The sequence below is a fragment of the Rana temporaria genome, chromosome 12, assembly GCF_905171775.1.
Source record: "Rana temporaria chromosome 12, aRanTem1.1, whole genome shotgun sequence".
Taxonomy (NCBI): domain Eukaryota; kingdom Metazoa; phylum Chordata; class Amphibia; order Anura; family Ranidae; genus Rana; species Rana temporaria.
This window is the reverse complement of record NC_053500.1, coordinates 67,552,658-67,696,836: the sequence shown is the minus strand read 5'-3', so window position 1 is coordinate 67,696,836 and position 144,179 is coordinate 67,552,658. Positions and strand designations below refer to the sequence as shown.

General features: G+C 44.8%; 1 protein-coding gene across 2 annotated transcripts; it reads right to left on the bottom strand.

Annotated features, from left to right (window-relative positions):
• Positions 1–31,555: 31,555 nt before the first annotated feature.
• Positions 31,556–125,890, bottom strand: LOC120919348 (ETS translocation variant 4-like). Of its 2 annotated transcripts, none has more exons than XM_040331462.1 (13): positions 94,384–94,561; positions 93,995–94,084; positions 93,791–93,881; positions 92,179–92,226; positions 62,893–62,946; positions 52,974–53,097; positions 51,541–51,699; positions 46,932–47,188; positions 40,202–40,258; positions 37,502–37,570; positions 36,384–36,556; positions 33,833–33,934; positions 31,556–32,265 (listed from the first exon to the last, which is right to left on the bottom strand). In XM_040331462.1, exons 2-13 carry the CDS (start codon positions 94,049–94,051, stop codon positions 32,044–32,046), a joined length of 1,413 nt encoding a protein of 470 aa, XP_040187396.1. In that variant the 5' UTR covers positions 94,052–94,084; positions 94,384–94,561; the 3' UTR covers positions 31,556–32,043. The 2 variants fall into 2 exon arrangements, with proteins under 2 accessions (XP_040187396.1, XP_040187397.1); XM_040331463.1 differs by lacking the exon at positions 94,384–94,561 and adding an exon at positions 125,817–125,890 and having other exon boundaries at positions 31,891–32,265.
• Positions 125,891–144,179: the final 18,289 nt, after the last annotated feature.

Here is a 144,179-nt window from a genome sequence, read left to right as displayed (position 1 = left end):
TCCACCAAAAACAGAAATGGCCTCTCACCTTCCAAGCAGGACCCTCTGTTAGACAGGGTCAATTGCGCGTTCCCATAGGGATATATCCAGGCAATACTGCAACAACGATAAATCCAAGACCAGGAGCTGATATGTACAGGAAAACGCCATAGGGAAGTGGATCCATTCATAAAAAAAGAGGACATACCATAGTGCTCTCCATATATAAACAGTTTTAATGAAATAAAATGTTTAAAAACTCACAATCATAGGCACTAATCCAGTGCTAGGATGTACAGCGAGGAACTAGTGTGATAGTGGATGGCTGCGGGTGATGTCACGTCGTATCCCTACCGAACGTTACGTCCCTAGGGCGGGACTTCTTCAGCGGAGTATCATATCCCAGGGTTTAGGAGTGTGCTATGTACAGAATGCAGGGTTCAGTAGTGTGCTGCATATAGAGAACAGGGTTCAGGAGTGCATTACATACAGAATGACAAAAAATACATACAATTGTACATATATTCACCGCGCTGTCAATTATCAAATGGCAGCCAACACCACAAAATCAGATCAATTTTGCAAACAAATTAAACAAAGAAAAAAGTGCAGCGCTAAAAATAAATATGAGTGAAAATGAGGAAGACTTGAAGGATGAGTCTTATGAGGTGGTAAAAACACCAAAAGTGCCCAAATTAGTCCACAATTGTGTCAAAAAATAAATATCAAAAAATGTCTATGAGGAAAACAGAACATTCCAACTAGAAGTGACTTTGTGCTGAAGATATGATAGTAGATCCACCACCAGTTGATATGATGCAAGGCTTACCAGAGGGATCGGACCTAAGTAAGTATATACTTATCAGGTCATACAGGCTTAACCAGGAAACGATATCCCAACTCCAAGGCGACTTGGATGATAAACAGGATGATGGAGTCACCATATATTCAGATACAATTTAATACAGGACCATGCGATGGTAAACCAGACAGATGATGTCAATAGGCAGTTCCACCGGTAAGTATTCCAAGTATCTCAGGGTATACAGAGTAAAAAGAGAAAAACAAACAAAAGTTTACACTCACATTTCAGAAGAACATGACAAGCGTATAAAAACAATCAAGCAGTAGGGTCAGTGTCACTGACCCTACTGCTTGATTGTTTTTATACGCTTGTCATATTCTTCTGAAATGTGAGTGTAAACTTTTAAAGTTTTTACTTCAAAGTACATTTTTATATGGATTCACGCTATGTGCACCCTTGTTTTTCTTTTTTACTCTGTATACCCTGAGATACTTGGAATACTTACCGGTGGAACTGCCTATTGACATCATCTGTCTGGTTTACCATCGTATGGTCCTGTATTGAATTGTATCTGAATATATGGTGACTCCATCATGCAAGGTCAGGAGTGCACTACGTACAGAATGCAGGGTTCAGGAGTGTGCTATGTACAGAATGCAATGTTCAGGAGTGCGTTACGTACAGAATGCAGGGTTCAGGAGTGCACTGAATACAGCATGCAGGGGTCAGGAGTATGCTGCTTACAGAGAGCAGGGTTCAGGAGTGTGCTATGTACAGAGTACAGGGTTCTGGAGTGAGATACCTACAGAGCTCGTCTCCCACCTCAAAATCACCCCTCCCTACCTATGGAGTACTGTACCTTCTTTTCCAGCTGGAAAAATAGGCTTGAATTATAATAAGAACTTCTGTGTTTATAAGTACCAGTAGTAGCGAGTAGTAAGCACAGGGCCAGTGTCGGAGGTCTTCCAGCAGAACAAAAAGCCTTGGACTTGCGAATTATAAATTGATATTTGTTTTACAAGAGAAATGAAACATTTTTTATTACGTACTCCCTCATACCCACATAAGTATTCTGTAATTGAAGAAGTCATTACAGCTGTGCTTACACAGAAACATAGAAAAATGAAAACATTAGTTGGTTAAACAGAAAAAAAAAATATTACTTTGATTTACTGATTTAATATTTCTGATCCTATGAAGTGAAATTAACAAAAATCTTTTGAATCCTGTGAATAAAATATTCCTAGTAGTTAGTTTACAAAGTCTCCATCACCTCACATAAGGTTCAGTATGATTTTTAATGTGTGTACTGTACCTAGAGAAGTTTAAATAATTCACCTAACCAAAAGATATACGCAAATAATCTGTTATACATACTTTCATAATGATGATTGTTTTTTCCATTTCAATCAATGTGGTGATGCATATAATCCCAGTGGACAAATGCTACTAGTGTATTATAAAATTATTCTACATTTATCAATTAAGCTGTGTTAAACTAATTCTATTTTCCTTAAAAAGAAATAGCATACAAAAAGTTTAAAGAACCTGTTTTGTATATAATTCACACTCCAGAGCGGTTTTTCTTTTCTGCCAAACTGTTTTGTACAATATATTATTAGTTTATTATTATTTACAATGTTATTAACCACTTGCTTACTGGGCACATAAACCCCCTTCGTTCACAGGCGAAATCTCAGCGTCCGGCACTGCGTCGCTTTAACTGACAATTGCGCGGTCGTGCGACGTGGCTCCCAAACAAAATTGGCGTCCTTTTTTCCCCCACAAATAGAGCTTTCTTTTGGTGGTATTTGATCACCTCTGCGGTTTTTATTTTTTGCGCTATAAACAAAAAAAGAGCAACAATTTAAAAAAAATATATATTTTTTTTACTTGTTGCTATAATAAATATCCCAATTTTTTTTTAAAAAACTATTTTTTTTCTCAGTTAAGGCCGATACGTATTTTTCGACGTATTTTTGTAAAAAAAAGAAAAAAAAATCGCAATAAGCGACTGGTTTGCGCAAAAGTTATAGCGCCTACAAAATAGGGGAACAGAATTATGATTTTTTTTATTATTTTTTTTTTTTACTAGTAATGGCGGCGATCTGCGATTTTTATTGGGACTGGGATATTGCGGCGGACGTATCGGACACTTTTGACACAAATTTGGCGCCATTCACATTTATACAGCGATCAGTGCTATAAAAATGCATGAATTACTGTATAAATGTGACTGGCAGTGAAGGGGTTAACACTAGGGGTGAGGAAGGGGTTAACTGTGTAGCCTGGGTGTGTTATAACTGTGTGGGGGGAGGGGGGTGACTGGGGGAGGTGACCGATGCTGTGTCCCTATGTACAAGAGACACAGATCGGTCTCCTCTCCTCTGACAGCACGTGGAGCTCTGTGTTTACACACAGAGCTCCACGTCCCTGCTGTCACCTGCCGTGTCACCGACGATCGCGTGTACCCGGCGGACATCGCGGCCGCCAGGTACACGCATCGGGTCTTCGGCGATGCGTCGGGACAGTTTTTACCCGCCGCGCGCCACCCAGTGGCGCGCGCGGGTAATGCACATAAAAGGCCGTTTTTAAACGGCCACTTGGCACTTGAGAGCCGCGCTGCGGACGTATTTTGTCTATAGCGCGGATCTCAAGTGGTTAACTAAAGAAGAATACTATAATCCCCATGGGCCATTGGACTTTTTGTTTTTTGGGGGAGGGGAATTAGGAAGCTTTATCACTGCTAGTGGAACGCATATAAAGCATTCTGAGCCAAGTCACTTTGGCTTCAATATGAGGAAGAAATTAGAAACTATGAAGCCTATGCTAAATGCACTGGGGTAGATTCAGGTAGATTTGCCCATTAATTACACCTGTGCAGCTCAGCTCAATTGCTCTGCGCCGGCGCAATTGGGCAAGATTGCCACCTGATTCAGGATGCCTTTTGTGTGGTAATTTGCGCCTGTGTAAGTCAAAATTGAGGGCGCAAGCCAGCGCAAGTGAAAGTGGGTGTGCTCCTATGCAAATGATGGTCTGTCTGCTTAGCAGTGGCTTGCGCCACAGATCGAACGCTCCCATGTGCGCATGCGTGCAACTGCACCTGTCCTACTTTCTGGGCAACTCCGGCCCACCTACTTGCACTGAGCAAATAAATAGGGGCAGATCTGCGCATGTCCTGTGCAAAATTACATCCTGCTTTTTCCCCCCCCCCCCCCCCTGAGCAAGGTAATTTTGCCCTTTCTTTAAGTTTGGCACCTCCTCGTAGGTAAAAAAAAAAAGAAAAAACAATTTTAATCTCTCTGAGATGGAGATAATGCTGGCGGCACTCACTCGCCATACTGCTGTGCTGTATGGTGCCCAGCGGAAGAATACCACCACAGCCCAAAGGAGGGCAATCTTTGGTGCCATCACTTTAGACGTGAATGCGCTGGGCAATGAGGAGAGGACCTGGGACGAAATACAGAAGAAGTTAAACGACATGCGGCGTCGGGTCCGGGACAAAATGGTCTTATTACGGAAGCATACCAGGGGCACGGGAGGAGGACCAGCCTGCCCATTACGTTTAAATGCGGAGGAGGAGGTGATTGCTCAAAGTTTCGCCCTGGAGCAGGTGGAGGGAGTCCCAGGTTATGATTCCACTGTTGGGGACTTGGGGACTGGTAAGTGTGTTTTTTCTCATATTTGCTGTGTATCATGTGAGTGGGTAGAAGGGAACATGTGAGTGGGTATAAGGGAACATGTAACAAGTGTGTTTTTTTTCATATTTACTGTGTATCATGGGAGGGGGTAGAAGGGAACATGTGAGTGGGTAGAAGGGAACATGTAACAAGTGTGTTTTTTCTCATATTTGCTGTGTATCATGTGAGTGGGTATAAGGGAACATGTGAGTGGGTATAAGGGAACATGTAACAAGTGTGTTTTTTCTCATATTTGCTGTGTATCATGGGAGGGGGTAGAAGGGAACATGTGACAAGTGTGTGGCTCCAGCAACATGTGTTTTTTTGTGTCATCCACAGATGTTGAGGATGAAGCTGGGCCGCCGTCGGCTGTAGGGCGACCCACGCCATCCCCACATCATCATGGGGTCCAGTCAACCCCCATGCAAGTCCTTGGTATGTTGGTGGAGGAGGAGAGCGGCCATAGTCCATCTATGGAGGAGGAAGTGGTGGAGGAGTCTATTGACCTCCACCAGGAGGACTCTGTCTACCTCCAAGAGGATCCCACCATCCCTGACCTCCCCACCACCCCCCCGACCATAACGTCATCCCCCTCCAGGGCAAGCCCCTCCAGTGTCCCTCCCACCATTGTCCCTCCCACCATTGTCCCTCCCACCATTGTCGCCCCCTCCAGTGTCTCTACAACCAGTGTGACCCCCTCCCTTTCTTCTCCCTCAGTCCGTGCCCCAGCCTCTCCTCCCACTAAGGCTCTCTCCAAAATGAGGAGCCATGGTCACCTGCATGGTAGAGCAGCAGGGCGCCACCGATTTGCTCACAGCGGAGGTGAGCAGGTTGGCAGGGGCGGTGGAGGCCAACACTGATGCTGTGCGGGAGGAGGGGAGACAAAACCTGCGGCAACAAAGGAACACTACCACCCGGCAGCTGCGGATGTTGGCACAAACCAACATTGTGCTCACCCACCTGGCCAACGCCATGGAGGGCAGGCAGGCACCACCTGCCAGGAGTGAGGAAGTAGGGGATGCTGCTCCTCCCCCCCTCCATCCCCACCCCATGCTACATCCCCACCCCATGCTCCATCCCCACCCCAGGCTCCACCACGCCGACTGAGGAGCCAGAGTCGGGGCACCCTTGGCACAAGGATGTCGAGAGAAAAAAAATTATTTTCCTGTCCCTTTTATAATTTTTTTTACATATCCCTTGGTGCTCAGATAAGGAGCTTTTTCTATTTAGTTTGATTATGCTCATATGATTTCTTTTTTTGATATTTTTTTTTGCTCAGATTATGAGCTTTTCTCTATTTATTTAATGCTCAGATTATGAGCTTTTCTATATTTATTTTATGCTCAGATTATGAGCTTTTCTATATTTATTTTATGCTCAAAGTTTGAGTTTTTATTTTATTTTGTAGTCCCTACACACGGTGAGGAGTGTATACTACAGTGTGATTGGTGTGTGAATGGGGGGGGGGGGGGGGGGTCACTCCTGCTGGAAAAGGGGTGTCACCCTCTGCCATGTGAAAGGTGTATGAATGGACAGCAACATAATTGGAGCCTTATGTAAAACAGGGAGTGTAATGGCGCTTGCTAATGGGAAGTTGCAATAATAAATAATAAAGTGCAAAAGACAACGCACAGCAACGTATGAATACTAATCAATAATATTCAATAATATAAACGTGTTCCACTCTTGAAGGCCCTTAATAACATCCACATCTGGGATGTAAAGGGTGGAAAAAGTGGGGATAATGGTTAAAATGAAAGCTACAATGAAATAATCATAATCATTGAACAGGTAGGTGTTAGGTCCAATCCTAATAAATTCCAGTGCTGTCACTAACACAGAGGAGTCTCATTTTGTGTCATTTGGACCATTTCAAGGTCATCACTATTCACTTTTTTCACCAATTTTTGTTTGTTTTGGTGACAGCACTGGAATTTATTAGGATTGGACCTAACACCTACCTGTTCAATGATTATGATTATTTCATTGTAGCTTTCATTTTACCCATTATCCCCACTTTTTCCACCCTTTACATCCCAGATGTGGATGTTATTAAGGGCCTTCAAGAGTGGAACACGTTTATATTATTGAATATTATTGATTAGTATTCATACGTTGCTGTGCGTTGTCTTTTGCACTTTATTATTTATTATTGCAACTTCCCATTAGCAAGCGCCATTACACTCCCTGTTTTACATATGTCTTTGGGTGCGTGAGCACCGTTTTAGTAGTGGCTGCTGCTTTACACACATTTTATTTATTTTAATTTAGTATATTTGCCCATGGTCAGTTTGGTTAGTTTGGTTGTGCGCATTAGTTCCCCCCTGTATACATAATTGGAGCCTTGACGCGGCGTTGCTGCTCCCTAATACCATGGGGTATCCTTGGGTCTAATCCAATTTTGGGTGCATGTGGGGTGTGTGTGCTAGGGAACACAGTGGTGTGCACGTGTGCATTCTACTTGTGACATGATTAATTTGTGTGTTTAATGTGAAAAGAGACGTTCCACGAGACCACTCCTGACTGCTCTTCAATCAGTAGACCGGGTAGAGTTTCTTGGGGGAGGATTGTGTGGTTGGGGTGTCAGGTCATCACGTATGTCAATCTGCAGGCCCTTTCTCTCTGCAAAGTTGTGCAGAATGCAACATGCACCGATGATCTGGCACACAAAGTTTGGGGAATACAACAGGGTACCCCCAGACTTATCCAGGCATCTGAAACATGACTTCAGGATGCCAAATGTGCGTTCCACCACTGCACGGGTACGTGTGTGTGCTTCGTTATATCTTTCCTCTCCTGGGGTTTGGGGGTTCCCGAATGGGGTCATTAGATGAGGTCCCAGTGCATATGCCGCATCACCTGGAAGGGAAAAGACAGGAGGATGTTAGTCATGCATGTGCCCCTCGTGATGTCTGCATCATGGGGGGGGACAGTCATACCTGACACCCATGTCACTCACCAACCAGCCAGCTGTCCCCATACATGTTCTGTTCAAATTCTGTTGGGATGCTGCTCTGACGGAATATGAAGCTGTCATGGCAGGACCCGGGGTGTTTGGCACGTACGTGCCATATGAGGCCATGGGCATCCACTATGACCTGGACATTGATGGAATGCCAATGCTTCCGATTACAGTATATGTGCTCGGTCTCACGGGGGGGCTGTAGTGCCACATGGGTACAATCAATGGCCCCCACGGTGCATGGGAATCTTGCAATCTGATAGAAATCTGTCACTGCCCTCTGCCGCAGGTCCTCCTGGGTGGGTTTGATGAATTGATTGGACATGCGTCTCAGGATTGCAGGAATAACCTGGTGAACACATCTGCTCATGGAGGATTGTGACATCCCAGCCACCATTCCACCTGTGTGCTGAAAAGAGCCAGTGGTCAGGAAATGCAGGGTTGCCACTACCTTGACCAGTGGCTCCACTGCATGTCCACGATGTGTCTGGCTGGTGATATCATCATGCAGGATTGAGGCTAATTCCAGGATGACTTCAGGGCTGAATCTAAACATGCGATACACCTCCGAATCCCCCATGGCAAAGATGTTCTTGCGCACTCGGTATATCCTCTCCTGCAGGCCCATCGGAACAAGAGAGGCAAAGGAGGCAATTGCTTGGGGCCTCGAGCTGGCCAGGGGCCCCAGCATCCAGCGGCACAGGCAGCAGGATTTTTGTATCTTTAATGGGGATAATAACACTGACCGAGCCGCCGAGCCGCCGAGCCGATACCAAAAACCGATACATTCGGCGCTGTACTTTCAGCTCTCAGCAGGAATTCCCTGCTAACAGCTAAAAAGTAAAGAAAAAAATGCTGGCGATCATTGGTTGTCAAGGAACGGGGCCGCCGCTTCCTTGACAACCAATCAGATGTCCTTTCCTCCCCACCTCCTCCTCCCCTCTCGTCAGCTATCACCATGCGGTCAAGGGCGGCAAGTTGCTCTGTGGGAAAATTGTGTGGGGAGCAGCGTAACGTGGGCAGCCGATGGACCCGTGCTGTCCCTCCCTGGGTCCGATGCCTCAGCAAGCTGCGGGAGTCGGGACACTACTGACAGCGCCGACTCTTGCACAGAACAGTGAGGGGGATCGCTGACATGTGCATATCAAGTGCAGAGAACCGGAGGACCTGCGGGCGGAGGTAGCGGGACTCGGAAGCCCTGAAAGAAGTACACGCACGGTGAGTAGATGGCTGTGTGATAGAGGCGGAGGCTGGGCGGGACTATAGGAGGACTACAATCTCCAGCATGTCTATGTGCGGCTGGAGGTGTGGGGCTGGAGGTGTGCGGCTGGAGGTGAAACTATGGTGAGACCACATGTGAGTGTCTGGATGGCAGGGGGAGGAGCTCAGAACACCCTGCTATTTTTTGAGGGGGCAAACTGCTGGCAATTGATAGGCACAGTGGTGACAATTAATGGCATGGCACATAGGCGAAAATTAATGGCACAGTGGCTGTGTTTTATGACATGGCACAGTGGCGACAATTGATGGCATGGCACAGTGGCGACAATTGATGGCATGGCACAGTGGCGACAATTGATGGCATGGCACAGTGGCGACAATTGATGGCATGGCACAGTGGCGACAATTGATGGCATGGTAAAGAAAATGGAAAGAAATCTATGGTAATTGTTTTGTATATATTACCTGATTCAAAAAAGAAGCAATTAGACCCCTTTCACACTGGAGCGTATTGCAGGCGCTATAAGATTAAGGGCGGTTTGCAGGCGCTATTTTTAATCTTATAGCGCCTGCAATACGCTCCAGTGTGAAAGGGGTCTAATTGCTTCTTTTTTGAATCGGGTAATATATACAAAACAATTACCATAGATTTCTTTCCATTTTCTTTACCATCCCATTTCCATCTAAGAGTCCTTTCACACTGAGCCGCTCATAGCGTCGGCGGTAAAACTCTGCTATTTTTACTGCCAACGCTATGGGCGAAATTGCTAGCGCCCGAGGAAGGGTTAAAACCGCCCGCAATGCGCTGCTGCAGCAGCGCATTGCCAGCGGTATAGCTGCGCTGTCCCATTGATTTCAATGGGCAGCAGCGGTAAAGGAGCAGTAAATACACCGCTCCTTCTCCGCTCCAAAGATGTGGCTAGCAGGACTTTTTTTTTACACTTTTTTTTACCGTCCTGCTGGCGCAATTCTCCAGTGTGAAAGCCCGAGGGCTTTCACACTGGAGACAATTGAGCAGCTTCTTAAAAATAGCGCCTGCAAACCGGCCCTTAAGAAGCTGCTCAATTGTCTCCAGTGTGAAAGCCCTCGGGCTTTCACACTGGAGCATTGCGCCAGCAGGACGGTAAAAAAAGTCCTGCTAGCCGCATTTTTGGAGCGGAGAAGGGGCGGTGTATTTACCGCTCCTTCACCGCTGCTGCCCATTGAAATCAATGGGACAGCGCAGCTATACCGCTGGCAATGCGCTGCTGCAGCAGCGCATTGCGGGTGGTTTTAACCCTTCCTCGGGCACTAGCAAATCCGCCCAAAACTGAAAAATGTTAGTGTGTGTTTTAAGTATGTTGGATTTCGTTATTGTGCACTTTAAAGCGGGGGTTCACCCTATCGACAGGAAAAAAAATTTTTTTTTATCTTTTACCTTTAAATCAGGCACTGTAGCGCGAGCTACAGTATGCCTGTCCCGAATTTTTTCCCCCCATACTCACCTTGTAGTCGTCCATCGAAGATACCGGGGAATGGGCGTGCCTCTGGAGACGGAGGATGATTGACGGCCGGCTCTGGCGCGTCACGCTTCTCCGGAAATAGCCGAAATAGGCTTGGTCTTCACGACGCGTGCGCATAGCCTGTGCGCACGCGCCGTGAAGAGCCGAGACCTACTCCGGCTGTCTTCGGGGAGAGTGACGTGCCAGGGCCGGCCGTCAATCATCCTCCCTCTCCATAGGCACGCCCATTCCCCGCGGGAGCCGGAATCTACGATGGACGACTACGAGGTGAGTACGGGGTTAAAAAAATCGGGACAGGCATACTGTAGCTCGCGCTACAATGCCTGTCTCGATGGTAACATCATGGGATTGTGGGTGAACTACCGCTTTAATGTATACTTGATTTTATGGTACAGTGGTGTTTTTTGCAAATGATAACATTTTATGCACATTATATACAACAGCAGTATTTGCACTGTAAACCTTCATTTTTTATATAAACTGTGGGTGAACTTACACTGTATCGCTATGCTGTGGTTCTTGTAGGCTTTGTGTGCGTGCATGGGGGGGGGGGGGGCCTCCATGTCCATTTTGCTTGGGGCCCCCAAATTCCTTCAAACGGCCCTGCTCTCCTGTGCCCTCCTACGAGTCGGTTCACTCAGTAGTATTGCTAGAACCATAGCTGCCCCTGGCATGTTGGCACACAGATGTGAGATCCTGCAAGTGTGGGTGCTCTGCTTGCTCAGCTCGTCCGTAACGGTGCTGCTGTAGTGGCTCTCCAGCTGACCTGTGGACGTCTGTTGCCAAGTTGCCCCTGCTTTTATGAGGAGCAATTTTGCCCTGGCCAAACAGCTTGCGCGCTTGGTGTGCAAACTGCGCCTCACACGCGCAGGTTTTTGAATCAGCGTTAGTTCCTCATTTGCATATTTGCTGAGGGAAAACAATGAGAGCGCAAGTTGCACCCTGCGCAAAAATGCACATTACATGCGCTGGGGCAGAGAAACTGCGTCCGTGGAAAAATGCCTAATTTCAGGCTTAGCTTGTTTTCTGGGTCATCCGCATATTTGCCTGGGCGCAAATCAGTACTTGCGCGGCGCATATCGCGATTGCGCCCGCGCAAGTCGTACCTGAATCCGGGCCACTGTTGACATTTCATTTGGAGATTTTTTATTTCACTACTTTGAAATGGCAAAACTGCCAGCACTATGAGGTACCAAGCTTACAGGGATCTGTGGAAAAGAATAAATTGCGCTAATTACAGTCCAATAAAAAGACAGTCCACAAAGATCTGCCCCAGCACAGCGTATCTGAGATACGCTTTGCCGCCGTAACTTACTTATATTTGGTTCGAATCCTGAAAGAATTTGCGCTGTAAGTTACGGCGGCGTAGTCTATCTCTCGTGGCGTAACGGCGCGTAATTCAAATCGGCGAGTAGGCGGCGTGTTTCATTTAAATGAAGCGCGTCCCCGCGCCAAACGAACTGCGCATGCGCCGTCCCTAAAATTTCCCACCGTGCATTGCGCTAAATGACGTCGCAAGGACGTTATTGGTTTTGACGTGAACGTAAATTACATCCAGCCCGATTCACGGACGACTTACGCAAACAAAATAAAAAATGTTAAATGATACGCGGGAACGACGGCCATACTTAACATTGCGTACGCCACCAAATAGCAGCTTTAACTATACGCCGAAAAAAGCCGACTAGAGACGACGTAAAAAAATGCGACGGCCGCTCGTACGTTCGTGGATCGTCGGAAATACCTAATTTGCATACTCGACGCGGAAAACGACGGGAACGCCACCCAGCAGACGCCGAAGAATTGCATCTAAGATCCGAAGGCGTACGAAAACGTACGCCTGTCGGATCTAACCCAGATGCCGTCGTATCTTGTTTTGAGGATTCAAAACAAAGATACGACGCAGGAAATTTGAAAGTAACTCTCTTTGTGGATCTGCCCCCCAGTGACTAAATCACAGGAAAGTGCACCGTCACCTTGTAGAAAACATGCTTACCAGATAGTAAGCCAGCCCCGCCCCCCTGCAGCTCACGGTTCCCAGCTCTCCTTGCAAAAAGGACCGTGACGTCACATGCGCTCTTCGCCCCCCTGCTACTCACGGTTCCCGGGTCCTGGCTCTCCTTATCTTGCAGCTTTTGCCCCTTCAGTTGTGCCTCATTCAAGGTATGTGGGCCACATGTTAGCTAGTGATCACTAATGGGCATATTTATATTGTGCACACTGCTAGGCATATTTTTTTTTATGTTAGGGGGCACTCTGATGGACAAATTTTATTTTAAGGGCCACGCTGATGGGTATATTTTTTAAATAACAGATGCCCATCAGCGTGACCCTTATTTTATGTTAAGGGGCACGCTGATAGGCACATTTTATGTTAAGGGGAACTCTGATGGGCATATATTATTTTAATAGCAACACTGATGGGCACATTTTGAATTAAGGGGCACTCTGGTGGGCAGATTTTATGTTAAGGGGCACATTTTGTTGTGCCCATCAGAGTGCCCCTTAATATAAAATGTGCCCATCAGGGTGTCCTGTAACATAACATTTGCCCATTAGAGTGTCCCTTAACCACTTAAGGACCCCCTACCGACGATATACGTTGGCAGAATGGCACGGCTGGTCACATCCACGTACATGTACGTGGCTCTTTAAGCCCAGCCGCGGGGTCGCGGGCGCGTGCACGCAACCCGGTACGAAGCTCCATGACCATGGCAGTGGGACTCGCGGACCCGATCGCCGCTGGAGTCCCGCGATCGGTCCCCAGAGCTAAAGAACGGGGAGAGCTGTGTGTTGAAGTCCCTCACAAATCCATTGAAGAGAATGTAGGCATGGAAGGCTACTTCCTCTAAGGCAGTGGTTCTCAAACTTCTCGTGTTGTGACCCCTTGATAACATTTCTCAAGTTGTGGGGACCCCAACAGTAAAATTATTTAATTAAATTAAATCCCCTTATGGTATATTTTAGGATGTACCACGCTTTCTCTTTGTTCTCCTTTCTTTCCCTTTTATCTCTATCCTAATTTCTTTTTTTCCCCATCCCTCTCTCTAGCTGTCTTTCTTGTTCTTTCTCTTATTCTTTCTCTCCCTTTTTTTCTTTGTTCCTCCCCCTCCTTTCCTCTCCTTTTTATGTATTCTCTATTTTTATTCCTTCTCTTACTCCTTGGTGGTGGTGGTTGGGATGAGTGGCAGTGCTGGTGGGGAGTTGGGATCAGGGGCAATGCTGGGGGGAGTTCTGATCAGCCAACTTAGGTGCTCTTGATCAAGGTCATCTGCTGATCTGAGAACTGTAGTGGGGACTTTCAGCCCTGGTTCACACTGGGTACGATTTGGAACGATTTGAGATGCGATTTGACATGTCAAATCGCATCTCAAATCGGCGGCAATTGTCGGCAATGGCACTGTCCTAATCAGTGCGACGCCGCATCTGCGATTTCAAAAAGTAGTTCCTGTACTACTTTTTGCGATTTCGCGGTAAAATCATTTTACCGCGATTTTGAATTCGCAGCAGTGTGAACCTAGGCTCAATGGCAACTATATTCACAGTTAATGTTACTCATTGTGTCTCCGACTTTGTGGTGTCCCGTAGCAGGTACACCTATGCCGAAATCAGGAGATAGGGTCTCCTCCAGCCCCTCCCACTTCACATTCCTCACCAGTCTGCTGGCCTCTAGTCTCTAGCCATGCCATTACCTGAGTGGGTGGCTGTGAAGAGGCTGAGTGGGCAGCCACAAAAAAGGCTGGTAGAGCGGTGTGGGCTTCAGGAACAGCCCAGGATTTGGTGATCCCTGGCAAATCGTCATTTGACCCCCAAGGGGGTCCCGACCTTCAGGTTGAGAACCACTGCTCTAATGTATTTGTTCTCAAATAAATGAGTTCATATTCATACTACATTAGGTATACCTTGTAATGATAGTCTTTTTGCTTATGTTCCAAATGTTGAGAATCCTACAGAACTGCAGCCAGAACATACTACATCCGATGATTTTTGTGTAAAAGCAATGCAGTAACTGATTCACCGAGCGTAAATGTGACAGATCCATTTTTAATAAAAGTACATGAAAGGCCTATTGTTTCCGTAGAATCCTACGGGAGTGAACTATGCAACCCATTATTTGATTTACATCATTTTTACTTTAAGGGAATAGAGACAACAGAAAAAAGTATTATTTGGTTTTGCTTGAACTTATCCAAGGGTTGTTAGGATTGTTTTCATCCCATTGAGTGTGTTCTGGAAATTCTGATTAATAAACATCCTACGTATGCTAAAAGTACACACCCAATAAACTATTTGTCGAAGGGAAAGATTGTGCTAAAGTTAATTTGTAATTCTGTTTATCAAGCTGAGTTGTGTGAGAAAACAGGTGCAATACTTACTGCCAAATACACACAAACCTCAGTATGGAAAGTAGAGACTGACGCTAACACCAAACAGGGCCGCTGATAGGGCAGTACAGCCAGCCCTGTTGTACCAGGCCCGGCCCCCACCAGCTCCACAGGGGGGCCCGGGCAACTTCACAGTTAATTTATGCATGTTAAAATTTCGAAACTACAACCGCTACTATTTGCTTAGAGAAGAGAGGGGGGTGTTGTAATTACATTTTCCCAGGCCCCATCTACAGAGGGGCCCAGGAGATGAGCGCAGCGTTCGGACTATTTTTCCTTTTTCGGGCGCATGTACAAAAAGCCGACCCGCACATTGCTCTGCTAGTTAATTTGCCATGGCTGCCGCTGCCGCTGAGCCCATTGCCTTCCCTGGCGGAGTGATACTACAAGGCTCTGCTTAGCCCCGCCTCCCGTGATCAGGTGCCGACTGCCGAGACTCAGGCGAGGAGACAAGAATCTCAGTGGATGAGAGGGAGCAAGAACCTGGAGGACAGCGACACATGGCTGCACTGCACACAGTGAGTTGAGAACAGAAGATAGAATCCTTCACTGTGTCTGACTTAGGCTAACATACAGCATGGCATGTTATGATTATCATCATTATGATACTCACGCAGGCAGCACAGTCAGCATGTGTTCTGTCATGGATCTGTTACAGTGTGTCCTATTGCTGTTTGGTGCTTACTTTGTAACACACAATACAGCCATAAGTTAACAAAGTCAGCACTCAAAAGCCATGTGACACTGTGAGATCCATGACAGAGCACATGCTGACTGCGCTACCTGTGCAATTTTCATATTGCTGATAATCATAAGATGCAGTGAGATGCTACTCTACACTTGAGTTTGGGAGGGGGGGCAGTAAACATGTACCCCCCCAACCACCCCTTTGACCGCCTCCTGTCCAGCAACATACTGGTACATTTCTGGATTGGAAGGGTGATATCTTGGTCATCGCTGCAGCAATGATCAAGATCACATTTTCTAGCCTCAACGAGTTTGCACAAAGTAAAAGTAATCCTAGTGCTTAAGAAGCCCCTGGATTACTTTTACAGGCAGTAATAGGGGGTTCCACCACCGTCCCTTCATCACCTTTACTGGGCTCTCCTGTGCAATCAGGGGTCCCATTAAAGATGTGAGCAGCAATATCTAGTTCCTGGGACACAGTATGCGTGCATATGTAAACAGTGACAAATCTGCAGAGGCTTTTTATTTGGTAGTACCTCTGAGTTTTTAATTTGTTTGCGCTATAAGCAAAAATAGAGCGACAATTTTGAAAAAAGCTATATTTTTTACTTGTTGCTATAATAAATATCCCCAAAAAAATATAAAAAAAAATGTTTTCCTCAGTTTAGGCCGATACGTATTCTTCTACATATTTTTGGTAAAAAAAATCGCAAGAAGTGTTTATTGATTGGTTTTGCGCAAAAGTTATGGTGTCTACCAAATAAGGGATAGTTTTATGGCATTTTTATTAATATATATTTTTTTACTAGTAAAACAGCGTTTTTTATCGTGACTGCGACATTATGGCAGACACATCGGACACCTTTGATGCCATTTTGGGACCATTGTCATTTATATAGTGCTATAAAAATGCACTAATTACTGTAAAAATTACACTGACAGTGAAGGGGTTAACCACTAGGTGGCGCTGTAGGGGTTAAGTGTGTCCTAGGGAGTGTTTCTAACTGTAGGGGGGATGGGCTGTGTCTGACACGACACTGATCACCGCTCCCAATTACAGGGAGCTGTGATCAGTGTCCTGTCACTAGGAAGAATGGGGAAGTAAAAAACAGATAATTGAGCGCACTCCCAATGAATACCTATATATGATAATAATAATAATAAATCTTGGTAAAGGTGGGGGGAGGAAAAAATGAAGGATGATATGACCAAAGTTCACATAAGCATTAAAATATATATATGCTATAGTCCATATCAATAGTCCATAAATACTAGTAGTAGTACAACTTCACTTGATGGCAGCCAGCTGACAGAAGAAGCAATCTGTAGTACACAAGAAGAAACCCAAAGCAGCGCCCTCTAAGCGTAGCAGTTGAGTTGTTTAATTAAAAAATAAGAATATATAAAAAACCTACTCACAAAGCAGGTATAGAAACAGGCATGGGTACAAGTATGTTGTCATCCGCGGGGATCCGGGTAGAGGCGATCGTCACTCGCACTGGATCACAGTATCATCCATGCCACAGGCTGCAGCGTCGGCGGGGGCCTGAACGCTCTCGGAACTCAAGAGAAGGGTGCTGTTTCCAGGTGTGCTGCGTTGTTGAACGTCACTTCCGGGCGCGGGAGGATGCGCGCGTTCGGAACAGTGCTATAAAAATGCACTAATTACTGTAAAAATTACACTGGCAGTGAAGGGGTTAACCACTAGGTGGCGCTGTAGGGGTTAAGTGTGTAGGGGTTAAGTGACGTTCAGCAACGCAGCACACCTGGAAACAGCACCTTTCTCTTGAGTTCCGAGAGCGTTCAAGCTGCCGCCTGTGGCATGGATGATACTGTGATCCAGTGCGAGTGACGATCGCCTCTACCCGGATCCCCGCGGATGACAACATACTTGTACCCATGCCTTTTTCTATACCTGCTTTGTGAGTAGGTTTTTTATATATTCTTATTTTTTTATTAAACAACTCAACTGCTACGCTTAGAGGGCGCTGCTTTGTGTTTCAAGAATGGGGAAATGCTTGTTTACATCAGCATTTCCCCGTTCTTCCTCTTAGTGAGACGATCACGGGCATCCCAGCGGACATCGAGTCTGCAGGACCCGCGGTCAGACTCACGGAGTTAGTGGCGCGCGCGCCCACAATGCCGCATCTTAAAGGGGATGTATATATATACATCGATCTGCCCACAGGAGGCGATGTGTCGATGTATATATGCGTTACCTGGTCGTTAAGTGGCTAATTGGGAGGGTTAGAGGGGTTGTAAACCCTACTTTTTTCCTAAAAACATTCCCACAAGGGTTTTGCACAGAGCAGCCCCGATCCTTGTGGGCTTTCTCCATTGACACAGACAGTGGGACTCGGCTCTGCTCCTGTGTCACTGGATTTGATTGCCAATGGCTCTGGCTGCTATCAATCTGTCCTATGAGTAGAGCTACAGAGGCTGGAGCCGCTGCACTCGTGCACCTTGCTGGATTGGATCGGGCTCAGGTAAGAAAAATGGGGGGTCTGGGGGGAGCTGCAGCACAGAAGGTTTTTCACCTTAATGCATAGAATGCATTAAGATGAAAAACCTTGAGGCTTTACAACCACTTTAATGTCCCTTCATTGTACATGACAACGCCAAAGCTCCACCCATAGATCAGAGCTTCAGGCAAAGGAGAAGAGCATTAGAGCCAGTTGAAAAAGGATGTAAGGTAAGTGATAGAGCCTGGTCTGCAATCCCCTTGACATAACAATAATTAAAGCAGTATTCCTAACGAGTTCCAATACACATCTTTTAGTAGACATTCTGGCTCCAGCTCTGACATAGTTTACATGAGCTAATTAACTACAGCTGATGTCTCAGACACATGACCTTTAGACTGTCTGTTAACTTGCAATACACATTTATCACAGGACTCCTTCACACAATACAGTGTCAATTAGCACAAGCCACAATGACAGACCCTCAGAAGCCATCCTAGATTCATTTACATCACAACAGACAATAGAATGCAATCACAGCAAGCTTTATAGTACACTACAGCCAACACACAATATATATATAGTATATACAATTAAATCTGACTAGCCCAGACCATAGTGGGGTTCTCATTCACCATGTGCCCCTATTAGAGAAACAGGGTAATCTACACATAAGAGACATCAGGGAGCTTCCGGGTCCCACGGGCCCTTCCGTTACAGGCTGCATACTTGATTCTGAGCATGCATGTTTTTTTTCCCCTCGAAAAAGCATACACATGACCGTTTTTCACGACGAGAAAAAGACTGATGACGAGAAAAAAAGAGAGCTGGTTTAAACATTTTTGAGGGCAGTTTTTTCATCCAGATAACTGCTAGGGAGCATACACATGACCGGTTTTCTCGTTATGAAAACCGGTCATGTGTACAAGGCATTATACATAAAATATCACATTACAGGAAGTCTTTTGCCCACCTAAGCGAGCTTAAGAACTGACACAGAGGAACACCATAGAGGAGATCCTACCCACCAAAGAGACCCGTAAGTCGGAAAGGACAACCAGAAGGCCCCTAGTGGAAAGAGGGGATAGGAGGACCACCATATCGGGAACACATATTCAAAAAGCGCAGCACCATTCATTGTATACTAAAAGGTTTGTCTTGTCTCTGTAAATCGGAATGTATGTAGATGCGTTGAGAGCAATCATCTTCTCCAGGGAAGGACAATGATCAGGTACCTCATTTGCCCATATCCTGTAAAGGAATAGCCTTACAGAATTGTAAGCACCAGCGCTTGCGGTGATTGTCCTTGTGTGAAGTGACATGTATTTTTATGCAGCTTAAAGAGCCAGTAACCTTTCCCCTAGATGTCTGGATGTTCCAACCTATTCTACGAATACTAGATTTTTGAGCTCACCTCGACATTAGCCATGAGAAAAATGTGTGTTTTTGTTCATGCTAATAGTTGCCGAGAACTGTGATGAACGTTTTCCTGTCTGGTTATGCTGTCTTTATATGTAATATTGTTAGACCTTTCTGGACGTATCTTTGGTAATTACTAACTTTATAAGCTTGCACACATAATGAGATATTCAGAACAAGTAAAGCTTTCATTAAAAATGACAAGGAATTCTTAGTTGTGTGTGTGCGGTGGGGGTGGGGGAGGGGCAGGGGGTTGTATGTTGTACATTATATTTTAATTTGTGTATACATTTTTCTTTTACACTATCACAAAGGGTTTAATATGTCTTCTCTGTAACAGTGCTAAGTCAGTTACAGACCCTTTTTATGGTGATGTTAGAGGTCAATTAGACCCATGATGTCTCCTCTGCTTCCACTACTGAATACAAACAAATAGCATTCCTTATCAGCAGCTTACCTGGCAACCATCTATAATTTTGACAGCTGTGACTCAGAAATGTTTAAATGGGTTGTAAAGGTTTGTTTTTTATTTTCTAAATAGGTTCCTTTAAGCTAGTGCATTGTTGGTTCACTTACCTTTTCCTTCGATTTCCCTTCTAAATGTTTTTTTTCTTTGTCTGAATTTCTCACTTCCTTTTCCTCCTCGGTAAGCTGTTCTGGCTAACTAACCCCCAGCCAGATGATGGGGATAAGCTTACTGAGGAGGAACAGGAAGTGAGAAATTCAGACAAAGAAAAAAACATTTAGAAGGGAAATCGAAGGAAAAGGTAAGTGAACCAACAATGCACTAGCTTAAAGGAACCTATTTAGAAAATAAAAAACAAATCTTTACAACTCCTTTAAAGCTGAGGGCTTTGAGGTCACTTTACACTGGGGAGATGGAAACAGGAGTTTATAATCTCCTCCTGCCCTGCCATTCTGAAGCATCCTGAATTGGTCCCTGGCTCCCAGCGACAAGAAAATCAAGATGAGTTCACGGACTGGGAACCTTAGTAGATGGCACATTGCAAGAAGGGGTGATAACATGGATATGGCAGCACACAGGGTGTAAAAAGTGTTTTGGCTGGATAGATCAGTTTTGCGAGCGTTGCCTCACAAAATGAGCAGGATTCAAGCCACAGCAGTGTGCAGTACCGTGTTTTGCCTGAGGTGGCGGGGCACCGGAGCCGAGTGGAGACGAATTGCGCCGATCGGCGTCATTTGGAAATGCTCGGAAAGACACAGACATACTCCGTTTCATTTCCATTGACTTCAATGGGGAAACTCGCTTTGATATGCGAGTACTTTGGATTACGAGCATTCTCCTGGAACGGATTATGCTCGTAATCCGAGTTTCCATTGTACATTAGTTTGCTGCCAAACATCTTGCTTTAAACTTAGCTAGTGATCAGTTATGTCTTCAAGGCTCTCCACAGAGGGCCCTCTGATGAAGCCATGTAATTGGTGTAACACGTAAGGGGAGCAGGTGACATCATGTATCTCAGGAAGGAAATTAAAATGTTGTGTATTGGGAGCATCCCTGACAATTTCCATGATTGTCATTAATAAATATTTGGGTGTTTGAATCAGCAATTTTATTTTGATCTATCAAATAACTGAAGGACACAGCAATATTTCAGTAGTGAAATTTGGTTTATTGGTTAAACAGAAAATGCGCAATATGCATCAAAACGAAATTAGACAGGTGCATAAATTTGGGCACCCTAACAGAAAAATCACATCAAAATTTAGTAGAGCCTCCATTAGCAGAAATAACAGCCTTTAGACGCTTCCTATGGCCTGTAATGAGTGTCTGGAGTCTGGATGAATGTATTTTGGACCATTCCTCCTTACAAAATATCTCCAGGTCAGTTAGGTTTGATGGTTGCCGAGCATGGACAGCCCGCTTTAAATCACCCCACAGATGTTCAATGATGTTCAGGTCTGGGGACTGGGATGGCCATTCCAGAACATTGTACTTGCTCCTCTGCATAAATGCCCGAGTAGATTTTGAGCGGTGTTTTGGGTCGTTGTCTTGTTGATATATACAGCCCCGGCGTAACTTCAACTTTGTGACCGATTCCTCAACATTATTCCCAAGAATCTGCTGATATTGAGTGGAATTCATGCGACACTCAACTTTAACCAGATTCCCAGTACCGGCACTGGCCACACCGCATGATGGAATCTCCACCAAATTTGACTGTGGGTAGCAAGTGTTTTACTTGGAATACTGTGTTCTTTTGCTGCCATGCACAACGCCCCTTGTTATGTCCAAATAACCCAATCTTTATTTCATCAGTCCACAGCACCTTATTCCAAAATGAAGCTGGCTTGTCCAAATGTGCGTTCGCATACCTCAAGTGACACCGTTTGTGGCGGGTGTGCAGAAAAGGCTTCTTTCGCATCACTCTCACATACAGCTTCTCCCTGAGCAAAGTGTGCGGAATTGTTGAAGGATGCACAGTGATACCATCTGCAGCAAGTTGATGTTGTAGATCTTTGGAGGTGGTCCATGTGCTGTTTTTGACCGTTCTCGCCATCCTTCGCCTTTGTCTGTCCAATATTTTATGTGGTCTGCCACTTCTGGCCTTAACAAGAACTGTGCCTGTGGTCTTCCATTTCCTCACTATGTTCCTCACAGTGACCCCTTATATCTCTGCGATAACTTTTTGGAGCCTTCCCCTAAACCAGGGATATGCAATTAGCGGACCTCCAGATGTTGCAAAACTACAAGTCCCCATCATGCCTCTGCCTCTGGGTGTCATGCTTGTGGCTATCAGTGTCTTGCTATGCCTCATGGAACTTGTAGTTCTGCAAAGGCTGGAGGTCCGCTAATTGCATATCCCTGCCCTAAACCATAATGTAGAACAATCTTTGTTTTCAGGTCATTTGAGAGTTGTTTTAAGGCCCCCATGTTGCCACTCTTCAGAGGACAGTCAAAGAGAACAACAACTTGCAATTGGCCACCTTAAATACCTTTTCTCATGATTGGATGCACCTGTCTATGAAGTTCAAGGCTTAATGAGCTCACCAAACCAATTGTGTGTTCCAATTAATCAGTGCTAAGTAGTTACAGGTATTCAAATCAACAAAATGACAAGGGTGCCCAAATTTATGCACCTGTCTAATTTCCTTTTGATCTTGCCCGTTTTTTCTGTTAATCCAATAAACCTCATTTCACTACTGAAATATTACTGTGTCCTTCAGTTATTTGATAGATCAAAATGAAATTGCTGATCCAAACACCCAAATATTTATAAATTATAATCTTGGAAATTGTCAGGGGTTCCTAAACTTTTGCATACGACTGTATGTGAGTGCATTTTGAGTTTTAATAATAAAGAGTGTGATTAGAATTTGATTTCGATTTATTTTATTTTTATGTCCCCAATCACTGCTATTCATTTTTTACATACAATGTATTTTACTTTTTTTTATACTTTTTATAGGGCATAACCCCCCTTTTTAATAGTTCATATTTTCTTTATTGCTTGTATGTCACGGAGTCACCCTGCCGTAGATCTTCTGGTACTAAGCAATATAGGTTGCTTTCTATCTTCAGGCCCGTTTTGCTATCCATCTTGAGGGGCACATCTTTGCCGGTCTGTATGTTATTTTCTGCCCATCCGGTATCCATTGTCCAGCCTTCCCCTCTTTTTGCTTTGTTCACCTACCCTGCCATGCATATGTATAAGCTTGGGTCCTAGGCAAAATGGTGGATGGTTCACCCTAATAGCGAGCTTCAACAAAATGGCTGACGAGCGTCCAATCATGAATACTATTTAAACCTATGTACCTTACCTAGTGTCATTCCCTGATGAAGTCACATGATATTACGACACTCGTCGGGATTGGAGCACTAGGTACACACACATCTTGATGGCAGGAGACGAGCTCGGCGCTCGTGGATTTTTTTTTATCGCAGATCCTCTGCAAATGTGAGTTTATTCTCCTCCTTTGTTAAAAAAAATGCTTTCCTATAACGGGATTATGCTATGAGTGTTCTGTCTCTCATTTACACCATCACCCATTGAGTCCCTATTTGCCAACACCCGGAAGCAGGAGTGGACCAGGGCTAACACACCTAGGGGTTACGAACTTGGCGTTCGTGGATTGACGCCCACGCTCCTTTTTTTAAAAGTGAGTGCAACATTGTGTGATTTGCCTTTGAACACTGTGGTTTCCTCATAAAGTTAATCTATGAACGCTTTCCCTGTTTTTATGTTTCTATGTATGGTATACATCTGCCACTGAGACTATTTCAGCAATATAAAGGAGACTACTACACCGTTACAACTATCACCTCCATCCACATCCGTGGTTTATCCATGCTGTTTGACTAACAGCAGCAAGGTGAGCTGCTTGCAGACACAGAGGTGTTATTATACACAAGATTTTTATATGCAATTCAGCTTTGTTTTATTTACTCATTGGACTCACAGTATTATCACATAATTTTCATTCTTTGATGTTTATTACAGTTTTTGATCACTTGAAACACTTGCTTTATACATTGGGATTTATAGTTTCTCCAGTCAGTGTATGAGAATGTCTACATATTTGTTTCACTTTTTTGTGTCATTGGCTTTATGCCCCTGACCTCTGCCCCCCATCACACAGCACAGTCACCATTACATTTTTGCACGTATTATTTGTTTCTTTGGATTAGATTCACAGGTGTTTGCAGCAGTGCCCCCCTAGATTAGGCTTTAGACAGCGTGAGCGTTTTCTTTATATATATTTTAGTTTATGGCTGCCTCTTTCATTTCTTGAGGTGCTAAAATGGCAGAACAGTACAAACCGCCCCCAAATGACCACATTTTGGAAAGTAGACACCCCAAGAAAATTGCTGAGAGGCATGGTGAGCCCATTGAATATTATTATTTTTTTGTCCCAAGTGATTGAATGACAAAATATATATATATAGCTAGCTCAAACATGCCATGGGCATATGTGAAATTATACCCCAAAATACATTCTGTTGCTTCTCCTGAGTACAGGGATACCACATATGTGAGACTTTTTGGGAGCCTAGCCGCGTACAGGACCCCAAGCACCACCTTCAGGATTTCTAAGGGTGTAAATTTTTTATTTCACGCCTCACTACCTATTACAGTTTTGAAGGCCATAAAATGTCAAGATGGAACAAAACCCCCACACCCCCAAATGACTCCATTTTGGAAAGTAGACACCCCAAGCTATTTGCTAAGAGGCACGGTGAGTATTTTTTTTTCAAAACTGAGACAAAAAGCGAGATCTGCAAAATACTCACCATATCTCTCAGCAAATAGCTTGGGGTGTCCACTTTCCAAAATGGGGTCATTTGGGGGGGGGGGGGGGGGGTTGTGCCATCTGGCCATTCCATTGCCTCCAAAACTGTGATAGGTAGTGAGGAGTGAAATCAAAAATTTACACCCTTAGAGATCCTGAAGTCGGTGCTTTTGGGGTGTAATTCCACATATGCCCATGGCATTTAGTGAAAACTTTTTTTTTGTTACAGAAAGTTGTCACTAAATGCCATGGGCATATGTGGAATTACACCCCAAAAGCACCGACTTCAGGATCTCTAAGGGTGTAAATTTTTGATTTCAGTCTCACATGTGGTATTCTCATACTTAGAAGCAGCAGAACCTATTTTGGTGTGTAATTCCACATATACACATGGCATGTTTGAGCAATATATCATTTAGTGACAACGTTGTGCAAAAAAAAAAAAAAAAAACATTTCCCGCAACTTGTGTCAAAATATATTCCATGGACTCAACATGCCTCTCAGCAAATTGCTTGGGGGGTGTCTACTTTCCAAAATGGGGTCATTTGGGGGGGGGGGGGGGGGGGTTGAACTGTCCTGGCATTTTATGCACAACATTTAGAAGCTTATGTCACACATCACCCACTCTCCTAACAACAAAGACAAAGCCCTTTCTGACACGGTTTACATGAAAAAATTAAAAATAAATTTGGGCAAGAAAATTACTTTGAACCCCAAACATTATATATATTTTTAAAGCAAAAGCCCTACAGAATAAAATGGTGGGCATATTTTTTTCACACAGTATTTGCGCAGCGATTTTTCAAATGCATTTTATTTAGAAAGCACACCCTTTAAATTTTAATGCACTAAAACACCTAAATGTTTGATGAAATAAAAAAAGATGATCTTAAGGCCCATACACACGATCTTACTTTTTGGGCAACAAACTTCAAAATGACCAGGTTTTTAGAAAATCTGACTGTGTGTACGCTCCATCGGACAAACTTATTTAGGTTTTCATCGGACAAATGTTTGCTCTGCAAACAGACAAACTTTCCAGCAACAAAAGTCTGTTGGAGCCAAGTCCTATGGTGTGTACAGAAGTCCATTGGACTCAAGTCCAAACACGCATGCTCAGAACCAATGCAAAAGATCAACCTGCAATAGCAGAAGTTGCCCAAAAGGGTGGCATTGAAGAGCAGAAAAACCACATAGTACATCAATTATGTCACTACGTTCATGTTTGTTGGCTGAAAAAGTCCTACCGTGTGTATGCATACAAAGTTCATAGCCAACGCCCTTCAAACAAAAAATCCAAGGAAAATGTTTAAAATTGCGCACAAACGTGCAGCAGCGACACACTACATACATTTTTAAAAGCCTTTACAGGTTAACACTTTAGATTTACAGGAGGATCTGACCTTCGCAGTGATACCTCATGATGCAATTGCCGTTTACATATGACACCAGACCGACGCTTGCGTTTGCCTTTGCGCAAGAGCAGGGAGGGACAGGGGTGCTTTTTTTTAAATTTATTTTACTTTTTTTTTTTTTAACGGTTTCTTTTATTTATTTTTTATCATTTTTATTGTTATCTCAGGGAATGTAAATATCCCCTTTGATGGCAATAGGTAGTGACAGGTACTCTTTTTGAAAAAAAAAAAAAATAGGGGTCTATTAGACCCCAGATCTCTCTTCTGCCCTCAAAGCATCTGACCACACCAAGATCAGTGTGATAAAATGCTTTCCCAATGATGCCGTTTATATCCGGCAAAATCTAAGCCCAGGTTCACACTGGGCTGCGGGAGTGAAGCCGCACGAGTTCAGCTAAACTCGCACGATTTCACTCTGGCTGGCAGTCCCGATTTCGGCCGCGATTTAAGAGACATCTGTGCAGGCCCGAAATCGCAGAAAGTAGTTCAGGGACTACTTTTTGAAATCGATGCGGCGTCGCACCGATTAGGACGGTGCCATTGCCGACAATCGCCGCCGATTTGAGATGCGATTTGACATGTGAAATCGCTTCTCAAAATCGTACCCAGTGTGAACCTGTGCTTAGTCATGAAATGCTCGTAGCTTCTGGTTTCTTAGACCATAGAGATGATTGGAGCTGTTCTGGTCTCTGATCAGCTCTATGGTCAGCTGGCGGAACCACCGTCTGCATTCTCAGGTTCCCCTGTTGGGCCAAAATAGCCAGAGAAAACCATGGAACGTCCCTCCCACTGCTTGTAAAAGCAGTCTAAAGGCTAATTAGTTGCTAGGATGGCTTTTACATGAAAGCCGACCGCTGGCTGAAAAGAATGATACCTAAACCTGCCTACACATCAGGCTTCTTGTTCAGCCTGGCGTGTACTCATATATTTACCATTTTTATTTTTTAGACATGCTTCCTAGTCTTATACATATACGTGTATTTACATTACAGGGTCTTCACCGCAACCTTAGGAGGGGAGCGCTCCCCCGCACCCCAACTTACCCATCCCGGTGTACACGGTGGTGTCGGGCCCCCCTGTGACCCAGCCAGGCGCGTGTGCTCGTCCCCACCTGCTTGGCCTTGATCCGCCATCCCCGTTGCCCCCCCCCCCCTCCCTGTGCTCCTTCCCCGCCTCGGTTTGCCCTCCTCCCCCCCCCTTTTTGCCTGCCGCCCCCGCCCCCCCCCCCCCTCCGGCCCGCCTCGGGGCGCGGCTTTGGCACGCTATCTGGTGACCTCTCGTAGGCCCGGGCGGTACCTCTCTTGGTGGTGCACCTGAATTCGGAGTCCTTTTCTACACTGACCCAGGGGAGCTCCTCTCCCCTTTTTCCACCCCTCTGGTACCCCCCGGGGGAGTTTGATGGTGCGGCAGTGGTTCATCTGGTCCGGGTCTACGCCTTCCATTGGACGTCTTGGGTGAGTGGCAGTGGGATTTTCTACACTAGTCCACTTTTGTAGGAGGTTTACCCGCATCCTGCCATCTACCTATATGGCTGTGGGTGGCGGGCCCTCTTTGTGTTCTTCTGTTTATTATGTCCCACTTATCTATATGTATCTCTCTTTGTGTGTATTTTCTTTCTTACAGAACCTATGGCAGCGTCTAACTAATACTCCCTGAAGAAGACCGCTACTTATAAAAGGTCGAAACGCGTAGGGGTGTTTTTCGCCCATAGTATTTGTATACTTACAGTACTGTTATGCTATGTCTGTACTTGTTCTACCTTGTGTTTTTATTTGCCATGTATGACTTATGTTTTTTACCAAGCTCATATCTTGAGTCCCTACTGTTTGGGGCTTTTTTCGTACAACATATTTAAATAAATTTATACTTTTATATATTTTTTGGTACGTTTCTATTCCTTGCTGCAGCACAAAGCCCCTAGGGGTAATTTTCTCTTTCCTCGATACCTAAACCTGCAGGCATCATTCTGGTATAACTGCTCAAAGTCCAGCAACATACCAGTACGTTGCTGGTCCTTGTTGGACATATATTGTAATTTGTTTTCCCCATGCAGCCCGTGGGCTGAACGAAAAAAAAAAAAAAGAAGGATTGATTGGTGGGTATGGCCACCATTAGAATACCACCTCCTTTCATCCCTAATGATGGGCATACATGTACTATTTTGTTTTTAACAGTGGTGGTGAAATTACCGCCTACAGCGCTGGAGCTGCTAATTTACGTATTGTGGGAGCAAACGCAGTTGCGGTCAAGATAAATACATCAGTGCTGCAGCTGAATGGCATACCTGCTAAGCAAATAACTGCAAGACAAAAAAAATCATAGTAAAAAGTTAGGAGCATAGGCCAAAAGTTAGGAGCAAACCGCTCCTCCACCCCTGCCTGCATACATGCTTTTTTTTTTTTAAATTTTAACTGTGGTGGTGAAATCGCCTCCTACAGCGTTGGAGTCACGGCTTTATGTATCATGGGAGCAAACACTGTTGCGGTCAAGATAAATAAATCCGTGCTGATCTCTTCCTTGAATTTAATGAAGGATCCAGTTCATCCTGAAGCTCTGTATAGCACATGAGCGTTCAGCAAAGCCAATTGAAATAAGTGTACAGACACTTTTTGGTACCAGCATTTGGCCTTATGGGCAACTAGGTATGGCACCAACAACTGGTCGTTGAAGTCCACTCCTCCCATATTTTGGTTACACAGAGGGGTTTCTCCACAACACCAGTCGCTGTAGAAATTTGGACCGTCGTGTCTGCGTGGAGGGAGGACAGAACGAAAACACATTCTCATTATCCCTCCACTTCACAGCGAGCAAATTACTACACTTGGAGCAGGCCCTCTCCCTCAGACGGGAATTTACAAGCCTCTGGGGTAAGCCCTGGTGATTAGATTGCATGGTTCCACATACGCCAATCTACTGATCAAACAAGGGACTAAAAAGTGGCACGCTCATGTAATAATTGCCCACATACAAGTGGTACCTGTTTTCAAATAAGAGCCCATTCACACAGGGGCAACACGACTTCTAGCATGACTTCGGGAGGCAACTTGGACACGACTTGAGTATGAATCATCAGGCAACTCACAAGGAAACTTCAAGTTGCCTCCAGGACAGTACAAGGCAACTTCAAGAGAAATGTATGTTATCTTCCTGTATTGTTGCTTCAGTTAAGACAGTGATCCGACTTCTGAGGCTACTTCCATTGAAATCAATGGGTACAAGTTGCCTAGAAGTCGGATTGAAGTAGTACAGGAACCTTTTCTGAAGTCGGAGCGACTTCAGTAGAGTACATTAAGACGGCTCCCATTCACTTTCTCGACCACGCGACTTGAAGTCGGATCCCAGGTCGCCCAAGTTTGAACCGGCTCTAAGGGTGACACCAAGTCCCACACAATCTTGCCACCGCTCCCTATGTAATCTGGGCAGTTCTCCAGGTCTACGTAACCATCTCTTCCCTCGTAAACCATAAAACTACATGTATAGCCTGTGGCCCTGTCACAGAACTTATATATCTTGACCCCATATCTGGCACGCTTGCTGGGAAGATACCATTTGAAAGACAAGCGGTCAGAAAATTTAATCAGGGACTTGGCAACGCAGAAAACTTGTTTTTGTAGAGCCGATCGTATCCAGGGTCTCCCCGAGGACGACAGAGTTAATTGTCGTTGAAGTGCATGAACCGCTCGTACCGTGCCCTGGCCATGGAGGCAGAGAACAAGGGCATATGGTAAATTGGGTCAGTGGACCAATATGACTAGGCCCAGAAAGGTCTTAAATTCGGAAACCGCAATTGGTTTCCAATCTCTGGCAAGGGAAGACAACTGGGGATTAGCGGCGATGTATTGACCAGCATATAAATTACTTTGGTCCACAATAGATCTATAGAGATCTTCCGTGAAAAACAGCGAATAAAAATCAAGTGAAGTAAAATCAGCTGTTTGCACCTGAATTCCGGGTTGGAGAAGTGGTGGGCTCCCAATTGGGATTGGCAAATACAGCAGGAAGGACACTATGGGCACAAAGGGCCTGTCTTTGTCTTCTTGGTGGCAAGCAGGACACTACTCGTGCTAGCCACCTCACCAGCTTGAACTGCACTTATGGGACTCGCCACGTCACCAAGAGTTACTGCAGTGCTGGTTTGACTACGACCAGGGTGTACTAGGCCGCTGGTGCTTGCCAGTTCACCAGAAGGATGAGCGGCACTAGTACTGCTCTGCTCCATACAAGAGCCCTGCGGTTCTTGCACCTCAACAACAGCAGAACGAGGTCGGGTACGCCTGACATTGGCAGGGACCACAACTCCGTTGAGGCACACATTGCTTAGTGTAGTGTGCAGTGCTTTGTATGCACCGTTTTGAATTTCGTAGGTGAAAGGAGCAGTGCAGCGGCAAGTGGTGTTAATGTATTTAACTACTTCAGATCCTAATTTGGGTGTTCTCCTGTTCTCTATAAGACTCGGCTGATCACAGATCAGAGTAAGGGGTCGATCCTGACCGCTTACCACGTGATCAGCTGTCAACCAATGACAGTTGATCATGTGATGTAAACAGAGCTGGTAATCAGCTAGTTTTTCTCCTCACGCTGATGGCACGAGAAAAAAAAAAAAAAAAAAAGCTGATCACCGGCAGCTGTTAGAGGGACATTGGTCCCAATCAAGGAGAGCAGCCGCCTGCTCACCTACCAGTGCCCACAGTGCCACCCATCAGTGCCCAGTGCCACCCAATGCCCACAGTGACACCCACCAGTGTCGCCTAATCTGTCCCCATAAGTGCCCATCAGTGCCGCCTCATAAGCGCATATCAATGAAGAAGAAAAATTACCCGTTTCATAGTTTGTTATAAAATTTTGCAAACAATTTTTTTTTCAAAAAATGTCCATGTTTTTTGTTTAGCAAAAAATGAAAACCCCAGGAGTTTACAGGGCATTTTCACCCCCTTCCTGCCCAGACCAATTTTCAGCTTTCAGTGTTGTTACACTTTGAATGACAATTGCGTGGTCATGCAACACTGTACCCATATGAAATGGATACATTTTTTCCCCACGAATAGAGCTTTTTTGGTGGTATTTGATCACCTCTTTATTTATATATTTTTTGCGCTATAAAAAAAAAAAAAACAAAAAAAAAAAGTGTAAATTTTGAAAAAAAGCAATATTTATTTTTTCTATAAAATATCCCCCCAAAAAATATACATTTTTTTCCCACAGTTCAATTCTTCTACATTTTTTTTTAACCAAAAATATTGCAATAAGCGTATATCGATTGGTTAGCGCAAAAGTTATAGTGTCTACAAAATAGGGGATGCATTTATGGCATTTTTTTTTATACCAGTAATGGCAGTGATCTGCGATTTTTATCTTGACTGCGATATTACGGTGGACACTTGACACCATATACAGCAATCAGTGCTATAAAAATGCATTGATTTCCAGCGTTCCCTATGGAGCTTCACTGCCGGAAAAACGACACCCTCTGTCCTCCAGCGGCATGGACTCCTGCTGACCCTCCAGTTCCTTCATCCCCCCCCCCCCCCCCCCCCCCCAAGTGCCCAGACTGGGTGGAAGGTAAGGGAGGAGGTATGTACCCACAAGAGCTCCGGGATACACCACTGTGCCCGGGAGGCTCTTTTCTTGTGGAGTACCGCCAGCCATTGGTGGTCCCCCCTGAGAAGGTGAACTTGGCCTTTAATGTTTTCAATTAAATTGCTAGAAAGTGTGCCCCTGCCAACAGACATGAGGTAGCAAATATTCATGAAGTCATTAAAAAAAAAAAAAAAAACACACAGGAAACAAGGAAAATCAAACGTCCTTCAAACGGTTTTAATTTCAAAAAGGCAGGAAATAGCATTGTTAGATTCCAAGATTATTGCACTGAACTTTGTGTTGAAATTAACTCAACAAAATCCTTTCCTACAAAAAATGCCACTGAAAAAGGTTTATTTAAAAATGAAAATAAAATGAAGTCTGAAGGAAAGAATAAAGTCTTCAATGCTTGATGCTGAGAACATGCATTCCCTGAAACAATCAACCATTTATAAGCTTAGCTGCGTCGAGAAACCTAAAACCTTATGCTCAAGTGCACCACAGCCAAGGAGTGTTTATAAATGCCCAAATACAACCTGGGTCTTAAAACACTGGGCCTTCTGCACTACCAACTAGAGTCCAATTTGTTAAACAGGTTCTTGCAAGAAAAAAACAAAAACAATAAACAAGCATCTACACTCATATGAATGCTAACGAAATGTACCCATATATACATGATTACATAGTGACGGAGTCTAGTAATTGTAGCCACTTTTGTAATTTTGGGAAGGGACAGTCCCTACATCCTGAAGATACATGGCTCCTTCATCCAGGTGCGACAAGGGGACTGTGTCTTCTTCACTGACCTGTCGGTCAAACTCCGACTTTAAGGCAGGACGTTGATTGTCAGGAAAAGCCAGAGAAAACAGAGCCTCAGGTTCACACACAAACTTGTAGACGTAACGCTCGCCAGCAACCTGTAGAGGGAAGATTTGTATAGTTATCGGAAAGAGCCAGTAGGGAGTTTTCTTAAATAAATATGAAACACTAAAAACTTGTAGCTCGTCAGGCGTTTAAGTGACAAATTGTCACTGGCTAGAGTCATGGAAGCCTATAGTGACACCTGAAACCTAGTTTGTACCCTTTTTAAAGTGAAATCTGATTGGTTGTCATTAATTACTGAACTTGCATATTACAACTCATCTGGGCTCTACCTTACTGAGCAGGCTTTAAAAAAAGATAAGAAGTACGTAGGCTGCCATTGCTGACCCCTTATTCTAAAAAGCTAGGCTGTCATACCAATTTATTTGTTCAGTATTTTTAGTCACTTATCAGTCGAGACGTCACTTGCTGTATACTTGCATCAGACCAAAGACTCAAAAGGTGTTGACAAAAGTGTATAATCTCGCAATTTTAAAAAGGAGGTCAGTAAAGCTGGCCTACATTTGTATACCTATTTTAGAGCTTACTTTTGGTGGTATTGGATCACCATTGGTTTATTTTTTTCACTATATAAATGGAAAAAACAAACAAAAAAACACCACAAATAAAGAGACCCAACAACCACACAATATTTACTCCCCGCCAACAATTTTTTTTTTATCTATTCATAAATTTGGGCAACGTCTGATAAAAATCAATAAGTGTATATTGATTGGTTTGTGCAAAAGTTATAGCACCTACAAACTATGGCATATCACACTGGAATTTTTATTTTATTTTTTATACTACTACAGACGGTGATCAGCAACTTCTAATGAGACTCCAATAGTGCGGCGGGCAATCCGACACCACCAGTGACATTAATACAGTGATCAGTAATATTATACACGGTCACTGCACTAAAGACACTGGCTGGGAAGGGGTTAACTAGGACAATCAGGAGGTTAAATGTGTGCCTAAGTGTAATGTGTGCTGCTTTTACTAATGAATCCAAGTTTCTCACCCCTGCTTCACGCCCTAAACCCAGGAGCAGGCAGAGAGCTACGGGTGCCTGTGCGAGCCGTCCATCCGAGGTACATTGTGGGTGGTCTGCAAGTGGTTAAATACAATTTTCTGTTTTACTGCCACCAACATGGCTGCAAACCGTTTGCTGCCATGGATTGGCGCCAGGAAATGAAAATTACAGCAAGTATTTGATAAAATAGTCCTATCAAAAATAACTTTTGCTTTAGAGATTGCATTTCTAACTTTAATAGGACTGGTTGTGAAATAGTACCACAATAGTAAACCATATGAAGGAATGACTGTACATTTCTGTTAACCATCAGCTTACATTCATTGTGCAATTGTATTGGTGTAGATTGAATTTAATAGAGTTATATAAACAGTTTCCCAATTTATGTTCTATATGTTTTGAAGTAATGTACTGTATATTCAGATGTATGTTCCTGCCTGATGAAAGGAGTTTATAACTTTGCCAGAAACGGTTGCTTATATGAAACATTTGTGTCTTTAATTTTTATTTCCCATTTGTCAATAAAGCCACGTGCAGCAATCCTGGATTTTGAGATTGTATATAGGTTAGATTTTTAATTTACTTACTTTCTGCATGATTCCTTTTTCATAGTAGTACCTCAGAGACCGGCTCAACTTGTCGTAATTCATTGCTGGCCGGTTTTTCTGCATGCCCCAGAGTCTGGCGACCTACAAAAACAAAACATCAGCGTCAAAACACACTGTCAAAAGCAAGGAGGAGTTAACAGGTCAACTTTACAGGAACTGTTTTGTCCTTTTGATTTAAGTTTGAAAGGGCCAACATGCCTTTAGGCAAAAAAAAAAAAAAAAAAAAAAGTTGCCCTTCTTGACGGTATACAAGCTCACCCAGCTGTGACATGGAAAACAAAAAAAGTAAGTCCAATATGAGTGAAGCGAGTTGGACAAGGTGGAGTCGCACAGGACACTAAATATATTGTGAAGACGAGTGCAAGATGCGAGTCAGCTATCCGTACTGCAAATATAGTTCTATATGCACACCAAGCAGCAGAAACCTGAACCCATAAGGTAGATGAAAGGTTGAGATAAAACAAAAAACAAAACACACACTTGTCCAGTTTATCACCAATGTAGTATGTATATCCAAAAAACAAAGGCCCGGATTCAGATACATTTACAGATCTATCGGCGGGCGTAACGTATCACAGATACATTACGCCGCAACTTAGGGAGCAAGTTCCGTATTCAGAAAGAACTTGCGCCCTAAGTTACGGCGGCGTAGTGTAAATATGTCGGCGTAAGCCCGTCTAATTCAAATGTGGATGATGTGGGGGTGTTTTATTTAAATTACTTGTGACCCCACGTATTTGACGTTTTTTTTACGAACGGCGCATGCGCCGTCCGTGAACGTTTCCAAGTGCGCATGCTCCAAATTACGCCGCAAAGTGTCAATGCTTTCGACGTGAACGTAACTTAGGTACAGCCCTATTCGTGAACGACTTGCGCAAACGACGTAAAATACGATGCTGTTCGGTCGTTTCCGACATACATACTTAACATGACTTACCCCTGCTTTAGGAGGGGCAACTTTACGCCGGAAAAAGCCTTACGTAAACTACGTAAAAAAATGCGCCGGGCGGACGTACGTTTCTGAATCGGCATATCTACCTAATTTGCATATTCCTTGCGTAAATCTACGGAAGCGCCACCTAGCGGCCAGCGTAAATATGCAGCCTAAGATACGACGGTGTAAGAGACTTACGCCGGTCGGATCTTAGGGAAATCTATGCGCAACTGATTCTACGAATCAGTCGCATAGATACGACCCCGCACACTCAGTTATGCTGGCGTATCCGGAGATACACTGTCGTAACTCCTATCTGAATCCGGGCCAAACAATCTATATTAGGTTAGATTAAAAATGCCTAATTTGTAAATACTCTCAAGCTTTTATTTTTAGACAATAAAAGAAAATGCACAGCGATTTTGCAACTGCAGTTTTTCTTGGAAAAAAAAAATATATATATATATATAAAACCACATTTTTTGTTAAAACTATAAAAAGATGTTATGCCAATAGGTACCCAACATGCCACTGTTTAAAATTGTGCACGCTCGTGAAATAGCGCTAAACTATGGTACCTAAAAAAGTCTCCATAGGCGACGCTTTCAACATTTTTAAAGTTTTTTTTTTTTTTACAGGTTACCCATTAGTATTAGAGGAGGTCTAGTGCTAGAATTATTGCTCTAGCTATAAGATTTATGGTGATACATCACATGTGGTGGAAACACTGTTTCCATATATGGGTATGACCTATGTAGGTGCTCGCTTCTGCGTGCGAGCGCTTAAATAATTTTTTTATTTCCATCACAAGAACTATAAACATCCCTTGTTATAAAAATAAGGCATGACAGGTCCTCTTTATGGAGAAATTTGGGGTCTATTTCTTGAAAAGGCAGTGTTTACATCTGCCAGAAGTAATGTTGCTTCCGGCCTCCCGGGATCATCTGGTCCACAGCCAGCTCTATGGAAACCCAGCAGAACAGTCGAATCGCATACTGGGCTCCCCAATCACCGGGTTAAAAAAAAAAAAAAAAAAAATCAAGGAAAAGGCCTACAAAACACTAACAAAAAAACAAAAACAAAACAAATGCATCTAAGCTGCAATAGATTACATTTTATTCTTGGGTACATTTTAGAGCCGGTTCACACAGGGGCGACTCGTCAGGCGACTCAACCGCCTGACAAGTCGCTCTCCGCTCTGTTCAATGGAACAGTTCTAATAGGAGCGACTCAAGTCACTCAGACTTAGAAAAAGGTTCCTGTACAACTTTGGGGGTGATTTGCATTGACTTAAATACAGAAGTCATTTTGCAAGTCGCCTCTGAAGTCGTCTTGAGATCACCTTGCCGAGTCTCCCCCAAAGTCGTGCCACCCCTGTGTGAACCGGCTCTTAATGTGTGAAAGCTTGCCTGTTCAGGGAGTATTGTTTTTATGCGTAGAATTCTCATGGGATGGAAGAGTTTAACCATTCAGTCTATGAAATAAAGAAAATCTACTGAAGACTTGGGGCTAACAAGAGTACTATGGAAGATCCTGTAATTGAAATGTTTTGGCCCAAGGTATATATTCCGAGTGAAAGTCATTTCTAAAACACACCTCTTCTGGCTCTATCAGTTTAAATTCCATGCCCCTGCCAGTCCAGGCAATGAAGTTGGAATTGGAAGGATCATCCAGAAGAGCCACCAGGAACTGCCACAATTGTAATGATCCTCTTCTTTGGTAGGGTGGTCCATCTCTGTAGGCTCCAACTTCCTGTTTGATATCACCTGCTGCAAATCCAACATGGGGACAAATTAGATAGACATTGTGGCCAATACTTACACAGCACCTTTTCTAAAATGACCACAAAACAGAAGAGAAAAATTGAAAGCCTATGACAAAAAAATGGTCTCTTGATAATCCAGTACATGTCTGAACCAACTGTCCCAGTCTTTATCTACATGATAAGTATACAAATTACCTGTGCAACAAATATATAAAGTTCAGAAGGCGCCACTGCCGCTTCCTGAATGCGGGATTGCGCCGCAAATGCGAGTCAAGCATTCAGCTCACAATTTGCGGTACAGTCCCACTGAACTCAATGTTTGACAGACAGTGCCATCCGTCAAAGTCTGCACCCAGAGTAAACCCTTACATACTGTACACCCAGTGAAGTGACTGGCCCCAAGTGATACACAAATGAAAAAAATACGCCTACATACATTATACCCATTTATCTACAGTCTCTTCTTCATCCGTTTAAAGTACAGAATTTGTAAAGCTTGTCCAAGTTCAGAAAAAAATGGGGTGGAGAGCTGAAGTTACACTCTGCAGAGCTCAGTGAGGAGAGGTCTGGGTGCTGATTGGAGGGAAGGGATACCCCCCGCCCCCTCACACAAAACAGGAACAGAACTGAGGCGGTCATCTTTTTGACACTTATTGCTCTTAATCGAGACAAGTACACACTACAGAGAAGTATGCTTTCTTCATATTTCATGTCCGAGGCTTACAATCACTTTAAAAATGCTGCAGCTGCAAAGCGTCACAGCTGCAGCATGTGTAGAGCCCTGTCTGGCCTGTATCATTACAATTTTGGTGGGTGGTCAGGGAATGGCAACACCATGGCTCAGCTACATGGTTTTTACCTCCCCCAGCTACCATTTAAAAAAATATATATATTTTTAAGGAATCCAAATTCAGAACCTTGTAACTTGAGCAGGCAGTTAAATATTTACCTTCAAACTTTTCTGGCACAACGCAGGCATCATCGGTGAAGGGTCTCATTGGCTTCTCATAGCCATAACCTGCAAGAGAGGAAAAACCTTATTCAAACCAGAGGTAAAATACGATCAGGCCGATTTACTGAGGGAGCTGAACATCTTTGCATAATAAATTGTATTGTTTATTGTGTGAAGATTCTCAACTATTTTAGTAAATCAACCTCATTGTGTTATAAAACATGGGTGGGAACATAAAAAACAAACAAACACATTACAAATCCTTCACTATTACTGTGGTAAGGAATGGCATTCTAACTTGGCATTATACTGGAGTTATTAAAGTGGTAGTAAACTCAGTTACGTCACTTATACCTACCGGTAAGCCTACAAGGCTTACCTGTAGGTACTGTGAAAATCTCCTAAACTTGCAGTTTAGGACATATGCAGAGTGTATGCAGCCGGTGAGTCACCGGCGCATGCGCTCTGAAGGTCCGATATACAGTGCTGGACCTTCAGAGCCATGCTGTAAACCGTGTCTCACACACGTATGTGCGGGAGAGACGTAATCGCGCCCCTGGCCACTCATGTAGCCGGAGGCCGCAAACCCAGAAAGAAGACCACAGGGAAGAGGTCAGCCCTCTTAGCAGTGACAGCGCGGGAAGGCTTTGTTCTAAGGCAAGCTTCTCATAATGCACTAGTATGCAATGCATACTAGCACATGCTGGCATTACTTTGCAGGGACATTTTTTTCTTAAACCAACTGCGGTTTAATTCTGCTTTAAACAGATTCCTAGTCCCTTTGCCGCCATCCAATATGGTAGAGCCCACTGGATTCTTGGCAACTCTTGTAAATTAAAGCTTCTTTAATATTTTCATGCTTTTTTTGCAAAAAAGTTGCAATTCCAATTATCTTTTAAACAGAACTACAGTTAAGTAAAATGCAATACGTTCTGGTCTTTGCCCTCGTTATTGGGCACAAGCAGCAGACCGACAAGCTCATCCCTAAGGGGGTCGATTTACTAAAATCAAGATCTGGTGCAGCTCTGCATACAAACCAGCATACAAATCAGCTGCAAGGTTTCTTTCGTAATTGAACAAGCTAATGTTAGAAGCCGATTGGCTACAATGCACAGCTGCACCACATTTTGCACATTTTAGTAAATCAACCCCAGACAAAGAAGCTGAAGTAACAAATAACCTCAATGATTAAAGCTAAACTCCGGGAATCAGACAAAATCTACCCTTGCAGTGCACTTTAGTTCCACGCAAGGGTTAAAGTCCTCACCTAGACTATGGGTGCAGTAAAAAGGCAATACTTGCCTTACTCTAGCTGGCTTCCTTCAATCAATGCCACCTCTAAGTTGCATTTGCATTCTTGCCTCCTTCATGTTACATGCAGGCTGCCCTGTACAAATTGAAGCCTAGTACACACTAGTAGTAGTTTTTTTTTTCATTCAACCTCGCAGGGCTGATCAAAAAAAAATCTGACAGCTCATGGAGGGGCCAATGTACTAACTTTCCGATCTCCCCTGCTGTTCTATTGTGTTCTGACAGAGGGCGGGGCCTGCTGTGAGCGCTGACCGGGAGTTGGTCGGCAGACCTTTTCCAGTCATGCCCCTTCGACAGAAGCCAGCTGGAAGTCCGGCTTGAGTCAGACCAGCTCCCATAAACACAGGCCGAATGTCGCTAGATATTTTGGCCCGTGTGTACTAGGCTTGATGCCGAGGACCACCTGGAGCTTGTCGGACTGAGGGATAGGGTATGCAATACACCTTTATCCTGCACCGCAAGACTTAAGCATTTAAAACCATTACAATGTGAGGGACCCCACTGCAAGGGTTGATTTTGTCTAATTCCTGAAGTTCAGCTTTAAGTATAATAAAAAAACAAAAAACAAACACTCGTACCAGGAAATGAACCAAGGTCCTTTGCCTGGTGTAGGAAACAGTCAGGAGTGGCAACATTAGCTAAGATTGACCTGTTTCAGGCCTGTCTGCGACACCCACGCCATTTTCCATTTCAGATTTCTATAGACACTAGCACAGGTCTGCCCCCAATTATCAGAGGGAATGTAGCAGGTTTCCATATAAAGAAAACTGGCACAGATTCCTGCTAAGTGCAACCTTGTTACACGGGATACGAGTTGCCACAAGACCACTTAAATGCCAGTCTCTGCCCATGCAGTGATCACGCTACATGAGCAGATCACCCCCACTCACTCTTATCTGACCGGAGGATGCAGGGACTGCAGTGAGATTAGAGCATGTAGCTCCAGCTCTGTGCTGCCTTGCATAGAACTAAATCGCTCATAATTTACAAAGGAAGCCTTGTGCCCCTTTTCTTAATTAGGGGCAGTATTTGCTCCCATTTTAGAAGAGTGGTTCAAGCACCTGCACCACTCTTAATTCCAGCCCAAAAAGTGAAAAAGAATAGAAGATTTCTAAAACAAGGAATTTGAACAGGTCTTATATTACTTTCTTCAAATGTTATTTGCATTCTTCCAGACATCCTGGAAACACAAGCTTGTGTGCCAAGGGGTAAGACTATATGACAACTGTACAGTACAGCGTTCAATTAGAAGGGTACAGTGCAGCAGGACATATTTAAGAAAAATAGGCCCATGGAACATGCAGAAGTCTGATTAAAGTGATTACACAGCATGCCATCAGCTATTCCTTCACCTGTCTCCCTTAATCACATTACATTCTGACTTACCATCCATGTTTGAGTAGCCTTCCATGTTTCTGTACATTGACTGACACCCAGGAACATCTGCAGAAAAAAAGGGGGGGGGGGGAACAAAATTTGTAACTTCCATTAAACAATGTAGAGTCCAACAACAGATTCAAAGTCCAACAAACCACAAACTAAACACTGCTAAAGTCGACTTGGAAAAAAGTTTAGGAAGCGATCTTAAAAACGGTGCGCGGTGACCAAGCAATTGAGCAGATGTGCCGTCTGTTTATATTAGACCAAATCAATGTAACAATGTATTATAAACACATCTGACAAAGCTTGTGATATTTCCGTTCGTTACCTTCAGAGTTTATCCTGCTGACCCAGGCGCCAAAATTAGTTTAAGTACAAAAACAAAATAAATATTGAAGCCATCAGTCTGACATAACTCGGAAAAGGATTAGGATAGGTCCTTATACAAGCGCTGCATTTTGGGTTCATCTAGATCAGGGGTCTCCAAACTTTACACTTTGAGGGCCACATCATATTTTACAGATATTTGCTAAATGTAAATTTAGAAAGGATTTCTCCGCCATGGCATTGAATAGAACTTTAAAGGCTGCCATCAGCAAGGTTGGATGGTGCGCCTGTATCCTCTGCCCGCACCTAAATACTGGAGCTTCATGCACCAGGGCCAAACATTTAGTGCTCATTACTCCTTACACCTGTGTTCCTGTCAAAGTTGCCCCGCACATTTCCTCATCAGAGCCCCCACTGTACACTTGTGTCCCCCATTAGAGGCTACATCCCTCATTTGAGTCCCCACCTGTACATTTGTGTCCTCCATCTCGGCCCCCACACTTTTGGCCCCATCAAAGCCCCCTCAGCACATTTTTGCCCATCAGTCCCCCTGCACCGCTTCCAATTTCCCTTGCGTCTTACCGATGTAGTGCTCCTCTGAAGGGTTAGCTTTAGTGCAGACCTACTGCACTTGCCGTCTCCCGTCCCACTGTTACAGACACACTATATGAAATTACAGAGGTAAAAGGCCACCGAATGTAACTGCAGGGTGGGAGCGAGGAGGTGCAGCAGGTTTGCACTGAAATACCTTGGGCTTTGCTGGTTTCTAGCGTTTTGGGACTTGCATTGTACACCCCATCACTGCCCCACAACCCTTGCAGAGACCGTCCCTGCAGCGAGTCTGGTGACTAGCCATAGGCCGTAAAAAACGCCATGGCGGGCCAGATGTGGCTCGTAGGTCGTACTTTGGAGACCCCGACCTAGATATAATGGCCATTAACCAATGCAACCTAGCTTAAACTCCTATTGACATTCCAAAACAAATACGTATGTACACAATTTACATCAAATCTGTGCATTATATACAGGTCTGGAAGTTTACAGGTATAATGACCTATCTGATCCGTGCACTCATAGTCCTTAAGAGTGCTACAAGCCTTCTGCAAGTGAACTGCAGACTCACACAGCTGTGCAGATTTTAAAGGACAGTGACTGCAGTGTAGCAGAACCCCCCCCCCCCCACACCAACTACCGACATGGGGCGATACTGGGGGGGGGGGGTGTTTGAAGGGGGTGGAAACCTGGATGTAAAAATGTTCCTTTATAAAAGATGTCCAACAAAAGCATTTTCTTTAGTTTGAATCACCACTAAATTTAAAGTGATTCTAAAGACAAAGTTTTTTTTTTACCATAATGTCCTATTCCCTCACACAGTTAGAGTCGTCTCAATACAGAGCACTGTCCTATCAACTTTCCACCTTCCTCTATATAGGGGAGGTTGATGGCTCCTGCGGTCAATAAAATCCTGTTAGGAGGCAATGGGGCCAAGCCACGCTGTGTCTATTCACACACACAGTCCGGCTTGGGAGCGTGCCCACAAGAACGGTATTACAGCAAGCGATTTGCTATGGGGTCACTCTGAGCAGGAGCAGCAGACAGTGCCAATGAAGAACCTCAGAAGAGGAGTATTGGTGCTGCTCTGTGCAATACCATTACACAGAGCAGGCAAGTATACCATCTTTTTTAGTTTTAGGGGGGGAAAAATTAAAACGTTACAACTGCTTTAACTGTTCTATGTGAATTTCTCCGCCCTTATAGTCCCATGGGCAATAGTTTCACCAGACAATATGTCCATACACATTTGTAGCAGGAATACAGAAAGGAAAAAAAAAAATAAAAAAAAATTTCCCCTCCCCATCTGGAGATTTTCCCCTGAATTCCTTTCTGGATAAAACGGATGGAATTGTGAGATCTCTGGGAAATGGATCGTAGTAAAAATCTGACTGTAGGTCCTATTTTTCCCTTCCCATAAAACCTTTATATAGACATTGGTGAGCAGAGCTGAAGAACATACACTTGTCTAGGAGTATTCAGCAAACTTGCAGAAAAACAAAACCTACAACACGTTATTGATAGCAAGCAGCATGTTCCAGTCTCAAACCAACTTTAGAAAAACTGACAGCTGGAATCCGATTACTTGCGAAAGGCAATACCTTTAATTTCCCTTTCCATTGACAAGACACCACACACTTCACTTATAATCTTACTAAGAGTCAACTTCTATTGGGTACAGCATTCAGCTGGTAAAAAAAAAAAACAAAAAAAAAAAAAACACAAAAGTGTCACTTGGGGTCAATTTACTTAAACCAGAGTGTGCAAAATCTGGCGCAGCTCTGCATAGAAACCAATCTGCCACACTTTTGGCTTAGATGCACTAACATTTAAAAGGTCTGTTAACTACCACTCAGAATATTAAAAGGTCACAAGCTATATTGCTCTACCCAAAAACATTTGCTCATTTCCAGTGGGTAAGAGAGCAAAACTAAACTCCACCAATGTCCACCCATTCATAATCTTCTGTTCCCCAGGCTAATTGCAGTGTATTATCACCCAGCATTAAGGTAAGAGGATGAAAACTGCTGGATACATTGCACACAGGGCTTTTTTTGTTGCCGTTACACATGTTGATAATATGGTTTAAATAAAGCTGATCATTCACATGTCTATCTATAAAAAAAAAAAGGCTCAATGTGAAGATTGGAAGTTCGGTACTATCCATCCTGTATAGTAACACCATTAGCACAGAGGTTTTTTCCCTCCCAATGCCTTAATAGCCTTGGGCAGAAATACAGTAACAGATAGTGTTACCACAAGACAGCCCATATTTCTGCTATGATGTCAGCTGCCTATGAAAAGGCAGCCCAGCTGTGTAAGACGGCACCAGAGTAGCCCTATGGGGACTTCTTGTCTTTCGCTCGTCCTCCATTTTGTGAGTGAAATTCCTTTGACTCCATTCAGAGTGTATGTGTGTCTCTGACTGGCAGGCAGGTGGGAGGGAGTTACGATTGCTTTGTGACCTTGATTTCTATCAGAGAGAAAAAAAATTGTAGCTGGAAATTGCAAGGTCACAGTACACCAAGAATGCAGCCTCATCCCAGCATGGCGTGTCACAAGAAGCAATGATTTATACAAGACACAAATGTTCATTTATCTATATGCTAAAAAGGAACCCAGGGGAGGTTCAAATTTCATCATTAATACAAATTAGGCCTCTGACAGGTCCAGCCGTGTAATTCCACTGCCAACCATTCCTGAAAGGTATTTTAGTGGAATCATCTTTAGTCCATGCGTACTGGTACCTCAAACCAGATCATTTCCATTTCATTTTATGTGGTGGAACCGAGTTGCTTGGAAGCAATGCAGACAGGCAGCAGATCGCAAACCAGACAGACATGGACTTAAAGCACCAAAAACTGATTCTCCCTCTAGCTATAAAGCAAAATGGTAGCGACCAGTGTCAGATATAAAAGGTCCCAGCTATAAATAAAACCTTACAGGGCTCACTGTAGGATACCAAGTCTACCATAATGTATAAAACGCGACAAAGGAAGCCAAGGATCCCAAAATATTGGACCTTTAATAACTTTAAAGTTAGCCAATAAATGGTCAATTCACAACTGCCTATGCAGGTAAAAGGGCATAAATAAAAAAATTAAATAAAATGTGCATATAAAAAAAAACGTAAAGGATCCTGGGAATCCCACTGATCAACAAATGTGTCAATATTTCCCACCAAGTGGGTAGGTGCCACCAAAAAACATACAGAAAAAAGGCATAGACACCACACCAGCTACCCTGGCTTTTTTTATCCACAGAAAAAACACCCTATGCAGATTTGACTAAAGTTAGATAATACCCTAGGTGTAGACCATTAACATATCTCCTGTAGCATGGCTGAAAAAATCCCAGGGATAACATCCACCAACAATCCTGCCTTATTGCTAGGATGCTACCAAGGCACTCACAGCTGTTACTGCTCATGCTCACAACCACAGGAGTGAGCTCTCAAATTCTTGCCCATGTGTGTTATACCATCTTCTCTGTCACAAGATCGCCAAGCTCAAACTACAACAGGGGGGTAGAGAAGAAAGAGATTTGAATGGGAGAAAAAGCTCATTCCTGTAATGGTGGGTTGCGCAACATTTGGGAGGGTCTTCACAAGGCCCTAGCAACTAGGGCGGATGTGGGGACGCCATTTCTAGGAGTTTTTTGGCCAGGCTTTAGTATGTGTAATTGACTGATACCTATTGCAAGGACGGACTCCCCCCTCTGGTGCCACAATTCACAACTGTCTGACAGGTATCCTTTCCCACTTCCGGGAGTCCGACCGCAGGCGTAAGGCAGCAGTGACGTCACAGCAGGGCTCCCTTCTCCTCCTCGCCTGGCCCCCGGGCTAATAGGAGCAAGGAACGGGGCATCGCACATGCGCAGTATGTTTCCTGGCATGAAGCCGAAAGGCTACACTGCCAGGTTCCCTTACACGCAATGGCGGCGGCAGCACCCGACAGCTGATGTAAACATCAGCTGCGGTGCCGACATCGAGGCACTGCAGGACAGGTAAGTGTCCGATTATTAAAAGCCAGCAGCTGAAGTATGTGTAGCTGCTGGCTTTTAATTTTTATTTTTTTCCTGGACCTCCGCTTGAATCATTCACAGCTTGCAAGCACTGGCTCCCAGCTAGAAAGGTCTTTTGGTAACCTACAATCTTAAAACATCATATAGAAAAAGCTGGTGCTCCAGGGCAACAGTTTAATCAAATGCTCTTCAATAAAGTTCATATAGTAGTCATGTTAAAAAAATCCAATGAGTTTCGGCTGTCAGGCCTTAAAGTGGATGTAAACCCACTCTCATCCTTTCTAAACTACTGCCATAGTGCTGATCTATAAGGATATAGATGCCTCCTGCATGTATCCTTACCTGTCAAATGTCTCCCCTCTGTCTGTTATGAGATCTGAAAAACTGCAGATTCTGTGGGTGGGTCTGTTGTCTGGAGCCGTGATGTCAGTAGACTCCCTGCCCACTTCTACACTCCTTGTCAGCATGCATTTTGTCCTGTGCGTTTCTTACACTAAATTCTGCTATAATCACCAACATCCAGTCAAAATCCAGAAAAGTAACCACATGACTTCAGAAAAGGAGTGGGAATTAAAAAATAATGCCCGTCTTCAGGCAAGTGCATGAGATATGTAAATAACATGTCATTCACAGCAAGGGGGAAGAACGGACAAAAGATTTCTCCCGTTTGTCTGTTTATCTCACTGAAAAAGAAAAGAGGAATGCTCAGAGCTGGATTAACTCTTTGTGGCAAGACTGGGCACAGATGATAGGAAATCGTATACTCTACATTGTGACAAAAAAAATCCACTTTAATCATGGCCCATGACGTCCGAAACACTTTGGATTTTTACACAACTATACTACACAAACTTTAATAAAGAGTATTTGATTATAACCATTGCACTAGAGTGCCAGCTTTCTCTATATACGATTATTCAGCTTTGGTCACAGCTGCACAGTTAGTTTACATCTCCAGACAGTTTTTGGTAGAGGCAAACTAACCCTTTAAACTTTCTGCAAATCCACCATAAATATACTTCTTAAAAAAACGGTGCATTGGTTAAATTTCACAGAATTTTTGCAACAAGCTATAAATCCTCTGAGCAGTAATGAGCCCTACACATGATTCTGCTACAGTGACCATAGGCTATGATGGTCCATTTGCTATCACAACCAAAGTTAACCCTAAATACTCTGAATCGGACCTGTGCATCATATTGGGCATCTGACCGACACATATACAGTATGGCCAATCTTAAAACAGCAATTCGATTTTTGAGCTAATGAAACTAAAATCTATTTTTGATAAAAAAAAAAAAATCCCAGCTGTTCTCTTTTCTAGGGCAAGGCTAGCCATAAAACTAGGCTTCTAGTCTTTCCAAGTATAATAGGTGAGGAGCCATCTGCTGGTGATCTAGAGAGGCAGGACCTAGTACAGCTTCTCATGAGACTAGCCTGGTAAACAGCAGGCACACATATGATTAACACATTCCTCTCAGGTTTTCTTTGAAAAAGAAGGGAGAAGTTGGCCAGCAGAATTTCCTACAAGTGCGTCTGATAAGAACAACGCCCCATTTTGTAGCCTTGGGGCATTGAACCAGGGACAAAAAAGTATGTTTTCTTGGCCATCCCAAGTTGGTCATGAGTATGGTTCTGGCAGTCAGATGTACATGTGCAACCATACTGATTTTATTTTATGAAAGTCATTCATCGGGATGGGGTCAAGATTGCTATAAAATGTTGGTAGACATTTAAGACCTTCAACAATCTACCAACCATTACAACCATTGCCCTGTACTGAAAAAGCTTTCATTGGGAGATGCTATGGGATCAAAGCAGCGAGGTCTCTTACCCGAATCATACGAATAGTCTGTCTGTTCCTGTTTGATTACAACACTGGAAGGATATCGATGAGCTCTGCTTGGACCAGCATGGTTTGCCTGGTCATACATGGGGTCATGATACTCTTGCTTGAAGCCCTGCTGTGGGTATGGGAGACATGGCTCTGACATTTGCCTCTGGTAGTTGGCAGGAGACTCCCTGCTCATGTTCTGTGCTGATGGAAAGGAGTGGCACATCTCTGGCATCTGCTGCTGTGGGTACCTGGAGCTAGGAATACAAAAAGTGCGATATTACATTTACATACATCTTCAAGTATGGCAAAACAAAGCCGCATCACCGTCTACAATCTGATTAACATTAAGACACTGACATGTTTTTTGAGAATGGCAATGTACATGTGAACTCCCACCATGTAAAATGAAAACAACCCATTCAGTTTAAAATCTAAATGAAAGGCAAAATAGAGATATATATGTAGCGCCTGTGTACTTTCAGTACAGGTGCTATTTTAAATTTAAAGGTGGGATGAGAGAGTGGAGGGAAAAGGGGAAAGGACTGTTTCAAGGCCCCCCCTTTTCCTTATGGGATTCCTGGCAGGGGAAGTTTCAAGGCCTTTTGACTAGTTTGAGCGGGAACAGCAGGGGATTGGTAGTTGGCAGCTGTTGCTAGGGGTAAAAGCTAAAGCCAGGATAGGTCAGTAGGGCCCTTAGGCGGGAAAGGCAGGGATTGGTCTAGTCAGCCAGGTTACTGGGGAGAATTTAGGATTTTAAGTGTACCTGATAGGTCAGATAGGGTCATCTGACAGGTAGGAACATTCAAGAATGTGGGGAAAGTCCTATTTAAGGAGCTGGCTGAGGGGGTCCGGGGGCCAGCCGTTCCTGAGGAGGACCGTTCAGCGGAGCATCCTACCCACCCACCCCTGTCGCGGCAAAAAGCTATGTGGATAAATCTCTTTGCAGAAACAAAGGAGATAGTTGAATTGTTTTAAGTCATTTTATTGCAGCGCGAGTCGTAGTGGCTGAGTTGTGTTTTTTAGTTTGAACAAAATGGTTGAGTAAGATGTATATGTGATTAAGTTAATGGTTATAATAATTAAATTTAATAGTTATGCCGCGGCCATTATTTATCCTAAAAAAATTAAAATTTATATATATATATATATATATATATATATATATATATATATATATATATATATATATATATATATATATATATATATATATATTAACCACTTCCATACAGGGCACGTATACGTTTTTATTTTTTTCTGTAAAATTTTTTGTAAATAAGTAAGTTTTCTCTTTCAATTACGGGCACTGATATGGCGGCACTGATGGGCACCGATGAGATGGCACTGATGAACATCGATGAGGTAGTACTGACGGGCACAGATGAGGTGGCACTGATTGGCGGCGCTTGTATGCGGCACTGATGGGCACACATAGGCGGCACTGATGGGCACACATAGGCAGCACTTATGGGTGGCACTGATGGCTACTTATGGGTGGCACAGATGGGCACTGATAGGTGGGCACTGGGCATGGATGGGCACTGTGGGGTGGCACTGATTAACCTATGTTGCCAGTCAGTGCCCATTTGTGGGCACTGAGTGGCATCTTTATTTTTTTAATGGTTTTTTTTTTTTACAGCCTTTTTTTTTTTCTTTTAGCCTTTTTTTTTTTGATCTGCCCCTTTTTTTTTTTTGAGCTTTTTTTTTTGGATCTGCCCTTCCCTGGTGGTCCAGTGTGGCGATCCGAGGGGGGGCTGCGCTGATAAACAATCAGCGCGAACCCCCCGTCAGGAGAGCAGCCGTTCGGCTCTCCTCTACTCGCGTCTGTCAGACGCGAGTGAGGAAGAGCCGTCAACGGCTCTCCCTGTTTACATCGTGATCAGCCGTGATTCGACACGGCTGATCACGTGGTAAAGAGTCTCCGTGAGAGACTCTTTACCGAGATCGGTGTTGCGGGGTGTCAGACTGACACCCCGCAACAACGATCGCCGCGATGCGCGCCCCCGGGGGCGCGCAGCGGCTCAGAATCCTGAGGACGTCATATGACGTCCGGTCAGGATTCTACAACCACTTTGCCGCCATCAATCTGTCATTGGCGGGCGGCAAGTGGTTAAAACATTTTTTTTTTGTCGGCACGTACCTCTTAACCCTTTCACGCCGACGGGACGCATATATGCGTCCTCGGCGTTCGGGGGTTATACCGGGATGATGTCTGCAGCCGCAGGCATCATCCCGGTACCGTTGTTTAGAGCGGGCGATCGGCTATCCAAACATAACAACCGATGCGGCTAAAAGCCGCTCGGTTGTTATGCCAGAGGAGCGGGAGGGGACATCCCCCCCCCCCTCCCGCCGCCTTTCGCCGCTCTGACCGGGCCTCCATCCGCCGCGTTCTGTGTTCAGGCGGAGACTGACACTAAGCCGTAAACGGCTTTGATTCAGTCTCCGCATTGAAACCACGGAAGCGGCGTCATGACGTCACTTCCGGGTTTCTCGGCTGCCAATGGCGCCGGATTTAAAAAAGTACACAGTATTCAGAATCGCCGTTTTCGGCGATCTGAATACTTTGAAGTGCAAAGGAGGGCTCGGAGGTCTTTTAGACCCCGATCCCTCCATAAAGACTACCTGTCACCACCTATTGCTGTCACAAGGGATGTTTACATTCCTTGTGACAGCAATAAAAGTGATCAAAATGTAAAAAAAATTAAAAAACACAATTTAATATTATAAAAAAATAAATAAATAAGAAAACAAAAAAAAAAAAATGTTTTAAAGGGTGAACCTCCTTAATCGCGCGATTAATCGTGAGTCAACTATGACATTAATGCGATTAGAAATTTTAATCGCTTGACAGTATATATATATATATATATATATATATATATATATATATATATATATATATATATAAATAAAAACAGCTGTACAAAGATCTTTTGCTGTGCAGGGGGTCAACACAACCGATTGGCTTCCCTTTAATAGGCTATCCCCTCTTCAGTTCATCATGAATGCTGCCGCCAGACTCATCCACTTTACAAACTGCTCAGCGTCTGCTACCCCTCTCTGCCAATCCCTCCATTGGCGGCCACTCACACAACAAATTCAATTCTAGAGAACACTAACAAGTTACAAAGCCAGCCACAACTCTGCCCCCAGCTACATCACTAGCCTGGTCCTAAAGATACAAACCTAATTGTCCTTTTCGTTCTTCCCAAGACCTTCTCTCTAGCTCCCTCATCCCATACTCGCCTCCAGGACTTCTCCTGAGCCTCTCCCATCCTCTGGAATTCCCTATCCCAATCTGTCAGACCATCTCCAAATCTATGCGATCCATGAAAACTTCTCTTCAGAGAAGCCTATCCTGCCTCCACCTAACATCTGTACTTTAATTTTCTTCATCAGCTCCTCCCCCACAGTTTCTACCCTTTGTATCACGTGACCCTCCCTCCTAGATTGTAAGCTCTAATGAGCAGGGCCATCTGATCCTCCTGTATTGAATTGTATTGTAACTGTACTGTCTGCCCTAACATTGTAAAAGCACTGCAAAAACTGTTGGCTCTATATAAATCCTGAAGAATAATAATTAGGACTACAGGCAGGCTGTTCACCCAGCACAGACAGAAAACTGACCATGCTAAGGTGGCCAGATTGAAATAGGAAAACAGGGGAACTGGCAAGATCAACAGTGATTTTACATAAAGAAAGAAATACAAAGAACATGATACTTTTATTAAAGTACAAGGTAAAAAACAGACGACATCTCAAGCATATGAAATATTGGGGGTAACATTCTTTCATTAAGGTTTCTGGTGAGAATTAGGAATGCACACCTGAGCATCTATGCTAGTTCTTAGGACACCTCATTCAAGCGGCAGCTTGGGTTTCCCCTAGGATCGGGCATCAATTCAGCATGGCTTCTGACCATGTGATTTCCATGAGAGCGTGGTATGGCAATTTGGTTCTTTACAAACTGCCAAGCCCAGGCTGTCACAGTAACCTATACTTTCTGGGTCAGAAATCCATGTGTGTTTTTTTACTTCTATTACTTTACTTTTATTACTTTATATTGAACAAAGTACAGGATCACCGTAAGTATATTGGAGTACAAGGCAACAATTGCATACCCAATAAATAATGTAAATTTGGGGTACAAAACATCCCCATAGTAGACCACTAGGCAATAGGTACATAGTAAAAGAAAGAATGAACAATGTGTAAGAGTGTAGGGTACACATGCGCTGACACCATGATAAACTTAGGTTAGACATTGAAATGTCATTGGTGAGAAACCGGAACAACTAGAACTTCCATTATCGCTATACACATGTTTTGGCTGCTTGCAACCAGCGGTCCCAGATTTTATTGTATCTGGATGGTGATCCTCTGTTGATGTATAGGTATTTGTTATATGGTAGTGTGTTTATTTAAGGCAACCAGTCATTAAGTCGAGGTGGTGTCAGTCTCATTGATTGCTATTATTTTCAGGTGTATGTTTTTACATTGTAGATATAGGTTATGGTCTTGAGTTTTTAATTTATAATACGAATACAACTCCCACAAGTGGATAGGAGACCACGCATGACAAGGTATTTTCAACAATGACCCTTACCCATGTTCCACAAGGTATCCTCCAGACTGAACGGGCTGTGACGAGCTCTGTGGAGGGACAAATCCTCGGTCCTGTCTATTAAAGTGATGGATGGGGGACACTTGAGCGCCTTGATTCTGAGACTTGATACCAGCTTGCCTGGATGTTTGGTCATAAACACTTAACAAAAAGAGAAAATTGTACATTAAATAACCCAAAAGCCACTACCCAACCATAGGACAAAAAAATCTAATTCTAGTCAAGTTCCTTCCAACAGGAGATCCAGTGAAGTTATTAAAGTGGAATTTTACTCTCCCATCAACATTAATTTTTATTCCACATGATGCTAGCATTAGCAAATAAGTATTATATATACACTGGTTTTAAACTATTTTTATATTACTTCAGTTGCTACCGGGTTTCTTGCCTAGGCAAATTGGGTCATACAACCCATGAATCTTCAGAAGAGGAGGAGCGGTTTTCTCAGCTAAGCACTCTCCTGCATGCATGAGCTAAGGGCAGATGGATTCTAGGAAGTAAATGCTACATGCCCTTACTCAAGATGGCCACAGCCAGAAATGCTGGGGGGGGGGGGGGGGTGTTTCAAAAGGGATTTCTCAAAATAAAGCATGGAGACATTAATGGATGGGCGAATTGTGCTTTTAATACTAAAATTGTGTTTTTGGTTTGTGGTGCTCAGATGACTAGAAAGAACATTTGTTTCAATACTGTAAATGACAGCAATGACTTCTTAAAACAGAATGCAGTGACCTCACGTGTGTCAAACCAGCAAGGGGTGTATCATTTCTGCCTGGATATGGGCTTTAAATGAGAAATAAATCCTTTCCCTTAACCACCCGGCGGACGACTATTTACGGCCGCAAGGTGGCTCCAATCTGCCGGGAGGCCGACTATATATGGCCTCCAGCCGCATCACACAGGTGCCGATGCGCGTGCCTGGCCGCCGCGATGTCTGCCAAGCTCCTGCGGTCGGCAGTCACAGAGCCAGGGACGTGGATCTCTGTGTGGAAACACAGATCCACGTCCTGTTAGGGAGAGAATGGTTGTCCCTATGTACAAGGGACACACCATCGGTCACCTCCCCCAGTCAGTCCCCTCCCCCCACAGCAAGAATCACTGCCAGGGTACACATTTAACCCCTTCCTCGCCCCCTAGTGCTAACCCCTTCCCTGCCAGTCACATTTATACAGTAATCAGTGCATATTTATAGCACTGTTCGCTATGTGAATGGTCCCAAAAATGTGTCAAAAGTGTCCGCCGTAATATCGCAGTCGTGACAAAAATCGCAGATCGCCGCCATTACTAGTAAAAAAAATTAAAAAAAAAAATTCTATCCCCTATTTTGTAGGCGTTATAACGTTTGCGCAAACCAAAAATATGCATGCAAAGCAAAACCTAAACAATAAAAATATAAATGCATATAATGTACTCACCTGGCATAAAGGCACTGCTCCCCATTACGGTATTCAAACTGTTGTTTCTGGCTACAGGAACCACTGGGCTCTGAACAACTGGCCTGTTCCTTCTTTATTTTCACTGGTGGACTGTGAAAGGCAACTGAAAACAGACAGAAAGAAACTAAACACCACATGTATGAAACACATCAGACACTAAAGTGTCTACAGAAAGCCTTTGGAAGCGTATAGTGAAACGTCTCACCCGAACCATAAAAGCCACAATGGCTAACCTGCAGTTTGCTTATACCTGTATCTAAAAATTACAGGTACCAGTGGGGGTTGATTTACTAAGACTGGAGAGTGCAAAATCTGGTGCACCTATGCGGGACAGCCAATCAGCTTCTAACTCCAGCTTGATCAATTAAGCTTTGCCAAAAAAAAAAAAAATGGGGGGGGGGGGGGGGGGAGGCGACACACACACACACACACACACACACAGGAAGATATGCAGAGCTGCACCAGATTGTACACTCTCCAGTTTTAGTGAATCAACCCCAAAATGTACCCAGTCAGGTAAAAAAAAGGTACAGGCAGTCAACAACATGGCAGTATCTTCCACATGCACCATAATGTCCTTATACTGTAACCCAGTGGGAAAGTAGTAAACTACACTAAAGAAAAAGAAAGAAAAAAAAAAAAAAAAAAAGAAAAGAAGAGGGGGTACTCTTGCCCATAGCAACCAGATTTTAGATTCTCTAGCACTAGGCCAAGAAAAATGAATGAAAGTAGAATTTGCTGCTTTAAAGCCACGCATTTAATGTACAACCAGAGTTGAAGGGTTTAATGCAGGCGTTTGTAAACTGCTCTTCAGACTACAGCAATTAGAAATAAAAATAAACACCTCTAAGCATGCTGGCCTGCCTTTTAATGGCCCCACCCAATTCTGAAAGTATAGGCCTGGAGCAAATATCAAGGTGCTTCCAGGTAATGCAACGGAAATATATTTACCAGCGCTATGAAAGAGTCAGGAGATTGTCTCTAAGCCGCAAGGATCAGAGCAGGGGCAGTTACAGCAGCATTTAATCTGAAATCCAACATTTTTTATATTGCAGATTACCAATTCTTAGATGTGGTGGCTGCATGTTTTTATTTTAGGATTTTTTCAATTTTCATCTGGTGATCTAGCTAGGAAGTCTGCTCTTGCAGTTACAGGGATGAGACAGACCATATAACACTTACTGGCAGGGGCTCTTCAAAATGGTCAGCTTTTATTCATGCAAAACCTTTATCCCCAACAGAAAACAGTTTGCTGTAATCAACTAAAGTGTTGGCTGGGGTTCAGCTTTCGTTTGTTAGTGCATTTAAATCTGCTACTCCCACCCCCCAGATTGACAATGATGCCGCCCAAATCTGCCCCTGTGCCCTTTCATCCAGAGTGGTGTCCGTTTCCCCTGGTGATCTGGCCAGTAACACACCACCTGTATTAAAGAGTGGGAAAAAAAGCCTTTAAAATTGCAGCCACCACATCCAATGAATGGCAAGCTGCAATATATTGTATTTCTGTTTTTGGGTTAAATACTATTTTAGGAAGTGGTCTAGCATACAGGTCAACAGAGACTATGGTTCACAAAAGGGATCTCTCGCCTTATTGCCTTTTGTATGACTGGAATAGGTGGTTTTAAAGACCTCTTCTGCTGCACCAAGTACAGCTTGCAAGGCCAGTGGAATAAATCGACCCCCCCCCCCTACACACACACACACACACACACACACACACACACACTTCTAGCAGATATGCTTAAAGCTGAACTGCTGGATGCCACACAATTTTTACCTTTAGCTTCCTTTACTTAAAATGCCTATAAATGGCTTAGTTCATGCAACGTCTTCAGGCCCTTTATTTACTTTGCGCTGGAAGAGGATCTTGATACGTGGTGCACATCATGTCCAATGGGTTGGATATGTGGCAAGCCCACCATGCCTGGGAACTTGCAGGCATGGTGGGCAGACTTGACGGTGGTGCTCAGGACTATTCCTGGCAATCAATGGCTCTCGATAGGTCACGACAGTGCTACAAAGATCGTACCCATAAGGAATGAAGTTGTGACATCAGCACTTCACAACTACCTTCATTAATCTGCATGAGGAGATTGTGTGACCAAGAGTCATAATCACCAGAGAGAGAAATATGGGACCTGGTTGCATAAACTGGAGCAACCATGAAATAGAAGAAATATGGGTCAAAAAATAAATAAATATGATAGACTGAAGAAGTGCATTTAAAGACAAGTAAAGAAAACCTTTATGATAATCTAGGCCCCCATTCACACTAGCAGACTGTCAGTTCAGGCGACGCAATCAGACCCTCCAGTCTCCTCTATGGAGAAGCCGGTGTACAAATGGACATATGGCCATTTATTCTCCCCTACAACCAATCAAAACAGAGAGATGAGGATCCGTTCCCCCTTCCATCTAGCAGATCAAAAATGGCAGTTGGGTGTAAACAGACAGGTGACCTGTTTACATCCAACCAGCCATAGAGGACAGAAGGCTGTCTCTGCTCTGCATAAGTGGAGTGGACACAGCCCAGCCATCCGCCTGCTCAGGGAATAGCAGACAGATCCCGCTGAGCTGGCAGAGTCCACCCCATGTGCAGGGACCTAATCCTCATCTGTTCGGCTTTAAGGGCTTATTTACACTAGTGCTAGCCCTCTGAAGAGCAATCCACAATGGAATGAGAGCATTTCACGGTCGGCGAGGAGGCCTTATGTAACCCAATCATTGTCTGTTTTAACCCCTAGGAGCCTGCAACACCACTATGCAACTGTGTGAATTGCACATTGCTACATAGCACTTGCCACGCAGCTCTTTTCACTTAAACGTGTTGTGTGGGGTGGGGTGGGAGGTACGGGCCACTAAACATGACAGCGGTATATTCCCCCCTCACAGCTGCAAGCAATGCAGGTCATCCGTTACAAGCGCTCATGGTAAAAATATTCCAATCTGTTTATGTGGAGGATCAGTGATGATGCAGACATTTTATTATTCTAAGGCAGGGGTCCCCAAACTGTGGCCCTTTGCAAGCCTTCATCTGGCCCTTGGGGCAGTATTGCTCCCAACGATATGAGGCACTACTCCTCCCAATGACACCAACAATGGGGCACTATTTATTCCACTAATAGCAATGGAGCACTATTCCTCCTCCTACTGGGGCCATGTTTATTCTCACTGATGCTCGGCCCTGGGGAATTTTCTACGCCCCACTGGTCAGAATCAGGCCCCCCTCAAGTCTGAAAGACAGTAAACTGGCCCTTTGCTTGAAAAGTATGGAGACCCCTGTTCTAAGGGATTGTTCACAGCAGTGTGTTGTGATAACCGCAACACTCTACCACAACGCATCAAGGACCATATAAGAAGTTGCGGTGCTACCCCAACAAACCTGAACACCACACCTGGGCATCCTACAGACTTGAACTTTCATGCACGTGAACACACATATACAGACATACATACACACAGTTTTAGTGTGCTGGAGTTTTACCAGCACATTTAAAAATAATGTGTTTCCTACCACAATGTGTATTTAACATGTAATGTTGCATAACACACTAGTGGAACAGTCCAATGCATATGGCACATAATACTAGCCACATCATCTTGTTGAATTTTTTATTTTTTTTTAATAAAAAGGCTAAAAAAAAAAAAATGATAAAAATGTTCAGAATGAAACAAATTATATCTGGCTCCCAGCTTCTACTGATCAGCAAGTCCATCTAAGCTTTATATAGGACTACAGCAGTGAAGATGATGATTATCATCTGAAAGGCATAAAATCTATTAGATGGATGTAAATCTACAAGGCAAATGTAATTGCCAAGGTAATAGGAAGGGGTTTGCATCACATTATCCCATGAGACTAGTGGGACACTGGCAGGACCCAAAGAAGCTCTGTAACAACAATTAGAGAAGAGCCAATGACGTATTTAATCTGTTCTCCTGTCACTGTTCTGCCATCCTCTACACCCTGCTTGTTTGTGATGTCCCAGTACAACCACATGACAAATGTCAGGGGATGGTGTAACACCGATGCAAGCGGCTCACTTGGGACATCATTTCCTTCTCTGCAGATTGTGTACAGATCAGAGCTGCCCTAAACACCAAAGCTTTGCCATGCTAGTAAACATTTCAGTTCTGACTGCCGACACATTCCAACCGCTTCCCATGCACGTGTCAGAATGATTCATACTGTTGGCATTGTGCTGTCATATAGGGGGGGTGCCCATATCAAGAGGGGGCGCCCATTTTAAGAGGGGGCATGTAAAACCCCTATTGTGGTATTATTCAGAGATATCGTCTTAGATACAGCTTTCTGTGTAAATCTTACACACAAAGGGAACACTAAACCCAAGAACAAATAAAATGCAATATATTTACAGCTCTTGGGGCCCATTCAAACTATTTGCAAAGGGATGCGCTGGGCAGCATTGCCTGGCACAATCCCAATGCAGAGACCATGAATCTCTCGTTTTCTATGGTGTCCGTTAATACCACTGTGCTGTAAAAAAAAAAAAAAAAAAAAAAAAAACACCCTTTCACACTGAGGCGATTTGAAGGCACTATAACACTAAAAATAGGGCCTGCAAAGCGCCCTGAAAGAGCCGAGGGCTTTCACACTGGAGCGGTGCGTTGGCAGGATGGTAAAAAAAAAAGATGCTAGCCGCATCTTTGAGGCGCTGTAGGAGTGGTGTAGACACTGCTCCTAAAGTGCCCCTGCCTATTTAAATCAATAGGTAGCGCCGCCGAACCGCCAGGCGGTATTAACCCATTTTGGCTGCTAGCGGGGGTTAAAGGCTCCCCGCTAGCAGCCAAATAGCACCGCAAAGACAGTAATGCGCTGATAAAAATAGCGGTGCTTTACCGCCGATGCCCCCACCGCCCCAGTGTGAAAGGGCTAAAGAGTAAAGCAATTTGTGGCCTGCCTGTGGGATCCCTATGGAAGGTGGAAAGCACTATAGCAAGCACCACCAATACAGTGAGGTCACCAACTTGGCATGGGCCTTGCAATTCTCAACAAATGCAAAAAAAGGGTTCTCTGATCGGAAAGGGTGGAGATTGTGACATCACTGCTTCGCCTCACCCAATCAGAGAATGCTGTAGTCCAGAGGTAAAGTAACGGGAGGGCATTTGGTGTCCTGCCCTTTTATACCTCCCCCACTACTTTACCCCAAGATTATGGTGTTAGCGGTGCCTACTACAGGGATCTCATAGGTATGGCGCATGTACACTTACATTGGTCCAAGCTGGACTAATGTAATGAAAATTTTCCTTGAAGGGATTGTAAAGGTTCGTTTTTTATTTTCTAAATAGGTTCCTTTAAGCTAGTGCATTGTTGGTTCACTTACCTTTTCCTTCGATTTCCCTTCTAAATGTTTTGTCTTAACTTCTCACTTCCTGTTCCTCCTCAGTAAGCTGTTCTGGCTGACTAACCCCCATGGATGATGGGGGCAAGCTTACAGAGGAGAAAGAGGAAGTGAGAAATTCAGACAAAGAAAAAAATACATTTAGAAGGGAAATGGAAGGAAAAAAACCAACAATGCACTAGCTTAAATGAACCTATTTAAAAAATAACAAACCTTTACAACCCCTTTAACTGGAATTCAGCTTTAAAGACACAGCCTTCAGCCTCTCTCCAGCTTGAAAAACTGGATAAAGGTAGCCCAGATAAAAAAAAAAAGCACATACTAGAACATAAAATGCAGCATATGTCTTGTCTGGGTGCATATTTAATAAAAATGATTATATATATATATATATATATATATATATATATATTACACACACACACACACACACATACATACATACACATACACACACACACATATATACACACAGTATTAGATATTATATTATAGCAGTTCTTCAATTGGATGCAGCATGACGGCACAATGACCCACAGAAAGCACACCAATCCGTATTCTCAAAGCCGAGTGGTAATTGAGGGTTCCAGCCCTCTTCCTCTTTACACACTTCTTTACTATTCTGGAGACTTTTGAGGTTTATTGGGCTCCAAGCGTGAAATGTGGCACACTTGGTACAGGATTTCAGTAAAAGGGAGACGACCGGGTACTGCACTGGCACACACTGATCCCTCCCTTCCCTATGCCAGCACCTGAATCTTTTTGCTGAGGGAGCAGGCAGGAAATATGCGGGACAGGAGCCCGGGCCTACAGGGGTTAAAGTAAGGACACACAAAGCCCTGTACTGTACATTGTTCAGGGACAAGTCTGAACGTGACACACCCACAGGCCAGACCAGACACTTCCGAAACAGCTCGGCACAATCTGTTGTGGATGCAATCTTTTCAAAGGCTTGGCATGTTGCTGCCATAACAGAGGGAAAGGCAGACAGACACAACTGCTTACTCCTTTATCATTCCTCTGCCCTGCATCTTAATGGCTGACTACATAAAAGGTGCCAAACGTCCCCCCCCCCCCGAGCTGCTGCAATAGAGGATGTTGTATAGGTAATCTGTGTGCAGACACTTCCCTTTATGAAATGCATGCACTTAGCCTCTTGATTGCGGAGGAATAAAAGTGGGTCTGGTGTCCAGTATCCAGTCAATGCAGAGTCTAGCACGTGACGAGCGGGAACTGGAAGACTACAAGAGAGTGGAGCACTAATGACCTCTAATGGAATATTGCATTACACCACAGACTGGAAGAGCTTGCTGCACGGGTGGAGGTGGTGCTGCAGACCTTTATCTACTGTACATCCAAGATAATGACTGGAAGAAAATGCAATGTCTTCCCTTCACACTGATAGCCACGTGGAATCTTTATCTGGGCCGGTTTATGACCATTTACAAAAGCATACACTGACACCAGGCACTGCTAAAGATGAATCTCAGGGATCAGTAGGTCATACAGAGCTACACTAGTCTAAGCCAGTGTAACCATGTATATACTACACTGGAAACCACCAAGTACACACCAATACTCCCTGATCCCCACTTTCTTCCAGGTCCCAGGCTGAGTCATTGTGAACACAGGTCAGCATACCTCCCAACTTTCAAACTTGGGAAGGAGAAGCCGGTAGTGTGCTCGGCACCCTGCCGCAAAAATGCTTGTGGCCAAACTTTGCAGTATGAAGGGCCTAAGGGGCATGGCTAAACAAAACCCAGGCGTTGGATATATACTGGGGGGGGCACTTTGGGAGGGGAGAGGAGTTGTGGTAGAGTTGGGGACAGATATATGTTGGGTGAGGGGTGCTCTGGGAGGGGAGAGGACTTATGCTAGGATATGGGGTAGAGTTGGGGACAGATATATATTGGGTGAGGGGAGGGGGACTTGTGCTAGGATATGGGGTAGAGTTGGGGACAGATATATATTGGGTGAGGGGAGGGGGACTTGTGCTAGGATATGGGGTAGAGTTGGGGACAGATATATATTGGGTGAGGGGAGGGGACTTGTGCTAGGATATGGGGTAGAGTTGGGGACAGATATATATTGGGTGAGGGGAGGGGACTTGTGCTAGGATATGGGGTAGAGTTGGGGACAGATATATATTGGGTGAGGGGAGGGGGACTTGTGCTAGGATATGGGGTAGAGTTGGGGACAGATATATATTGGGTGAGGGGAGGGGGACTTGTGCTAGGATATGGGGTAGAGTTGGGGACAGATATATATTGGGTGAGGGGAGGGGGACTTGTGCTAGGATATGGGGTAGAGTTGGGGACAGATATATATTGGGTGAGGGGAGGGGACTTGTGCTAGGATATGGGGTAGAGTTGGGGACAGATATATATTGGGTGAGGGGAGGGGACTTGTGCTAGGATATGGGGTAGAGTTGGGGACAGATATATATTGGGTGAGGGGAGAGGACTTATGCTAGGATATGGGGTAGAGTTGGGGACAGATATATATTGGGTGAGGGGAGAGGACTTATGCTAGGATATGGGGTAGAGTTGGGGACAGATATATATTGGGTGAGGGGAGGGGGACTTGTGCTAGGATATGGGGTAGAGTTGGGGACAGATATATGTTGGGTGAGGGGTGCTCTGGGAGGGGAGAGGACTTGTGCTAGAATGTGGGGTAGAGTTGGGGGGACAGATATATATTGGGTAAGGGGTGCTCTGGGAGGAGTGAGGACCTGTGCTAGGATGTGGGGGGTAGAGTTGGGGACAGATATATATTGGGTAAGGGGTGCTCTGGGAGGGGAGAGGACCTGTGCTAGTGCCAGCAATACTCTCCCCCAGTTTAACCTTTCAGCAAAAATATGCATCTGCTCACTCATCCTCACAAATCCCCCATCTCCCTGCTGATTGACAGCAGCGTGAGCCAATAAGTCTACCATAAATTTGCCAATATGCTGTACATACTAGTACAATATGGCATAAGCCTCCTGGCACTTTTTTTATTTCCATTTAATTTTTCATTGCACCAAAAGGGGACCTGCAGAATTGTTTTCAACGCAGCACAAGGCAATGCACAGCATGTGTCATGTTACTACAGCATAAAACAGTAAGGTCTAAACGAGCCCCAAGTGTTAAAAAAGGGGAATTAAAAAACAAAAACCAGTCTACCTGAAATGCCCGTTCACCCTATTGCGATGCAGGAACCAGCGCGTAGAACTCGCAGGCAGTTCACACTGCCGTAGGCGAACCGCTGTGGGCGTCAATATCACAGTGCGAAATGTGAATTCAGACATGAACGTGAAAACCTATGTGATCCGATTCTTGTGCGGACGGAAAAAAGAAAGCGGCTTACACGATTTTGGTCCGAATGCGATGCAAATTCAGCCAATTTGTATGGCTGAATTTGCATCGCACAGACATCACACAAGTGTGAACTGCCACTAAAGAGTAACACACACACTTCCGCTCTCCCATCTAGGGGATTATTTAGTGTCACTTTAACAATGTACATGGCAAGGATTTTAACTTTTTTGTAGATTCCGATCTTTTGTTATTTGAAAGGAATAGCCGTTTGTGTCCATGAGCAAAGTGAATCTGTATGGGAGTGGTTTTATAATCCTCAGTCAGCTGCTGTGCCTGCAGGGCTCTAATAAAAGGGAAGTGGCTGGGTCTGCATCCCTTTAGAAGTAAAATTTCCCTTTGGGAAAGGGGATAGCCAAAATCGAATTTTATAACTGGTTCAGACTTCTTGGAAAAAAAATCAGTGAGCCAATCTCACAAGCTGGAAATGACATTTCTTGGGGACTTGATATATACCATTTATATACAGAACACCTCCAGGTAGCCATATTGCATTTTACAGAAAATTACAGAGCTTCAGATTAAAAAGGAAAGGTCATTTGTAATAAAATTCATTTACAATAGGACGACTTGTGTCGCAATTGATAAATAAAATTCAAAATCTACATTTATATTCGCCATTTTTCCTCCATGAAAGTGGAGTAAACCTTTAATAAGGGTATGCAGAGAAAACTAACTGGAGCCGTTGAATGGGTGAATTGGATGTGTTCTGCCTTTGACAAGTTCAGGTGAAAGATGCAGGCAGATGGGTTGCACTTGTACAATGAAGTCATGTAAAATACATGAATCAGACACCTGCTCCATTCTGCTTAATAAGGGTGATGTCTGCAGTGTAAACGCAGCATGCTACACAAAGCCCAACATGAAAACCTGGAACAAAGAATGTCGCTAGCAAACATCACATTCCACCGAGATCAGCGCACATTCCCTGCTGCAACACGCTCATTCTTCTGGCCTAAAGATTGGCATTCCTAAGAACGTCCCATGGCTCCACCGTCCAAACCACACCCACGGCTCCACCGTCCAAACCACACCCACGGCTCCACCGTCCAAACCACACCCACGGCTCCACCGTCCAAACCACACCCACGGCTCCACCGTCCAAACCACACCCACGGCTCCACCGTCCAAACCACACCCCAATAGCAATGTATACATGAAACATGGAGAACTACTTACGGTTCTCTGACTGGAGGTCCTGCAGAAACTGCTCGTCACTGTCCGGAACTTGAGCTAAAGAAAAGGAACACAGAAAACGTTACAAGAAATTCTTCCAACCAGTGACACTAAACTTTACATTAAAAAGAAAAAAAAACTACACATGTATTCTTAACCCAATTAAAAAAAAAAGTAAATTGCTCTCAGCCGTCAATTATTTTTTTGCTGCTGTGATCCGAATTGCTGTTAGGAGGGTGGTTACGTTCATTCGCCATACGTAGAACTGTAGCCACCCCCTCGTTTTCTCCCAAGATGTGTAGTGTGCAGAATTGAGGGGGAAAAGGAGAGGATCAGGAGGACTTTTCAAAGAGGCAGAAAAACACAGTAAAACTTAATTTCACGAAAAAGATTACAGGGTCATCAAGTAGTGGCTGTGTGTGGATGATTTTGGAGAAGAACATTTAGTGTCACTTTAACATTTTTAATGCATCTACAGTGGTCTTACTACAGACATCCAAACGAGTGATTATACACAAGGGCAGGAAGGAGGATGGGTATTGATTGTGAAAGCTTTGAGTACTTGTGGTAAATAACTAAAACAAAACCATTAAGGGCTCATTCACAGCACAATACACAAACATGTGCTGGCGACGCACACGGAACTGCTTTTTTTTCCCCCTGTACTGGCATCAAGGCCTACAACTTTGTATTTTTATATAGCCATTTACATGCGCGTGTGTGTGTGTGTGTGTGTGTGTGTGTGTGTGTTGTGACAGAACACCTGTATGGTGTGAACAGGGCAAAGCAACCGTTTTCATTGCATCTTAATTGATCAATGCAGCTCAATGAATATGGTGTCAATGAGCTGGGCTGTCACCAGGACAGGAATAGAGGGGAAATATCAGTCACTGATCGGCCCCCCCCCTGTATTACTCACCTGAGCCCATTTGACCCTTTGGTAGAAACGCACTCTAGCTCTCTGGCTGGGGATCTCGGCTCTTGATTGGATAGATTGATAGCAGCCATTGGCTCCCGCTGCTGTCAATCAAATCTAATGACGCGGGCGCCGTGGCAGAATCTGGCATTCTGGGTCTATGGATACAAGTTGGACTTGGGAGTGCGCCCGCAAAGTAACCCCCTGCAAGAGCTACCCCAGAAGTCGTGATCGGGGCCACACTGCAAAATGAACTGCACAGTGGAGGCAAGTATGATGAAATGTTTGTTTTTTTTAAATGAGGGTTTACAAACCCTTTACTTGGGCTGGTAACCTCACACTAGAGGATTTCCTCACTTCCTGTTATGGCTACAGGACAGGAAGTTACAGCAAGTATAACTTCCCCAATTGGACACAGGTGGCAAACAGCTGAAAGGGGGTTAGGCAGGCCATACAGGATTCCTTTTCATCCAACCAGCAGGTTGAAAGAAAATTAAATAGATTCCCTCATCCAAACACTTGATGTGAATGGGGGGGATCACTCCTGCTGAGCCATTGTATTCCAACAGTGAGCCTTCCCTGCTGTCAGAATACACTGATCAGCACTGCTGGTTTTATCCAGCCGCACTGATCAAGCAGAATTGTGCCAGCAGGCTGGTTGTACAGAAGTTAATGAAGAGGGTGACTTTTGCACAACCACCTTGCCCATACATGGAAATTCAGCCAGTCTGTGGAACTGGTCACATTTCCATCCATCTATGGCTGACTTTATAAAAGCGACAGCGTCATTTACCTGCCTGTAATGTAAGACAATGGCTCTGGTGAACACAACCCTTAAAGTGGACCTGTCACAGGAGAATCATGGGAGGTCATTGGGTTCTGTCTGGGAGAAGGTTGGGTCCATGGCTGTCATACTAATCCAATGTCTTCATTTCTTTCCAAGCCCCTGCCGGGGCCAAGTGGCCCTAATTTACAGAACACTGGTTCCAGCTCTGTGATTACTAGGACTGAAGAGCTATACAGCCAGGGAACTAGCATTTTCCATGAGGCAAGAAATCACAGGCCTGACTTTCCCTTATGACAGGAGAGGATTGTGCTCGGCTTCAGCTGCCTGCACGGCACTTGTCAGTACTGACAGGGTCTAAGTATATGGCCATATAAAGTCTCATCCTGTATAAAGGGGTCACTCTTCCGGGATGGGACCTCACACAGGTCACATGACCAGACTCCATCTGACCAACACATATCCTGACAAACATGGCCACTAGCATCCAGGGGAGAAAGTCTGAGCAGACTCCACAATTCTACAGATAAGGTCTGGTATAATAAAACAGTAAATCACTCGCACTATATATGGTAATTAGCGATAAACTTGCTGCTGTTCATGACACATCAAAAATGCAAAAAATGGAAAGACCACAGCGCAAACAAGATTAATTGGATAATAGTAAAGTGCTAGTATGTGCAAAAACACAATTAGTGACATTTTCATAAAGCATGTAGCCAGTGAAAATTCAAAACACAAACACACGTTGCCATATATACAATAACAACACTTATTTTGCAAGTGATGTGCTTAAACTAAATGTGTAAAAAAACAAGTGAAAATTCATAAAACCAGCATGTAGCCAGTGAAAGTTCAAATAAATGTGCAAAAATTTGTGCTGAAATCATCGATATCCGTACAGGTGACAACGTGCCCCCCCCCCCCCTTTGTGATTAGATTCACCAGGGGAAGCGAAGATCCTCGGTCAGGTTTTTATTGCCCCGTCTCCTTATCAGGAAGATTATCTTCTCACTTCTGGTGTCACAGGGAGAGGAAGTGATGGGAATCCCACCAATGGAGACAGAGATAACAAAAACTTGTTGGATCAAGCAGGAGAGAGTTATGCTCCTTTCACACTAGCAGCAGAAGTCATGCGTAGCAGATCGCTTTTCAAAGGCAGCTTTCAGGTGATCAGGAGGCAATACTGCCACTTTTTATTTACCGCCAAAAGCGATTTTGCATTGCAGGACGGCGCCAAGACTGAGCCAAGTGTTAAGCTCTTGGTTGTATTTACTTACATGGGGGAGTATGACAGGCAATGCCATCAGTAAAGCTCAACATGACGTGTTTAATAAAGTGTTCTGTATTCACCTGAGTGGCATAATGACCACTTTTAGGTGGGTGGGCATGGGGTAAAAAAAAAAAATTCCCATTTTTACCACTCCCTGACTTGTCCATGTGACAGGAGCCCAAAAACATGGGGTTTGTATTGCTGCCCATGTTGGTCAGTAAAACCATGGCTCAGCTGTAATGTTTTTACCACCCCCCAACCAGAAGTGTGGGTCAGGTTCAGCAAGTGGTACTGTTCTCTGAACTAGGGTGACCACATTTCCAAACTACCATTCAGGGACACCCTCCCTTCCCAAAAATCAGCTTGTGCTGTAACGAATCACAGAGCAGTGATTGGACACAAGAGGCAGGATTTAGGATTTCTCCAATCACAAGCAGGGGGCGGGATTGTGCTCCTCCAGGCATTTCCGGCCAGGACAAGTACTGTCAGTGAGTAAAGCAGTGATGGGTCGGCCTTTTTTGGCGTTATCAGATTGGCCGGGGGGGGGGGGGGGGCGGGTAGCTGTGTCAGTTTCATTCCGGGACATGTATTGTCCTGGAATGAAGGTGCCCGGGACAGACCTGCAAAATGCGGGATTGTCCCGGGCAATCTGGGACACGTGGTCACCCTACTCTGAACATAACAGGGGATCAGCCTTTGCAGCTATGGGGTAAAAATGTAGCTCAACCACCCTTTACCACCCCCAACCGCAAATGTAAACAAAACCTTATTGTCACATTAGAAAGATGGTGGTTGATTTTGCTTAATTGAGATGACTGACAAAAACCTGGCAGAGGTCCTCACCGTTTTCCACTTTCTATAAAAATAAAAGTTTGTTGTGTTTCTAATAAAGTTCCACGTTCCTATAAAAGGCATTTACTGACCCCCTCCATCATAAAAACATGCAGTGTTGAGTCATGAGCCAGCTTGGATGTTTAGCACAGAATTGCTCTAAAAATACAAACCACAGCCGAGTGTTCGCTGCAGGAAGGCCGGGCGCTTTTTTTTTTTATTTCCTCTTATTTTGGGTGCCGTTCCTGATTGGTCTACTAAAGCCAGCAGAAACCCACAGCCAAAAACACTGAAAGATGATCCGCCCGTCTTCCTTATTTTTCCAGCAGTAAAACGCGATGAGAGATCTGTAGTCCGGGTCACAGAGTGCAGCACACCATGTTATGTGAATGGATTGCCCAACACTCAGGTGATCATTGAGGAAAGTGACAGCACGCTGGCTGCGGGCACTACACACCAATAAACATGGCCAGCAACATTTCTTAAAGTGGAACTAAACCCATCCATTTAACCCTTTCCCAAACTGGTCAAGGCATGTGTAAATAATGCCAAGTGTCACAGTTGCTTGTGTTCTCATCTGAACTGTCAAGCCATCAAATGGCTGGTGTCACTGATCACATGTACAAAGGGAAAACATGCAGCTTCCTTGGCTGTAAAGGAAAGGATGGTCTAGTTCTGCTTTAGCTTATACACTTTGTTACACTTCTCAATATATTCCAATCCATAGGAGATCTGAACCTGGCAATCGTTAGATGGAAAGCCCAAATGGACAACATTTGCTGAAGCACTATGTATTGCCATGTATTTCTCTCTAGAACAGGGGTCTTCAAACTACGGCCCTCCAGTTGTTCAGGAACTACAATTCCCATCATGCCTCGTCATGTCTGTGAATGTCAGAGTGTTACAATGCCTCATGGGATGTGTAGTTCCGCAACAGCTGGAGGGCCGTAGTTTGAGGATCCCTGCTCTAGAATATACAGTACTTGTCCCTTCTCTTCCACCCTTCGGTGTGCTGCAGCTACGTTCCATCTATATGCATGCACTCCAAAGATGGCTTTGGGTCTTGGGAGGCTTTCTGCTGGCGACACTGGTGGATCATACAAGGCACATGAGCTCACCGGCATGTATTCTCCATGGAGAACGAGAGAGCAAAGCCACCCCCTATAACAGGAAATGCTCTTAAAGGGTCTTTATGGCAGGATCATTGGGTATTGTTTTCATGCAACATGTTAAACTTATGAACTATACAAACGTCTTTAGATTTACCAACTATATAAAGGCCTGTGTGACTGGATGGAATACTGTAAAAGTTTGTCTGTATTATATATCGTAGTTGTGTTGTCCATGCACAGTTACATACATCATACTGTATACAGCCATTCATTACTATGGGTGGATGTCCCTCCCAGGTACTGAAATATGTACACAATTTATGCAAGATACCCAAAAGCCATCTCTGTTTATGAGGCCCCAGTCAACTCCAGTGAAATGTAAAACTTGCCCTTGCGGAGACAGCCGATTGGAGGAAATGCACACCCCCCCTCCAAATAGGCAGAGCCTTTCAGAGCTGTCCTGTGAGAAAGCCCTGGTTTACACGGGTGCAATTTGCAGCAATTGCCGGCAATGGCACCATCCTAATCAGTGCGACACCGCATCTGCGGCGCTACACCAATTTCAAAAAGTAATTTCTGTACTACTTTTTGCGATTTCGGCCCGCGATTTGCATTGACATCTGTGCAGAAACTGCACAGATGTCTCCAATTGTGGCCGAAATCGGTACCGACAAGCGGGAGCCAAATCGTGAGAGTTCAGCTGAAATCCCGCAGCTCAGTGTGAATCTGGGCTAAAGCAGCCTTCTTCTATAGACACAAATTTCAGCCTGGTTTTATCACATGTCAGAACTTGTCGGATGTTATGCTGATAACAGAAAGAAAGAGCAGGAGAAAGGAGCAGGGAAAAGCAATGGGATCAAGTGCTTTGAAGAGAGATAAGAAAACACTGCAGATATATGTACCCAGCTCAAATTTCATGAATTGGGTTTACATCCACTTTAAAATTAGACGGATCTTTTTGTTGTCAGTGGGTAAACTTACAAAGTCAGCAGGGATCAAATACTTTTGATGGATATGTTTTATACAGTGAGGGGAAAAAGTATGTGTGCAAATCCCATATTATGAACCAACAAATTCTAAAGTGCTCTAGTGCAAATCCCATCTATATGTCCACGTTTGAATAAAAAAAAAAAAAAAAGAAGTTTAGTAAAATGTGAACATAGAGAAGGGATTTGCACTAGAGCACTTTAGAATTTGTTGGTCCATAGGATAGGATTTGCACACATTCCCTTTTGATACATTAGAAGTTTTGTATAGTATACTTTTCACGCGGACACCTATATGTAGGACACAGTCAATATCCACTGTTGTATATTTAAACACTAAGCATTTAAGAGTTACAACACAGGAACTACACATATGCTAAATTATTGCAACAGTAACACTATTGAATCAAATCGAGAGAGGAGGGAAAAAAATAAAATAAAAAATAAATAAAATCGCTCCCCCTTGCACATCGCGGTTGTTCTGATGAACTTTAATTGCGCCCACTCAATTTTGACAGCAGCAGTCACCGATTGATCATACAGGTACGGTTCACATTTCTCCTAGATTTTTTATTTTAAAATAAAAAACATTGTATACTTAAATCAGTTCTGTGTAATGGGATTACACAAAGCAATCCTTTAACGCCTTCTATGGGTTCCCATGCCAGTGCTCTCTGTCTCATCTCCAAGTGCCCCCTCAGCACCAGGGGTTCAAGGAAAGAAAAATCGATTGATTCTGCCAACAGACACTGCGCCACTGTATTCGGACAGCAAGAGGTTTCCACACCGCCTGAAAACAATGATATAGCTGCTGGCTATAGCCATTGGCAGTGATAGTATGCAAAAAAAAAAAAACCCAGACCAGTTGTACTACCAACTTCAGTACAACCAGCCTTAAGCGCTCTGGCTTCACTGCCCGGTTCCCTACGGCGCATACGCGAGTTACGCTGCGCCTGCGAATTGGTTCCCGCTGTGTACTGGGAGCCGAGTGTTCCCAGCACACAATGGGGGGGGGGACGGGAGGTGACGTAATGCCCGCAGTCTGCCCGAGACTGTGTGGCCGGAAGTGGGTGCAAATACTTTAGACCGGTATCTGCACCCCCTGAAAGGTGTCAAATGTGACACCGGAGGGGGGGGGGGGGGGGTGGAGGGTTCCTATCAGCGGGAGTTCCACTTTAGGGTGGAGCTCCGCTTTAAGTCCGTTTTTCAAAAGAACACAATGGTCAGTTATTTACATAAAACCTTTATCTCACAAAAGGAAAAAGAAAAAAAAAGTATCTAAATCTCATCTACATCTAACACTCCCCTCCCCCGCTCAGAATGACAACGCTGCTGCCTGCTGTGCCCATTCATACAGTACGTCTAGACAGGTGATGTTACTGGCCTGGTGAAAAAAAAAAAAAAAAAAATAACAAAAAAGGGAAAGGAGGGAAAGAAAGTCTAAAGAAAACGAATGCAGTCACCACATCCAATAATTGGTAAGCTGCAATATATTACATTTTTGGTTTTAGGTTTAAAACCTCTTTAAATGCAACATGTGCATTAAAAGAATAATGTTCACCTTGTATGAAAAAAAAAAAAAAAAAAAAAAAATCCAGCAGTGTGCATTTATTTTTTTTTATATATTAAAATTGTGACAGCGACATTGGGGAGAAGATCCCTGGCTCGCTGTCACTACAGGCAGTGGGTTGGGGAGCAGCTGCAGCATTCAGCTTACATGTTCCATCCTAAAAAATGGGTGGAACATACATGTTCCCAAAAGGTGAACTTCTCTGAATATGCAATGTTAATTTTTGTACACACTAATGAAATGGTAACAAGAACAAAACAGATTTTTAGCACTGTAGCATGTAGGATACATCTTGACTAGTGATGCTCTGCTCAAAGTGTGTTTTACCTTTAGGCCTCACGCACACTCAACCATTTTTTAAATTCTGGTCTTAGGGGTGTCTGGTATTTTTTCTCTGCCTCTAAATGCCCTTGCATGTTAGCTTATGATGGGTGGAGCCTCCTAGTGACGTCATCACGTACCCAAGTGAACCATCAGATTACCAGCTGGGATTTTTTTCTTCTTTTTTTAACAATGTGCATTGTCCTTATACATTTGTAAGTTAATTTTTAATACAATACAAAATTTTAATTCTCTTGGAAGTAGCAATTTCAAAGTAGCAAGGTCAGGGCAATTTCAGGTGCTACGTGATAGACATCTGTGTGGCTTCATGCACAGATGTCTACTGAAGTCGCACCTGAAATCAGCAAAATTAGTGCAGGAACTACTTTTGCAAATCGGTGCGCCACCACAAAATCTGTGTCGCACCGATTGGACCAGTGCCATTGCCCCCAATAGGCTGCGACTTGTCATGCGATTTGATCTCTCAAATCACATGACAAATCGCTTCAATGTGAACCTAGGTTTACACTGATCAGCTGCGATTGGCTCTTTGTCCTGATCTATTATCAGCTGTGTCTGAAGGACACAGCGATCACGTCTAACAGAAAGGTATGAGTTCATGCACACAGAAGCATATCAAGACAGGAAAAAATAAAATAAAAAAATATTGCCAGACCAGGAGCAGTGACGTTTTGGCAGGAAAAAAGACTGACGCGCAGATGTATACGTTAAAGGCTAAGCACATTTATTCTTTCCAATTAAATTAATTGATGCCCAGTAGGGCTGAAACAACTAATCGATTATGAAATGAATCAATTAATCGGCCAGTAACATAATGAAGGTAAAAAAGACTAAAATTGGCCCTTTAGAGTACAAAAAGAGCAAATCGCTACTGTAACTACTACTTTTACTGTCCCACAGTAAAAAAAATTAACCCCTTACAGTAGCGATTTGCTCTTTTTATACCATTATGTTACTAAACATCTCAGGCCTGGGTCACACCTCTGTTTTTTGGTGCTTTTTGCAGAAACACACTACAGTGCATTTACATGGTTTCCTATGGGACACGTTCACATCCATGATTTTTTCAGCTGCTGCGTATTTAGAAAGAGCAAGGACTTTATTTTTAATGCAAAACGCAGATTTTTTTGGTTTAATATACTTCAATGGAGAAGCTACAGAAAAGCATGTAATGCGTTTTTTGCAGCAATTTGTGTTTTTTAATCTGCTCAGCAGCAAAATTACTTAAGGTTATTAACCGATTAATCGAAACAATAAAAATCGGCCAACTAATTGATTATGAAAATGATCGTTAGTTGCAGCCCTAATGCCCAGGATCTTGATGAGTCTACATGCATTACACACGTTTACAAGTGTTTTTTGCCAAAACGCAGATGCCAGGAGGAAAAGGCGTCTAGGAGAGATGGTCAAAGTGTCTGGTCTGCATGGGGTCCTCGTAGTGCGTTACCATTAAGGGCCAAGCCAAATTCATCACCCAGTCTACTGCTGTTCTTCTGGACTGTGGGAGGAAACCACCCCAAATCCGTATTGACAATACATATGCCACGCAGGTACAGTACTTCTCTAGTCACATGAAAGCCAAGGACCTGATGTCATGTAATCCCACGACTTGTACTTATAGGTTTGGTCATGGTGACTAGTTGATGAAACAGTCACACTGCATATGCAAAGGTGACTTCTGATCACTACTTATGGCAGTTTCTCATACAAACCTAAAAACAAATGTACCCATGCCATGGACGTACCCAACTGTACTCCTTGTGTTGCACCATTCTACACAGCCATGTTTGTTACATTGAAAAACAAAAAAACAAAGCCATTTCTTGTGTCTGCTAATCATTTCCCTTGCAGTGTGCATTAATCAATAACACATGCCTCCGTAACTCCAGCAACGTCACCACCTTAGGTCTGCAGGTCACCCGCTGCACACCCTCCATTTACAGTAGGATGGTCACTTTCCTCGGGATCAGTGAGGGAAGACAGGGCCCACACCTGTGCTACACTCATGTTAATCATCAATCATCTCCATTCACATGCTATGCAGACCTGCGCTGTGTCAATACTACCTAAATCGGAAAAATAAGACGCAACACAAAACAGGCCATCTAAAATTAGTACCTCAGTTAATAGGTTAGGGATTGCACTCTGACATTTGGGAAGGAAGTATTATTGTCCGCTGGTGACTGAGTAACATTAGTCGAGGACCCAGCACTGAACTGGCAGCGTTACTTCCGGTGCATTCCAATATTCAATCCTCAGATAGCACAAACTATTTATAAGCATTGGCATGTTGGCACAAAGTGCTGAAAGGTGATATAGGAAGTAAAGGATCTGTGCTAAGTGAGCAGAAGGCTTCAGATGTGCTGGGCCAAGGTTAGCGCCACAATTCAAGGCATGCTAATCACAGAACACTTATATTCTACATTTAGGAGAGAAGAAAAATGGAGTTAAAGATTTAACAGTGTACGGCATTTCTAATACATATAATCTAGCCGATTTCCCCAACTCTCTAGGGGGAGCTGAAAGAATACAAAGTGTCTGTGTGTGATGTCAGATCGGTTGCCATGAATTACTGCTACCCTATTAATGCCCAATAAACCCTCTGGGGGCCACAAAGCATTTGCAACACTTTTCTAGAATTAGAATCATACTAGAAAGTGTCATTTATGAAAGCCGTGCGACAAGGTTCTTCCTGTAACACTTACATTTTGGACCTGCGACTAACAAATTCATTAAATATACCACATCTGTGATAAGAAAAGTGAAGGTACATGTATACATAAATAGTCTGTCAGATTCAGAGACACCCTATGGACGGTTCTGTCGCAAGCAGCAACATTTGTTGCACGGACAGATTTTACAAGTGTGACTCTAATAATCCCAGGGGATGTAGTTATCATTGCAATTCAGGCTGCATGTACTGTAATAAATACGCTTCAGTTTTTTTTTTTTTTTTCAGTGTTGCAACAAGGGGTTAAAATACCCTGTGCTGGCAGTACCTAGGATAGTCAGCTTCCTGCTCTTGCACACATTGGCCTGACTCTCCAGTGGTCCGACATCCCCCCCCATTACACACTGCTCAGGAAGCATACATGACAGTTTAAAGTGTTTGTACAGATTATTTTAGTGGACTTGCACAGAGCAGCCCCAATCCTCTTTTTGGGTTCCCCTTCTGTGCTCCTGTCCCCTCCTTCCTGTTAAGCGCCCCCACAGCAAGCAGCTTGCTATAAGGGAAGCCCAAGCCGAGATGCACCTCTGTGTGTCCATTCAGACAAGGAGCTGCAGTTTGGCCCCACCCCATCTCCAGATTGGCTAACTGACGGATTGACAGCAGCAGGGGCCCATGTCTCAGCCATTCAGGAGGGAGAGTCCCAGATGGCCAAGATACTCGGACATCGTTGGATAGAGATGGGGCTCAGGCAAGTATTAGGGGGGTTGCTACACACAGAAGGCGTTTTATCTTAAATGCATAGAATGCATTAAGATGGAAAAAAAAAAAAAAAACACTTTACAGCCACTTTAACCTTAATTTACACATTTGACGGCAGTGTTCTCTTTAAAAGGGTTGTAAAGGCAGGCGTTCATTTTATGCATTAAGAGAATCCATCTGTGTGCAGCAGCCCCCCCTTCCCAGCCAGCTTAATACTTACCCAAGTCTCATCTCTATTAAGTGATGTCCACAAGTGTCTAGGCTAGGGTGACCAGACATCCCCAGTTTCAGGGGACAGTCCCCCTGATTGAGGACACTGTCCCCGGACCAAGTCTGTCCCTGGTTTTGTCCCCAGATTGGATTTAATAGGGGCAGGGGCAATTTCAAAGACAATCAGTGCAAAAAAAAAAAAAAATTGAATTACACCCCCCCCCCCCTGCCGTGCCTACTAGCATAGGGGGGTTGTATTTTTCCCCCCATTATCTGTGGCCCTTTCTGATGATCATGTGCTGGTCGGAGCGGAGGGAATATTTCTTCAGTTTTGGGCGCATGACCATTTAGCTTCGCTCGCATGTTCTTCTGCCTTGGCTCAAATCCTGGCCAGCCACCTGCCCATCTCCTTGCCTTCCCTGGCGGAGTGATCTTCCTCCATTCCCCATCCAGTAGTAGCCGGGGCCCGAAGAGTAATACTTGAGAGGCTGTGAGGCGGGCGGTTATGGGCAGAGAGTCGCTGATTGTTGCCATTACTAGTAAAGAAAAAATATGTCCCTGGGCTTCATTTAAAAAATCCGGTCACCTTAGTCTAGGCGTTATGACTGTTACAGGAGCTAGCAATCATCACCTCCCCCCCCCCCCCCCCCAAGAGAAGACAATCTGAGTATTGTTGCCGACAGTGGTGGCTGGTGGTCTTTTTTTGGTGTGGCAAAGCCACCACCCCAACCCCCTCACTGCTCGCCGTCTTAATGCATTATAATTTAACTAAACCTATAAAAATTTTAGTCAACTGAAATGTATTGGAGAGGTTAGTTGACTAAAATACAAACCATTCAGATACGGCAACTAAAATTAAAAATTGCATTTTAGTCAAGACTAAAAATAAATCGAAATTTGGCATCAAAAATGACACTGGCCGCCAATGTACTGCATTGTGTGGAGGCATGAGGAGGGTCACAAATGACCAGTATTGGGCATTTATCTGGGGTGCAGAATGGTATAAACAGGAAGTGAGAAAAAAGTAAAAGCTGCTGCCACCACTTGCTATAGAATGAGCCCATTTTCCCCTAGTATGGGCATAGATCCATTAGAAAGAAAGTTTACAGGTTGGGGGGGAGGGGTATATTCTCATTTCTAGAAAAAGTAAGCCTACCTAAATGTAACCAACAAAGCATTTGTCAGATTGAAACACAAAAAGAAAGTCGCACTTCCCAAACTCTAAAAAAGGAAAAAATACCTGGTTATTGTTTGGTAGCAGAGTGACCCCCCCCAGTCATCCCAGGGATTCCCACTTCCTAACACGGATATTCCATTTGTATGTAGGAAATGGCCTTTCCTTTATCTACTCACATGGAAATTTGGATGCATTTCCATTGTGCCCTGACCTGATCCGACCACAAAACAGACCGATACAACCTGCAACCCCCCAGGCCATTAACCTGCACTTGTGGAACTTCCAGTTTTTCTTTTGTTATATACGAGGGAAGAAAAAAATGCAACAATGGTCACTGAGAAATAGGATACAACTTGCGTCCTAACCGTTTGAGCTAGAAAGGAAAGTCTTCTTACATTAATGATCAGTGAATCCTCCCAGACTTACAACTGCGTGTCTGTAGTAGATGAGAATGCATGGAGAATTTCTGCAGACTCAATATTCACCAAGTATTCTTTATTGACTAATTGGTAGTTCCTCCTGATCATTTACACTTGAAAAGGGATCAGATATCTTTTAGCGTGTAATCGTCCTGTGCACTAAAAAACAATCTCCCAAAATGGATCGTCTGCTGAGATTCTCCAGCAAGTTTGCAACATCTCAGATAAAGATGATCTTAGCTCAGTATGATTTTCAATGTCAAATCTGCTCATTTACTTAAAGTGGTTGTAAACCTCAGACATGAAATAGGAACAAAGCATATCCCACTATAGTTTGTGCTGGTCTTAAAGTGGCTGTAAACCCTTAAACACCACCTTTACCTACAGGAGGTAAGCCTACAATAAGGCTTACCTGTTACTGGAAAGCTCCCCTAAACCTGCACAGTTTAGAAGATATTTACCATATACGCTTGCGGCATCATTGGAGCATGCGCACTGAAGGGCACGATTGTGCCATTTCTAAAGGGCTTGTGATGCGATCGTCAGCTCCTGTGTGCATGCGCAATAGTGACGTTGTGTGACTCCAGCCAGTCACAGAGCTGGAGTCCACGGCCCCGGAAGCAAGAGGGGGTGACGATAGATTCAGCCACCAGCGGGAACACCGTAGGCTTAGTTTGCAGGTAAGTGGCACATAATGGGCTAGCATACGATGCATACTAGCCCATTATGCTTTTACTTTGCAGGGAACAAAAGAGGAATTAAAACCCATTAGTGTTTACTTCCTCTTTAGGAGCACTTTAAAATACACGGTTCGAACCTTGTATGGGCAGACTGAATGTACCAAGATGAGTGATCAACTTGGGTACAACCAGCATGCTGCATTTTACCTGCAATTATTGCTAGTGGCTGCTAGCAATAATCACCGTCTTGTCCTGGCAGAGATGGCATCCCCACTGAGAGAAGACAATGGCCTGGCAGGAGGGATTCCCACCATCAGCACAGTCTGTGTTGATTTGGGGGGGGGAATTTGCTCTGTTTATGGCCGGCCTTAGTGTCACTTTTGTCTATCACTTTGTTTCTCTATCAGCATTAAATCACTTCTGGCAAGTTTTCCTGACAGAGAAAAAAAAGTGACACGGAAGGGAGCTCTGATTGACAGCCTCAGCTCTGTTCCTGTGTCCCTCCCCTCAAATCAGCTTTTAGAGCTCTTTCACTCTTCAGAGCTCAGTGAGGACTTTAGCTCTCCGCCCCCTTTATTCTAAACGCAAGTTTTATAAATCATCACTTTGAATGAATGTAAAGAAAAGACTACAGATAAACAGGTACAACTCATGTAGGAGGATGTTTTTCATCAGTGTATCACCTGAGGCCAGTCACTTCAATGGCCATATAGAAGAGTTTACAACCTCTTTAAAAAGTACAGAGCAAAAGGCAAGCAGAGCGGGGTTTATTTACTAAAGCGGGAGTGCACAAAATCAGGCTTACTTCTGCATAGAAACAAGCGTCTAACCTCCGCTGGTCTAATTAAACTTTGGAAATAAAACCTGGAAGCCGGTTTCTATGCAGAAGCGAGCCTGATTTTGTACTCTCCAGTCTAAAGCCGAGTACACTTTATTTTTTATAAAATGGTCAGCTCCGGCTGGGAGCCGCTGTACGAACCCCCACCAGCGCTCTGCCATTGGCCGAAGTCGGATGCCAGGTTTTCCAGCTGGCTTCTGTTGGACAGACCAACATACACACAGGCCGAATATTGGACTTTAATCGGTCGTCATCTCCCAACATTCAGCATGTAGGTACCTGGCTTTAGTAAATAAACCCCACTGTTCTAATGCTTTTGAGAAGTGTACATTTCCATGAATTATTACAATGCCACCATATTTGTAATTATCCATACCAAGCCAAAAAAAAAATAAAAAGGTAGTAGAAAGGAAGGTAAATTTGAAAAAAGACAAAATGGGCATATTTAAAAAAAAAAAATACCAGCGGATTCCTAACACCCCAATGGAGGAGTTACCAAGATAATCCAACTTCAGACTGTCAGAGAGCTCATAAAAGGCACAAGGAGAGAATCATAGATGGTGTGCAGATTGAGTCAGGAGGGAGCAGAAAGTTACTTAACATTCTTTCTTTTTCCATAGGCAAAAGCCAGAAAGCCTTCTACTATTAACTACAGCTTAATATGTCCTGTTTCTTATAACTGCTCATGTTGGATGTGCGCTTTTTAACAAGGAAAAGCAGTATAAACAAGGCAATCCTGCCTGAAAAACTTCCATTACTGCAATGTTTCCAAATAGGAAACCGAAGAATAAACGTCTGGTAAGGTCCTCAGAAAGCGTATTAAAATAAGAGCACCTGCATCGCTTTCAGTGTACGCTGGAAACGGGGCTGCCGCCCAGCTAGGGTGGCAATAAACGCAGGACTTTAAGCCATGTGCCTACAAAAGGGCTCCGAGAGTAAATACACACTTCACCAGTATACAGTTTAATAAATCACCCTGACTGAATACAAAAATAAAACACATTAACTCACTTTAATCATAACTGCAATGCACAGAAGGGTGTTTTTTTAATCAATCCTATGAATCTTGAAAACTAAAATTGCATAGTTGCGAGTGGCAAGACCCCTTTTCTGGTCATTAGAGGTTTGTGCGTTTTAGTGCAGTAGACAGGAATAAAAAGTATTGTACACTGTACAAAAAAGATGCAGCGCTCAAGAGCATGCAACAGAGTGCAGGGGTCAGAAGTATATACAGCTCAATGCATACAAAGGACTCCGATTACAAAGGTTTCGGCTGCTGTACAGTTTTAACAATGGATCACCCCAAGAAAAAAATTAAATAAAAAGAAGGGGTCTTTAGTCTAGTCATAACTGCAATGCACAGAAGGTAGTCAACATTAACCCATTAAATCTGGACAAACTGAAATGAATAGAGTGCTACAGGGCAAGACCCCCCTTTTTAAGGTTGTCTGTGCCCCCAAACACACAGAGAATGCAGGGGTCAGGAGTCTGCAACATACAGAGCGCCTACAAAAAGGACTCTGGTCATACAAATACACTGTATAGTGACTGCAATGTAACATTAAAATCACCTTAACGGGTGCAATAGTTCATTCTAGCCATAAAACGGCAATGCAGCCATAAAAATATATATTTTTCAGCATGCACTTGATGAACCCTGTCAAACTAGGACATCTCAATCCAATATTAAAAACAATACTTTTTTTTACTGAAGTAAATTTTAGATCTGTACACCAGGATAAATAACAAACCCTATACAAGTGTAAACTAACATGAATTCCTTATAAACATCTCCAGAAACAGGTGAACGTTAACACCACACGCTGTGGTTAAAATGTATAATAAATGATAATATTAATAGCTACGTTTGCCTCTGCCTGTCCATGAGCAAAAGCTGCGGATCTGGGTCTTTTACATATGTACATATAGGTGGGCTACCAATGTTTACACCAGAAGTACGATGGAAGCCCACACAAGTTTTCTTTAGGCTTTACTCAGAAAGGAAGGAACTGTCCCTTATGCAGATTTCTAGAAAAGCCTTTTCAGCATTTTCTGAAACAGGAGAGAGTGCTTTGCGTTGTGAAAACTTTCCCTGTTTTGGAGGCCGGATGATGCAATCCGAGGATCCTAGACTGCCTGTGCCAAAGTATAATTACATAAAAAGAGGCAGAACTCAGAATACAGAGCTATGGCCGCTGCCAGCAAGTAACCACAAACATGTAGCCATTTCTATTTTAAATCTCTTTTAAAAAAAAAAAAAAAAAAAAAGGCATAGGAAAGAAAAGTTTCTGTACTCTATAGATAGACACCTTATCAAGGAATTCCCCAGCCACAGCTCTAAACTCTGGACAAACAGCGCTTGATTTTCAATAACAAACGCCACCATTTGGAGTAGGAATATTAGACTTATGTGACAGTGAACCAACTTTTAGGGGCTACCCACGTCTACAGAGGTCCACACCTATTTTGCTTTAGAAACAGACCACTTTGGGCTGTATTGTTTTATATCAACAGTTGCAACTTAACATTTTATTCCAGATAAATGGACCTTAAAACCTTTTCTAAAAGGCACCGAGTTTAAAAAGTACATGAGCAAATGTATATTTTTTTTACCAAAATGGAGAACAGCTGGATCCTAATCCAAATGACATTCTTACCAAGGCCTGCTAAGGAGTAGGAGCTGCCTACAGCCCAAAAAATACTGATCTGACATGCCTAGAGTAGACCACTAGTACTTATCCATGGAAATTCTCAACAGTAGGTCGGCTGCTGCTTAGTTTTAGATTTTGCCTGATCCCCAGGTCTATGGGCACCAGATAATAGACACGTTGGATATTTTCAGCAACTGCCCCAAAGAGAGGATGCATGTGTCTTTGCTTCCTCTGCCTATACCACAAGCATGAAGTGTGCATTTGGTTTATCTGAGCATGTATTTAATAGGAATATGAAATCTTCAGGTTAACAGATTGTGTCTGGAAACCTTTGAGAATTAAAAGATAGATTAAAGATTATCCATCTCTCTCCTCCATCTTTTTTAGATCTAGATATTTTTTTATTTTCTTCCCCTTTATTCAAGGTTTAAGTTTGTTATACCTCCAAAATGATAACATTAAAAAAAAGGAAAAGTTGCATGGGGGCAATTTTTTGTCATATACACAACATCTTTACTACACAACACACGCCACGCAAATTCTAACATAGTGAGACTTTCAGGGAACCAATATAGATTATAGTCGATACAACCATATCAAATTATTTTGAATAAGAATGAAGCTGTAGGAACCCATTACTTCCTTGTATTATTGCTGTACTCAGCATTTTGATACCGTCTTAGCAGTTGCTTTGAATAGAATTCTATGGAATCCCACTATGTTATACCATGTGTGGTTTTTGCCTTCAAAACATTTCTAAAAAAGAGTTATGTTACTATTACCTAGATAACTTATCCTGCATTTTAACCACTTCTGCAAACAGGTATCCAAATAAAGTGCATTACACGGATCAACAGACAACAGTTACTTTTGTCTACTTTCACTACTAGACATATCAAATTCATGATTAGCTTCAACGATGATAGCAGTGGTGCCGTTAAGGAAGTAAGGCTGAGTAAGCACGTTTATTAGCACATCAAAGGAAACTCCACTTCTAGGCCTAAAGGGTAAGCCTGCTATTGTACCTTCATCACCTAGTTCTTCCTGTTAAGACCTCCACTAGAGCCCTAGTTTGCTCAAGCCCTTGTTCAGGCTGAAGGCCCAACCAAAAGGGTTTGAGACAGCAGTTCAAAGGACATCAGTTGATACATTTTAAAGCAGGGGAACAATGACAAGTATTTATTTAAAGCAAACCTAAATCCCAAAACATCCCCCCCAATATTTTGGATACAGTACAAATTCCCTTGACAATTTTTATTTTCTCATCACCTTTAATCCCAGTGACACTGGTCTCAAGGATAGAGAGAAAAAAAAATTCTGCCCTTGGAACACAGGCAGCAATAAAGTGGGGTTTTCTGACACACACATAAAATTATTCAATTTGCGTTATTAAATTTCATTACCGTTTTAAAGCCCTTGTGGTAAAAAAAACACACACAGACCACTATTGACAGAAAACCAAAGTTTGAAGAATATTTTAAACATTTAGGGCTTATTTAAACCATATAAGTTACGCTGCAATTTTCTGCACACCCGCAAATGTTTATGGTCTGAACTTGACATATTAGAAAACAATTGGTAAGCTGAAAAACTTTGCTCAATGGACACAAACAAGGCCACTGTGCTTCAAATTAATGTTTTGCAAAAAGACCAAATACTCTTTATTGGTCGACATGAGTTATTAGAAGATGCATGCATTTGGGACCCATTGGGTTAGTTCTGGGGGGGGGTCTTATACAACACCTTGACAGTTGCGTTTGTGTTGATTTTCTATCCCTTAAAATAAACTTTAGAAAAAACGCATGAGCCAGAATACATGAAGATCTGCCAAGACAGCTTGAAGAGATCATGAAGTTTGGTTGTTCCACTGGTTAGCGAAAACGCAAAAGGAAAAACTTTGATAAACCTTTGTCCCGGCTCAGCTGCAAATGTGTTATTTGTTATAAATTGGTATCCCAGCAATTTCATAACATATCACGTGCCGCCTATGTCAGCAAGGGTAATGCAGATTTCCAGGCAGATAAGAGTGCTCCTAAATCAACAATACAATCTCAAGCTTTGCCACTTCCCATATCTCTACAAACACTTCTGAGATGAAGATTTTCTGAACTGGAACATCAAAGGCTCCAATTAGACACCAAATGCTTAAAACTATTGTAGACACTATAATACTTATCAAGATGGTTTACAACCGAGCCTTTTAATTACTGAAAGACAAATGTGTAACTAGCAACCTGCATTTACTCCTGGTTTTAATCGGTTGATGTCTTCTAAACCAAAAGCTAAAAGTAACCAGTTTCCAAAAAATAATAATTCTACGGACGGAAGAGAGAAAGTATTTTTCAAATATCCTGTTGGATTATGACTATAAAATGCTGGTAAACTGGACACCAAATCATTAACTACAATTATGGTGGTCTATAAAGATTCACGACATAGCATTATCAATATAGGGGAGAAGACTAGCACAATTTAAAACATATTGCACCAAACCCAAGATTGGCAAAACACTTTTACAAAAACAACAAAAAAAAAAAAAAAAAGTCATTTTTAGATGTCCAAGAAAGCAAGTCACATAAATCCAACATTGCCAAGCAGAAAATGCGTTTTTTTAATTATTTCACACCCAATTCCTTTAAGATATCAATATTTTCCCCATTACCAAAAATCCAAAAACAGCTTAATTCACGATAGTCAAGTAAGGCATTTCATAAATCAAATCTAAAGTATTCAGTGGTAACACAATCCCAGCGCAAGTAATAAACAAATCACGTAAAGGACAATCGGAGCTAGACAATTACATTCATTATATACACAAGTCTTTCAGCCCTGACTCGGAAAGAAAGAACGACTTGTTACCATCAGAGATAGATGAAAAGAATAAACTTCAATGATTAAACCACTAGATACATTTCAGAATCGCGATAGATAGAAATATAAAAAACAAGATACAGGTGAAATGATACAAAACAGTACAACTGCAAACTCATGCAAGATATATGCAAGTGTTTCAAGGTTGAAAAAAAACCTACAAATAAAATGGCTTGTGTTCATGCATGGCACTTTGCATGGTGTTAAAAAGGTAATGCACAGAAAAGTCTTTTTTTTACTTTTCATTCAATACATAGATTCAACATTTTTAGTGTAAAAAAATAATTAGGGTTTGAAAGTGCCATTTTTATCTCTAAAATAGAGCGACATGGGGAAAAAAAAAACAAAAAAAAAACCAGTGTATGGCTTCAAAACGGGTCATACGGTTAAAATAAACCTATGATGGCATTAGCCAAGATCCTAACCACAGCCACATAAGATCAATTATTCTCAGGGGCAATAATTGCATTTGCTCAGATGACTTGCTTACCTACTCTATGAAGATAAGACAAGACAATGAAATACTGCAGAATGTTGCAAATATTAGGAATTCCCATTAATGAGTTTGGGCACAACCCACAAAAAAATATATCCGCACTCAAAAACATGTTTACAACCAAGTCTACAGTTCGATCTATTCTACAATGAAAACCAAGTGTTAAATTGTGCCACCATAAATCTAAACCACAGTGCGAGGTCAGAAGCAACAGATATAATAGACCTACCCGTGATATCAAACCAAATGGATACCGGGGTTCTGATAGACTTTGCTATTCCGATATTAAAAAGCATGGCTCCAGTTACAAGTGGTAAAAGAGAAGGGTCCCTTGAAGGAAGATACAGAAGGCTCACATTTCAATGTTTAGAGACTTCAAGTAGCAATCCTGGGTCTTACTATATCCATCATTGCAAGTAGTGCAGAGACTTGTATGCTCACCTGCATTGGAAAGGACAGTCCAATGTCTGCCTGTACAATAGCCAAGCAACAGTATGGGCACCCTCATTTCTCTGATCCAATTGTTAAACTGCAATTCCCATGTTCATTAGTCTACTTAACCTCTTCATGATCTTTTTTGGAGCATTTGGAAAGCAGAGCATTATGGGATTCAGGAAAAAAATTTAATGCCGTAAAACGGACAAATTAGAGCACTACAGCAAAAAAACGTGCAACTACAAAGTTCTGGCTGCTATGATTATTAAATTGCTTTTTCCCTGGTTTGTATCTGGCTGGCCGACTCATCCGACTCCTATGGCATTCTCAAAATGCCCTTACAACACAGAATACATTTAATGTTCATTTAACGTATGCCATTCTTGCATTCCTTCTAGATATTAAATGTTGGTAATCAAGGGGAATCCCATAAAAGCAAATCCCACAACTATGCATGCACTGTGGTAACTATCAGTTCACCAGACATTACCCATTTTATAACACATGATTTATATCACAACAGTTACATCATTGATGCAAGGAAATGAAAAAGTGTGTTTTTAGGTTTACTTTGCCACAGAAAAAATAAAATAATGGCTGCCAAGTGTACTAAAGACATCTGACAAAAAGAAAGAACATGATTGTACCACAGTTTGATTTTACTATTCTTGAAATTACTACCAAGCACACCGTAGCAGGTATGAGCAACACAACCAGGAAACAGTCTGTTGTGCGTGTACGAAAATACAACTACATAGATAAACCTTTAACTCTCAAACCTCTAGATAATTCTTAGGGCTTGTTCCCACTAGATGCACAGTTATGGATTTTTCACTTAAAGGGGTTGTAAAGGTAAAAGTTTTTTTTTTTTTTAAACATCTGACAGCACCGCCTCCCCCTCCCCCCCCCCCCGTTTTACTTACCTCACCCCTCGAAAGTCCCGGGCGCGTTCTCGTCATCCTGTTCGGTTCCCAGCCTGGACGTTGATTGGCTAGGCGGATTGATAGCAGCGCAGCCATTGGCTGGCGCTGCTGTCAATCACAGCGGATGACGCGGCGCGCCGGGGCCGAGTGATGCAGTCAGCGGCTATGGCCGCCGCTGTATCACAGGAGCGGGCTCGCAAAAGCTTTCCACCATGCGAGGGAGCTCGCATGAATGTGGAAAGCTTTTGCAGGGAGGAGCAGAGACAGCCGCCGAGGGACCCCAGAAGACACGGATCGGGGCCACTCTGTGCAAAACGAACTGCACAGCGGGGGTAAGTATAATAGGTTTGTTATTTTTAAACAAAAAAAATAAAAAATCTTGCCTTTAGTGTCCCTTTAATGCAAAATGTCTCCTATACAGTCAATTCACACCAACCTGCAGTGTGCTCACTGCCACTGTTCCAATCAAGTCTACTGTATGGGGTTCTTCAAAAATGCAATATGGTGGAAACCACAACACACCAATTACTTTCACACAGACCTATTCAGGCCAAGCCATGCGTTTTCACAAGGATATAGAAATAATTAATTATTATAAAGAAAATAAAAAGAAAAACTGGATTATTATTTTTTTTTGCAACATGATGTATTGATTCAGTCAACTTTGAAGCTTGACGAAATATAGAAATCTGGCACCTAACTGCAACCAGTCCTCTAGTGATATGGAGTATTCATCCATTAAATGAAATTAATATTGGCCAAATTACATTTTCACTTCTAACAGCTGATCTGCTGTCATCAAATTTTTAAATAAAAGGTTTCAAAATTTGTAGCAGTACTATAAATCACTAGACAGATTTCCTTCTTAGTAATGTTAGAGAAATAAATTACAAAACTGTAGATGAAACGTTACTGATGAAGATGAAACCATTAAAAGATAAATTATTATGTTAATGATATCTACTGGTCAATATGTCGCTCAATTGCCTTTATGCGTAAAAAGGTTTAGGAAATAAAATGCAACTAGTAAAACTACAATAGTATAACTAAAAGGTCATAAATAAAAAAAAATAAAAAATAGGTTGTTGCATTAATACAAAAAGCAGATAGACATACTCTAACAAATTGAATCCACAAAATGGTTCCATCCAATAAAAAAACGATAAGTATGAAAAAAAAAACCTAGGTTACTTGTGAGTACAGTGGGGGAAATTGTAAATCAAGGCACACAGAAGGGTAATGTACAAGAGGGGTAAATGCGATTACCTTTTCTAGATCAGCCTTTACAAATTCCCCTGCTAACAAAAGTAACAATGTATGTATAACCAAAAACTTTCAAGTTCTACCTTATTAAGTTTAACTTAGTAGGGTAGGGAAGTGTAAAACAAAAGTTTTTATTGCCATTTTACCCGAGTAGATTCACTCAACTTGTTCTGTCTATTGCCACAGGAACAAAGTGAAGGACATCCAGATTTTCCAGTGGTCAACAGAACAAGAGGTGGGGGTAAATCTGCCAGTTAGACAGCTGCTACTGGAACAATTGCCCCAAGGGCTACTTTACATCGGCATTAGCCCCATGCTTGGATTGTACTTCAGAGGGCGTTTGAGAGGTGTTGAAATGGCATTAGGTCGCTTCCCCAATGCCCCTTTGAACTCCTAAATACCTGCACCACAACCACTTCTAATATGTCTGCTTGAACGCTTTACTCTTCCACTACCATTTCTAATATCTCATACAGGGCTCTCTAGTCTTCCACTACAACTTTGAAGGTATCAAGCTGAACTCTCCATTCTACTAGCACTTCATATAGCTACCTGCACTTTTCACCCTTACACTAACATCCAATACCCCAACCACAGCACTACCTACCTGGAGTGCATGTTCTCCCTGTGCGGGTTTCCACTGTAGACTCTGGTTTCCTCCCACACGCCAAAGACATGCTGGTAGATACATTGGCTCCTGTCTAAATTGGTCCTAGTATAATGTAGATGGGGCCTTAGATTGCAAGCTTCTCACGGGCAGGGACTGATGTGAATGTACAATATATGTGTAAAGTGCTGTGTAACTTGACATCGCTTTACAAGAACCTGTAATGAATAATCGCCATCTAACTCTCCACTACAACTTCTAAAGTATCCAAATAAACTCCTCCAAAAAAAAAACCACACCTTAATTGAGATCCCTCTGTGTTACCATTCCAATGAAGCAATGGAATCAGGCCTGGGGTATTTTTGGTAAGTGGAACACCCTCTAGTATAAGCTATAGCCCAAAAAAAAAAAAACAAAAAAAAAAACAAACACACACACACACATTAAAGTCCTGCTTGTAAAAGAAACGTGTATATTTACCAGTCCAGCTGCCTGCATATCACCAATCTTGCTCTCAACCACTGTCAAACACTCCTCTGTATTGGCCAATCAAGTACCTGGTTCCCCACTGCACCTTATGGTCCTCCTCGCTGATCCCTAGGTCACTGTGTCCTAGGGATCTGACCACCAACACCTAAGGCCCCATTCACACCTGAGTATTTTGTAGCTTGAAGCCTGAAGCTACAAAACGCTGAAGGAGAAAAAAATAATAATAATTATTCTCTATGGAGATGGTTCACTTCTCCACTCCAAAACGCCTGAAGCCAGAAGCTCGAAAATGCCTAAAGCACAAACAAGTTCTGGAGCTTCTTTTTAGGCGTTTTTCTTCTCTTACATTGGTGGCCATTTGACACATGCAAAGTCGCAGGTAAAATTGTGCCAAAAAAAAAGAAGCAAAAAACGCAAGACTTTCTGCCTGAAAACGAAGCGCTCAGGTGTGAATGCACCCTTAGGGGGGAATAGACACCACTGACCACAAACATTTATGAGGACATTAATGTTAACATTACAAAGTTCTGAGCCCTGCACTCGATTGATGCATTGCATATGCCATGTTGTACACTACATATTGCTGGCTGCAGCACTGTATACATTATGAAGCCCTGACCACACTTTTAATTGCTCAACAGTTGCTGGCTTTATTGAATATGTTTTTAAAACAAAGGGTTCGCTTTCTGCACACCAAAAAGCATATGTTATGGGGGCATTTCATTTTTTTTGTTTCAAAATTATATTTTGCCTGCAGTTTGTGTGACATGTTCACTTGTGGCTCAGTAATTAAGGACACTGATAAGGACTGTAGCATGTACAAACAGTGTATACAGCCAATAGACACATCCTGGCTATGCCCATCAACCCTCCTCCCTCCAAGACCTCTCAAACCAATCCCCCTCTAAGCTACCTTTGTGCCCATTCCTCCAGTCTGACCCCTGAACTGTCCATATTATTCAATCCTTCTCCATAGCTTTTTTTCTCTCCAGTATATTCTCCTTGTGTTTTCTTTCCATACATGCCTGTTTGGACTTTGTAATCAGTGCAGAGCTGATAGCAGTCTTGTGCCCATTCAATCAGCCATAGATTAGGAGGAAAAGTAGTCTAATAAAGCTGATAAAATGACATTTCACGGTTTGTGTTATACTGCAGTGCTTGACTACAGAATGTCCAGCTACGTGGCACACGCTCTATATTAAGAAAACAGTTAAGGAAAGAGCCATCTTTGCAATGCCAACTTAAAAGGGGTTGTAAAAGGTACAATTTTTCCCCCCTAAATAGCTTTCTTTACCTTAGTGCAGTCCTCCCTCACCCTTCCATTTTGCTTTTAAAATGTCCTTATTTCTTCTGAGAAATCATCACTTCCTGTTCTTCTGTTTAACTCCACACAGTAATTCGAGGCCTTCTCCCTGGTGTGGAGTGTCGTGCTCGCCCCCTCCCTTGGACTACAGGAGAGTCAGGACGCTCTCTACGTTGCAGATAAAGGAGCTGTGTGTTAGTGGGCATCCTGACTCTCCTGTGATCCAAGGGAAGGGGGGACGACAACACTCCACACCAGGGAGAAAGCCTTGCATTACTGTGTGTAGTTAGACAGAAGAACAGGAAGTGAGTATTTCTCAGAAGAAATAAGGACATTTAAAGGCAAAAATGGAAGGACAAGGTAAGTGAAGGAGGACTGCACTAAGGTAAAGGAAGCTATTTAGAGAAAAAAAAAAAAAAAAAAAAAAAAAAAAAAACACTTTTACAAACCCTTTAAACTGGTTCTAAAGAGTATTTTTACCTTAATGCATTGTCTACGTAAACCAAAAAAAACACACACACACACACACACATTTTAAACTAAAGTTCACCCCCCCCCCCATATTTTGGATAGAGTAAGGGAGAGTTTTCCATTCTTTGTCCCATTGGAGAGATTCCCTACACTTCCTGTTCCATAGCCTTAACAGGATGTGAGAAAAACCCTCCTCCCTTGAAAAAACAGGGATTCCTTCATCACCAGAATCACTGAAACTATTCTTACTGTTCAGTGACAACCCAAAATTACGTTTTTTTCCCTCCCACTTTCGTTAACAATAGTCATCTGTACAAGTAACGGGTGAATCACTTGCAGATGGGGGGGAACCCCACACAATGCAAAACCATAAATTGCATGTTTTTCTTACAGAAAGGATTATTTCTTTGGTACTTGGGTTGTGCCATTTGACAACTTTAAGGCCCGGGTTCATGCTTCTACATAACACACATGGGTTACAACACATCAAAACTCATGTTATTTGGCATCCCTTAGTTTTCAGTGTGTCTGGTTCACATATAGCCATTGCATTTTGAAAAAAAAATGTTGTGTACATTTTTCTCGTCCATCCATCAGTGTGCACATTGTGGAATTTAATTGGAGAGCATGTAGCGTGCATTTTTTTATGTGCTGCAAATGCATAGAAATGGAGCCTAGCTACAACTGGGAAAGGACAGGCTTCTCTCATACCTCATTTAAAAAGAAATGCACAGCGAAAAATGCATAAAGAGAAAAAAGGAGTGCATAGGTGTGAAGCCAGCCTCAATGCAAAGTTCTTCTCCATAGTACATTTGGATTCCTTAAAAACTATGCAATTCCTAAACCCATTATTTTTCTGTGCGTTTAGCAGCATGCACTGCCATTTTCCTAAAGAGGAACTCAAGTGCCCATTCATTTGGCTCCACCCCCGTGTCACCATTGTCGTTATTAGAACGCATGTGTCAATGGGCTTTCCTCGACCTTTGGGTCCTGGCATACCGCCTCGGCACAAAGCAGTAGATTTCTGTAAAGTTTTGGAAATTCCGTAAAAAAAAAATGTTTTGCAAAAAATAAAAATAAAACTGTGCATACAAAAGATAAGCCACAGGGCTCTGTGCTACATCTGCACAAAATTTGGAAGGCTTGCCTAGGAGAAGAAGAAATTCTGCTTTGAATTACAAAAATATAAATATAAATAAAATGAATATCCATATGTGAGCAAGGGTCGAGAGGGGTTGTGTCAGCGAAAGGCAAAATTACATTTTAGGGGGAAGGTTTGCGTTGGGGGAAATAATTTGTATTACTTTTTACAGTGCAGCACACCATTGTCAATCTGCCTTGTGCATTCCTTCAGTTTGCAGTTGGGCTACCTGCAAGTGGCCAGCACAGACCCGATAGGAAGCCCAAACAGCCAAATGAGGGCCACACTGTATATTTTACAAAAATTCAGCAGAGAAAAAAAAAAATCCCCCAGAGCTCCTCCAATCAGGGTTTCCCTACACCAGAGCCCCCAATTACAAAAGGATCCCCATCAAGGATCCCTCTGTACATCAGGATACACAACGTTCCTCTTATGTCCCCCCAGAGCAGGCACTGCAGACTGCCAATTCTGCCGCTTAATTGCAAGGGAGCATCCTAATGCCATCAGCTTAAGAAATCTGTACATGTCAAACATACTGAAAATATAAATTTTTACATAAAAATAATATTTGAACAAGAACCTTGCATGTTCCCCTGTAAGGTAAGCAGCCTCTACTTTTAACTACAAGTCCACCTGACCGTTTCTGTATATAGCACACATTGCATGACACTGAACAGAAGGGCACAACAATCTCTAGGAAGATAAAACATCCTATTCAATAGTACAACTCGGAAGTCAAAATGGAGTGAAATATTTCAAATATGTTCAAGTCAAACATACAAAACTAAAATCAAGGCCTTGCTGAATACCAGAGTACACCATGTCATCTTAATAGCACACTTTTTTTAAATCTTCAAAACACCGTTCAAAAACCTTTACATTTCATAGAAAATCTATGGAAAAAATAAATCACTGACCAAGAGAAAAACACTTTAGAATTAGCCACAGCAGTAATGATGCAATAATAGGCAAAGCAAGCATTCAGACAATTTACACAAGACTAACATCTTGGAAAAAAAATAAAAAAACATTAAAAGACGGGAGGTGACCAATATCACAAAGAACAAAACACAGCCCATCTTCCAACAGCAATGAAGTAGATTTTCAATGGGCACGGAACCCCTTTTGGTCATTTCCTGTGTTAATGTATACCATATGTTATTGTGTGCGATTATAGTCAGATATGTACTATCAACAAGCTTGAAAAAAATGCATTGTGTGTCAACATGAAGCATTGGAAGTCATCCTGCAACGCTTTTGCTGCACACTTTAGTCATGAAAAAGCTACTATATGTTAATGGGACCACTCCCAGGCATTTGATAACCGTTTACCATCAACCCCCACATAACAGAAATGCATCAAAAGGCTTCAAATTCAAAAAAACAGGAGCCATCTGTATCAGAACACGTCCCCCAGCACTTCTTAACCTTTCTGGATTGGAAGAGCTTTAAAAACAGGACTTCCAGCCATTACCAAGTACTGCAATTTTTGCAGTGTTGCAGGATGGGTTAGTGCTATATGAATAAATGATAATTCCTCTCAAGCCAGCAAGAAAATAACCTTACAGACTGCACAAAACTAAATCTAACATGCCATTTGCTTCCAGCTAATTAGGCTCCAAGGAATTGACTTCCCTTTCAAACTAATGTTAGGGGAAAGAAAAAAAAAAAATAAAGAAAAGAAACAAAAAAAATGCATTCAAAAAAGATGACAATGCTCCAAGATAGACATAGTAATCTCTACGCAACACTTGCATAACTAGAACGTAGATGCTAAACATTGATGCACCAAGGAAGACAAACTTTAAAAAAGTGGGGGGGGGGGGAGGGGAGTGGGCCCAGAGCCAGATCTTTTTCATAAGCAAATACACAGCACAATTGTTTTATTCATAATCCCCAAGTTAAACAAGTCGCAAAATGTTGGCAGAAAAGAAAAATATTGCTCATCTGTGGAAAGGGCTAAAATAAATACCGAGAGAGGAGAAATAAATACAGATGTGCCGACCATAGTGTGCTTGGGGTGGTAGTGGGGAAAAGGGGGGGGGGGGAATAATTGGGGGTTAAAGCTTACCTTCTGTTAACCAGGCTTCCTGGAATTGGCTTAAATCCTGGAAGAGATCTGAAAGAATAAGAGAAGACTATCAAACTATAGCCCATTACTCAAAGACTACAGATTTATTTTATTAATATATCTTGTAGGTCTCATTTGTACATTTGGTACTACTACAGAGGTAGGCACCATCCTGTAAACTGCCACCAGCTCAGCTCAATAGGCAAGCAAAAAAAAAAAAATCACTAGTAACTACTACACATGTAGCCAGCATCCTGCAACCAGCTAGGATTGTATAGAATGACAAGCAAAAAAAAAATCACTAGTAACTACTACACAGGTAGCCAGCATCCTGCAACCAGCTAGGATTGTGTAGAATGACAAGCAAAATATCACCAGTAATTACTACACAGGTAGCCAGCATCCTGCAAATGTCAACCAGCTCTTATTATGTATAAAAAGCAAACAAAATATCACCAGTATCTACTACAGGAGGTAGCCACCATCCTGCAAAAGTCACCAGCTCTATATAGCTGTATGGGCAAAGGCACTTTTAAAGAAGTCTACAAATCCCTTGTCACTACGTATCCTCTGAACAGCACTGAATAGAAGAATTATTCACTTGGTAGGTGTAGCTGTGAAATTCAATGTGGGAACTAAAATCAATGCATCCCATTCAGGATCCTTTACTGTAACCAAGGTCCAGTGCACGTGTGTATTGCTACAAAAAAAATATATTTTTATTATATGGCCCTTTCTATGCTTGCTCTAATAAATTAAAACTAGAAAAATAAGTAAAGTACATTTATATTCAAAGGGACCACTTTAAATGCAAGGCAGCAACCACTTCAAAACATGAGGGGGATTGTATTTTGAGAAGTCGTTTCATATAAAAAAAAAATGTGTATATATATATATATATATATATATATATATATATATATATATATATATATATATATATATATATATACACACATATATATATACATACATACACACACACACATATACATACACACACACACACACACACAGTGTCACCAATTCTTGTTGCATGGAATGACATTATTTAAAAAATATCTGATGCTTTGTGTCCAGACATGTTTACAGGTATATTCCTAATCCGTGGTTCTCTAATAAAGCATGGGAATTTGTGTATATATATATATATCTCCAACACACACACACTTTTTCTTTATGATAGTGTGAATCTAAAAACACCAAAAATTATTATCCATCACACATGCAATGTCTAGGAGGGTGGACGGCACATTTGCTACCATGTGGGTTCTCAAATAAAAAACACCCAAATAAATAAAATACAAAGATTCTACAAAAATAAAAAACATATCTTCAGCAGTGCCACCGTGTTTTTTTTTTTTATAAAAGTATATATATATATATATATATATATATATATATATATATATATATATATATATATATATATATATATATATATATATATATATATATATATAATCTCTATCACATACACACCAAAAAAATTGAATATATATATATATCTCCATCTCTTTTTTCTTGATGCATACACACAAAACATGTGTGTCACCCCTATACCCTTGTGTAGGTGGTGGGTGGGTAGGTAGTGGGTAGGTAGGTGCGTTACCTTCGGATTCTTGCGGCGGTAGATCTGCATCCATGAATTTCCTCTTGCTTCCTATGTAGTATCTGTCTACGTCTCCATGTCTCTGAGGATTCTAAGGAAAGATTAAAGTAGAACTGTGAGTATAAAAGTGGTGGAGAGGAGAGGTGGAAGGAAGGAAGGAGTGATGAGGGGAGAGGAGAAGTGCAGCATACTAGGCGGACTCACATTAGTCAGGGTGTAGGGCACTTGCTGGTCCAGGTATCCTCTCATCCTATGCTCCATTTGGTTATGTGTGTGTTGTCATGGAGGACTGGTCTGTAAGGACAGGAAAGGAGGGGGGGGGGGAGATGAATGGAGAACACAAACATGCATACATAATGAGACCCATTGAGAAAAATGCAGAGAGATGGGGGGGGAGGGGAGGAGGAGGAGGGGGAGGGGGGTGCTGGTGTCCCAGGACTGGAAGGCTCCAGCACTCAGTATGTCCCAGGTGAGAAGGAGTTTCTGCAAGTTGTGGAAAGTTAGTTGCATGTAATGCAGCAGCGGAGGTGAGACTCTCCGGAGACATGTGGCCGTGCCCCCCTCCCTCTCCCGGTACCGGAGTCCCCTCTCACCTCGGCGGTATGTTCTCTATGAGAGCGGAGCGATATTCCCGTGGAGGGCGGAGGGAGGAGGAGGGGGAGGGAGCCCCCGGTTCGGACAGACTTGTTTTTCTCGCTGTGATTGGAGGTTCGCCTCTCTCATGCTCTCACATTTCCCCCTTCTCTCCCTTTTGTTTCATTGAGTTTTTTGTGAATGAAAGCCAGGCTGAGCCGTCCCGTCCAATAGGGGAGCTCGGACCACGCCCCGCCAGCGGAAGGAGGAGGGGAGGGCACGGCGGCCAATCAGGGGCGGGGCTGGACAAGGTTTCATTGAGAAGTCTGGCACCCATTCATAAATCCGAAGAGAGAACAGAGCGGACTTCATTCATGGAGGAGGAGGAGGGGAGGGAAAGAGAGAAGGAGGAGGGGGGAGGACACAGACACGGCTCTCAGCACACAACTTCAGACATGGGAGAGGAGCAAAGTACACCACATAGAGGGACAGCTCACCCCCTTCTACAAAGGCACTTCCTGTCCTAGGTGACAACACTCCAAGGACCCTTTCCCAAGTTTTTATACCAGCTACCTCCACCCCTTCCAATGACAATTGTGCGGCCATGTAACTCTCCACACACGACATATATAAAGCTTTTTCACACAGTTTGCTTTTGGTGGTTTTTAACCACTTCAGTCCCAAAAAGTTTTACCCACTTCCTGATCGAGCCATCTTTTGCAATTAGGCACAGCGTCACTTTAACTGACAATTGTGCAGTTTTTATCTTTTTTGCGCTATAAAACAAAAAATAAATCGCAAAAAGCATCTATTGATTGGATTGTGCAAAAGTTATAACGTCTACAAAATAGGGGATATATTTATGGCATTTTTATTATACTTTTTTTTTTTTACTAGTAATGGCAATGATCAGTGATTTTTAGAGGGACTGCGACATTACAGTGGACAGATCAGACACTTTGACACATTTTAGGGACCATTGACAATTATTCAGCGATCAGTGCTATAAAAATGCACCAATAAATGATTCTCATTCTGGCTCTGTGGAGCTCTTTTGCAGCACAATATGAGACAATTGTGATCCAAAATCCCTCTTGACTGGAATCAGCACCCGTTTCTCCTTCACATAGCTTTGGTTAAAGCGGTTGTAAACCCGCATATATGTTTTTTTTTTTTTTACACCTGCAAGGCAAAAGCCATAATGAGCTAGAATGCACCGCATATTAGCTCATTATGAAATACTTACCTCGGAACGAGGTAGGGAACTTACCTGGTCCACGCTGAGCTGAGCGTGTCTTCCAGATATCGCCGCTCCAGCGCTGTGATTGGCTGGAGCGGCCATGACGTCACGCGGGAGATTTCATTCCGGCATGGGTCGGCCCTTCAGCCAAGGATCCCCCCTGCGCATGCACCGCTGCAATCAGCGGCGCATTGCGGGGGGGAATATCTCCTAAACCGTACAGGTTTAGGAGATATTCTTTATACCTACAGGTAAACCTTATTATAGGCTTACCTGTAGGCAAAAGTCATAAAAGTGGGTTTACAACAACTTTAAATAAGCAATTGATAGGCGACCCGCGTCCGGCCTCTCAGAACCCAAGTGTCCTCTGATGAATGGACAGGCCTCTCTTCAAACACCAGCCTTGTGCTAGGTATTCCCCGGACAGGCTCCTCATCAGGCGGCTTCCTCCGATTGGATGGACAGACCGGGACCATCTGGCAAATTAGGGACCCAGTATCTGGATGAATGTGCGCCGGACCAACGTGGTCCCGGAGCCAGGAACACTGCGACACACACACACACACACACACACACACACACACACCGGCCAGGCGGGCCATACACAGGGATGGTGGGACGACTGTTCAGCTCAAGGGCGGGAACACAGCGACCCTGAACCAATGGTGTCTGCCGTTTAAATATCCCTTCCCAGCATTCACAGCGAGGCGATCCACCCTCCCGATTGGCTGCCGGGAAGAGATATCCAACTACACTTGACCCCACTGCTGCCACCTGTCGGCCTGGGGTGGAACTCGGTACCCCAGACAAGTATGCACAAACAGTTTTAAAAATGTAACCAAAATAACAGGTTTAGAGCCAACTACCTCTCTGAACTCCCTCTAAATTTACAATAGCACCGGCTCTGAAAATAGCCAGGCGCTACATATATTTTTAAAATTTTAAAATATTTTTCTTGTTTTTTTTTATACATACCGTGACCAGAACAATGTACTACTCTGGGAAGGTGAGCGCGACTTATGCACACTAGGATTGCTTATAAAAGTGAATATCACCGTTATAAACAACCATTTTTTCTGAATGACATCGATTTAGTGTTTCTATTGTGATTAGCCACAGCTAATCACATTGTACAGATGGGCTGCGATTGGCCTGGTGTGTACCATCTGATGACGGACCACAGTGCCCCATAACAAGTGGCTTTGTATTGGGGGCACGAGCCAGGAGCACTGGCAGTGGACCCGAGAAAAGGAGGATCAGAGCTGCTCTATATGCAGTGGCGTATCTAGGGTATGGCAGCCATGGCAAGTGCCATGGGCACCATGGGGAGGGGGAGGCAAAAAGACACCCCCCTGCATGAAAAAACTCCCACCCGTCCTCCCACGGCCGCCTACCGCACCAATGTAGCTCCCGGCGCCGTTCCCACCCTGCTGAAGCGAAACGCCGGCACAGAAATTGCTAATATTTCCCCTTCCTGGGGAGGGGAGTGAGGGCCGATGACTGGCCAGACCGGATCCACATTAGGGTAGTGACTGCGTTTGATGGGCACAGTGGCTTAAATTTATGGAGGGGGGTTTTTCAGTTTGTTTGCGCCAGTACCAGCCGCCAGTGGTCCCCAGTGTCCCTCTCTGTCCCCGCCGTGTCCCTGGTTATCTAAAAGATGGGTTTAAATGTTTTGACAGGGGCGCAGTTTCAATGCTTGCCATAGGCGCCATTTTCACTAGATACGCCTCTGTCTATATGAAACCACTACAAAGAGCAGGCAAGTATTAAAGGAAGGAAAAAAAAAAAGCACCAAACCTTTAACCACTTGCAGACAGTCTACTGTACATTTACAGCAGCAGGGCAGCCGCTCTGTGCCAGAACACACCTAGTATGTGATCTGACACTTCCACACAGTGGGAGCCCAGCAACGGGTACCGTGGACTCAATCTCCACCGGCACCTGCCGATTACACAGGGCACAGGCAGAACGACACACTATGGAAACAAGGCCGATTATCGTTCTGTTAGAAAGGAAGGTACTGATCCTGTGTTTCTGCCAAGCAGGAACACGGATCTTTGCCTTCCCCTAGTCAAATGCACCTCCCCCACAGTAAGCACAACCTAGGCACACCAGTTAACCCTTTGATTGCCCTTGATGTTAACCCCTGCCTTGCCAGTGTTAGTACAGTGACAGTGCATTTTCTTTTAGCACTGATCACCATTAGTGTCACTGGTTCCCAAAAAGTGTCAGATGTCCGATTTGTCTGCCACAATAATCGGCACCATTACTAGAAAAAAATAAAATAAAAAAATGGAGTAGTCGCTGTAACTTTTTCAGGTTTCAAGTTTCACACATTTTACAGCACATTTGTAGCATGGTTGCGAAAAAAATAAAATAAAAAACGCACTCCTGCCAACTACATTTGGGCTTCTGTTACCATTTAATAGCAGTGCATGTGCAACACACATTTGCAGCATGGTTTTCACACATTGCTGAAATAAAGGTGTGAATGCAGCGGGTATTGTCACCCAAAGACGTCTGGATTGGCAGTTGACTGTGTAACCAGCTATACGACATGCGGGACTTCCTAAGGGTCCATTTACAACAGCCACAGCATTACAACACAGCTTCTGGTGTACTGTGGTGTAAAATCTGGTGCATCTCTGCATAAAAACCAATCAGCTTCCAGTTTGTTTTTTAGCAAAGCTGAAGTTAGAAGCCGAATGGCTAACATGCACCACTGCTCAGTTTTTGTTAAATAAAATCAGTCACACAGGGAGGGACATCCTGTCTTGTGTAGGGACTGTGTTGGATTAGCTGATCAACACAGTCCCACCCCACCTGCTGTAAATGGACCCTTAGCTTATGCACACATGCAGTACCCTCAGGGATCACTCTTCACGGGGCAGTTGCAGGTGAGGAGGAGGCGTTACCTTAACTTTTTACCACCTGGTTTAACCCTGCAAATGCTGCGCTACCACCATAGGTGTGCGCACGCCAAAGCTCAAACACACTCTACCGATCATTCACGATCTTCATTCAGAAAGGGGTCAGTAAATGACATATTTACTGGCCCCTTCCCCTACTCATCCTATAACATCCACAGCAACAACTAGTGGGAGAGGAGGGAAGCCGGCAGTGTTGTGGGGGGAAAGAGGGGGAGCCAGATCAGTAGGGGGAATCAGTTCTGCACAGGGTGACTAGGGTGTGCCTGGGCACACCTGGCACACCCTGTGCGCACGCCTATGGCTACCACAATCCCATGCATTGGACACAAAAAATTGTAAAAAACAAAGTTACAAAGCATATAAAATCCCCCCACATACACATGAAAACTTAGATTGCAATACACGTTACATATTGCCCCCCACACACCCCCCGGAGGGAGAGCAATATTTCTAGCACCAGACCTCCTCTAAAACACTAAACCGATGACCTATGGTGTTGCCGCCTATAGAAAATATAGGTGGTAGCAAAGTCTTTAACCTAATCCAGTCTAATGAGAACCTTCAGGGCCAAAGATAGCCAAACATCCTTCTGTATGTGGTGGGTTGTGAGGCATAGTGGGTGCCAGACACTTTTTGGATGCAAAAGAGGTTTTATTTATCTTAACAGTCCTTTATATTTTGCGAGGGAAAGAGGGTTAGGGCCAGGAAACCCTTAAGTAGCTGCAATTTCAATTGGCAGACTCAGACTTCAATTGGGAGGACAGCCATACAGGAAAAGGCCCCCAGCAAGGCGTCACATCTGTACATGCAGGATTGCTGTCTCCTATGGCAACTGTCTAAAGCCTCATACACATGATCGACTGCCATCGGACATATCCCTGGATTGGAACTCCAGATACTTCTTAAGCTTTACCCCTGCTAACCGGCGAGGTCTGTGGCTTGACACACAAGGCTGCTCCGCAAGCGTCACCTCCACTAGTTGAGTCCCCAACTTGATCACTGCCTAAAGTTTCCAGATTCTCCACCATGTCCATTCGGTGAGAATACTGCTCCAGTACTTTCCCGTTACTCACTGTGGTCCCTGGTAAAGGTGGTTGGTCCCTTAGTGGAGACAGCTTCCCTTCCACCTCCGACCACTGACAGGTTCTCCGGCCGGCAGATGGTTAGACTGTAAGCTGCAATCCCAACCCTGCCCTCCTAGTTCTGGATAGGCCCTCACACAGCCTAGTAGCCAGATGTGCCAGGGATACGACAAATGTCCACCCAGGCAGCTGTCCAGGTGGCACAGAACAGACCATCTGACCTCCCCCAGCAGGCCAAGAGATTCAAGAAAACCCCTGCCCAATGGCCGAGATACCCCATATACCCATAACCTGACCTTAGGTTGCCCTTCTCGTATCACCAAGTACCCAGCCACCTAGTGGTAGAACAGAAAAGTACAAGGCCAAACTTGGGGAGAAATCAATGGATCTCTAGCAATTGACCAGGCCCGGGGCAGGCAATCTCGGCCCTCCAGCTGTGGTGAAACTGCAAATCCCATCATGCCTCTGCCTCTAGGAGTCATGCCTGTGATTGTCAGGGTCTTGCAATGTCTCATGGGACTTGTAGTTTCAAAACAGCTGGAGGGCCGAGTTTGCCCTTGCCTGGACCAGGGTATCTCCTGTCAAGTAAATTTGCGAGCTCTCTCACTAAACCCAAGAGTGCTACATCGGGTACTGAAGATTGTCACCATTTCACAGGTGCATGTAAACTTAAACCTTGACATGTTGGTATCCATTTAATCGGTGCATCCTCATCTTTTGTATTTTAAAAAAAATAAATTAACTTTAGTGTATTTACAGAAATTGGGTTTCCTAGACCTTTGTGGGAATATCGTGAGACAAAAAATTGGAACCATCACCATTTTAATCTCTAGGTATACGAAAAATGCTCTGGTAGTGAAAGGGATAAAGACTAAGTTCACCTTTGGAACAAGTTACATGTTCTGTATTTAGGGTGGACATGTAACATGTTTAACTCCTGTTCTCTCTCCCCCCAGCCCCCACGGTATCAGGCACGTGTTCTTCCTGCACCCACGGTCGCATTTAAAAAAAAAAAGAAACAGCACGGCTGTGTAGGGCTACAGCCACACCATTCACTCAGATTCCTGTGAATGCATATACTACAAGCAGGGCTGCTGTTAGAAATCACGGGGCCCCGTACAGCCTACATGGTAGGGCCCCCCCCCCCAATATATCAAGACCATATTTTCACAAAAAAACACACTAAAATCATTATTGGTAGACACAAACGTAACTGAGAACCTGTGTGAATTAGCCCTTTATTTGTTTTTTTACATAAAAAAAAAAAAAAAAAATGTATATTCACAGTGACAAGGGGGCACATGGGGGGGTTATCAGAAGCAGGCAGAACAGGAAGGAGAATCAGTGTCGGGAGAGAAATTACAGCAATGATGCCCTGTGATAGTGTCTCTCCCTGCAGCAGCAGCTGAAAGCCAGCAGGAGGGGGAGAAATTGGCTTTCAGCTGCTTCAGAGAGCTGCACAGGGCATACTACTGCCCCTCCGCCAAACCACACTACTAATTCCTCCCACTGTTTGGGCCCCCCTGTGTGCCTGGGCCCCCTACAGGAGGACTGGTGGTCCCCCCTATCAGCGGCCCTGACTACAAGTACCATCTTCCACCGTGTAGCTTCATGGAGCTGCAGTGGCACTGATGCACCCTCTGCTAGTCCACTGGCCTTCAAACAGAAAACCCATGGTGGGAGCTGCTGGAATTAACTTTTCACATTACCCAGAAGGTGATTGGTTTCCCGGGTGGTCCGATCAACCAATCTCCAGCTTGTTAATGTAAAAAGTTAACTGGCAGCTCCCACCCTCTATCCAGAACTTAAATACTCCCTGCTATACACCAGTGTAAGGTAGGAAAGTGCAACATACACACTGGTGTGAAGGGGACAGAGGTTGCTACAGGGGACAGCGTGCACTGAAGGGAGAGCGTGCACTGCATGGGGGTCTTCAGGAGGACACTACAGTTGGGGGGGGGGGGGGGGGGGGTGTGAAGGGGACAGAGGAGCAGAAGACACCCCAGGGGAATGTAACAGGGGCAGACACTACAGGCGGGGCGAGGGAGGTGTCATGGGGGACAGAGGACACAGCATGGGGACAATAAATTGGGGGTGTGTGTGAAGGGGACCGTTGACACTGCTATGGGGTGCAGATGCATAGCTCCCCTCTGTCCCTAATTTGGAGGGACTGTCCCTCTGTCCTCATTTGTCCCTCAGTTTGGTCTGATCTATATAGGATGTATGTAAAATTCACTTTTTAGCTATCAAAAAATGTTTCCCAGTACTAAACCTTTCATCCGATTTCTAAATTGCTGCAATTCTCCTTTAAGGGTGTGTGGCAAGGGGTGTGTCCCATGTCTGCATACATTTGCCGATAGGTGTCCCTTAGTCCCATCTCAAAAAGTTGGGAGGTTCTGCAGATGTCAGTGGGGGGGGTTGTGAGGCAAAGGGAACACTGCAATAGTGGGTTGTGCAGATGACCCTACTACGGGGTGGAAGGCGGGCAGAAAACACCATAAAAGAGGGGAGAAGACACTATACTGTGGGGGAGATGCGATGTGAAGGAGGGTAGGACACCACTATGGGGAGGCCGAGGTCCCTACTGTTGGGGGGGGGGGGGGGGCGATGTGACAGGGCGTGGAGAGGCACAGGTCACTATGCTGTTGAGCGCTCACTCAATTTATTAAAAAAGGCGTCCAACCCTGCCACACCCCCCTGGAGATCTATGATTTCCTCATTGTTGTCAAGGTAGATCTCAACCTCTGAAAGGTTGACTAAACCTGGTCTATGGCCAAGGCATGATTAAACTTCAGTCAAAGCTGCAGTTTTTTCCCCCCAATCTTATGCATTGTTTCACCCTTGTAAACCGCCCCTTTTGCTCAGTAGGATATTATGTATACTTTACACATTCACATTTGGGGAGAGCGAGAGACTAGGCCAGAGCCTCTTTTTTACCTGCACCTAGGGTTGCCACCTGTCCGGGATTCACCCGGACAGTTCGGGTTTGGAATCCTATGTCCGGGTTTCAGACTGCCTGAAACCCGGACACATTTTTCAGACCAGACTATGGCTTTCCAGCAGGGTTACTGGCTGCAGGGGCCAGAAAGTTAAAACCCAGCAGCCTCAGATACACCTGGATGAGAGGTGCCAACTGCCAAGGGGTGAGTGAGCTCACCATCCATCCCTGTCTGTGACTGAAGTCCCCCCCCCCTTCTCTCTCCTGCCTCTGAGTACACTAAGGTAAATCAGGGTTCTCAGAGCACCCCTTACATCAGAGTTCCCCTTTACACCAGAGGCCACAGTGTTCTCCCTTACATCAGAGTCCTCTCCGTACATCAGAGTTCTCCGTGTCCCCCCTTAAATCAGGGTTCCCAGAGTATCCTTTATGTCAGAGTTCCCACTTACAGAGTCTGCAGAGTCCCCCCTTACAGTGAAAGGGAACTCTGCTAGTTCAGATGTCAAAGGGGGACTCTGTGGACCAGGGGCGGACTGACAACTCAGGGGGCCCCTGGGCAATAGAAGATTATGGGGCCCCTGGACTTACAGATGGCCACCACGCCAGGAGGCAGTACAGAGGCGGGGGTAGCTAAAATCTCGGGATTTTCACATCAAAAGCATGTCGGTTTCGGAGATATCAGGGACAGATGTAAAAAAAAAAAAAAAAAGGATTTTTACATACTGTCCCTGGTTTTACTGAGCCTGGCATGGGGCCCCCGGGCAGTGCCCGAGTGACTCAATGGTCAGTCCGCCCCTGCTGTGGACTCTGATGTAAAGGGGGACTCTTGTTATCTTCATATGATTAGAAAGGTTATATAATAGCAAAATATATGTATAGTTTATACTATTAAAAAAAATAGCTGTGCGCTGCTAAAGTGTCCGGGTTTGACTTGAAGAAAAGGTGGCAATCCTACCTACACCCATGTGTGTGGAATCGCGGCCTACCAAGGGGCACACAGCCTGCAACTCCAGCCCAGAGGAACAGACTGTCCATGCTAAAGGAGGACACCCTGCTACAGCTCAAGGACTGAATGCCACTGTGACACACCTGCATCTGAGATCGATCCATCGCTCAGGGGAGGACCGCTGACTGTGTACAGGATTTGGTGAGGGGGCTTTGCCCAGGCACCCTTAATGCTTTTCATAGAATACCACATCCAAATATTGTCCACACTCCACAGAGCTCCTACATTGCCGGTGAAGATAATAAAACACAAAGCTTTGCCTCCAGGACATTACCGCGGTTGCTCTTAAAGGGGGCACACCACGGGTATTGATATCATTTCACTGGGTGTGTACTAGAGGTATCGTAGGCCGGCCTGGGGTTCCCCTTTAGCCACAGCATCCCACACACACCAAAAGTTATTGGGGAGTCTATTTAATCTGTACATATTGTTACCTATTGCTTTCGTTGTTTGCATAGTGTTCCTGACTGTTTTCTTTAAACTGTTTCAACCAAGTCCTGGGTACTTACACAGGTCCTGGCTGACTAATGTTAACCTGAACGTTACTTTTCTTCAAGTAAACTACAAGAAGAACTGTGTTGTGTATTCCTGACGAGTTATTCCATGAATCACATTGCTAGGTTTGCCAGAGGGGCTGGCACAGTTCATTGGGGGCTGAAAGGCAGAGTAACGGACTGAAAAAAAAAAGCAGCTCCCTCGGGGGGGTTGATATATATATATATATATATATATATATATATATATATATTTTACACACACACACACACACACACACACACACACACACATTTTTGGGTGGAGCCAGGTGATCTATGTTCTGTGCCACCTGGACAGCTGTCTGGGTGGATGTGTGTCCTGGGTTTCTAGGAAGGAGATTGGGCCTATCCTGGGGGCATCTGGCTGCTAGGCTGTGTGAGGGTCTATCCAGAAGCAAGAGCAGCACAGGGTTGGGAATGCAGCTTGCAGTCCAAACAGAAGTGACGGTTCTGCCAGCCGGGGTACCTGTCAGTGGTCAGACAGAGGGGAAGCTGTCGCCACAAAAGGGACCAACTACCTTGTTACCAGGGACCACAGCGAGTAACTGAAATACTGGACAGGGCCGTCTTTAATTTTGATTGGGCCCTGGACAAACATTTTCTTGGGGCCCCCCCTCCATTTTAAGACATACAAAAAAAATTAGCAGATAGACGCAAAATCAGTTTACTGCAGCAGATCACGTAGCGATTGCAATCGTTTGCCAGAGGTACCTGAGGTTACTGCACATTATTAGCGCTCACTGGTTGCTATAGGTTAATGCACATTACCACTCAGTGGAGCATTTCCAAATAATTGAGCAAGTAAAGCGGCACATTAATACGTGTAGCACTACCCCCGAAGGAGCTGCTGTTTTATTTTGTGCGTCATGTTACCTCTATTTCTCCGCCGTCTAGGGTACTGGATGAGAGCTGAAACAAAGTCAATGTCCACACGTTGCGTTCTTTTCTCTGCTTTATTTACCAAACGTGGTAAAAGGACGAACAATAGATTGAAGAGGTGAAATAAGGTATAGGTAGTGGGTTCAGGTGTAGAACTTGATAAGCACTCCTGCCACCAGACAAACTCTCATCGCCACTCTAGCCAGAGTCGGTAGTGTGCCCTTGGATAGGCCTCTCACTAGTCCCAGCAGCCAGGGCGCTACACGGAACCTTGGTACAGTCTCTGCCACTGTCCTTCCCAAAGGTGGAGATAGGTTTGGTCCAGAATCCTCTCTTTAGGATTAAGTACCCGGATCTCTTCTAAAAGTAGTTACTTGTGAAATCAGGAAAACTGACGGGCGATCACTGCTCAGCCTCTCAGTAGTGATGTGTCCTTTAATGAAGTTCAGGCCTCCCCTGAGTGTACCAGCCTCTAGGACAGATAGCGCAGGATGACTTTGTCAATGCAAACCCAGTCTGAACACTGGGCCTGCTCAGCAAGACACAACTCCAGACCAACGCACCCCGGCCAGGAGGGCCACACACAGGGGTGGTGGGACGACTGTCCAAGGCGGTTGACGACGACCCAGAACCCATGACATCTGTCTCTTAAATACTCCTCCCAGCATGCACAGCGAGGCGATCAACCCCCACTGATTGGCCGCTGAAAAATACCCAACACACCTGGATCTGACTGCTGCCACCCTTGGCCTGGGGTGGAACATACACCTCAGACAACAATAGTGGTCACCTGCAGCACAGCCACGGCTGGAAAAAGGTCAAAATTTGAAAATAGGTCAGAGGTAACTAACCCTCTGACTAACTTCTAAATTTAGAGCAGGGTCAGCAAAGAAAACAGCTGCCCGCTACATACACATACTACAGGAGAGGGTCAGAGAGTGCAGACATACTGTACGAGATTAGAGACTGCGGAAATACTGGAGTCTGCATGAGATTACCAGAGACTGACATACTGCATGAGATTACCGTGAATTTTGGCCCAGATGACAGCTTTGCAGCATGCACAGAGGACACAGGAGGCTGTATTCGCACGCTAGCCAGCAGAGAGGGGGCGGGGCCGGGAGCTCCACTCGGAACAGAGCGGATGTAGTTAGAGCCAATGATCAGAGTGTCAGTGGAGCGCCTGGACCTCTGTATTCCCCAGCCAGTATAGAGGGTGCGGGGCCGGGAGCTCCACTGACACGCTCACTCCAATCACTGCTCCAACTACAGCCGCTCTGTTCCGAGCATACAGGCTACATGGGGCGGGGGTCAGCGCGTCTGTGGAGCTCTCGGTCCCGGTCCCTCGCTGCTGGCTAGATCAGGAATACAGTTTCCTTTGTGCACTCTGCAAAGCTTGGGCTCAGGGCAAGTGCCCCGTTTGCCCTGCGCTAAAGACAGCCCCTGGTACCGGAGCAGCTTTCTCACCAAATGAGCACAGCAGAGAATCAGGAAACTTCAGGCCAGGGACCAAGCTTGACAGCAAGTGTAAAGCTTGAGAAGTATCTGGAGTGCCAAGCTAGGGATCCAGCAGGGAAGCATGGGTGACGCTTGAAGATACCACCGAAAAGATTGGAGGAGCTCAAGGGATGCAGAGTCGGGGAATCTGAGGCTCTAGTGAGAGACTGGAAGCTCAGTGTGTTGAACTACAAGAGGCAGTTGTAGTGAAGCCGAAGGAACTGTTACGATTGTGTTAGAACTGTCAGTGTCACCTGTCCTGAACCTCCCTGAGTGTATGAATTCTTTTTTGCTGAATGTCAGTGGATCCGCCTTCACGGTACACACACACACAAAATTGCTTTTGTTGTTTGTATAGCGTTACTGACTGTTTTCTTTAAACTGTTTCAACCAAGTCCTGGGTACTTACACAGGTCCTGGCTGACTAATGTTAACCTGAACTTTACTTTTCTTCAAGTAAACTACAAGAAGGACTGTGTTGTGTATTCCTGCTGAGTTATTCCATTAATCACATTGCTAGGTTTGCCAGAGGGGCTGGGACAGTTCATTGGGGGCTGAAAGGCAGAGTAACGGACTGAACAAACCAAAGCAGCTCCCTCGGGGGTTTGCTACACAAACTTTATTGCAATGTCAAACTGACATTTCATAAAGTTCAATTGGCCGCAGTCCCGTTAGTGCAGTTGTGTGAACTGGACATACCACCCACCACAGTCCCACTGTATCTTGAATGAATATACCTTAACCGCTTGCCACACACCCGCCGTAGTTTTATTGAGGGTAGACAGCATATTAATTCTTTTGTCCCATCTTGAATTGTATAGCACAGAGGTGTAACTAGAACCTTCAGGGCCCCAGTGCAAGAAACTGTGTAGGGATTCCCTAAACACCTGGGCTTCCAGTTCTGGGGGGCAGCATCCTTGAACATCCTCCCAAAACCCTGTTTCCGCGTGCCCCTTGGACACAGCTGATCACAGTAAAGGACCAATCATAGTGGCCCTTTTCCAGCTGATCAGATGTAAACAGAATTGACGGTTATATCAGCAGTACTTTCCTCGCACGCTTTGTCTGTGAGGAAAGGAGAGCCATTAATTTGCAAGACTGACTGTACACCATTTACACTGCCCCGATTATCAGTGCCTCCTCAGCAGGATTCTGAGCAAAGGGCATCTCTCTCATACAGCACAGAGCCTGCACCATGGGAAGTGTGAAGCTAAGCAGCTGAATTTAAATCATTCACACTCACAGTGGTGCACACAGGAGGAGAGGGGCAGGAGGAGAAGGAGCAGATCGGCTTCCTCTTACCATCTATGCATGGGTAGAGGGGGAACCGTCAATGCAGGCTCTGGGCTGTAAGAGACACTCAGCAGAACGTCAGGGCCCGGTGGCAAGTGCAACCCTGGTAGTCCTGTCACTGGTATAACATTGTGTATAGGGTGACATTTTTGTTCAAAACTTTTTATATCGTTTGGATAGTTGTGCTGATTAGTGTTTGATGTATGGCATGTTTTCCTATTTTTTTTTAAATCAATTTTATTGAAAGTACTAGGAAATATAAGCTCAAATCTATCAACTATTTATACGGTAATTTTTGAGTATAGGTACGTAAATTGGGGAAGGCTTGTAGGGGCCTCAGTGCATTACTTTGCCCAGGGGCCCCATGTTGCTATTAAGATGGTCCTGGATGGCAGAACCAGGAGAGTGGACTGTGGCAGCATGGACAGGAGAGAGGCGCAACTGCAGCCATCAGGGCTGGCAGCAGTAGCCATGGAGAGGCGGCTCCAATTAGGCAGTCACCCAAGACCTCTCTCTCCCAGGAGCACCGCGTTCTGATGACTTCGGGACTGGGCGTTCCTATCCCAGCCTCAGGGTTCCGATGACTGCGGGACTGGGCCTTCCTATCCTTCGGTTCGATGATTGACGGCTTGTGAAACAGGTGACCTGTTGCACTACGCGCGTCACCAGATTTCCGGAAATAGCTGAGCTGCGAGTCGGCACTATACGGCGCCCGTGTAGAGCTGACTGCACAGGCGCCGTATAGTGCCGACTCGCAGCTCGGCTATTTCTGGAAATCTGGTGACGCGCGTTAGGTCACCTGTTTCACAAGCCGTCAATCATTGAACCGAAGAATAGGAACGCCCAGTCCCGCAGTCATCGGAAGCCCTGGACAAAATCAGGATATTAAAAAGGTATGTAAAAAAAATGGACCTCCCGAAAATAAATGTCCTTAGTATGCTAGATCTAATTTAAATTTTTTTTTTTGGGTGAACCCCCGCTACCACCCTACCTGCAAGGCCTAGCTGAGTCAGTGTCAGGCCTAAAACCTATGTCGTAGTTGATCCTGGGAGTACAAGTAAGTGATGTGCTGGAGTTGTTGGAGGAATAGTCTGCAAGCAAGTGAAGACTTGAGTTTGTATATAGTTGGTCCCATGTAAATATTCTGCAATTCATTCAGCATTCCATATTCCCTTATCCCATCCAAGTTAATTCCCCTCAAAAACAAAGTGCTTGGACTGTTTTCGGTCTAACGAGTGACTGGAAATTGTGTGCCTGGCTGGGTAATGTGACAGGTGGACTACAACATTCAGCAACCCTCACAAGGGTACCGCTTCAGGTGAAAAAACTTTCACAAAGCAAATTTCTACACATAGACCCTAAAGTTAGCGCACCTTTTCTTTTTTACCCTACGTAATGTAGACTCATAGTCCAACTCTAGCACAGTAACTATAGAGTATAATATGTACAAGGACAGGGACTGTGTACAGTTAATACAATATGTAAGGTCAGACTATTTAACCATTTTGAGCCACACCCAATATCCAGTGCAATTTAGCCTGCTCATTGTCAGCACGTCGCGTGGAGCATGCCACATGTCCTCTGCCCCAAGGTGTCCCTTTCTACGACATTCCAAAGTCGGGAGGTACATGTGTGGTTTTATGCATTTAAAAATAAATATATCCCTCCCAACTTCCAAAAGCTGCCCTAGAAGTAAAGCATTGACGTCTGTATCCGAGGTCTCTAGTTCTCCTGTAATAAATATATATATATATATATATATATATATATATATATATATATATATATATATATATATATATATATATATATATATATATATATATATATATATATATATATATTCACACACACACACACACACACACACAATCGAGCATAAAATATTGAATACACAATCCTGCATATTCATGTACTGTATACACACACAAAATCTTGCGCACACACACACACACACACACACAAAACCCAGCCCTGTCCATGAACATGTATAAAATTTAGCACAACATATCCATGCATATACATGATCCAGCACTATGTGTCCAAATACAACAACTTTCTACATATCTAAACACAGAATTAAGCACTGCACATCCATGTTCATGCGTGCCCACGCACACTCTTTAGCACAACATAAATCAGGTCACACACCCCTAAAAAAAAAAAAAAAATCCAGCACTACATATTAGGGTTGTCCCGTTACCACTTTAAGACCAAGTACTTTCTCCCCGCCCCCCCCAAAGAACTCGCCGATACAGATTACCAATACTTTTTTTTTAATGTCATGTGACGCACTGAAAGATGGCACTGATAAGTACCAGCCACCTTTCAGTGCCTGCCACCTATAGGCGGGCACTGAAATAAATGACATGAAAGGAAAAGAAAGGAACCTAAACTATTTTGCTATGCTGCCTGCGACACCCATCTTGCTACACCCTGCACTCTATATGGGCTGGGTGTAACAAGATGTCCGCTGCTGGTTTAATATGGCCAAGTGCAGGGTGTACCAAGATGTCCTGGAGGCATCGGGACTCGGGATGTTCAGTCACTGATGGTGTACAACGGCAGCACGGAGTGTCTCTTCAGTTACCGAATATGACGGCTCCGGTCACCTATGGATGATGCGGCTGCACCCTGCTAGCTTACCTGCTTGAGGACTCACTCGCCGCCTGCCTTCCAGGGAGGCCCGGAGCAAAAAGGACAAAACAATAGAGGAGGGCCGGGCATGACAGTGTGTCTAGTGACACAAAGGAGTTAAGGAGAAGGGGTGGGGGCAAGGAGGAGCAGGAAGAATGGTGGAGGGGGAGTGCCCAATATAAAAGGGTGGGGCGGGGCCAGTGGGGCACAGTTGCGGTTAGGCAAGCACGGAGGAAACAGTTTTTCCCACCCTCCCTCCCTCATGTATGACCCATTGTTGTCTGTGTGTTTTTCTTTTGCAGGTGCGGTGGCGGATGGTCGTCACGACAGCCAGGATGGGCGGTAATTTCTGTTGGTCTTTTATGGTGGCAGTAGAAAACGTGTGAAAATGGGGGTGGGGGGCTCATCAGTATTATGGGCCCCTTCGGTGTATTCCAGCGGAGGGTTAGTTGGAATACGGTAGTGGTTGCACTGCGGGCGGGGGTTGTCTCCGAGCGTACTACACGGACTGGAGGCCTAAGGTTAATGTTTGCCCGCAGTGCATTGTTTATATTGGTTAGCTTGGTTCATAAGTGGTGGAGACTGGGGGGCTGCCAGAAAAGACCAACAGCTTTGGGTTAATGTATTTGTTAATTATATTTTGATATGTGTGATTATTAAAATTGGAGTTTTATCTTATATTGTTTTAAATAAAATAGGCTGTTGTGGCCATGTTTACTCCAAAACAAAAGGTGTGGTCTCTTTACTCTAGAGCTAAGTATCGGGGTAAGTGAGGGGTTGGAGTATATGGGGTCTCAACGGTCAAGGTTATTAGGGTACATCTGGACTGCACTAGTCATGTTGTACTAGATACTGGTATCGGTACAACCCTACTACATATCCGTGAAAACATACAACTCTGCACAACAAATCCATTGATAAAGAAAAAAAAAAAAAACACAACACTGTAACAAACCCCAGAGGGAGCTGCTTTTGTTTGTTTTAGGGTTGTCCCGATACCAGTATCGGTATCGGGACCGATACAGAGTATTTGCGGGAGTACTCGTACTCCCGCAAATACCCCCGATACTGAAATAGAATACTTGTTCCCCCCCCCCCCCCCCCCCCCCGCCACAAAGCCGCCACCAATCAGCGTGCGGGGAACATTACAGCTTTCGTTTGACTAGCTGTATCCCCGCCGCGTATACACACTCCCCCTTGCGCGGGATTGGACGGATGATCTGTCCAATCCCGCGCAAGGGGGAGTGTCTATACGCGGCGGGGATACAGCTATTCAAACGAAAGCTGTAATGTTCCCCGCATGCTGATTAACGGCGGGACGTGCGGCATCATCAAGGTATGTAGGACATGGCTGCATTATGGGGGGGGGACATGGCTGCATTATGGGGGGGGGGGACATGGCTGCATTATGGGGGGGGGGGGACATGGCTGGAATATGGGGACACATTTAAAAAAAGTATCGGCGAGTACATAAAAAAAAGTATCGGTACTTGTACTCAGTCCTAAAAAAGTGGTATCGGGACAACCCTAGTTTGTTTAGTCCGTTACTCTGCCCTTCAACCCCAATGTACTGTCCCAGTCCCTCTGGCACACCTAGCAATGTGATTAATGGAATAACTCGTCAGGAATACACAACACAGTTCTTCTTGTAGTTTACTTGAAGAAAAGTAAAGTTCAGGTTAACATTAGTCAGCCAGGACTTGGTTGAAACAGTTTAAAGAAAACAGTCAGGAACACTATGCAAACAACGAAAGCAATAGGTAACAATATGTACAGATTAAATAGACTCCCCAATATTTTTTGGTGTGTGTGGGATGCTGTGGCTAAAGGTGAACCCCAGGCCGGCCTACAGTGTTTCTAGTACACACCCAGTGAAATGATATTAATACCCGTGGTGTGTCCCCTTAAAGAGCAACCGTGGTAATGTCCTGGAGGTAAAGCTTTGCGTTTTATTATCTTCACCGGCAATGTAGGAGCTCTGTGGACAATATTTGGATGTGGTATTTATGAAAAGCATTAAGGGTGCCTGGGCAAAGACCCCTCACCAAATCCTGTACACAGTCAGCGGTTCTCCCATGAGCGATCGATCTTAGATGCAGGTGTGTCGCAGTGACATTCAGTCCTTGAGCTCTAGCAGGGTGTCCGTTAGCATAGACAGTCTGTTCCTCTGGGCTGGAGCTGCATGAACAATCTGTTTCTTCTGGGCTGGATTTGCAGGCTGTGTGCCCCTTCCACACACACACAGTGCAGGAGACGCTCTCCTGATGGGGTGCAGGCAAAAAAGAGGCTATGGCCTAGTTCGTCTGGCTTTTTATCTCCTCCCCCACAGTCCTTTGCTGCCACCTGATGATTGTAAACCCCCTGTTGGAAGAGCCTGAGCCAAACAAGCAGTTCTGAGAGTGTGTGTGTGTGAAGAGAGAAAAGGGGGGGTGAAAAAGCCCACGCTGCTGCTGCTGCAGCAGACAGCTGTCACCTAATACAGGGGTCTCCAAAGCCCGGCCCGCGGGCCACATCCGGCCTGCTTGTCTGTTTTATCCAGCCCGCAGTGTAAACAAAGCCGCCCATTCTGCCACGCTTTTTTTTATTTTTTAAACAAGGGAAGCCGCGCCATTTTTTACATTGGCTGCTGCCTTGGACCGCTGAGGCGCGGCATCTCCCTTCTTCCCGCACCTGCGACGTCACTTGTGGAAGGATCGTAACTTCAAACAGCGGGCGGGAAGTGGGGAGGTGCGGCACCTGTGACGTCACTTGTGGAAGGATCGTAACTTCAAACAGCAGGCGGGAAGAGGGGAGGTGCCGCGCCTCGGAGACGGGAGCTGCAGAAGAGCTGAAGTCCACTAGTACAGAGGTAAGAGGCTGATCATATTACCGATAAGCACACTACTGTGCTGATAGGAACATTGCTGGGGTCACTGCTGATGGGGACACTGATGAGGACCCCAACAGCAGAGTGCACATCAGATACATAACTGATTTTTTTTTTTTCGGCCCCCGAATACTTGTAAAATCTACAATGTGGCCCATGTGTTGAAAAGTTTGGAGACCCCTGCACTAATAGATTAGATCAGTCTGGAGAAGTACCTGCTACATATGTAAACATTTGCATTAGCTAATGCAACACCCAGTAGTTTTTAAAATGGCTGATACCCTAACCACAAATTGCCTATAGTAGAACCAAGGTCAATAGGTGATTTTATGGCACATATCCACTTCCAAAAACAAAGTTCATGGTGTTAAGTAACTTGCACATATTCTGTAAGTACATAGATGCCAGTTGCCCCAGACTTCCTGCATCTTGAACCCCAGTCCCACTGAGGTCTTCTTATTAGGCAAGATGTGAAATGGAGGCTTTATCTCACCCAAAACTACAAAGTCTTTGGGCGCCAGGACCCAAACAGAAGATTCTACCCCCCACCCCCTAGGTGACACATCCATTGTCCACAACCCTGCCACCGCCTCACAATATTTAGCCACGTCATATAATGTCCTTAGGTTGAAGTGGAGATATCTGAATGATGCCTGCAGCTACAGGCAGATTTTTTATTTTAGCAGGAGATTCCCTGTTCAGCCGCTTGACTGCTTTTACAGCCCCCCATCCCCTTGTGCTCGCATACGTAAATGGTGTTCAAACGCCATGTGAGGTTATCGCAGTGAACGTTCAAGCAATATTTCTAGCACCAGACCTCCTCGAACGGGACGACGATTTTTACATGTAGAAGAGGAATGCCAGAATAGGCCTGGGCTGGAAGTGGATAATTTAGGTTTCAAACACAAGCAGTTTTTGGATTACTGGTCAGTGATACAAATTTCTAATGAGCCAAGAAAGTGAGAACATCTAGCACATTACTATTTTTCTGAGAGAACCTTGTGCAACTTTGAAACCATTTAAAACTTCTTAAAGGGGTTGTAAAGGTATTTTTTCCCCCCTAAATAGCTTCCTTTACCTTAGTCCAGTCCTCCTTCATTTACCTCATCCTTCCATTTTGCTTTTAAATGTCCTTATTTACTCTGAGAAATCATCACTTCCTGTTCTTCTGTCTAACCCCACACAGTATTGCGAGGCTTTCTCCCTGGTGTGGAGAAAGCCTCTTGAGGGGGGGGCGAGCAGGAGTGTCAGGACACTCTCTACGTTGCAGATAGAGAAAGGAGCTGTGTGTTAGTGGGCATCCTGACACTCCTGCTCGCCCCCTCCCCCCTCAAGAGGCTCTCTCCACACCAGGGAGAAAGCCTTGCATTACTGTGGTGAGTTACAGACAGAAGAACAGGAATTGAGGATTTCTCAGAGTAAATAAGGACATTTAAAAGCAAAATGAAAGGATGAGGTAAGTGAAGGAGGACTGCACTAAGGTAAAGGAAGCCATTTAGAAAAAACAAACACCATTACAACCCCTTTAAATCCCTTAGGCCCCTTTCACACTGGGCGCGGGAGGTGCGCTGGCGGTATAGCGGTGCTATTTTTAGCGCCGCTATACCATCGTTTTTGCCGCGATATTCGGCCAACGATGCGGTTTTAACCCCCGCTAGCGGCCAAGAAAGGGTTAAAACTGCCCCCGCAAACTGCTGCTACAGCAGCGGCTTGCGGGCGGTATACGGCGGGAAAGGGAAGCCGCTCAGGTGTGAGTGTCTTCAAGGTGATCACTCCTCACAGAACCACAGGTGCAGGCAATGCACATATGAGGCAAAAACAAAAGAAGATTCTTCTGGACAGCCGCAATCCGAATAAAAAATTGCCTTTGATAGCCATGAATAGCTATGATTAAACACCAGTATAGTGTGAAACGGGTCAGCTTTACCGTGTGCTGTGACTTGTAGTGCCGTTTTGGATTTTACAATAAAGGCATTTTTTTATGCGGAGTGCGGCTGACCAGAAGAATCTTCTTTTGTTTTTGCGGGTGTTAAAGCAGTGCTGTCCAGTTGATTTCAATGGGAAGCAGCGGTAAACACACCGCTCCAAAGATGTGGCCAGCAGGACTTTTGAAGCGGTCCTGCTAGCGCACCGCTTTAGTGTGAAAGCCTTCAGGCTTCCACACTGAAGACTGCAGGGCAGGATTTTTTCAGGCGTAATTTAAGTGCTATTTTTAGCGCTAAAACTGAAAAACTCCTTGGTGTAAAAGGGGCCTTAGAGTAGGCCATTGGCTCCAATCGATCTATGAATGTACGGTTAGTAAAAAACACAATGCCTCTTTGCCCCCAATTTTCACACAAAAAACCTAACCTTATGCATAGAAAAAGAGTGAAGGTTTGGAGCCACCATGGGTATGGAGGGGAATCTCGTGGTTGGCTGCAACGCCAAATTTTGGACTACAAATTTGCATATTAACCAGTTGCCGCCCGCCCTATAACAAAAAGACGTCGGCAAAGTGGTTTCAATATCCTGACTGGACGTCATATGACACCCCGCAACACCAATCTAGTTAGAGTCTGACTAAGACTCTCTACCACGTGATCAGCCGTGTCCAATCACGGCTGATCATGATGTAAACAAGAGCCGGTTATCGGCTTTTCCTCATTCTGTCAGACGCGAGTAGAGGAGAGCCAATCGGCTGCTCCTCTGACAAGGGGGGGGGGGGGGGGGGGGTTGTGCTGATGGATCAGCACAGCCCCCCCCCCCCCCAGAGGATGCCCACACTAGACCACCAGGGATGCAACCAGACCACCAGGGATGCCCTCCACTAGGTATGCCACCCTAGACCACCAGGGACGCCAATCAGTGCCCACAATGGATGCCAATCAGTGCCCACAATGGGCATCACTAATTGGCAGGCATTGTTTGGCACTGATTGGCATCCATAAGTACAATACAGTAAATCCATGCCCATCCGTGCCGCCTATCAGTGCCCCATCAGTGGTGCATATCAGTGCCCATCAATTCCACCTCATCGGTGCCCGTCAGTGAAGGAGAAAAAACACTTTACAAAGTTTTGTAACACAAAAAAAAAAAAAAATCAGCATTTGTTTGTCAAAATTTTCGGTCTTTATTTTTTTTTTTACAGAAAATAAAAATCCCAGAGCTGATCAAATACCACCAAAAGAAAGCTCTATTTGTGGGAACAAAATTATACAAATTTAGTTTGGGTACAGTGTAGCATGACCGCGCAATTGTCATTCAAAGTGCAACAGCGCTGAAAGTTGGAATTTGGTCTGGGCGGGAAGGTGTATACGTGCCCTGTATGGAAGTGGTTAACCAACCCTTGTTCCTGGGCAGATAGGTGTCTGAAATAAGCTCAAAGAATGAAAAAATAAATAAAAACGTGTAAATATATATATATATATAATTTCGTTTGTCCATAAATAAAAAGGATGGGCTCCCAGCAGCCATGTCGCTGGTTGGGGAATGTGTATGTACTTGAACGGATACTGAAACTGCCCCTTTGTATGCAGCACACCACCACATTGCTGTGTGGTAACTAGTGTGCAAATGACCTCCCATTCATCCCCTTATCACCATAGTTTCAGTAAAAACTAGGCATTCCATTAGTATTAAAGACTTTACATCAATTTAAATCATTTTTAAAAGGAAAGTTTAGCAATTGCAGCATATGCGTTTCTTTTTAATACAGGTTTCCTTTGGTATCAACTGGCACCAATATGCCCTGGTTCACACCAGTGCAGCTTTGAAATCGCGCTACTTCAGTGCGATTTCAAAGCCACAGATCAGTGCGATTTGCACCTCCGATTTCATTTAATAGAAATCTATGCAAGTCGCAATGAAATCCCAAAAAGGTAGTGCAGGAACCTATCAAAGTCACAACGATTGGAATGGGTCTATTGCTGGCAATGGGGTATGGCTTGTCATGCGATTTTGAACTGTCAAATCGCATGACAAAGTGCACCAGTGTGAACCAAGGCTCAGTAACTGCAAAAACAAGTTCTGCTAGTTAAATGTAGTGACAGGAACAGAAAAAATGTTGCGCTATTAATAAAAACTAAGCTAAACAAACAGTTGATAACAAAAAATAATGGAAATAATATAAATATGCAAAAACCCCTAATTTAAAGAGGAATAAAACAAATAACTGGCAAAAGAGTCTTTGTGTCAATCAAAAATCATTGCAAGCAAGTTCTTCAGTATTGAATAAATTGTTGAAAACATATGCGATGACCGACACCACTAGATAGAAAGGTGGAGGCTTACCGGATGGCAAGCAATGACAAGCTTGCGGCTGCAAACCCCAGCCAGGGCCTTTTGATGATCCTCGCAGGGGGATGACAAGGGGGTGGATGTTGAAGCTTCCCGCACCAAGAGCCACAAGATCACGGCGTGTCACACACAAAAAGAAGGAACTCAATGGTGAAGTACAGCAGGACCAGCATATACAAGGTATTCGTGACTCAAGGGACCACCACCACCAAAACACCCTAAATTTGAGAGGCTTACCAGAACGTAAGGCAGTATAAACATGTGGCTAAACCCCTAGCCAGGGCCTTTAAAATCCCACGCGGTGATATATCCTACGGGTCCTTCTTGCTCTCACAGACCAACTCTATCTGTGTGTCCCAGGGCAGAAATGTAGTGACAGGTTTGCTTAACTGCAGCCATTTAGTTACAATAGACAAAACTCAAAAAAAAAAAAAAAAAACTAGAAATAAGCATCCATTTTTTCCCTTAAATGTGACAGTTATTTTTAGTCAAGTCCAATGAAATTAGTGTTATAATACAGCACTGGAATAAGTAAGCAGAGTGGAGGCAGAGGAGTGCAGCGCCTTCTGGTGGCAGCAGATGAGCACAGCAGCTCTGTGGTAGGAAAGATTCCAATTTCACCCCCCTGCAGACTGCCATACAAACCTTACATATTTTAGTTTAGCCTTTGAATAAAAACCAGGGATTTTGTGTTCGCATATACAGTATTGCAATATATGTTCAAGCTGGCCATCAGTGACCCATCTCTGGCCAGTCCCTACTCGGTAAAATGCCATTATTCCTCATCCTAGGTTCATCTACTGGAGCTTAGATCAGCTGACATGCTGGTTGCAGTGGAGAGGAAGCAAAGGAGAGCGAGTACAGAAGCCTGGGTGGAAAACATAATCCATTCCAAATGTAGGATATAAACCCTTCTGTCTTCCCTTTAAACTGTGTCTAGATTTTGACCCTGCACAGAAGTCACTACTGGTGCTATAGGGTTTTCCTCCTAACGATATCCAGTTTTTATTTTACAACTGTTACTTAGGCTGCTTTCACGTGCCACGTTAGCTCGTTTTATTTGCGATTTTTGGGCTGCTAGCGGGCAAATATAGAGTTAGACCCGCCCGTCTTGCAGCGATTCCAAAGCACTTCCTATGCATTCCAATGGGAAGGGGCGATTTAGGAGTTCCCAAGATGCTGTTCGCAGGACTTTTTGTACCGTCCCACAAGCTCACTGCCCCAGTGTGAAAGCACTGAGGGTGGGGGACACCTGATGCAAGGGACTCCAGTGGGGGGGGGGGGGGACAATGACACCTGATGCAGGGAGGGACTCCAGTAGGGGGGGGGGGGACACGACACCTAGGGTTGCCCTACCCCTAATTATATAAGTATATAATAAGACTCCACCCACAGACAAAAAGTGTCCCTAGACATTTTTTTTACAATGTTGCCAACTATGACAGTGCTGACATTTATAGCAAATCCTATATTAGAAAGGACTTACAGCACCAACAGCATGCGCAGCTCTTTACAGAATGGAAGACAATATAATACAGGAGGAATCCAAGGACCCTGCCTATTAGAGCTTACATAAGCAGAGTCCCTGCATTTTAAATAGAACATTTTTTACTTAATGTATCTGCTTATAAAACCGGCTTCAGTGACAGCGGACCGCCGCCCCCCTCGACTCCTCTGTCTCTCCATCCCTGCAGAGCTCACCTCCTCTCCGTCCCCGCAGTGCTCACCTGGGTGGAACAAAGAGGCAGGGGGAGGACCAGAGGAGCAGGGGGGACGACAGAGGTTCATGGGGGGAGGGGACAGACAGCTGACTCAACAGCTATGGCCTGGGAGTTTCTCACTTCTGCCTAATCTTGTCCCATAAAGGGGGGGCACCAAACTGATTCTTTGCCCCAGGTAAAATAATGTCTAGCTTCCCCACTGGTACTGCCTATAAGAGTACCAGCCGTTCTACTCTAATAAAGTCGGTTCAGGAGTTGTCCGGCCCCCATTGGAGAGACCTGTCAAAGTGGGCCAGTCTGGATGAAGTCCAGGGCCAAATTTCTGTCCCAGTCCAGCCTTGTTGGTCATTGCACTATTGCCAGGTGTGCCAGAGGGGACTGAGGCTGTTATTAGGTTTGAGAAGCAGAGTAACAACTGAACAAAAGCAGCTCCTTCAGGGGTAGTGCAATATATTATATACACACACACACACACACACACACACACGTGAAACTCGAAAAATTTGAATATCGTGCAAAAGTTCATTTCACTAATGCAACTTAAAAGGTGAAACTAATAGAGACTCATTACATGTAAAAGCAAGATAATTCAAGCCGTGATTTGTCATAAATATGAGGATTCATGCATTGCATGAATCTATTAATGGCCGCCACTGCTATCCCCTGTTCAGACGCCCGTCCCCTTTTTAGGCCCCTGAATTACAATGGCGGGGGTATTTTTGAAGCACCCAATTAGAGCCATAGACTAATAGGCATCAAAAAAGGTAAACAGCAAGCGCCTTGCTTGGTGCTCGCAGTTCACCTGGCTGTGTTAGGCAAGTGAATATTCATTCGCTTTTCTAAGACTCCTTTCACACTGAGGAGTTTTTCCAGGCGGTTTAGCGGTAAAAATAGCGCCTAATTACCGTCTGAAAAACTTCTGCACTGCATTCTCAATGTGAAAGCCCGAGGTCTTTCACACTGAGGCGATGCGCTGGGGGGACCGCTCCAAAAGTCCTGCCAGCAGCTTTGGAGCAGTGAGAGGAGCGGTGCGTTTACTGCTCCTTCCCATTTAAAGTAATGGGAAACCACGGTAATACGCCTCTGCAGATTAACCCTTTTTCAGCCGTTAGCGGGGGTTAATACCACACCGCTAGTGGCCGAATACCACCGCAATTCAGACAGTATAGCGGCGCTATACCGCCACCGCACATCCGGCCCCAGTGTGAAAGGGGCCTTACACTGAACCACCTCTCCGCCAATCAGGTCTTTAAAGCGGAGTTCCACCCAAAAGTGGAACTTCCGCTTAATCCACTCCTTGCCCCCTTACATGCCACATTTGGCATGTAATTTTTTTTGGGGGGGGGGGGGGGAGTGGGGGCTTCAGGAGGAGTGGGACTTCCTGTCCCACTTCCGCCGAGGGGCTGCAAAGGCGAATAGTCTAATCGCCGTTTGGCAGCCCCTCCCTGTAGGCGATCGCCTGGGACACGTGACAGGTCCCAGGCGATCGCCTGTCCAATCAAATGGCGCAGTGCCGCTCGCGCATGCGCAGTGGGTGCCCGGCCGTGAAGCCGAAAGCTGTCACGGCCAGGTGCCCACACTTGGAAGGAAGACGTCGGCCGGAGAGGGGGGGAGAGGAGCGGAGCCCCGGCCGGCGCGTCGCTGGAATGTGGAGCAGGTGAGTGTATGTTTATTAAAAGCCAGCAGCTACACTTTTTGTAGCTGCTGACTTTTAATAAACATTAAAAATAAGTGGAACACCCCTTTAAGGAGGGGTGGCTCCCCTTCAGTCCACCTGCCCCTCTATCCATTAGAATGCATGTGCCTCCACTGTGGGGACGCTCATTGTTTAGTGTTAGGACCACAGATTACAGGGTGCCTTGGCGTGGCTCACACATGCGTTTGCAAATGCGTGCGGACAAAACCCCTGTTTTTAACGCATACTGTTAGACAGGTTAATTGGTTCTTCTGCAGGCTGGTCGGTAAGGAGGCTTGGTTTTTCCCTGGGCATTCCCCAGGTTTTGTTGTTATCTGTTACCTGACACCTGATTGGATGCCTATCAGGCGTCCAATCATAGGAGAGGACAGGAGAAGACTTTGTCACACGCTGCCCAAACCGAGACAGGGTACGTGTCGGGCAGATGGCGGACGGGCTGGGGAGGGGCACTGTTCGATGTTTTTTTCCCGAATTTTTTGTTTGCAATACAATTAAAATGCATCATTGAGTAAACTGCTGCATATCAAAATGGTCACAAAGGTTTTAAATTGCTCTGGTCCTGAAAAGACTCCAGCTAAAAGGTATTTATTTGGTTGGCGAATGTATGCTTCCATTGCAAAGCCAATGCAATGCACAAGACAACAGACTAGCAGGGGGTGCGGAGGGAGAAGAGATCACTAGGGGCGCTACAGAGTTGCAACCTCCCGCAGCATTTACTGACAAAACATGGGGAATTTACTGGCAACATGAAAAATGACAGAACTCCTATTGAAAGAGAAGAATCAATATTTAAACAGTATAAACATGATATGGAAACACTGACAATACACACAAGTCATTTTCCTGGTCTACACTTACAAAAAAAGTCACCACAGCAACTGATATTAAAGCGGGGGTTCACCCGGACATACAACTTTTTAACATTAGATTGATGCTCATTTTGTCTAGGGGAATCGGCTATTTTTTTTTTTAATCGAAGCAGTACTTACCGTTTTCGAGATGCATCTTCTCCGCCGCTTCCGGGTATGGACGTTCCTATTTTGATTGACAGTCTTCCAAGAGGCTTCCGACGGTCGCATCCATCGCGTCATGATTTTCCGAAAGAAGCCGAACGTCGGTGCGCAGTATAGAGCCGCACTGACGTTCGGCTTCTTTCGGCTACTCGTGACGCGATGGATGCGACCGTCGGAAGTCTCTCGGAAGACTGTCAATCAAGAAGGAACGCCCGCTCCCGAAGACCCATACCTGGAAGCGACGGAGAAGATGCATCTCGTAAACGGTAAGTACTGCTCGGATTTTAAAACAACTAGCCGATTCCCCTAGACAAAACAAGCATCCATCTACGGGTAAAAATTATTTTTAGGGTGAACTCCCGCTTTAAGCTCTGGTTCACATTGAAATCGATTTCAAAGTAGCAAGGTCAGCGTGATTTCAGGTGCTACTTGATAGACCCCTGTTTGGCTTCATGCACAGATGTCTACTGAAGTCGCACCTGAAAAATCTGCAAAAGTAGTGCAGGAACTTCTTTTGCAAACCGGTTCAGCGCCGCAAAATCAGTGTCGCACTGTTGGAACAAGTGCCATTGCCTCCAATAGGCTGGGATTTGTCATGCGGTTTGATCTCTCAAATCGCTCCAATGTGAACAGTTGCAGAAGTCAGATTTTTACAAATAGTCAGTCAATTTACTGGCATTTGGTAACCCTGAGCTATAAGGGGTTGTCGCTGCATATCTCAGATAAAAATGAAGTATCCATTTAGGTTTTAAAACCGCACCCCAGTTTTGTCCCTCAGGCTTAGTTGTGCGATGTGGAAACCAGTGCGATTCCTGTGTGGGTCACCGCACCTGAATCGCCAGCGGTTTACACTGACATTTGTGAACCGGTGTGGGTGCCAATCTAAAGTTAATGACACCCCCAGAACGGTTTGCAGATCGCAGTGCGAACTCTGAATTGGTGAAGGAATCGGATCGCATAAGTGTGAACACGCATGCGATCCGATTCCAGTGCGGCCATAAAAAATCATCATGCACCATAGTTTGTATGGCTGAATTTGCATCGCACAGGCATGGCATATGATGAACCCAGTGATGTCTGATGACACAAGTGTGAACCCCAGCCTCAGTCCTATACTCACCGGTCCACAGCTGAGCGAGATCTAAGCGGTGAGGCCTCTTTCGTATCCTACAGCTGGACATAACCTTGTCTGCTGGACTCATGCTGCAAGCTTCATTCAATCCTATGGCAAATTTGTAATCCAAGGAAAGGGGACAGGTGAGCATAAGGGCTCACCCACTGAAGAGTGATCCATGGTGGATCATTTTTCAGCAGGAATTTGATAGGCAGTGAACCAGAATTATGTTGGCACCTCACTGCCTGTTTTTATCTCCTAGGTTCACACTGCTGCGAATTCAAAATCGCGGTAAAATGCGAGATTTTACCGCGATTTTGGCCGCAATTTAATGTAAATCGCAGCCCGAAATCGCAAAAAGTAGTACAGGAACTACTTTTTGAAATCGCAGATACGGCGTCGCACTGATTAGGACAGTGCCATTGCCGCCGATTTGAGATGCGATTTGACATGTCAAATCGCATCTCAAATCGTTCCAAATCGTACCCAGTGTGAACCAGGGCTTAAAGTGGAGGTTACGCAGATTTTTTTTTTTTTAAAGCCAGCAGCTACAAACACTGCAGCTGCTGACTAGTGTTGAGCGGAATACGCCATATTCGTTTTCGCGATATATCACGAATATATAGACGAATATTCGTGAAATATTCGCTAAAATCGAATATTCGTGATATTTTATCCAAAATATTTTTTTTGCAAAATTTCGCTAATGCGAATGCGAAATTGATTGCGAAATTTTGAAACTCAATTTCACCTGCCCTTTGGAAAAAGTGTGGTTTTATGTAATGGACCCTGCAACTAACAAGGTATTAATAAAATAAATACATTATTATATAGATTTGAGGGTTTACTTTGACCAATTTGTATATTGATTAGTTTAATAAATATTGAATAACCATAGATTTGGAAAATACAGATCTCTCCTCTAGACTGACCTGTATTGAGTTAGGTAAAGATCAACCGCACACTGGGGCCCCTGATTCTGTTGAATTAAAAAAAAGCCAAGTAAACCATTTACGTTGACATCTCTTAAATGTCTTTATGTTAAACAGTTATTATTCTCATTAAAGAGGTGAAATGCAAATGATGATGACACGGGACAAAAGATGGAAAATTCTTTGAAGATGTGATACACTGGAAAAACGCACAGAAACACTCCACTCTCTCCTATGACAACTGTGGTAGAAGAACTCTTATTGGCTCTGATGCAAAAGAAGGGCGGAGAAAGTATTCGCGAATATTCGTAATACGAATATTCGCGATTGCGAATATTCGTCAACATAAAAGGATCGCCTCAGCTTAGCTACTCGGCCCAGGGTCTCTAATCATACCAGCAATGCTTTTAGACGTCGATGGAGATCACTAGGATGTGATCTGTTTTTAAAAAAAAAAAAAAAAAAAAATACGAATGTTCGGAATAGCGAATTTTGGCCGCAAAATTCGAGTTATTCGCGAATATTCGAATATGCCATATTCGTAACGAATATTCGCAATGCGAATATTCGTGAGCAACACTACTGCTGACTTTTAAAATATGGACACTTGCCTGTCCAGCACGCCCGCAATGTCGGCAGCCGAGGACAAACAATCGCTCGTCCCTCGGCTGCACCAGCCGCCATCCTCGGTGAGGGAATCGGGAAATGAAGCATTGCGGCTTCACTGCCCGGTTCCCTACTGTGCATGCACGAGTAGCGCAGCGCACCGTCACTGGTTCCCCCGCTCTCTCCTGGGAACAGTGTGTTTCCCAGAAGACAGCGGGCGTGCGGGTAGGGGCATAACTCCTGCATGAGTCGGTTTCCAGAAGTGGGTGCAAATACCAGTCTTAGACAGTTATCTGCACCCCCCCTCCCCCCTGAGAGGTGCCAAATGTGACACCGGGGGGGGGGGGGTCTAAAAAGCGGAAGTTCCATTTTTGGGTGGAATTCCACTTTAACCATGAGATTTTACCTCCCTCCAACTGGAATATAAATGAGCCATGAGACTAGGCCAAGGTGGCCAGATTTTTAAAATGAAATCGGGGGATGCCTCGCTTGTCAAGTCTTACACTCTGGGCCCCGGAGGAAGATCACTCTGCCAGGGAAGGCAAGGAGGCTGGGACTTGCCCCGGTAGAAGAACATGCGAGCGAAGCTGAATGGGCATGCACCCGAAACTGAAGAAATAGTCCCTCTGCTCCGACCAGCACATGAGATCATCAGAAAGGGGCACAGATAATGGAAAGAAATAGACCCCCCTAAGCTAGTAGGAGCAGGGGGTGTGCAATTCAGATTTTATTAATTATGCACTGACTGTCTTTAAAAGTGCCTCAGCCTCTGTTCAAATCCAATCCGGGGACAGACTTGGTCTGGGGACAGTGTCCTCAATCCAGGGACTGACTTGGTCTGGGGACAGTGTCCTCAATCTAGGGACAGACTTGGTCTGGGGACAGTGTCCTCAATCCGGGGACTGTCCCCGGAAACGTCTGGTCACCCTAAACTAGGCGGAAGATCCAGAGTGGGGGGAGTTCTAAAAGAACAGTAGTTGCAGGTACAAATGGCTTATAATTGACTCCATTTACAAAGCATGCCAGGCTTTCATAGAAGAAAAGTTGGATTTTTACAAAGTCTAGGGGGGCAGACAGCGCCAGGAACCATCTATGTATAAATAAAATACATCGGGGTTGCAGTACAACGAGCATAACATATCAAGGCACAAAGCAACTCCCAACATCCTTGCTCTGTTTGATTACTAACCTGCACTATGGAATGAAACTGGAGATGTGTGCTTAGGTCCTAAATAAATTCCATATATACAACACCTGAGATACTAATGGGGCGTAGCCACCTATTAACCCTTACCTATAGCAAACTCTAGCTTATAAATTGTCAATGCTCTGTTTTCATATAGTGCAATACAACTGCATCCAATCGATCCCTCTCTGGCCATTCCTGCCCAGTCCCTAATCTTGCATATTTGACAACTTCTTATGTGGTAATATCGTGCACTCTTAGGAGGATGGTCATATAATGCCAATCCAAAGTTACACATCCAAAATGGAAAAATACACAAAGTCTAGGAGGGTAGACAGCACCAGAAACCATCTGTGCATGCAACCAGGTGTGTTCCCAAACAAGACGCCCAAATAAATAAAATACAAGGGGGTTAGCACAGTGAACAGATAATACAGTGACTTCAGGCATCCCGGTCCTTTTTTATTACTAACCTGGACAGCTGGAACATGTATGCCAATTAATACGCATTAAGAATGCTAAGTTAATAAGTACCTTCACCTCTTTAGTATCTTAAAGTGGAGTTTCACCCAAAAACCTTTTTTTTTAACATTAGATTGATGCTCGTTTTGTCAAGAGGAATCGGGTGTTTTTTTTACAATCGAAGCAGTACTTACCGTTTTAGAGAGCGATGTTCTCCGCCGCTTCCGGGTATGGGCTGCGGGACTGGTTGTTCCTACTTGATTGACAGGCTTCCGACGGTCGCATACATCGCATCACGATTTTCCGAAAGTAGCTGAACGTCGGTGCGCAGGCGCCGTATAGAGCCGCACCAACGTTCGGCTTCTTTCGGCTACTCGTGACGCGATGTATGCGACCGTCGGAAGCCTGACGGAAGCCTGTCAATCAAATAGGAGCGCCCAGTCCCGAAGACCCATACCCGGAAGCGGCGGAGAAGATCTATCTCTAAAACGGTAAGTACTGCTCCGATTTAAAAAAAACTACCCGATTCCCCTAGACAAAAGGAGCATCAATCTAATGTTCAAAAAAATTTTTCGGGTGAACTCCCGCTTTAAATGTTGTATACAGTAAAACCTTGGATTACGAGCATAAATCGTTCCAGAAACATGCTTGTAATCCAAAGCACTTGTATATCAAAGCAAGATTCCCCCTAAGAAATAATGGAAACTCAGATAATTCGTTCCACAACCATTAATTCATAAGTCCTTAAAGCGGGAGTTCACCCATAAAAATTTTTTTACCCGTAGATTGATGCTCATTTTGTCTAGGGGAATCGGCTAGCTGTTTTAAAATCCGAGCAGTACTTAGCGTTGTAGAGAGCGATCTTCTCCGCGGCTTCCGGGTATGGGTCTTCGGGAGTGGGCGTTCCTTCTTGATTGACAGGCTTCCGACAGGCTTCCGACGATCGCATCCATCGCGTCACGAGTAGCCGAAAGAAGCCGAGCGTCGGTGCGGCTCTATACAGCGCCTGCGCACCGACGTTTGGCTACTTTCGGAAAATCGTGACGCGATGGATGCGACCATCGGAAGCCTGTCGGAAGACTGTCAATCAAAATAGAAACGCCCAGTCCCGCAGCCCATACCCGGAAGCGGCGGAGAAGATCGCTCTCTACAACGGTAAGTACTGCTTCGATTTTAAAACAACTAGCCGATTCCCCTAGACAAAATGAGCATCAATCAGGGTAAAATGTTTTATTTCCGGGTGAACCTCCACTTTAAGTATATAGTCCATATAAAAAGATTATAGCAATGTGACCATCCACACATGGCAGCCTCCACAAAGGGATTAGAAGCAAAATCCATCAGAAGCTACAGAGTATAAAAGAGAAGAGCGGCGCCTCTAAGTGTAGCAATATGTTGCGGAATGTTGTACCTTTATTAAATGTAACAATATTGCTACACTTAGAGGCACCTCTCTTCTCTTTTATTCTCAGTTGTGACGTGACGCTACTCTTATATCAAGACATCACTTGTATATCAAGGCAAAATGAATTAAAAATGTTTGCTTGTCTTGCAAAACGCTCTTAACCACTTAACCCCCGGACCATATTGCTGGTCAAAGACCAGAGCACTTTTTGCGATTCGGCACTGCGTCGCTTTAACTGACAATTGCGCGGTCGTGCGACGTGACTCCCAAACAAAATTAGCGTCCTTTTTCCCCACAAATAGAGCTTTCTTTTGGTGGTATTTGATCACCTCTGCGATATTTAGTTTTTGCGCTATAAACAAAAATAGAGCGACAATTTAGAAAAAAATTAATATTTTTTGCTTTAATAAATATCCCCCAAAAATATATAAAAAAACATTTTTATTCCTCAGTTTAGGCCGATACGTATTCTTCTACATATTTTTGGTGAAAAAAAATCGCAATAAGCGTTTATTAATTGGTGTGCGCAAAAGTTATAGCGTTTACAAAATATGGGGTATTTTTATGGCATTTTTATAAAAACATTTTTTTTTTTTACTAGTAATGCCGGCGATCAGCAATTTTTTTTCGGTACTTCGACATTATGGCGGACACTTTGGACACTTTTGACACATTTTTGGGACCATTGGCATTTTTATAGCGATCAGTGCTATAAAAATGCATTGGATTACTATAAAAATGCCACTGGCAGTGAAGGGGTTAACACTAGGGGGCGGGGAAGGGGTTAAGTATGTTCCCTGGGTGTGTTCTAACTGTAGGGGGGTGGCCTCACTAGGGGAAATGACTGATCTTCTGTTCATACAGTGTTTACACACACAGCTCCCGGTCCCCGCTCTGTAACGAGCAATCGCGGGTGCCCGGCGCCGCCCCTAGTGGCCTGCGCGAGAGCCGACGTTATATTACGTGCTTTCGCGCAGGGGATCCGACCTGCCGCCGTAAAACTACGGCGGCTGGTCGGGAAGTGGTTAAACCAAGTTACTCTCAAACCAAGGTTTTATTGTATATGGAAGCTATTTAGGACCTCAATACATACCTCAATCTCCACTGCATAGTGCAGGTTAGTAATCAACAAGGGCAGGGATGCCTGAAGTATTGTATATATTTGATACTGTACAGTATTCTTTAATATAAGATATGCTTACTGTGCTGTAACCCCCTCGCATTATATACAGTATCTAACAAAAGTGAGTACACCCCTCACATTTTTGTAAATATTTTATTATGTCTTTTCATGTGACAACACTGAAGAAATGACACTTTGCTACAATGTAAAGTAGTGAGCGTACAGCTTGTATAACAGTGTACATTGGCTGTCTCCTCAAAATAACTCACTCAGCCATTAATGTCTAAACCGCTGGCAACAAAAGTGAGTACACCCCTAAGTGAAAATATCCAAATTGGGCCCAAAGTGTCAATATTTTGTGTGGCCACCATTATTTTCCAACACTGCCTTAACCCTCTTGGACATGGAGTTCACCAGATCTTCACAGGTTATCACTGGAGTCCTCTTCCACTCCTCCATGATGACATCACAGAGCTGGTGGATGTTAGAGACCTTGCGCTCCTCCACCTTCCATTTGAGGATGCCCCACAGATGCTCAATAGGGTTAAGGTCTGGAGACATGCTTAGCCAGTACATCACCTTTACCCTCAGCTTCTTTAGCAAGGCAGTGGTCATCTTGGAGGTGTGTTTGGGGTCTTTATCATGTTGGAATACTGCCCTGCGGGACAGACTCTGAAGGGAGGGCATCATGCTCTGCTTCAGTATGTCACAGTACATGTTGGCATTCATGGTTCCCTCAATGATCTGTAGCTCCCCAGTGCTGGCAGCACTCATGCAGACCCAGACCATGACACTCCCACCACCATGCTTGACTGTAGGCAAGACACACTTGTCTTTGTACTCCTCACCTGGTTGCCGCCACACACGCTTGTCACCATCTGAACCAAATAAGTTTATCTTGGTCTCATCAGACCACAGGACATGGTTCCAGTAATCCATGTCCTTAGTCTGCTTGTCTTCAGTAAACTGTTTGCAGGCTTTCTTGTGCATCATCTTTAGAAGAGGCTTCCTTCTGGGATGACAGCCATGTAGACCAATTTGATGCAGTGTGTGGCATATGGTCTGAGCACTGACAGGCTGACCCCCCACCACTTCAACCTCTGCAGCAATGCTTGCAGCACTCATATGTCTGTTTCCCAAAGACAACCTCTGGATATGACGCTGAGCATGTGCACTCAACTTCTTTGGTTGACCATGGTGAGGCCTGTTCTGAGTGAAACCTGTCCTGTTAAACTGCTGTATGGTCTTGCAGCTCAGTTTCAGGGTCTTGGCAATCTTCTTTTAGCCTAGGCCATCTTTATGAAAAGAAACTATTTTTTTTTAGATCCTCAGAGAGTTCTTTGCTATGAGGTGCCATGTTGAACTTCCAGTGACCAGTATGAGAGAGGGAGAGCGATTACACCAAATTTAACACACCTGCTCCCTATTCACACCTTGTAACACTAAGGCCCCGTACACACGACCGGATCTATCCGCTGGGATTTATCCGCGGATAGATCCGGTCGTGTGTAGGCCCGAGCGGACAATTTTCGGCGGACATCTGTCCAGCCGACGGATTCCCAGCGGATAAAAATTTCTTAGCATGCTAAGAAATCTATCCGCTGGAATCCTGTCCCTCGGACTTATCCGGTCGTCTGTACAGACTCACCGGATAAGTCCGTCCGATCCCCATCCCTCGCATGCGTCGGAAAGAATTTACCTTCCAGCGTCGCATGCGTCGGAAAGAATTTACCTTCCAGCGTCGCACACGTCGCCGCGTCATCGTCGCGGCAACGGCGCGGACACGTAGCGTCACGTGACCGCGGATGTTTTCCACGCGGATTTTGATCTGATGGTGTGTACAAGCCATCAGATCAAAATCCGGAGGAAAAATGTCCAATGGAAATGGTCCGGCGGACCGTTTCTGTACGAGGCCTTACACATCACATGACACCAGAGAAGGAAAATGGCTAATTGGGCCCAATTTGGACATTTTTCACTTAGGAGTGTACACACTTTTGTTGCCAGCGGTTTAGACATTATTGGCTGTGTAAAAACCACAACAGACAGTTTTTGACAATTCCTTTTTCAAAAAAAAATCTCCGATGGGAGGCAGCTGTTATATAGGCAAGGATGTAACCAAGTGACCCCACCCCATCTGACATCACGGGGTCATCGGCTACTTCAGCAGATGGCCCCGCCCTTGCCTTTATAAGAGCTGTCAAAGGGAAAAGACAGAAGTGGCCGGGAGGCCTCCCATGGAGGCAGAGTCCATTGGGCGGCGTGATTGACCATGGATGTACATTGTGGGACACTTTTTTTTCTTTTTTTTTATAAAGGAATTGTCAAAAACTGTCTATTGTGGTTTTTACCTTTTGACACTTTTCTTGATGAATGGGTAGGGTTTTATTGGGGGGGGACACCCACGCCATTTTTAAATAAAATTGGCGTGGAGTTCCCCTTAATATTCATACCAGATTCGAAGGGCCTGGTATGGACTAGGAGGGGGACCGCACGCTGTTTTTTTTCCCCTTGATTTTTTATCTATATTGCCAGGAGCCAGCAATGCATTACAGCCGCGAGCAAGTTTAAATGACTTTTTTTCCTTTAGAAATGTAATTTTGCTGTGGAACCTCGGATTCTGTTGCATTGTTCAGTATTTCCCTGGTGTACTATGCAGAACTGCAAAGATTGTGTGGGCGGAGCCACTTCTCCTCTCATGTACACTCTTACCAATGCCCAAGACCCGCAGGGGGTTGTGTTCATGTGAAAGTCAACATTAAAGCAGAGTTCCGGCCACAATTTCACTTTTTATATATAAATACCCCTGTAATACACAAGCATAATGTATTCTAGTAAAGTTAGTCTGTAAACTAAGGTCCGTTTTGTTAGGTTGTTACAGCATTTAGACACTTTATAAAATAGAAATTGACTGGGGCCATCTTAAGTGTGGGCATCATGAAGCCAGACTGTATGACTTCCTGGATTTCAGCCTTGCAGATCTCGCACATGCTCAGTGCTGCACAAGCAGACTGGGGGGTGCACAGACTCCTGGAAAGTTACACCCACTACATTCCCAGGAGTCTGTGCGGTGTAGGTTAGGAAGCTTAAGCACCTATTTGCAGGAAGTGGGAAGATTAACTATTCTGCCTAGCAACAACACTTTGAAGGCATCTTAAAAAAAAAAAAAAATTCTTAAAGGACTAATGACATTTTTTTAAAACTACTGATGTAATGTTATATTTATGGGTGGAACTCCACTTTAAGGCCCCTTTCACAGTATAGGCCCTCTCGGATCCGCCCGTCTGTTTTTCAGGAGGATCTGAGTGGGCCACCGATTGACTTGTATGGGCAGGCGGATATCAGCGGAGATGTGTCCGCTGACACCCGCCTGCCATCCGATTCGACAAGTTCTGCTGAAAACAGATAGATGGCGATACGTTCGTCATCCATCCAGCGGATCGGATGGGATTGGATAAAAACGGACAGGCGGATCAGTTTTCGTCTGATCTCCCATAGAGGACGGTGGGGCTCTGACAGGTCTGGCCCTGCACATGGAACAACGGAGCGATCTCTCGCTGAGCTGGGTGGCAGGGCCGATCCTAGGATCACAGATGCCTGGGTGCAGAAATATTTCTGGTTTCCCCACATGGGTGTGGTCATCTTACTAACTCCTCCTCTTTACAAATATTTCTTTGGGAATGACTCAAAAACAGAGATGCTCCGCTAAGGAGTCTTCATTACTCTGGGATCCTTCCATGATCTCTTAACAATAAACAAAATACAGGAAGAAAATACACTAATGGGACCTGGAGGGGGTCTCTCTAATGGACACAGAGAGGACTTCTGTTGGAGAGCCTGTTAGAAAGAGCCCCAAGACATACTACAGGAGATGGTCAGAGACTGCAGACATACTACAAGAGATGGTCAGAGACTGCAGACATGATACAGGAGATGATCAGAGACTGCAGACATTATACAAGAGATGGTCAGAGACTGCAGACATGATACAGGAGATGGTCAGAGACTGTAGACATGATACAAGAGATGATCAGAGACTGCAGACATGATACAAGAGATGGTCAGAGACTGCAGACATGATACAAGAGATGGTCATAGACTGCAGACATGATACAGGAGATGGTCAGGGACTGTAGACATGATACAGGAGATGATCAGAGACTGCAGACATGATACAAGAGATGGTCAGAGACTGCAGACATGATACAAGCGATGCTCAGAGACTGCAGACATACTATTGGATATGGTCAGAGATTGCAGACATGATACAAGAGATGGTCAGAGACTGCAGACATGATACAGGAGATTGTCAGAGACTGCAGACATCATACAAGAGATGGTCAGAGACTGCAGACATGATACAAGTGATGGTCAGAGACTGCAGACATGATACAAGTGATGGTCAGAGACTGCAGACATGGGCGTGGTCATCTTACTAACTCCTCTCCTTTACAATTTTTTCAATGGCAATGACTCAAACGCAGAGATGCTCCCCTAAGGAGTCTTTGTTACCCTGGGATCCTCCCATGATCTCTTAACAATAAACAAAATACAGGAAGATAATACACTAATGGGACCTGGAGCAGATCTCTCTAATGGATACAGAGAGGGCTTCTGTTAGAGAGCCTGTTAGAAAGAGCCCCTTGACATACTACATGAGATGGTCAGAGACTGCAGACATGATACAGGAGATGATCAGAGACTGCAGACATGATACAGGAGATGATCAGAGACTGCAGACACAATACAAGAGATGGTCAGAGACTGCAGACATGATACAGGAGATTGTCAGAGACTGCAGAAATGATACAAGAAATGGTCAGAGACTGCAGACTTGATACAAGCGATGGTCAGAGACCGCAGACATACTACCGGAAATGGTCAGAGACTGCAGTCATACTACAGGAGATGGTCAGAGACTGCAGACATGATACAGGAGATGGTCAGAGACTGCAGACATACTACAGGAGATGGTCAGAGACTGCAGACATGATACAGGATATGGTCAGAGACTGCAGACATGATACAGGAGATGATCAGAGACTGCAGACATGATACAGGAGATGGTCAGAGACTGCAGACATGATACAGGAGATGATCAGAGACTGCAGACATGATACAAGAGATGGTCAGAGACTGCAGATATGATACAGGAGATGATCAGAGACTGCAGACATGATACAAGAGATGGTCAGAGACTGCAGACATGATACAAGCTATAGTTGGAAACTGCAGACATACTACCGGAGATGGTCAGAGACCACAGACATGATACAAAAGATGGTCAGAGACTGCAGACATGATACAAGAGATCATAAGAGACTGCAGACACGATACAAGTGATGGTCAGTGACTGCAGACATACTACTGGAGAGGGTCAGAGAGTGCAGACATGGTACAAGAGATGGCAAGAGACTGCAGACATGATACAAAAGATGGTCAAAGACTGCAGACATAGTACAGGAGATGGTCAGAGACTGCAGACATGATACAAGAGATGGTCAGAGACAGCAGACATACTACAGGAGATGGTCAGAGAATTCAGACATGATACAAGAGATGGTCAGAGACTGAAGATATGATACAGGGGATGATCAGAGACTGCAGACATGATACAAGAGATGATCAGAGACTGCAGATATAATACAAGAGATGGTCAGAGACTGCAGACATACTACAGGAGATGGTCAGAGACTGGAGACATGATACAGGGGATGATCAGAGACTGCAGACATGATACAAGAGATGATCAGAGACTTCAGATATGATACAAGAGATGGTCAGAGAACGCAGACATACTACCGGAAATGGTCAGAGACTGCAGTCATACTACATGAGATGGTCAGAGACTGCAGACATGATACAGGAGATGGTCAGAGACTGCAGACATACTACAGGAGATGGTCAGAGACTGCAGACATACTACAGGAGATGGTCAGAGACTGCAGACATGATACAGGATATGGTCAGAGACTGCAGACATGATACAGGAGATGATCAGAGACTGCAGACATGATACAGGAGATGGTCAGAGACTGCAGACATGATACAGGAGATGATCAGAGACTGCAGACATGATACAAGAGATGGTCAGAGACTGCAGACATGATACAGGAGATGATCAGAGACTGCAGACATGATACAAGAGATGGTCAGAGACTGCAGACATGATACAAGCGATAGTTGGAAACTGCAGACATACTACCGGAGATGGTCAGAGACTACAGACATGATACAAAAGATGGTCAGAGACTGCAGACATGATACAGACATTGTCAGAGACTGCAGACATGATACAAGAGATCATAAGAGACTGCAGACACGATACAAGTGATGGTCAGTGACTGCAGACATACTACTGGAGAGGGTCAGAGAGTGCAGACATGGTACAAGAGATGGCAAGAGACTGCAGACATGATACAAAAGATGGTCAAAGACTGCAGACATAGTACAGGAGATGGTCAGAGACTGCAGACATGATACAAGAGATGGTCAGAGACTGCAGACATACTACAGGAGATGGCCAGAGAATTCAGACATGATACAAGAGATGGTCAGAGACTGAAGACATGATACAGGAGATGGTCAGATACTGCAGACATGATACAGGGGATGATCAGAGACTGCAGACATGATACAAGAGATGATCAGAGACTGCAGATATAATACAAGAGATGGTCAGAGACTGCAGACATACTACAGGAGATGGTCAGAGACTGCAGACATGATACAGGGGATGATCAGAGACTGCAGACATGATACAAGAGATGATCAGAGACTTCAGATATGATACAAGAGATGGTCAGAGACTGCAGACATACTACAGGAGATGGTCAGAGACTGCAGACATGATACAGGATATGGTCAGAGACTGCAGACATGATACAGGATATGGTCAGAGACTGCAGACATGATACAGGAGATGATCAGAAACTGCAGACATAATACAAGAGATGGTCAGAGACTGCAGATATGATACAAGAGATGGTCAGAGACTGCAGACATGATACAGGAGATGGTCAGAGACTACAGACATGATACAAGAGATGGTCAGAGACTGCGGAAATGATACAGTACAGGGGAGGGTAAGCAGAAACAGTACAGGGGGCAGGAGAGTACAGTAAATGGGCAGTAATGTATTATACAGATATGGTCTCCTCAAGCAGAGCTGCTCAGGGAAGTTGCTGTTACAGATCCCACCTCCTGATCCTAGCTGTCACTGGGCTAAATCAAACTGGAAAAACATCTCCCCCTCTACCTTCCCCTGCAGAGTTTCTGGCTCTCTTCTGGCACTTTTCAGGGGTTAAGGAAGAACCCGAGGTGGAGAATCTTATTACTGCTTCAGACAAGTATGGAGCCGTAGTGAAACGTAGGTGGAGTACAACATGACAGGGTGTAGGTAACTGGCAGTGGGGAAGAGGTTAAAGGAATGGGGGTGGTCAGTAGAGTAGGAGTCTTACTGGATTGGAGGATGCAGCAAAGGGGAGGAGTTGGCTGGATTCGTTGGGAGAGAGGAGGAGGGGGCAGCAGCAGTCTAGGAGAGGAAGCCTGAAGGGAAAGTCATCCAGCATCCAGCATCCTACAGCGGTACGTTCGGCCTGGTTAGACAGTGAGGGACCATGAGTGAGGTAGCTAGCCTGTTAGAGCAGCTGAAGGCTGTGGCGGAGGTTCATGGAGCGGACTGGCTACAAAGCCAGATTACCGCGTCTCTGCGGGGGGTACAGCAGGGCCCTCCCACCACGCGGCCTGCATCCACGCGCTCCAGGCGGTCTATTCCGCCGGAGCGTTTTAGTCCGGACAATACCCCCAGGTCACAGAGGAGGGTGAGGAGCCCCAGTCGGTCCCCGTCGGGCCCCCCCGCGAAGCAGGCCCAGGCATCCGGTTCCCGCGCGGGGGGGGGGGGAGGGCGCAGGGTGCACAGCGCGGCGATTTCCGGGGTTCTAGGCCTCCTTCCCCTATGGTAGTACGGGCGCAGATCCATTCGGCTGCCCCCACTGGCGATGCTCCGGTCGGGGGGGGCGGCCCGACGTGGGAAGGATCCTCCAGCAGGCGCCGGCCTAGCGCGATCCACAGGCGGCGGCCTAGCACGTGGCGAGGCCTCCACTAGCGGTGGGGGGGGAGCGGCAACAGTATATTCGCGCCAGTCGGGAGGTCCCGCCTCCAGGTCTCGGCAGGGGCCTGGGAGGGTTGACCGGAGAGGGGATGGTGCTCAGGCCGCGTCGGCGGTGCTGAGGGACGAGCTTATCGAGGAGTTCAGCAGCGATGGAGAGGAGAGCCCTCGGGGGGGGGGTCGCCCCCGCCCCTCTCACTACGCCAGCTGTGTCCAGCGGTCGAGGTGGAAGAGGAGAGGAGCGTCTGAGGCCACACGGGCAGGCGGCGGTGCTATCCAGCAGCAGTGAGGAGGGGGAGCTGACGGAGGACCCCCTGGAGGACGGGAGAGCAGCAGGACTTTCGGCTGGAGGACCGTCACGGCCGCGCCGACCTGGTAAGACCAAGTCTCAACGTTCTATGGGGGGAGGTGGGCCGGTTGGGTCACATGAGATTAGTGGGGGGGTGGCGGTGCTTAATCACACGGGGGAAGGGGGGGGTCTGGGATGCTTTGCGGGAGCTTCTGCGTAGGTTAGATGGGAGTGCCCCCCAAGTTCCAGCCCCGGTGAGTCCATGGGTCCCTCCCGCACAGGTGGGTCTCCCCACGGGGTCAGCACCCCTTTTGCAGGCAGCGCAGGTAACAGTGGTTACCCCCCCCCCACACAGACAGCACCCACAACAGGAGTTGCAGGGACGCAGACAGAGAAGGACAGCGAGGGATCTGCGGCGACGCGGAAAGACAAGGACAAGGACAAGGACGTCGAGAAAGTCCGGTTGGACGACGCGGCAAGGGGAGAGATTTACATTTGTTTTGAGGGGCCGCTAGGGGCCCACCTGAAGCCGGAGGTGAGGGAAAAAATTGGAAAAGACGAGTTTGTGGAAATTTTTTCACTGCTCCCGCTGGAAAAATTTAATCTCGACCGGGTAAAACCGGACGAGAGTAAAAAAGATGAGGAGGAGAAGCGCAGATACAGGCTGATTCCACGCACGTTTGCGAATTGGCTGCAAGCGTTTGCGATTTTTGCGAGCGTAATTGGGGAAAAGGCCCCCGAGAACTGCTCCGCACTGTTTTGTTACCTTGATGCCATTCATGAAGCGCATAGGGTTTATGGGGGGTTAGCGTGGCTGCGGTATGACGAACAATTTCGTCAGCGTAAGGCAGTGCGGCCGTCCATTCGGTGGGACCATAAGGACATCAGTTTGTGGATGAGGTTGATGACCAGGCCGGCGAGCCAGTCTTTTCCAGGGGGGGCCGGCGGCACTTCCGCCGCGGGATCGCCGGCCCTTAAAAAGAAAGGGGTCTGTTGGCAGTTCAATGACGGAACCTGTAGGTTTGGCGGGTCATGCCGATTCAAACATGAGTGTTCAGGATGTGGGGGGACACACGCCTTTAACAGATGTTTTAAACAAGGGAAAGGACGTTCCGGAGAGGGCGCTGGAAAAGGGACTGACGCCGGTGAGACTGGGAAGGATGCTGCCTTTTCTAAGTAAGTATCCGGATAGGGCGGCGGCGGGCTTGTTGGAAGCGGGTTTCAGGGAGGGTTTCGTGATCCCTAGTACGATGCTGGAGGTCCCTCCGGTGTCGGGGAATTTGAGGTCGGCACTGCTCCATCAAGGAGTGGTGTCGGCAAAATTGGCCAAGGAAGTGGCGCTAGGCCGGATGGCTGGCCCATTTCCGGAGCCGCCGGTAGCGGGCTTGATAGTGTCCCCGCTAGGGGTGGTTCCTAAGAAGGAGGCGGGGCAGTTTCGGATGATTCATCATCTGTCTTACCCAAAGGGGAATTCGGTGAATGATGGTATTGACCCGCAGCAATGTGCGGTTACCTATACGTCGTTCGATGCGGCTGTTTCCTGGGTTCGGAAATACGGCAGGGGTGCCCTGATGGCTAAGACGGATGTCGAATCGGCATTTCGGCTTTTGCCGGTGCATCCCGCCAGTTTGCGTTTGTTAGGGTGTCACTGGCAGGGTGAATATTTCGTTGATCGTTGCCTGCCGATGGGGTGCTCCATTTCCTGCGCCTTGTTTGAGGCTTTTAGTTCATTCTTTGAATGGACGGTCAGGGAGGTGGCGGGGGTGAATTCCGTCGTCCATTATTTGGATGACTTCCTGTGTGTGGGGCCCCCGGAGTCCCGCTGTTGCGGGGTGTTGCTAGGCACAGTGCAGTACTTGGCGGAGCGTTTTGGCATTCCCTTGGCGGCGGACAAGACGGAGGGCCCGACTTCGGAATTGGTTTTCTTAGGGATCACTATTGACTCCATGGCCATGGAGTGTAGGTTGCCGGAGGAAAAATTGGTGGCGCTGCGGAGTGAGGTAAGTGTAGCTCGGGTCAAGAGGAAGATTCGGTTGAAGGAGCTGCAGTCTTTGTTGGGAAAGTTAAATTTTGCCTGTAGAATCATTCCTATGGGGCGCATCTTCAGCCGGCGGTTGTCGGCGGCCACGGCGGGGGTTCGAGTGCCGAACCACTTTGTGCGGCTGACCGCTGAATTGAGGGATGATCTGAGGGTTTGGGGGACCTTTTTGGATTCCTTCAATGGTCGCTCGATGTGGCAAACAGGACCAGTCAGCAATGCTGATTTGGTGTTGTTCACAGACGCGGCAGGGTCGGTTGGTTACGGAGCTTACTGTCAAGGTCGGTGGAGCGCTGAGCCCTGGCCGGAGGCATGGAAGGAAGCTGGTTTCCTTCGCAACTTGGTGTTACTGGAGTTATTTCCCATTGTGGTGGCAGTGGAATTGTGGGGGGAATCTCTCAGGAATAGGAAAGTGCGGTTCAATTGCGACAACATGGGGGTGGTGTGGGCCATTAACAATATCTCGGCATCTTCCCCCCCAGTGATCAGGCTGCTGCGTTACCTGGTGCTTAAGTGTTTGAGGATAAATGCTCTGATTTATGCGGTGCACATTCCCGGAGTGGATAACAGATTGGCGGATGCTTTGTCTCGTTTCCAGTGGGAAGAGTTCCGGAAGTTGGCGCCGGAGGCCGAAGGGCTGGGAGAGCCTTGCCCGCAGAAGTTGTGGGCCATTGCACTGGAGTCGCCGCAGGACTGATACGGCAGTCGCTCAGCGAGGGAACATGGAGGGCATATTCCAAAGTGTGGCAGGAATGGGGCGCGCTGAGGGAGGAGGTAGGAGGGTCGGAGGACCCGGAGGAGGTGCAGGCGTTAGTTTTGTTTTTCATCTGCAGCAATTATGAACAAGGTACTTCGAGAGCAGCCATAGGTAAAAAAATGTCGGCGTTGGCGTTTTTATTCCAAATGGCGGGCCTCAAGGATTTTACGAAATCCTTTGTGGTGCGCCGGGCTTTGAGAGGATACGGGAGGGGCGGTCCTTCCAGGGATTCCAGGCGCCCGGTCTCATTTGCGGTTCTGGATACAGTATTGGGAAATCTGGGGCGGGTATGTTCGTCACCTTACGAGCAGATACTATTCCGGGCCGTTTTTGTGTTGGCCTTTTTTGGGGCATTCAGGGTGGGGGAAATAGTGTCTCCTTCCAAGGCGGTGGTGGGTGGACTACAGTTTCGGGACATCCAGTGCTCCGAGGAGTCGGTAGCGATCTGGATTAGGCGGTCAAAAACGGATCAGCAAGGGAAGGGAGTTAGGGTGGAGTTATTTCGGGGGCATTGCCCGTTAACTTGCCCAGTGGTGACGGTAAGACAATTTTTGGGGGTTCGCCCACAGGGAGATGGTGCCTTCTTTGTGCATCAGAAGGGGGAGTGCCTGTCGAGGTTCCAATTTACAGCGGTTTTTAGGAAGTGTCTAAAGGAGGGAGGTTTGGTACCAGGGGAGTATTCGGCACACTCATTTCGCATTGGGGCAGCGACGGAGGCGTCAAGGTGGGGTTTGCCTGCAGATTCTGTAAAGCGGATTGGCAGATGGGAATCTAACAGATATAGACTGTATGTTCGTCCTCACTTGTTATGAATATGTTGACTGATGTGGTTATGATATGTCATGTTATGTGTTAGTTGGGGCTTTTTTGCTGGGTATTTTCAATTTTGTCATTTCAGATCCCCAAGGATGCCTAGTCTGGATTTTGGGACATTCATTTGTTTTTTGGGGGGCAAGGCGGGCGGATGTCAAGCCCGGGGGTAGACAGCTGGGTTTGCCCAGGGAGGAAGGAAGGGTCAGGTGGATTGGTATCCGGGGCTTGATGTGGCAGAAGGTAGTACCGGAGGTTCACAGGGGCGCAAGCTTAGACCGGGTACCGGACATTTTGGTAATACATGCGGGGGGGAATGACCTGGGCATTCGTCCTATGCGTCAGGTTATTAAGGACATCCAATGGGATTTCCGGCGTCTCCGGGCCTCTTTTCCCGACTTAATCATAGTCTGGTCAGATATTGTGGCTCGTATGGCGTGGAGAGAGGCTCGGTCGCTGGAAAGGTTAGATAAGGCCCGTATAAAAGTAAACAGGGAGGTGGGCAGGTTTGTAGTCCAACAGGGGGGGGTGGCAGTTCGCCATCCAGAACTCGAAGTCGAGACCTGGAGGTATTTGAGAGGAGATGGGGTGCATCTCAACCCGATCGGGATCGATCTGTGGGCCCTGGGATTGGAGGAGGGCATCAGGAGGGCTTTTTTCGTTTGGCGGCGGGCACAAGTGTGAGGTGTCTCACTTGTGCCGCAGTGGCGGGGTGTGCCCTGACGTTTTTCTAAAGAGAAGGATGGTTGGGTACAACGGTAGGGGCACGTTTCAGGGATTGAGTCCTCCTCGGTGGTCTGGTGTCAGTCTGGACCACCAGGGAGAAGTGGGTGGGTCTGTGGTCAGCTAGGGTCCTCGAGGCGGTGGTTGCGACTGGGGACATGTTGTTAGCTACGAGGGTACCACAGGCCCAAAAAGAGTGATCAGTGGGTTGTCAGGGGGCTGACAACCAAGGAATGGTAAAAATGTTTATTTAAAATGTTGTTGTTTTATATATTTGGGATTGGGATATATATATATATATTTTTATATATATATACAATTATTTTGGTTATTTTGTTAAATAAAGGCCGAACAGGCCATTTTAATCCAGCAGGTGTCAGTGTGGTCATTTATAGAGAGTTAAGGGGTATATGTATTTGTGTTGGTTGGTGCAGTAAGTTATCCGGCTGCCCTAGTGAAGACAAGTATGGAGCCGTAGTGAAACGTAGGTGGAGTACAACATGACAGGGTGTAGGTAACTGGCAGTGGGGAAGAGGTTAAAGGAATGGGGGTGGTCAGTAGAGTAGGAGTCTTACTGGATTGGAGGATGCAGCAAAGGGGAGGAGTTGGCTGGATTCGTTGGGAGAGAGGAGGAGGGGGCAGCAGCAGTCTAGGAGAGGAAGCCTGAAGGGAAAGTCCCGCCCTCCCGCCCTACTTTTAGGAGGTAATTGGGGGGTTGTTGGTTATGGGGTAGCGGTGTGTGCCCTGACGTTTTTCTAAAGAGAAGGATGGTTGGGTACAACGGTAGGGGCACGTTTCAGGGATTGAGTCCTCCTCGGTGGTCTGGTGTCAGTCTGGACCACCAGGGAGAAGTGGGTGGGTCTGTGGTCAGCTAGGGTCCTCGAGGCGGTGGTTGCGACTGGGGACATGTTGTTAGCTACGAGGGTACCACAGGCCCAAAAAGAGTAATCAGTGGGTTGTCAGGGGGCTGACAACCAAGGAATGGTAAAAATGTTTATTTAAAATGTTGTTGTTTTATATATTTGGGATTGGGATATATATATATATATTTTTATATATATATACAATTATTTTGGTTATTTTGTTAAATAAAGGCCGAACAGGCCATTTTAATCCAGCAGGTGTCAGTGTGGTCATTTATAGAGAGTTAAGGGGTATATGTATTTGTGTTGGTTGGTGCAGTAAGTTATCCGGCTGCCCTAGTCATGCTTGTGTGGGTGGGATGTGCACTGCACCAATCACACAGGATGAATAGGAGAGGATGGTCAGTAGGGATTGGTTCAGTACACATCCCGCCCACACAAGCAGTAGCAGTAATAGAATGCTCCACCTCGGGGTTCTTCATTAACCCCTAAAAAAATGGGCTGGGTTGGGCTGGGAACAATGGGGTAGGGGAGAATGAAGAGGGGGTAAAAGGGGGTAGTGGGTAAAGTGGGGTGTGGGTAGAGGAGAATTGTGGTAAAACTGGGGGATCCTGCTCTGTATAGGGATACAGAAGGAGGAAGATTTGTCCTGGCATGAGGGAAGGGGGAGGAGAGGCAAATAGATGGAGGTCAAGGGGCTGGAGAGGGATGGATTCTGGCCATTTGCAATTTTTGTGTATGGGGGGAGTGGGACACACACCTGTGTGAAGGTGAAGTGCCTTCAGAGAAGAGGAGGGGGAGGGGAGTGAGGGACTATTTTTGGGAAGGTGTCAGGAAGAGAATTCCAGTCAGTCGGGGAAGAGGCTATAAATTAGCATGGCTGCTAAATATTGGCAAACCGGCTGGCTGGGAGAAGGTAGCAAGGGGTAACAAGGACCTGAGAGGGAAGCAGTGTGACTGAAAGAGACGGATAGATTTGTGTGAGGATGAAAGGAAAGCAGTATGAGATAGTGGCTGAGGCCGTGGGAGGGAGAGAGCAGAGTCTGGAGATATGAGAGATGGACAAGGTGACTGGCCTGACATGCAAAAGACCCGACCACAGTGAGGGGAACTATCGGCAGGACAGTGACTGCTGGGAGAAAACTTTAAGGCCCCTTATGCACCTAGGACCCCTGGGCAGTTCCTAGAGGTGCCTGAACATTAAGACAACCCCTCTCACTGCAGACACATCCCCCGGGACAGGAAAGTGCCCAGGCACTCAGCTGCCGGAGGGAGAGACACACAGGGCATTGTTGCTGTACTTGTCACACCACACTGATCTGCTACACTGTCCGGGTCCCCCCTATCAGCGTCCCTGGCGACGCCACTGCACACAGGGAGGGGAGTAGGAAGGTAAGCACTTTGGCGCCCACCGCGCGCACCTGCCCAGGATCGGCCCTGGCTGGCGAAGTCCACCGCGCGGATCCACCACGCGTGAAATGGGCCTTATGCCGCGTACACACGGTCGTTTTTTGTCTTGTAAAAAAACGTTGTTTTTTCTCATGAAAAAAAACTACGTTTTTCAAACTTCATTTTAAAAAACAACGTTGCCTACACACCATCGTTTTTTCAAAATGCTCTAGCGAAGCGCGGTTACGTTCAGCACGTACGGCGGCACTCTGTTCCATTCAAGCTCGCGTCATAACTTGCTTCTGAGAATGCGCGGGTTTAAAAACTTTGTTTTAAACGTCGTTTTAGCCCACACACGATCATTTTTTATGACACAAAAAACAACGTTTTGAAAAAC

Coding starts and splice junctions, on each gene's coding strand:
- LOC120919348 (XM_040331463.1), bottom strand. CDS start 94,051: ATGGAGCATAGGATGAGAGGATACCTGGACCAGCAAGTGCCCTACACC. Junction 92,227..93,790: donor ACCGCCGCAAGAATCCGAAG/GTAACGCACCTA, acceptor TTATTCTTTCAG/ATCTCTTCCAGGATTTAAGC. Junction 40,259..46,931: donor AGACTATTCGTATGATTCGG/GTAAGAGACCTC, acceptor TTTTTTCTGCAG/ATGTTCCTGGGTGTCAGTCA.